We start from the raw sequence: 144,179 nt of genomic DNA, 5'->3' as shown, positions 1-144,179 counted from the left end.
TGTGTGGTATAATCTATATGATGTGATGTGTAATTATTTTGGGTAAAATTATGGTAGCAAGCCAGTATAACTAAATTGCACTGAAATGACTAGCAGTATAGTGATATATAATTTCAAACATTACAATACATTAAGCAAAAATGTATCATTTGGCCTTTTCTATCCATTTTCTAATGTATTTTAGTAATATATTTTACCTCTATTTCTGGTATTTCTTACCAGTGTCACTAGGCTTAAAAGGTTACGTGCTAGTTCTTTAGTTCTATCCCATCCAGTGAGTGATGTGCTCAATGCACTTACAGTGAGTCAAGGGGACCCTAGTAGTTTGGGGAGAGGGTCAAGTCCAGGTAGTGTATCATCTGCATACCTGTGGTAAGATATTGCATAGTGTTGTAGTATTTGGCCAAGAGGCAGCATGTTAAAGTTAATTAAGAATGGTGAAAGAATTGAACATTGGGGACACCACAGGTCACTGGCACTCTCTGAGAAATATTATTTTAAATTTCCACAAAGTAGTCCCCTCCTTGCAGGTATCACCTAAACCATTTTAGGATAGTTCTGAGAGCCCAACCCAGTTCTCAAGTCTATCTATGAGAATTTTATGGTCAATGGTATCAAAGCCAGCAGAGATATTGAGCGATAGTCGAACGGATGTTTCTCCAGAGTCTGTATTTCAGTGAATATCTAATTAATAACTTTAATTATAGACATTTCAGTACTATTATTAGGCCAAAAATCTTTCTGAAATTTGTCTAGATTTGAAATCAGTCTGTAATTACTCAACAGAGTTGCTTGTACATTTTTTTAAAGAGGCTTCACAACTACAGTTTGTAATTTATTAGGAAAAATGCCCAACAAGAGTGAGCTGTTTACTCTCTGAAGTATGTCCGCTGCTATTGAGTCAAACATGTTCTTTAAAAAGTTGGTTGGTAACATGTCAAGACTACAAGTGAAGCATTTGAAATGGCCCACTGTATTGATTAAAATTTCATTATTGATAGCAATAAACTGGGACATTTTAACCATGATAACTGCATGAGGTGATGGAGAGGACATGGCCCCTTCGGTGGATAAAGATGTATTAATGGCTTGCCTGATATTATGGATTGTAGTGTTAAAAAAGTATGGAAACCCATAATTCAGGGTCCATATATGTAGGTGATTATCGACCATGGCGAAGAGTATTCTGCTATTGTTAATATTATTGTTGATAATGCTAAAGAAAAAGGATTGTCTAGCTTTGCACATTATTGTGTTGTAATCACGCAACCTATCTTTGAAGATTTCTTTGTGGATCTGAAGCTTGGGTTTATGCCATCCGCATTCAGCCTTTCTACATTCTCACTTTTGGAGTTGAACTGCAGTAGCATTCCTCCAAGGTACTTTCTGTTGGCATGACATAGTGTTAGCTTGAACCAGTGCAATCTCATCCATAACACTAAAAGTTTTTGAGTTGAAGCTGTCCAGCAAAGCATCAACAAGTCAAATAGTTTACACGGTGCAGAGCACACTTTGTTCATGAAACATGTAGCTGTGCTGTCATTTATAACCCTTTTCTTAAAGCAGATGTGCCTGGTCTTGATGTTTAGTGCGGTCCACATTTCAAAGAAAACACAGTAATGACTTGACACCCTTAACGATGGCTGATATGTTGAGACCCTTTGAGATAGCTACATTCAGAGTGGGGCCATGGTCACATGCTGAGAGAGTCCAAAAGAGTCCAATTATAGCACAGAGTTCCTTGGCACACCTGTTGTTGGAGTTGTTAATATGTATGGTAATATCATCAACAATAACAAAATGATGAAAATAAGTGAAAATAAAAGCTAACATATCTGTAAATTCCTCAATAAAATTAACATTGTACTTCAGAGACCTCTAGACAATTACTAGTAGTATTTTTTGTGCCCCTTTCAGAACCACACAAAGATAATCAAAGGATGTGAAATCATCCAATGATGATTGCTTTCATTGGAAAGAATCCTTAAAAGAGCAGGTTTCTTTACAGGACATGAGACATTTATAAAATTAGAGTTTGGTAAGGCTAACTCAGTTAATATGGTTTCAGAACTAAATTCAGTTAATCATGTTTCTGTTAAAACATTCTTAGTTTTTTTCCAGTGCCTTTAATGCCATTCAGGTCTCCTGGATTACTGACTACCTCACTGGCAGACCTCAGTATGTCAGGCTGAAGGACTGTACATCAGAGACTGTAGTCAGCAGCACAGGAGCACCACAAGGGACTGCACTTTCCCCTTTTCTCTGTACACTGTACACCTTAGACTTTAAGTACAACTCTGAGACGTGCCACATGCAGAGGTTTTCAGATGACACTGCCATTGTGGCATTGTGAAGGATTCTGTGGCATGGTGCCATAGGAACAAACTGCTACTGAACACTTCCAAGACCAAGGAGATGGTGGTGGATTTTTGCAGGGCACGGCCGCTCACACAGCCAATCGCTATTGAGGGGGTTGAAGTGGAGAGGGTTAAGACCCACAGGTATCTCGGACTGCAACTGGATGATAGGTTGGACTGGTCAGCCAACACAGACATCCTGTACAGGAAGGGGCAAAGCCAGCTCTATTTCCTGAGGAGGCTGGGGTCCTCCAACATATGTAGGAAGTTCCTGTAGATGTTCTGTCAGACCGTGGTTGCCAGCTGTCTTTTTTATGCTGTGGTGTGCTGGGGTGGAAGCATGAAAAAGAGAGATGAGATGTGACTGGACAAACTGGTCAGGCGTGCGGGGATAGTGGTCGGTGTGGAACTGGACTCTGTGGTTAAGGTGGCCGAGAGAAGGACATTGCACAAACTGCTCTCCATTATGGAGGAAGATAGCCACCCACTGCACACCATCATCAGGGACAAAAGGAGCATGTTAAGTGGCAGGCTCCATTAGGCCATTAGGCTCTTCAACTCTTCCCAGTGGGGCCAGAAGAGAAGAGGGAAGAGGATAGATGAGGACTGAATCTCTCCTGCTAAATCATAGGTTTATTTTTGATCTATCTGCACATATGGACACCTTACTGTACATATTGCACTTTCTGCACACTTTATCACACACCTTGCACATCTGGACACTCCACACCTAGACACTTTAGACACTTTTATCTCAGTACCAATGTATGCATATATTTATTCAGTAATGTCATTATATGCTGTTTACCTGCACTTCCTTGTACGTTCATTATGCACTGCCTTTTTCATCTCAGGTTATAGATCTTATTGCATATTTTTGTATATTTCTATTTGTATATATGCCTGTAGATAGGTTTTTTTCTGTATATATTCTTTTTTTATTGTATCACTCTTATTATTATAACTGTCCTGTGTTGTGTGACTGCTACTCGCTGCAAAATTTCCTTTGGCATCAATAAAGTATCTATCTATCCATCTATCCATCTATCTATCTATCTATGTATCTATCTATCTGGATTCTCTCTTTCTACTTTCATTATGTGATCAGCCAGCAGTTTCTATATAAATGCAGTACCTTTGGGCAGAATGTAAACAACACCCAGATTGAGTATAGTAAACTCTCCGGGAGAGTACAACAGTTTGCAGTTGATGAAAAGTGACTCTAGCTGAGGAGTGTATGATTTGAACAGTACCATTTGACAGTTTGTTGACATAGAAGCAGAGTGCTTCTCCCCTGGGTTTACCGGTGATCTCTGCATTACGGTCTGCTCTGTGTAACTGGAAGCAGGGGAGGAGCAGTGCGCTGTCCAGGGTCAGCTCAGAAAGCCAAGTCTCCATAAAGCAAAGGGCAGATGGGTTCAAGAAGTCCTTGTTGGTTTTGTTTAGCAGAAGTAGTCCTTTTGTTTTGTTGCATAGAGATCACAGAGTGGAAAGAAAAAGACAGTGAAGGGGTACGAAACCCACGCCACCACAGCTGTACCAATGCTCCAGCCCGTTTGCCTCTCTTTTGCTTCCTCACTAGGTTGAACACAGCCAGTGCACCCGTTGTGAGCTTTTTGAAAAACTCTGAAGGTTTTTGAATGAACTCCTGAATAATATAGAAGTAGAAGATTATTATAGTATTAACTTGTTCATACAGAACACTGGCAACAGACTTTAGGAGTGACCCAGGCCAACACAACAAACAAAACCCAACACTAACTCCAGTATAAAAGCTAACTACCCTATGCACAAACAAATAATAAAATAAAGGCAGAGTGCTAACCTATCTCCCTTACTAGGCATACACAAAGACAAACCCCATTCCCAAGCAAAAAGGCAGCCACTTCCTACGACTGATGCACACTGACTGACTATATATATATATACACACACACACACACACACATACACCGATTAGGCATAACGTTATGACCACCTCCTTGTTTCTACACTCATTGTCCATTTTATCAGCTCCACTTACTATATAGGTGCACTTTGTAGTTCTACAGTTACTGACTGTAGTCCATCTCTTTCTCTGCATACTTTGTCAGCTCCCTTTTATCCTGTTCTTCAGTGGTCAGGACCCCCATGGACCCTCACAGATCAGGTACTATTTGGGTGGTGGATTCACAAATTTTACTTAAAATATAGAAAAGAATGTTCGATCTTTAACTTTATGTCTGTTTGTCTTGCATGCAAATATAAAAAAGGGAAGTAATAAGTTAATGTTAGCATAAGCTAATACTTATCTGTGACCTTTCAGATTACAGAGATAGTACCACATTTACATTTAACCACACTGACACATCAGTGTATTTTCTACTACACTAAGGGGCCTTTGAAGCTGGCCTGATATGAAGTCTTAATAGTAGACCAACAAGTAAACCAGTAACAGACAGGGAAGATAAAAAAATGATGACACACATGACACTGGAGCAACAGAATGTTGTATTATCAAAAAATGTTTTATTTTTTACCTTCAGTTGCAACAGAAATTGTTGTATGCACTAGATTATTTTAAGTAAATCACTGTCACTGTAAAATATAGTTGCTGAGTGTTTATGTGTCCTGCTTCTCATTTTATTTTTTTTTTTCAGTTATTCAATTATGATGTTTATGTGGTTTTATTTTCATAGACATAGGACATAGGTAAATGTATTGGCTTTTGTGATATCACAAAAACAGTTAATTTAAAACTGGCTGTTTTTGCAGTTTAGTTTCCATATATGGACTATATGGAATGGGGAGTGAAGTGTTTTCAAATAAACATTTTGAAACTAAATTGTTCTTCTCTTAAAGTTACTTAATGCTCATACATAATATAGTGATACAAATGAGTTGTACTGTGATGAGTCCTACCAGATAACAGACAAATAAAATGATTTAATGATTTTCCTGTTCAAGCTTGTTTAAGAGGAACTACATTTGCATTCATGAACTTTCCATTACACTTCAGCATATCATTCGATATTTAGAGCACAGGTATAGACCTTGTATTGTGAATCTGCCTGATGAAGGAAGCTCACACCAAAATGTGCTGAGTAACTATAAACTTTTGTATGACTGTATGTATAATAACATCTTAGAGTAGATAGATATGTTACTGTGCTAAAACCTAAGCCTATTATCATAATTTAGATCTAGCTGGAGAGCTAGCTAAATCTGTCTTCATAGATTCACTCATGACGTAGCAGTAGAAAGGTAACTTGATTTATTTGAACAGTTGCTGTTTTACTTAATAATAATAATAATAATAATAATAATAATAATAATAATAATAATAATAAAATACAGTAATCTGGTGCTGACATCAAGCTAGGTAACATCTTCTGATTGTGAGAATAAAAAAATTCAGTGTTTTTACCCATCTGTGTCTTTCAAAAGTATTCCACCACCTTTAAAGTCATCAGTTTTGTCTGGAAAACAAATGACACTTTGATATTTTGTGCTTAAATGACTGCCCTTCAAAAATAATTAACTTACAGTGATATTGCTTTTATATTCTGTGACAAAGATCACTAAAAAATGCTCTTTGCATAATTATCCAACTGCTGTGCTGTGGAAGCACCAATTTTACACAGATGAAAGAAACTGTCCTAACGAGGATACAATTGGCTTAAAGTTGACCTTTACCTGTGAATCATTATAAACTTCACCTATTCTGAACAAAAGACCTCTTCAATTCAATTAAAAACTGATCAAGCTGTGAATCTTATGAGAAAACTGAAAATGTAGAACACAGAGGATTTTCAGGAAATTAGAAATAAAGTCATAGACATGCACAAGACAGGAAAACGCTACAAAATATCTAAGTGTTTGCATATCCCAGTGAGTGCTGTTGGATCAAATATGAGGAAAGGAAACTGCATCATACCATCTAGCACTGCCTAGACAAGCCTATCCCTCAAAACTCATCATCAGAGTAAAAAGGTGATTTGTGAGGGAAGCCACAGACAGGCCACAATTGAAGGAGTAACAGTGGCTAGGATTGGAGTGTTGGTGCAACAGTCAGTGATTTAAAGAGCTCTGTATACAAGTGGGCTGTACAGGAGAGTAAGACTGAAAAAAAGCACATAGAAAACACACATCATGTCTGTAGTTTGTCTTTGACCTAGTTTATATGTCATAGGAGATAAAAATGGCCAAAACTCAGAATGCTATATGTGGTGCAAATCTAAAACCACTCCTCAACAAACACCATCCCAGCAGTGAAGTATGGAGGCAGCAGCATCATGTTGTCATGCTTTTCTTAAATGGGGTCTGGGCACCTTTTTAAAATTGAAGGATGGATGTATGGTGTAAAATACAGGGAGATACTGCAAGACATCCATCCTGTCTCCTAAAAAAAACTAAAGCCGAGAAACTTCACCTTTTGACAGGACAATGATTGCAAGTACAGGACCAAAACAATACAGCAGTGGTTGAATTCAAAAAGGTGAACATTCTACCAGGTACAAGTCAGATTCCATTTCTTAATCTAATCAAAAATCTGTGGCAATATTTGAAACTGGAACAACCTGGAGCAACCAGAACAACCTGGAGCAAATCTGCCAGGAAGAATCAATGAAAATACAGGGAGATACTGCAAGACATCCATCCTGTCTCCCAAAAAAACTAAAGCCGAGAAACTTCACCTTTCAACAGGACAATGATTGCAAGTACAGGACCAAAACAATACAGCAGTGGTTGAATTCAAAAAGGTTAATGTTCTACCAGGTACAAGTCAGATTCCATGTCTCAATCTAATCAAAAATCTGTGGTACTGTTTGAAACCAGAACAACCTGGAGCAACCAGAACAACCTGGAGCAAATCTGCCAGGAAGAATCAGGGAAAAAAATCACTCATAAACTGTATGCAAAGCTGGTAGAAACTCACCCCAAGAGTTTTAAAGCAGGTCATATGTGAAGACGTTGAGCCTGTGTTCATTTGCATGGACTGTCGTTGATACACATGTAAATTAGAGCCTCTTTTACTAAATCTGCCTTAAAGTGTGTAAGTTTGTGTGTAAGTGGATATATGCACTGGAAGTATATTACAAACCAAAACACAAATGTCTGAATATTTATTTCCCCTCACTGTATCTCAAGTGTCTTTTCATTTAGGGCTTTTTCACTTATAATCACTGAACTTTTACTATCAGGATAAAAAGATAAGTGGATGATTAAATCACTGGATATTTACAATGCAAAGAAATGCAAAATATATAGGCTGTGTATAGCATGAGGAGATTCTTTTGTGAATAACTAATGAAACACAACATCACTAAAACAGTGAGACCAGCCCTTTCAGTGTTGGAGGTGTGGTCTTAATTTGACTTTGGGAAAATAAAAGCCAAACTCCTGAATGGCTTCAGCTTTACTGGACAGAAGCGCCATTCAGATCCTATTACAGAGTTTATTCATCTCCTTTACATCCTAAAGTAAGTGCCTGAATGAACAACTTTCAACAGAATACTTTTTCAAGATGTACAATGTTCATGTTATAGGAAAGCTAAAAAAATAAATCAATTTTATTTATTTTGTATGCTGTAAATGTGCATTTTTACTGTACTCTCAACAGTGTTTGGCTAAATATTTCTATAGTAAGTAGCTGTAGATTTTAATTATGCATTCTGGGAAACATATCGCATATTACAACAATAATAATCTACTGTAGATTTAGTACCTTGCTGGATACGGTAATATTGACTGAGCATAAAAAGCTCTAACAAAAAGTGGATGTACACAGGTTAACCAGGTAGCTCCATTTAATTTCAACTTCAGCCATAGTTTTAGCAAAACTATGGTACTGCAACTTTAGTCTTTTTTAGTTTTCAATGAATGGTTGAGGGCTTTTCTTCTGTTGAGAACATCATCTTTTAACTGTCAAGTACATCACAACTCTAAAGCATTTCAGAGATTGAACAGCACCAGCATTTTATTTTGGGTGAGCGACATTTTTTTTTATTTTTTATTTTTTTTTATTTCAACTGGTGAAACAGAACACTTTAGTAATAAAGTCTTGTCAATCATTTGCAGCTGATTTGAATGAATCATTGAATAAATCACATCACATTGTTTACTGAGAAGTGATTAGATGGCCAAGTTGCTTAAATCAGATACAGTCATATCTAGACGAGCCAAGTGCAGTCCTGCTAAATTTGTCATGCATAGTTGTGTGTATGATAAAAACACTTTCACTCTTTCAGTTTCACTCTGAGTTGTTTTTGGTGAGAATAACTTTGTGCAGATTCCAACAAGACACTGGACTACATATCCCATTATGCACAAATGCTATGCATATTTGCATATCTCTCACTCTGGGTACAGTTTTCCCATTGAGTTTCATGTCCAATGAGCAGAACAAAAGGCAGCAGTGTCTGCTTTATGATTAGCCAATGATGTAAAAATTTGGTGCAGCGATACAACCTTGGCCTCTCAAAATGTACTTCTTTCTTTCTCAAGATATTCTACCTTATTGCTGATTTTATGATATCTGTTTATTCTGCAATGGTTCTAAATGACATTTTATTTAATCATATCCTCAAAATGACTTATTTCCCTGTTAGTTTATGCTTTTTATCATGAAACACTCAAAAGGCATACGAAGAGTTGTCAGATAATCATATTATTCTACTGTGTTTATACAAGGCATTGTGAACAACGAAGCCAAGCAAACTTGCTGAACAGGTAAAAGTATCTCCATTTAAATTTGTGAGTGAGACTGTAATATCCTTCAGGGCCCAGTTTTAATAGTAATGGTTCACCACTGAGTAACTTGCGTTGGATGATAGTATGATGTCCACTAAAGTTTAAGGCACTTAATACTTAAGACTGTGTTATTATAATTGTCTTTGGTTCCAAACTAATCTCATAATAAGCACCCCACCTTACCTGATAAAAGTACAGATGTCATGGTTGTAGTCATATTCTAAGATACCGTGTGTAACTAGTTCTTAAGGAGCTGCTAAGTGGTTGTTATGGTACCCAGGTTATTGCTAAGGTGTTGCTATGTGGTTCCTATGTTATCCCAGGTGGTTGCTAGGGAGTTGCTAGGTAGTTGCAATGGTATCTCACATGGCTAATGTGTGGCTAATGGACTTGTATCATCATGATATAAGTTAGGTGTATAAAATGTTGTACCCCATTTATTACTATAGGGAAAAATCTAAATAATCATTGAACAAAATTGTACAAAAAAAGTGTGTACCTCAAAAACTGTAGGACAAAATAGTGGACAAAAGGCCTGCAGAATAATAATAATGATAATAATAATAATAATAATAATAATAATAAAAACATATAATCAGATAACAATAGAAAAGTGATTGTACAGCTTAAGCTTGTTCCTAGGTGGTTGCTAACATGTTGCTAGGTGGTTGCGATGGCATAAGCATTGGTTGCTTAGGTGTTGCTAGGAGGTTGCCATAATGTACGTGATGTTTCCTAAATAGTTTTAAGGGGGCTGCCAAGTGGTTGCTAGGTCTTGTTTAAAGTGAACAGGAGTCTATGGGAGGAACGAGGGATGAAAAGATGACACAGAGTGGAGCGCAGGTCAGTATGCCTGTGCAGTAGAGTTTAAGGACCTGCCAGTACATGCAGTTTGGTGACTGTCATGAAAAGGAAATAATAGAGCTTGTCTGGGGCAAAAATCAATGGAAGGAATGAGGGATGAAAAAAAAAAATTGATAAACAGATGTGTGCGGGTCAGAACAACATTGAGTTCATGCTCAGGGGCCTCTCCTAAGATTGTATATGCAGAACAGTGTCTTTCGGTCAAGCAGAGGTACAGTAGATGGTCATGCAACTCTTGCTGATATAGAGATTGAACAGAAGAGAACTGAGTTTGAGAACTTATCTCTGAACGACTCCACGTGTCATAGTCACCCTATTACAACCGCCAATAGTGACAAAGTACCTCCAGCCTTCTAAATAAGACCTGAACCACTTAAGCACTGTTCTGAAAAGTCCTACCCAATTCTCCCGTCTGTCCAGCAGTATTCTATGATCTGCAGAGTCAAATGCATAACTGAGATCTAGTAATACCAGAACTGATATTTTTTTTTGGCAACTGAGTCAGTGTTCAGCCATATACCTTTCAGCACTTTGATAAGAGCAGTTTCAATACTGTGGTGAGGTCAGAAGCCTGACTGAAATTTGTCATTTTGAATTGAAACAACTTTCTCAGAGATCTTAGATCGCAGCTATGAAATATCCAAGCAATATATATCTGCAAAGATGGAGGGTAGTTGGGGAGGGGGGGCGGGGGCAACTTTGTATTAATGCCCATGTTTTTGGAACGGGATGTCCAACAAGCTCATATAGATGTGATGGTCAGGTGCCCAACTACTTTGGCCATATAGTGTATCAAACAAAAACTTAAGTATTTAGTAGAAAAACAGTGATACATTTCAGCATGGTTATTTCTTCTTTTTGGCCAATGATAAGAGGTAGGATGCCACCCCAGTGCCATCTAGGATGAAATGCCCCTGGGTATTAAATTATTGGGGAAATTATCACAATATTGGCTTCTACATATCTTTCTTGCTATACTACACTGCAGGGCTTTCACTTTTGCCCTCCCATGGATCAGCCAGGGAAGCCAGGAGCTCCGGGGAGAGGAGCGGGGCCCAATGAAAGACGTCCTTTGCAGGAAGACACAGACTTCCCTGCACCCCAATGGTTGGAGGATCCAGGAGGACTGGCGAACCAGGAGGCCTCACCAGAGCAGGCTTTGCCACAACAACCCAACCAGGTTTCTGCCAAAGCACAAATTTCACTATAAAGCATCCCTTGAACAACTATTGTGTTGCTTAACTGTACCTTGTAACTTGTCTCTCTTGCCTCTTATTAACGTTTTGTCTTTTCTGCAACTTTCTCCCCAGTCGTCTCCCCAGGAGCCACCCGGAGGCCCCGGAAAACAGGATAACCAGGAGAACTCACCAGAATAGCATTCCCCATAATGGTCCCTCCAGGTCTCTGTCAAACAACAATTTTCACTATAAAGCTTCCTGACCTACCTCATCTATATTTGGCATGCAAGTTTAAAATGTTTAACTCATTGAACATCTCTGATATCACAACTAACTATACATTCTGTAACTTTTGTTTCTTGTTTTGTTTGTCTCCTCTTTAACTTTTCTTGCAGGAGGACATGGACTTCCATCTTGTTTCATGGCTGGAGAGTCTAGGAGTCCATAGAAGGTGGAGAGCAGCTGGAGAGCATCACTATTCCACCATCATACAGAGCATTTTCTTTGGGAAATTAAATCATGAATTTCTGTTTAATAGATTAATAAAACTCTGCTGTCTGAAACAATAGCCGGTTGAACAGTCTTTTTCACAGAATGTCCAGTCATCCCTGCCCCAATAATAAATCCTCTAGTAAAGTCACTTAGATCATTTCATTTTGATCCAAAATCAATGTCAACTGGGCCTGCACAACATTTTTTACATGGCACAGAGCAAGGTAGAATGTTAACTGTGTAACTGTATCCTGCAGTCCATGTGTTTAAAACCATCTGCTCTTGCTTCACATTTTCCACTCATGTATTCAGGTTTTCCTTCGTCTTTCATTGATATTTTAGAAAGAAATGGGAGATTAATCTCACTTTTAACATAATCTATCAACTTTTAAATAAGTTATTTAAAACAAATAACATAATCAAGAACAGAAAAGTCTGAACTGGGCTTAAAGTGGCAACTCTTACCATTTAAACTCACCATTCCTCTTAAGCCCCTATATACACACTATATGGACACAATTATATTAAGCTAATCATTGAGTTTAAGTATTTCAGCCACATCTATTGCTAACAGGTGGGTCAAATTAAGCACATAGCCTTGCATAGACAAACACTGGCAGTACAATGGCTCAACTGATAAGCTCAGTGACTTTAATTGTGGTAGTGCAATGGGATGCCACCTCCAGCACAAGTCATTTCATGAAATTTCTGCCCTGCAAGAGCTGCCCTTTCAACTGTAAGTGCTATTATTATGAAATGGAAGAAGTGGTAGACCATGCAGACTCACAGAGTTGGGCTGCTGAGTGCTGAAATGCACAATGCCTGTCCTTCTAAATTACCTCTGGAAGCAACATCAGCAAAAGAACTGCACGGTGGGAGCTTCAAGAAATGGGTTTCCATGGCAGAGCAGCTACACACAAGCCTAAGATCAAAAAGCACAATGTCACGCTTCAGATGAAGTGGTGAAAAGGACACCACCACTGAACTCTGGAGCAGTGAAAACTGGTATTCTGTGATATTCTGTGGAGTAATGAATCAAGCTTCTCTATCTGGTAGTCGGATGGATGGGTCTGGGTGTGGCAAATGCTCCTGTAAGTGTAATGTGTAGGAACTTTCATGACATCCCATTTTAAATCCAAAGGCATTAATATGGAGTTGGTCCCCTCTTTGCAGCTATAACAGTGTACAGTCTTCTGGGAAGCTTTCTACAAGATTTTAGAGTATCTGTGGGATTTTTGCCCATTCATTCAGAAGAGCATTTGTGAGGTCAGACACTGATGTTGGACGAGAGGGCCTGGCTCACAATCTATGTTCTAGTTCATCCCAAAGGTGTTTGATGGGGTTGAGGTCAGGGCTCTGTGTGGGCCAGTAAAGTTCTTCCACACCAAACTCACCCAGCCATGCTCTTATACCTTGCTTTGCGCACTGGGGCTCAGTCATGCTGGAACAGAAAAGGTTCTTCCCCAAACTGTTCCTACAAAGTTGGAAGCATAGAATTGTCCAAAATGCTGAAGCATTAAGATTTCCCTTCACTGGAAATAAGGGGTCTAGGCCAACCCCTTAAAACAACCCCATATCATTACCCCTCCAACGTTTACATAATGCAGTCAAGCAGGTAACGTTCTCTTGCCATTCACCAAACCCAGACTCGTCCATCAGACTGCCAGATAGAGAAGGGTGATTTGTCGCTCCACAGAAGCACAGGAGATCAGTACCATCTCTGTAGTAAGGAGACTGGTTTTAGAGCTTGATAGCAGTGGGTAAGAAAGATCTTACGTGGCACTCTTTAACACAGCACAGCTGTAACAGTTGGCCACTGAATGTGCTTCTCTGTTTATCCAGTATAGCATACAGGGGGTGTGAGGTATTGTCCAGGATCAGTTACAGCTTGTTGAGAGTCTTTGTTCTGCCACAACCTCCAAAGAGTCCAGCTTGACAACAGAGCCAGCCTTCTTAATGGGTTTGTTTAATTCGTTCAAAGCACTTTTGTTAATGCTGCTGCCTCAGCACACAACAGCATAGAATAAAGCACTCACTACAACATAGGAGCTTCGTGCACACATCAAAAGACCTCACCTCCTCGGGGAGTTCTACGTCCCTACCACTTCCACATCTACTCCATCAGTCGTGACTGGTGACAAGGCAGGTTTGGACTTCCTAAAGTCCGTTACCATCTCCTTAGTCTTACTGATGTTTAGCTGCAGCCGGTTCAGCTTACACCAGTCAAGTCCTTTACCAGCTTCCTGTATTCTTCCTTTTGTCCATTTCTCATGCACCCCACAATGGCCGTGTTATCAGAAAATTTTTGCAGAAGAGCGGAAGACAGAATTAGACAGGAAAGTTTTGATACAATCCATAGTGAGGTGATAAGAGAAACACACGAGACAGAACAGAGGAAGAAAAGAGAAGAGAGAACAATAGTGGAAAGAGAAAACAAAGAGAAGGAAGAACACAAAGTGAAACTGAGTGGAAGTGTTCCACAGCAAGACATAAAAAAAGAAACAGCAAGGTGAGCATGCACTATCAAAACAAAAGAAAGACCGTTGAAGATCAAATGAACCAGATGGATGAAGAAAGAGAAATCACAGGAAAGACTGTATCCAACTGTGTTAAGTTTGGAAACTTTTTGCACTCTTACAACAGGCATGTTAAAAACAACACATTCTGTCCTTAACTAGAAACATAAGTTTATTTACTTAAGTTTTTACAGTTTCAGATGGTCATAAATGCCCATATAAAATTATGTCCAACATCTTTCATGAAAAGATGTCCAAACTTTATATGTACAATTTACATAAATGAATTAGGCATAATAAAAAAAGGTAATCATCAAGGAATTGCTTTGTTTGGTATTGATGGTCCTGATACATTTTTATACTGGTGGCAGCTCAAAGTGCTTTATAGATACATTATAATGTTTAAAAGTAATAGAAGAAACTATGAGTATTAATTTAAAATTACATAAGACAAGGACAGATCAAACTAAAAAGATAAATACCAAAGAGGCACAGAAAATACATGTACAACCTCAAGTCAAAAGGAGGGCCAGGTAAAAATACTTCAAAATTTAAAGCAGTTGTATATAGCTGTTGATTGTTTTTCATAACTTAATTTGGTTTATATAGCAATTCCATCTGGTTGTTATGGTGTTGCCATGTGGTTGTTGTGATATTCCAGGTATATAGAGATATGTAGATATATAGATTCAACTTTATTGTCATTGCTCAGCACAAGTACAAGGCAACAAAATGCAGGTAGCTGTTAATCTGTATATATCTATCAGCATTAATAGTGCTTTCACAGATGTGCAAGTTACCCTTAGGAACTAACATACTCCCTTATCATGACAGATCTGGGTTGTCTTTTACTTCTTTGGTCTAGAGAACACAATGTCCATTATTGCCATAAACAATCTGAAAAGTTCAATCGTCAGACCACAACACAATTTCTACTGCACATCAGTCCATTTTAAATCAGCTCAAGCCCAGAGAAGTCAGCAGCATTACTGCCACTGTGCTTAGTACAGTCTTAACTTGCATTTGTGAATGCAGCAACAAATGTTGTTTACTGACAATGGTTTGTCTAAGTATTCCCAAGCCCATGTGGTGATATTCATTACAGAAGCATGCTGGCTTTTAATGCAATGCTGTCTGAAGGATCGAAGGTCATGTTGGGCATTCTGTTGTGGTTTTCAGCCTTGCTTTTTACACACAGAGATTTTTCTGGATTCCATTCCAACGTTTTTCTGGATTCTGTTCTGACTTTTTTGGAATGTGTTGCAGGCAACAATTTCAGATTGAGTGTATATTTACAAAATATATACACTCATTCTGAATTGCTTTGCAGTGAGCTCTCCCGAAGGTTCTCTGGTGCTTAGTATTCCTTTAAGGGACAAATATCTTAAGACTCAAATATTTATTCCTGCAAATCAAGATTTATTTAAAGGGCACATTTTACAACTGCCACAAAGCAGCTTTATAGCAAATCCATGTACGAGCCTGAAGGGAGCATCACTGATGCTGACAGTGGCAAAGAAGCTCCCTAAGAGCAAAAGTACAAAACCTAGAGAGGAAGCAAGAATCTAAAGGGGAAGCCATCCTTCTCTGGTTAACAATAGATAGCAAACAATAATACAACATACACAATATATCCAAACATGTCCAGACCCCCAAGGTCACTATGCCAAATGCAAACTTCAAGCTAGATGGATATAAAGCCCCATAGCATTGGACTTTGTAGCTATTGAACTGTGTTCTCTCGAGTGATGGAGGTCTATCCAATACCTTTTGAATGAGCTGGAGTGACATTTGTGATCCAGAATTAATTATCCAACATCAATACCTGACCCCACTAATGCTCTTGGGGCTGAATGCAATCAAATCATAACAGCAATGTTCCAACCTCTAATGTAGAGTCTTCACAGAGGAGCAATGGCAGTAATTGCAGCAAAGATTATTACCCTTGATTTCAGAAGAAATGGTGGGTGAGCAGTTGTCTGCAGTTGATTTTTTTAACAGTGTACATGTACATGAAAAGATCAAGCAAAGCAATCATGTCTGATGTCTGCACCACCTGATCATCCACACAATGAGTACTACTACCTTTATTACTATTATATTTATTGCCAGTATAACATTTGTTATTATAGCAGCATGAGTGATCCTTAGTCATGTTTTTACAGAACATCAATTAAAACACCATCTGATGGACTGAAGACTATCTGTGCATTTTCTAATGCAAATCAACATCTGCCTGGAAAATGACAGAGATGTCTATTGAAACAGGGCCAAAATGATTAGTGAAAATAAGTAGACATTTTGGCATATAATTTTCTCAGGGGAGGAGAATCTCAAGGGATGTTGTTAGGCACAAAATGAGGAGAAGCAAAATTCACTTAATCATGGTAAAATTTCTTTCAGACATAGCATTGCGTATGATAATGCTTTTATAAAAGGGTAACAAAATATAATGACAAAATACAAAAATGTTAAAAAATATATATAATTATCATTGACAATAATTATAATAAATAATTCATCGATCAAGCAGTGTAGTTTGTTAACAGACTATGTATGTATTATTCCATGAGCAGCACAACGGCTTTAAGCCTTTCGCAACTAAGTGCAGACTCTCCAAGAGTCATGCAGAGAAAGTTCTTTTAGCATGTGTGTAGCTGCAGTTCTAGAATGTGATTATTACACAGTATTGGCTCCATGTCAAGATCAGGGGCCTCATTTTTAAAAGATTTGTATGCATGCATTAGATCTTAAAATGGCCATACATGAAAATGCATGTTTAATTAGTAATTTATAAAACCGGATTTTGGTGTGAAAATGTGCATAGATTGACATATGTTTGCAGCTTGATGTACAAACTTTGATAAGTAGTGTCTGTAGTCCTCCCACCCCCAGTTCCTCCATAGATGCCCCCACTCATGATTTTGTTCTTCATTGGGGAACTGGGAGTGGAAGGGCTCTGTGGCATCACATGCCATAGGCATGGACCCATATAAATTTTCAGGACAGAATCAACAGGAGAGCCACGTTTATGGTAAATCACCAAAGGTCTACTCTTTCAGTAAATCTGAAGATTTATCTTCCCACAACATGTAATGCAGCCAGTGCAAAATGATTCATCCAGACCCTACTCAATTAATTGATGTAATCTTTTATATTACTATATTTATATATACTTCTGTAGTGGCGGGCAGCAAAAGCAATCAAAGTGAAACGAAACGTTACATGTACTGCTTCTGCTTTAGTTTCACTTTGATTGCTTTTGTCACTCGTTGCTATCGAAGCAAGTACAAATAGGAGTGGGTTATGACCCTCTAATGCCAGGCCTGGATAACTGGATAACCAAGAGGTCTGGTCTACTTTATCAAAACCACATATGTATTCAGTTAAAAAATAATTTGACAATATGATAAATGATTACATCACTAATGTTAACACATTTTAACCTTAGCCTACTCCATGTGGCTCTGCTAAAGGAAGGCAGCGATTAACTTTTTTTCTCATGTGGTTAACTGAACCTTTCTTCCAGTGATGTGAGTCTGTATTCCTGTTGAATTGTTTAAGTTACACATTTAATATAATGTAATGGGGGGTGGGGGTGAAGTGGGATAGTTAGGAAAAATTTTAAGGGCCTGTGACTGACAGGGGCCCTAAAATTATTAGAACATTGATTTTTTTTTTTTTTCAATATTAAATTATTAACCTATCATCATTAATTAAATATTTTTTTTACCACGTACATATAAAATTAAAGGTGTCTTTTCATTTCTGTTGTTGTTTTTGGCAAAAAGTAAACATCCAAAGAGCCTCTGTATTGCCCAACCTCCCCCTCTATTTAAATGAAACCATTCAGGCCTGCCCCCAAACAAGGCACAAACAGTACTTGCCAGCAGTGAATTACGACTGAAGAGTACCAGTGGACAGAGCTGCCAGGTTTGCAGTTTCCCACCAATTTAGGCTGGTTTAAAAATGTAGTCACAGTTGAAAATTTGGTAACACTTTCTTTGACGGGTGTCTACATAACACATTTATATCACCTTACATAAACACTTCATAACATGTTCATAAATGCTTAAATCAACATTCATAAACTACATGTTTTACATGATATTAATGTGGACTACTATGTCATTTTACCGAAAGATGTTTTTCAAAATAAAAGCCCTCATTTTATTTATAAAATTTTTATTTATAAAATGACCTGGCTTTATCCCTTTGGACAGAAAGTGTTTTGACACTTTTTGCCTAGACTTTCAACTTTTTTTACATTTTTTTTCTCAAGCATTTTTATTTTGCAATATGCTATTCTTTCTGCTTTTTACGCTAATTATTCATATATAAAATGTACTGTTCATTCAACACTCTATACATAATTGTGGAAAATGTTACATAAACTAAGTTTAACAGAAACAGAAAAGAGAAGTTTCACTGAAAATAATAAATAAAATGAGGACTTTTATTTTGAAAAAACATCTTTCAGTAAAATGACATGGTAGTCCATATTAATATCATGTAAAACATGCATAGTTTATGAATGTTGATTCAAGCATTCATGAATATGTTATGAAGTGTTTATGTAAGGTGATATGAATGTGTTATGTAGACACCCTTCAAAGAAAGTGTTACCATAGTTATTTACAATTAAGTATCTACAGTTATTTTCCTTACCTTTGCAGCAAAACCCAATGACTGTGAAAAGGAGTCAATAATCACCACAAGTAGGAAGGTCCTTTTTTTATTGGCAAGACCACTGTCCAGAACAGGCACTTAAACATGCTGCTCAAAATCAAATCAGGAAACTACAAACTCTTCTGAACATGGAACTGCAAAATACAGATGTGTTTAATAAAATCTTCAACTCTTTTCTAAAACGAAAAATAAAAGACACCACCTCATGTGGCCATTACTTAAGGGGTATTGCCTTCACTTTGCTTCTTTTCTTCTTAGACTGAAATTATTTTAAATTCTCTGAAAAACAAAACAAAAATATGAAGAAAATAAACAAAACTGGCTATAAAAAGATCGTACAGGAGCAGTCAGATGTGTGGAATTCTACACGTACAGGATCAGCCTATTTATACTAAAAGCGCATGAATGTTATGTTAGTGGGCTAGATAGACTGTCATAGCAGAGGTATGATATATAACTAGCAGTATAGCAGTTACATTAGCTACTTTGCTTATGATCAGCAACTGTAGCCAAGAAAATTTGCTAACTAGCTAGCTTTTTTTCGAACTTAAAATAACTGATACTGATTTAACTGATTTAACTTAGTCAACAAAACTCATTTTACTATCCTCACTGTAATATGTCTCAGTATGTGCTAATGTGCTAGTATAAGCTAAAAGTATATAAACGAAAGACTTACTTTGCTCTGCTTTAACCTTTAGCTCAGCTATAGCCGCATGTCTTGCATCTCCACCACGAAACTTTGCCGAAAAATAAAATAATCTTGTAAAAAAGTAAAATAATTCTTGTAAAATTTCTCTCAAAGTTCGTTTTTTACGAGGCTGAAGTCACTTCTCGTTCGCCAGCTTCTTGTTCGAATTTACCCGTTCCACCTTAAATGGCACCTGAGGTGCCAGAATGTAACTGCTGCAGCATTTAAGGTGGAACGGGTAAATTTGAAAAACAAGCTGGCGAACGAGAAGCTGATTTCCGCCTCGCGACTTTTCAGTATTTCATAGTTTCTTGTTACAGATTAAATATATCGGGAAACCAACTGGAGTGATAATGAATTCATATAAGTCCATTCGTATCCAAATGTTTGTCTTAAATTTTTCCCTTCGCTTTTTTGTTGCTAACTTACTAGCTAGCTGGGCAAGACTGTTGACTGTCCTGCTGTGACCAGAAGTCTGCACGCCTGCAGGGTTAAAGGGTGAATTAGCAGATATAGGCTATATTAACTCCAGTGTTTTAGACTGTTTATAATTGAAACTGTGTTGAACGATCAGCAGAGCTTTATTTTACTGTAAAGGAGGATTATTTTATTTTTGACTATTTTGCAGTTCCATGTTCAGAAGAGTTTGTAGTTTCCTGATTTGATTTTGAGCAGCATGTTTAATTGCCTGTTCTGGACAGTGGTCTTGCCAATAAAAAAAAAGGACCTTCCTACTTGTGGTGTTTATTGACTCCTTTTCACAGTCATTGGGTCTTGCTACAAAGATAAAGAGAATAATTGTAGATATTTAATTGTAAATCACTATCACTGTTTATACACATGGTTTGTAAACATCTCTTAAAAATGCTGTGAAAAAGTACTTATGAATGTTGCTTTGCATGTCACTTTACTATATGGACAGTGAATTACTCATAAATATGCTATGAACAGTCAATCAACTTAAAGTCTCAAACTTTGTGTGGTGGTGGGACAGGCCCATAATACTTATCCATTCCATTCAAGATCCATCCATTCCTGCAACATGCACTTTAGTGAGGATAACGTGACTTCCATCACTTTTATGGTGAAGGCAAAGCAAGGCAAATTTATAAAGGACATTTCTAACAAAATTATCAGCACCCTGAGTGAGGAAAGTCAAAGAGCCACCACTCGATTGTACTTTGAAGTAATGCCAAAAAAGGAATCATTCCTTGTGATAACAGTGCTTGTCACATTTAACCTAAGTTACTGTCACGCCTCTGGAGGACTCAGACTACATTTCCCACAATACCTTAGTAGATCATGTGACTGAGCAACTTCCCTCTGACGCAGAGTCCAGAAGGGACTCCATTGCCCACAACCCCTCGGGAGATCATATGACTGTGGAGGGTTGTCCACGCATCTATCAGCGCTCTCATTCACCGGAGTACTAAATACATTCACCTGTGTTTATTGTCATGTGACCCACTTAGTATAGTTTATAAGCCTGGGCTTTAGTCTTAGTCGTTGCGAGGTATTGTTTCTTCTTGAACTTGCTGAGCGTTTCTATTATCTGTTTGCCACTACCTGTTATGACCTACGTTTTGTTTCACTGACCTTGATTTTTGCCTGTCCCTTCTTGTACTTTTGCTGACTGTTTTTGGATACGTGTTTTGAGTTTTTGGCCTGGTTTTTTGACTACGATATCGGATCTCTCCCTTGGTGTTGTTTGCTTTGGTTATGATCACTTCGGTGATATTGTACTGCTTTCTGGTTATGACCCACGCATGTTTTCTGACCTCTTCTTTGTCACACTCAAATAAAGCCTGGTGTACATTTTTTTATCCGCACGCGTCTGGATTCTGGTGCATCGTCACAGTTACACAGGATAACCAATGCACAGTTATACTTGTGCCTTCTCCAAAACCGTAAGTGAGGAAGAACATCACTTAAAATAAAACCTCCAAAGTAATTGGGATAACAGTGTTAGCATTTACCCCAAGAAAGTTAAACTTAGTTTAAGTAACACAGTACATTTTATATATGAATAATTAGCGTAAAAAGCAGAAAGAATAGCATATTGCAAAATACAAATGCTTGAGAAAAAAAATAAAATTAAAAAAAAGTTGAAAGTCTAGGCAAAAAGTGTCAAAACACTTTCTGTCCAAAGGGATAAAGCCAGGTCATTTTTTGCTGACAGTCCAGAAAAGAGGAGTTTCACTGAAAATAATAAATAAAATTAGGACTTTTATTTTGAAAAACATCTTTCAGTAAAATGACATAGTAGTCCATATTAATATCATGTAAAACATGTATAGTTTATGAATGTTGATTTAAGTATTCATGAACATGTTATGAAGTGTTTATGTAAGGTGATATGAATGTGTTATGTAGACACCCTTCAAAGAAAGTGTTACCGATTTTCTTATGTTGTTTCTATGGCTAACTAACGAGTTCAGTTGTTAGTTCAGGATAATGGAAGCTAACAAAACCAATCGGAGCTGTATTCCTCATGCAAGATTATTCTTTGATTACCAATTGCCTTTTGTTTGTTTATTGTTAGTCGTTGAACCCATTACTTTTATGTCCATAGTGCTATCTTGGCAAATGTGCAAGTTAAGCCTATTGAGTGGTTAAAAAATACAATATTTTAATTGTATTCTTGGTAGACTGTCTATTACAGCTACAGTTTAATTCATGTAAATACGTTTAAGTGAACAATTGTGGAAACTTTGCTTTTGTAAGTAGAGAATGTAAAATTTTAATTGAGCTAAAATGCATGTGCCGTTGTGCACATAGGCTACTTGGAACTGTGCCAGTAGTTGGTTTTGCTGAATTCTCTTAGCGAGATTTGAGTTTCACCTCTCTTTTGTGTTGAAATTAGTAATTGTTTTCATTATCAAATGCAGATTGATCTTTTTGTACTGACGATTTTGGATGGCGAGTCTAGCCCTGGACTTGATTGAAGAGACCTGGAACCTTGCGATATAAGCGGACTGAACTTCATCTTCATTGCATCCAAGACTTTTGAAAACAGATAAGATATGCATTCATAACTCACTACCCGGGTAGATGGACTTTGACACACACACACAAGGGAAAAAAAAATTGTTTGATTCTTTTATTTTATATAGAGAGCTCTCAACCTTTAGTTTACTCTTTGGTTTTAATTTTATTTTTCAAGCCAAAGCCAAAGACTTAAATACTCATTGTGGTGTACAATAAATGTCACTGTTCATTTTCTTTAAGTCCTGTATTATTGTGAGTGATTCAAACCCCTCCCATGAACCTAGGTCAAGCATTATCCTTCTTTACTGAGTCCCAAACATAGTAACTCGTTCACACGGGCTACACAGGCACAGGGAGACTGCTAAGAATTAAGGGACAGATGAACGCAGCCAAGTACAGGAACACCCCTGAAGAAAACCTCCTCCGGAGCAGAAGTGAACTTTTCAACATGAAAAAAGGCATAAACAACACTTAAGTGGCTTCGGGTGAAATCTCTGAATGTCCTTCAGTGGCCGAGCAAAAGTTCAAACTTAAACCCATTCAAACATCTGTGAAGAGACCTGAAGACGACAGTTCACAGGTGCTTGCCATCCCAACAGTTGACAGTTTTGGAATTTAGTTTAAGGAGCTGGAGAACGAACTACGAGCTGTGCAGTAAGTGGAGGGAGTTCATTACTCTTACGTAGCAACAGGCTGCTTGTTAAAGAACTATAATTTGGTGGAAGGTGAACTGTGGACATTAAAACACATTAAATGCTGCGTTCATGGCCCAGTTTATTCATTTCTTACTTTAATTATTTAACGGTTGTATAAAAGCAATAGAACACTCAAGGTTGTGTGTTATCATGAGTAACATCACGGCTGTGATGTTCTTTATTTCGCGATAACACACCCCCTCTCGTGTTCTATTGCTTAACTATATAATGTGAATTCAAAACTAAATCCAATAAAATGATTGTAGAGAATGTCAATACCATATCAAACTAATACCAATCTGTTCTTATGACAATTTATGTTACTTTCAAATCATGAAGCAACACAGAAAAAAGTTTTAGAGTCACTTTCTGTTTCCTAGTAGCCATGTAGATCAGACAGATACCGTGCTTCCACTCACACTGATATGCTGGTAGTACACTATAACACATTCTTCCATCTGGAAAATGAATTACACAGATTTAAAGCATAATGTCCAAATATCTTTGAGTAAACATGTTTTCTGTTATTTTATGAGTAGTGCAAACAAACGAACATTATTATCTGTAGTAATTGACTGTACACTATAGATGCAGTGCACTGAGCTTAGGCTGAAGAACTCATTTGAGCATTATGCTCATTTGATCATGCCATAGTGAAACCTTGCAATGTCTGCAGTGGTGTATACACTCCTGACTATTAGCAACCACACAGTAAACATATTAATAAGCCCATTGGATAAAACATGTTTATTATAGTGAACATACTGTATAGGTGACACATTTGTACAGAAATACATCAGTTCATTTTTCATTCCATTTAAATTAGCACTGTGGATTAAACAAGGCATGTTTAGAAATATAGTTTATATGTTATTGGATATTTGTACACTGCAGAACAAAGAAACGTGTATGTATACACTACTGTAAACACATGAAACCTGCTAAACCAGCCAGTCTGGTTTAAGAGCTCTGGGCATTTTAAACTTAACAGTGACCATAATCATGTGAACGAACAGAGGATACCAGTATAAGTGATAGTAACTGAGAGGATTAATCTTACTGTGACACAGAGACAGAACACAGCACCAGGTGAGACTCGTCATTAACCTAATGCAGTGTTTCTCAATGCTACTCTTGGAGGACTCCTCTCCTGCTTGCTTTAGTGTTTTCCTGCTCTAACATGTGGATTATGACCTCATACAGGGTTTGATAACAAGCTGATGAGATGAGTTCGGCATGTTGAAGTGGGAAAAAGCTAAAATGTACAGTAAAGAGAAACGCCATGACCAGAAAAACTCTACTCTTCTGTCTAACATTACCTACTAGTAGTATTAAGAATTTTAATATTTTTTGAAAAGATTTAATATATTTTTTTAAACTGCTTCTTATTTAAATGATAAAATGGTGAGCATATTTTGATATCTTTGCTTTCCTCTGTCCAGAACATATTTTAATGTTTTATTTGACATAAAAATATTACAGTTATGATTGCAAATTAATTGAGTTCATGAAATGAAATTTGAATTAAACAACTACAATAGAATAATGTTAATTTATGAGATCTTGAAGCCTGGACATCAAGAATGAATATGTAAAATAATGCTTACACATTTGTACACAAAAATTCATACAGCCCTGCATTAAAGAAGAGCATGGCACAGAGTTGATGGACACTATGGAGGCTTTATGGATGGAGATCGGAACAGAGAACATTAGCCAGTTGCTTGGCTGCTCCACAACACAAACATCACAGAGAAAGTCAGGAGGCCCATTAACAATGGCTACAGTGATTGCACTGCTGGTCTGGATCCTGCGCTGCGCTAGAGGTTATGCTGCATTCGTGGCAGTGGACATGTTTGGTGTGGAGGGAGTAGCTGCTGGTGGGGTGGCAGCAGCTGCTGAAGTTACAGTAGCAGCACTAGTAGAAGCAATTGTAACAGGATGAACAGCCAGGGATGACATTCTAGCCAAGCTAACTGGAGCAGTGAATGCAGCTGCAGCTAATGGATCTTTTAATTTTTGTACATTCTTTAAAATATTATCCAAAGTAATCAAATGGCAATAACTATAGGGATTTTAAAAAGGGTAAAATGTATTTTCTTTATTTACTGGATGAAAAATGATTATTATTATTATTATTATTATTATTATTATTATTATTGTTGTTATGCATTATTACATACGCATTAAATGATAACAATAGAACATTGATAAAAACACAAATAAGTAGAAGTAAAAAGTATAAATACTACTAATTATGAGCACAATACATGTTTTATGTGTAGAAATTACTACCCTGAGGTAAACCTACAGTATGTTTAGGGTGATAGAAGAACCAGCAACAAGCTTTAAAATGAAAGTGAGTGAATGAGCAGATTACTGGTTTTAAAAGCTTTGAGTAATGAACCCATCAAAGCCTCACTGCTGCAAAAAGCTTATCAGCATCACTAGCTGAGAGACTCAAAGCTAGCAAACTTTACAGTTAGTTGGGCTAGCAGACTAAAACACAGCCTAGCACAGAGCAGGCGAATGAACAAAAACCTGAGAGATGCACAATAGGCTCCAAACTTCCAGCTCCAGATGATGAACTCGGCTGCACTGCTTTTAAAAGAAAAGCCCCTCCTCCTTTGGCCAAATCCTGCACACTGATTGGTCATATGACATTCTGCTGGAAATGGTGATTGACATACCAGCCAACCTATTAAAAGAAGACAGCTAAGAGACAGGAGAGAAGTGAATGTGGAAGAAAAACAGACAAACGTGTGTGTGTATATATGGACAGGTAACATGCTCACCCCAGAAGAGCCAACCTGTTTGCAACACACCGGTCAAGCATGTCTAAATGTGGACATGAAATACAAGAACACAGTGTCAAACAAAAACAATTTAGCATAAATGTGTATAATAGTTTTGCTCTCTGAACACATTTTCTTAAAATCTATGTGTCTTTTTAAACAACTCTCAGAAGACATGTTTGCAATGTGTAAATTCACTGTACATAACAACTACCAGGAACTGTCCACTTATGTTACAGTGTAATTTTTAGCTCTTGGTGAATATTTCTGTTGTAACATGGTCTGTCATTTCATTTTCTTCCTACTGAAACACCTGCATGAATTAGTGCAAAATATATTTAAATACGGTGCTGGTTGACTTAAGCACTAAAGCTGATTTATCATTTGTGCTCAAATCTCTGCTTGTTTCTATGTTGTAAAGTTTCATAAATCAGATGCTGAGTAGTTTGTATGTCATTAAAGGCAATCAAATCTGTGTGGTCGGTGAGGTGCCATCAAACCAGCCATTCTTTCCTGCTGGACATACCAAATCTGCCCTTAGGTTTCCATCCATTCAACATCTGGATCAATATTCATTCATAGTCATGGGCTGGAGGTTAGGGATCCAGCCTTGTGACTGGAAGGTCGCCGGTTCCATCCCCTTGGCCAACAGTACGTGACTAAAGTGCCCTTGAGCAAGACACCTAACCCCCAACTGCTCCCCGGGCGCGGTGGATAGGGCTGCCCACCGCTCTGGGCAGGTGTGCTCACTAGTGTGGATGTATGTGGGAGTTTCACTGCACGGATGGGGCAAATGCCCCATTCCTCTGTGTGCAAACACAGTTGGCTAATGGTTCTGAATTCAATTCAGATGATTTATTTTCTACTGCCTGCAATCAAACTACCAAAACCTTTGTACATTTAAAAGAGAACCCTACAACAGTAAACACACTCTGAAAGAGGGGGAAATGTGCAACCTGGCAACCTTGAACATACTCCAAATGTTTAATAAAAAAAAAATGAAATTAAAGCAGGCTGATTAACAAAGGAGGAAAAGGTTGGATTTGCAGAAAAATGACATCAATTCTTGCAGGCGAGAAAGTTTAAAAGACTAAACACCTCATGATACATCATCCACAATCTACAAGCATATAACAATAAATCAATCTGTCAAATCTTAGGTTATGTACAGCATTGTGAAGTACAGCATAGACGTAACTGTACTGGTAAGATAAATCATGACAATACAGTGCTCAATCTAAGCTCTACAGATATATAAGCATGATCAGGCCTTTGCTAAATGAAGAAGCAAAGCGGGAGCCTGTGTAAAACTAAAGGTAGAGCTGACATGAATCATCTACCAACAGCAGTCCTTACATGGCAAACAGCCATAAGAATGGGTGAAACAAGGACATTAAGAGTGAGTGAAACAATCAATGAATCAATCTTTATTTAAACTCAGAGTACATTGTGAGAGACTTTCATTTACAATGTAGCCGAACTAATGTAAAACGGACTGAAAAGTTGAATTGTTAAAAATTGAATGCTAAGAGAAGCAATAAAGATCACAGTAGTAAATTTAATACTAAAAAATCAATAACCATTAAAATTTCAACAATAACTTAAAAATATCAAACAATGATACAGTAAATGAAAAGATAATTAATGAGATAAATAAAAGAATAGAAGATTCTAAAAAAGAGTAATAAATGTGAAGCAAAAACTAAAACATACCAAAATCATGTTAAAATTCAATTGTAATCAAGCAAAACAGTGTCAAGCTGAGTGGAGGTAGTTAGAGACTAAGAGTTTAAAAAAAAAATATTCCCATTATCCCAAATATCCCCATGATATTGCAACAAATCAATACTGGGCACAGAGGGACAGAGTTTACAAACAATCAAAGGTTAGTCTGAGAAACCAAACTCAAATAGTGTCATTACGAGAAATTCAGCTGAAGAGTAAACATTTACAGTAAGTTCCCTTAATGATTAATGATCCAGATTTGGCTGTGAGCCAAAATATTGTTAGCAGATCACTGATGATATTTTTTCATTATTATTTTTATTTATTTTTGAGTTTTCTGACATTGGTAGAAAACTACATACTCTATTAGGCATGGAATATATTTCCAGGGACATCTTTTTACTGAACTGGAGCTTCAAAATCAAATGCTGGTGCCAGAACAAGGATCAAAATTTCAATGAGGTCTGTTTTGCAGAGAATAAACTTCAATCACTAATTGAGCTTGAATTCACTTGAACTTAGTGTTGAATATGTATATTGCACCAACTGTCAATGTCTGAAAATACAGCTGAAAATGCATGTTGCAATCTGTACTAAATTAGTAGTATTTTTACATTGAACTTATTTCTTTTTTCTCTCTGAGTCTCTTATCTGCTTGTCTCTTTTTCTCACTTGCTTCTCAGTCCTCTCTGATTACTGAAAAAGCATACACTAAACATACCTTATAAAAGACTGTCTTTATCAAACCCCAGTTAACAGTAAGGTAGGCTACTCATACTGTTAACAATATTATGTTACATGATACTATGCTGTCAGTATTGCAGCAGCAACATATAATATGGCACAGGGAAGGCTGACCACAAGATGTAAGCCATATCTGGAACAGACCAGCACTAGACTTTTTTTTCAGATGGCAAATCCCCTGCCATTTTTCTCTGGCCCACTTGCCGCATGGATTAACAGCACTTGGGTGGTCCACTCATGGTTGCCAGATGTAGGCCACATACACACTAGAGCAATTCCATTGCAATTTCAGCCTAAAATTAAATGCACAACTAGGCCTAATCTGGACTGCACATGTGGTCTGGATTTGTAAACGGTCCACACTGCAAGTGTCCCAGAGTTGGCTGTTATGTGGTTAATGATGCTGGAGCTGAAAAATAGTCCAAGACAATTTACCACCAGTCCAAAACCTCCCATCATGACTGTCAAACACATGTAAAAGTGGAATCATACATTTCTTCAAAATGTATTCAGCAATAGTGATCACTTTAAATTCAAGTATTTTTCCTTAATTTTCAACATATTCTAACAACAATCAAAAAAATATAGGACATTTTTTTTTTTTATCATTTTTTTTATCATTTTACTATCACTTATACTTTTTATTAAAAGCAAGTGGAAGATCTCAACAAACAAACAAACCATCAGCATGACTGTGTCTGATATACTTGCTTCAACATTACACACACCACCATGTCAGTGTCACTGCTGAGAACAGACCACCATCCAAATAATAAAAAAAGTGTTGCACTAGAACAGACATGAAAACATTTCCGCTATAATGCCAACATAATCTCTGAGCAGTGCCAAATAAAACAATAATAAAACATTAATGAAGTCCTCTGAAAAGGTCAAGTGTACCAACCAAATTCTTTTTGATGAGTTTGTTACGGTTTTCATTCAGGTATGTGCAAAGGGCTCTCTTGTGGATTCATTGTGGTCATCCTGGAGGAAACAGAAATACAGCATTAAAATAAGATAATCCCAACACAAATGTTACATGTTACTGTTCACATAAGGTTTGCTTGCTTTACTGATCAGAGCTCTTATGGCGCTTTACTTAGGTTCGCATCCACATTTGCCTTTGGACCTTCATACCAACCAATTATGTAAATTTGTGTTTAGTTGTTATGTGACATGATGTGACCATTTAACAGAATATTCAAGGTTGTGTGTTGTCAAGAATAACACCACGGCTGTGATTTGGTCACAATAGATTATCACAGCCATGGTAACGCATGACCTTGACTGTTCTATTGCTTTCACAATACAAAATAAAGAAACAAAAATCAGAGAAGCCAAAAAAAACAAATACTGGCAACACCTTCTGCCACAAAGCAGCTCCACAACAAATGAGTTGAAACAGTAATAGTTCCCGAGCCTGCTGAGCCCTGTGCGCAGCACAGGATAACTGCTGACACTGTAAGGCTCACATTTTGTGGTACAAATAGAGCAGCAACATGCAGCTCTAATTCTGCACAGCAAAATTAGATTTTTTAGTAAAAATAAAACGATCCTCCTTTGCAGTAAAAAAGCTCGGCTGGTCATTCTATTTTAACAATAACTCCAACTTTTAAGACCATTTAATGTATAACTGCTAATTCACCATTTAACCATGAGACTTGTCACACAGCAACACAGACAACAATCTTGCCTGGCTAGTAGCTAAGGAAAAGGCAAAAAGAAAGATTTAAGACAAATGTTGATAATTTGGAGACAAATGGACTTCTCATTTATAATCACTCCAGCTGGTTTCCTGATATGTTTAATCTGCAGTGAGAAACTGTCAAACACTAAAAAGTCATGAAGCTGAAGTCAGGTTCTCATTCCAGTTCTCCTGCTCCACCTTAAATGGTGCTGCAGTTACATTCTGGCGCTTCAGGCACCATTTAAGGTGGAACGGGAGAATTGGAATGAGGATCTGATTTCAGCCTTGTAAAAAGTCGAATACTGGGAGACATTTTACAAAATACTACTCCACTTTTGTGAAAGAGTTTTCTGCTGGAGATGCAAGAAAAACAGTTATATCTGAGCTAAAGCTTAAAGTAGAGCAATGGAAGTCTGCATTTTCATCCATTTAATATTATTTTACCCTATTCTAGGACATTAGCAGATACTGAGACATATTTACAGCCAAGATGGTAAAACCTTACTTCAATAAAAGGGGCAGGTCATATGTTGTCTAAAAGTCAATCATTTTGTTAATTTTTCATTTTGTGTGAGCACAAGTACAAAACAATGAAAGTTTGTGTGCATAAAAGCTTGCGCTTGTCGTTACTTGACAACGCACCAGTGGAGTGATACAATTTTGGTGTAAAAAAGCCATACTGTCATCACAAATATAACCACAGTTAGAATGCTTCTCAACCAATCAGATTGTAAGGCTGGGACTAACTGTTGTAAGACACAATAAAGAATATGCATCAAAACGGCAATAAAACTTACTACTTCCTTCTGATAGGTGTGTTCACTGTGTTGTCATCAAATTCTTGGCCAGTGCTGGACAGCTGCTGTTTTATTTGAATCCTGTAGTGTTGATCATGTACATAGAGGTTTGTTAATGCAATAATATCTCCATTTTTGTTTTTTAAGCATTTTGCATTGTAGTACAGCAATATTCAAGACTTACAGTAAAGTGAGCTAGTGAGATCCACTAAGACTGCAAATGTTGTGGGAGAAAACACCTCAGATTAATAACCACACCACTAAAACGAAGACACTTTCTTGGAGTCAAAGTAGCTTATGTCCTAAACCTGATCTAATGCGTTAACCATGAGCGAATGTGTTAACCCCAGGGTACCGCGCTAAGTACGAGCTGAAGTACTAGCATGCTAACCATGAACTTACATGCTAGCTAAAGTACACAAAAATCATTAAAATAACAAGTTCACTAAGATAATTAACGTAACATTAAGGTTATATATTTACAGCAAGGAAATTACTTCAGAGCGTAGTGATGTCATCACTTTCTGTTCACACATGCGCACAAGACAAAAAAAGCAGAGCTGTTGACGCCTGTATTAAATTACTTTAATCTGACTAATTTTCACTTAGGGACTAATGTAAGTCTGTCTTAAATAATACCTTTTAAATCAAAAAGCTCTTATATTTTTAGTTAGTTGAACACAAAGTAGGTAATTAAACTTAACAATGTCCCAGTTTTATTTTTTGAAGATAGGTGCTCCCAACTGGCTCTGTCAGTAAAGAAGAACTTTGACATTTGAACGCATCTTAACTTTGATGATAATGATAAAGAATGAACACGATAGTGTTAAACAGAACTATATGTTTACTTTTTAAAAATGCCTACTGGCAAACAGCATTTGAGCCAAAGGTGGTCCACATATAAAAATGCCAATATGCCCTGCACATTACAAAACAGTTCTGGGCCTCATAATGTAAGTGATTACATCCAGTATGCACCTGCAATGTCTTTGCAGTTTTGGCTCACATGCTGTTTGCCAGTAGTCAGTAGTGCCATATCTGTGCCAGAAGTGCACCAGATCTGTTTTGAGACATGTGGGCCAAATTCTCGTTTTCAATATGTGGGCCACCTTTGGCTCACATGCAGGTTGCCAGTGCCGACACACACACGCACACAGTCCTGTGAACCATGGTGCATTGAACTCTATTGGGCTGTAGGTGAATGGGGAGCATGTTTGTTCATAAAAGCTGTGATGGTGATCCAGTTTCATGTGTTCAGACACAGGCAGGATCAGACAGGCAGGATGGTGCAGGTGGACCTGCTGTGGATCACTGCTGCTCTTCTGTCTTCACCACTGCTCACACTATGCGACCCACTGTAAGTATATCACATTTATTTTTATTGTTATAAATCACAACAGTGGCTTATTATTCTGGGTTGTACCTTCTGTGTGTGTGTGTGTGTGTGTGTGTGTGTGTGTGTGTGTGTGTGTGTGTGTGTGTATGATAGTAAACACAAAAACTGAACAATACATAGACAAACTATGTCAGTATTGCTTTTTAACAGTAGCCCAATGGGCCCACCTGAAATGGTGCTAAATATTGTTTCGCGTCTGAATTTCAACAAGGCTGAAGTTAGCTTTTTATATGCCAGCTTCTTGTTTGTATTTTCCACTCCACCTTAAATGGTGCCTGTACCTGCACAGGTGCCTAAAAGTAACTGCTGCACCATTTAAGGTGGAACAGGAAATTCAAATAAGAAACCAGCATTCAGCTTAATCAAAGTCATTTGTCTTAAATGTGCATTTTGTGCAAAATATGGTGAGGATACTGAACCGTGGACCCAGTATCGTGAACCAAATCGAATTGAAATTTTAAGTTGAAAGTCCAGTGGAGTTAACTGAAGGGCAATAATAACACCAACAGTGGAGTGGTGAAAGGTATAAACTCCTAATAATAAAAAAAGTCATTCCAATGATTAGATCTAACCAGCAATGACAGTGGAGGACTTAAACAAACAAGGCATGGTGTTAGCATAGCATGCTAACAGCTACATAAAACACACTGAGAAGTTATACAAATGGTTTAAAGGCAGTAAAAAAAAGACAGTACTTACACCAGCATAAGAAACAAAGGTTTCCTGGTAAAGGAGACAGTTGTAGCGGAACAATAAATTTTAATCATGTTGTCATTATTGTTTGAATTTACAGACAACAGGTATGAGAGGTAACATGCCACCATGGATGCTTCAAACAAAAGGGAATTTAATGACTAAATGCCAAACAACATTGAAATTACTTTGGATTTAGGAGATAAAAGAAAACATAAAGCTCAGAGAACTTTATGACTAAAATGGTATAAGGCAATATGCTTAAGGCACTTTCTGGGAAGGTACCATGAAACTTAGGAGTGAAAGGGACCTCCAGCCTATATGCTATATGGACATATACATCTATCCTATTAAATAAAATAGCATCTGAAACCTGAGCGCATAAAAGATGAACACAATCCTACATTTGAGTTGAGAAGTCAGACTTCAAACCCTCATTGAGGGGTCGTCTCGGAGCTGGGCTGGATCTGAAGAAGTTTGCGCAAGAAGAATGAAGAACTTTGAAGAACTTTGACCGTCTTAGGTGTTTACTGATTTATTTTATATATGCCAATTTACTCTGACTGAATTGAATTGTGCCTTATTAAGGAGCTATTGTTGGCCAAAGCTATGCTGTACATATGCTCAGCTTGTACAGGTCACTCCAGCCATCAGCACTGGACCGATCACCGTTCTTCCACAATTATGCATAAACACAGCTAGCTGACTAGCTCTCCTCTCTGCAGTCGTCCCCTTTATCCAATTTCATCTACATCATCAATGCTAGTTGAGGTCTGCCCATGAAAAGCAGTGATGCCCTCAACCTGACAGTGCACTCTGCTCTGGAGAGAGAAGTCTGTTATGAATGCTGTACTGCAGCCAATGTTAACTATATTTTTTGACTAGGGCAGCATTCTTACTTGCTGACTTAACCCCCAGTGGATACGCCTGGATTCGGTAACTCACTTGATTCCTCCACAGCTCTGACTGCGGGGCTGGTGACATCTGTGCACCATGCAGGATGCAGAAATTGTAGCAATTGGAGACACTGCCATGATGAGCTGGTCTCACGCTAACTCCCTCTGCACAGAAGGTGCCATGAGCATAAGCTCATCAACCTAACATTTCAATATCATTAGCTAAGACTCTCAATGTTTCCCCTCAATGTCTTCTGCAATTACACTCCTCAGATTGGGGGAGCCCAGGCTGTTCATACCACTCGAAATGCCTGTAGAGTGCCCCAACTAGTGCACTGTAATGAGACCTCTCATGAGGGCCAAGCAACAGCAGACAAGCTACTGCATCATAGGTTAAACAAAGCATCAGCTGCAGGGCTTTCTGTTTATCAGACCTCTCAAACAATTTGGCTATCAGTTCAAATTCTGCACGGAAAGCTTCCCAATCTGTCTACCTGGAGTATTTGTGGGTCTTAATGCTTATCACTAAAAGCCGTTCATGTGCATTTGTTTTTACTATTGCACTCAACTTTTCTACTGACGTCATGTGCCCTGGCAGTTCGCCTCCAAGCTAGCCTGCGCTTCCTGGCTTGGCTCTTCCTTCAACACCACAGCTTTCTCACAGTTCTCCCTTGCAATACAGCTCACCAACCCGGCGAGTGTGGTACTTGTAAAGATGCCAACTTGTCATCATCCTCCTTTATTTTTATACAAACAGAGTGCTCTATCCTCACTCTGAACTCTGTAGCTTAGCTTAGCTGCTGGTGACTGAATATTCTGAAGCTTTACTATTCAGGCAAAATGTTTACTATTTAACACCAATCATACTTTTCACTGCTACTGTATATGTTGATTATTTAAATTGACTTAAAAAAAAAAAATAGGCTGTTGAGAGACCATGAAGTCCTACCGTGTACATCAACACCTGCTTTTAGTTTCAATGCACAGTGTGGTTAGCAAAGCTGTTGTAACTCAGTTTCACAGTGTCATTTTGAATGTAACAGTTTTATTGATAATTGTCCATAGACAGAGCTGTCCATAGGTACTGCATTTCCTGTAGCATGTCATTTGGATCTAGTGTTTTTGTACAGTGTGAGCTTATAAATTGAAGGCTTTGTCCACATACAATGGTCTTTTCAAAAGTATTTTCAATAAAACCTTCCTAAAGAACAATAATTCTATTTCTCACAGTTTATGTCTGACTTTAGAAGACATTCAACTACAGCTCAAATCAGCCAAACAAAAGCCTCCAGTGAGACGTAAAACTCAAAATGTGAGCTCCTTGGATGTAATTCCTACTGTCACTGTGCTACAGAGACTGTTGTTAATATAATCAGATGAGGATCAAAACTATGAAGCAGACTTTACTTACATCTGTACAGAAGTGCTTTTCTGATATGGAACAAAACCTGCTCCTTTCCCCAGAAATGCTACTTGATCCAATGTAATTAATGAAGCATAGCTAGATAATGCATGTGATTTAAAATGAGTCAGATTTGAATAATTTAACAGTTAAGTTACATTTATACAAACAACCAACTAAACATGCTGCTATTGTGTTTAATTAATGTTATACAGTGGGGCAAAAAAGTATTTAGTCAGCCACTGATTGTGCAAGTTCTCCTACTTAGAAAGATGAGAGAGGTCTGTAATTTTCATCATAGGTACACTTCAACTATGAGAGACAAAATGAGGAAAAAAATCCAGGAAATCACTTTGTAGGATTTTTAAAGAATTTATTTGTAAATTATGGTGGAAAATAAGTATTTGGTCAATGACAAAAGTTCAACTCAGTAGTTTTTTAATATAACCTTTGTTGGCAATGACAGAGGTCAAACGTTTCCTGTAAGTCTTCACCAGGTTTGCACACACTGTAGCTGGTATTTTGGCCCATTCCTCCATGCAGATCTCCTCTAGAGCAGTGATGTTTTGGGGCTGTCGCTGGGCAACACGGACTTTCAACTCCCTCCGCAAATTTTCTATGGGGTTGAGGTCTGGAGACTGGCTAGGCCACTCCAGGACCTTGAAATGCTTTTTACGGAGCCACTCCTTCGTTGCCCGAGCAGTGTGTTTGGGATCATTGTCATGCTGGAAGACCCAGCCACGTTCCATCTTCAATGCTCTCACTGATGGAAAGAGGTTTTGGCTTAAAATCTCATGATACATGGCCCGTTCATTCTTCCCTTAACACGGATCAGTCGTCCTGTCCCCTTTGCAGAAAAAACAGCCCCAAAGCATGATGTTTCCACCCCCATGCTTCACAGTAGGTATGGTGTTTTTGGGATGCAACTCAGCATTTTTCTTCCTCCAAACACGACGAGTTGAGTTTTTACCAAAATGTTCTATTTTGGTTTCATCTGACCACATGATATTCTCCCAATCCTCTTCTGGATCATCCATATGCTCTCTGGAAAACTTCAGACAGGCCTGGACATGTACTGGTTTAAGCAGTGGGACACGCCTGGCACTGCAGGATTTGAGTCCCTCTCGGCGTAGTGTGTTAGTGATGGTAGCCTTTGTTACTTTGGTCCCAGCTCTCTGCAGGTCATTCATCAGGTCCCTCCGTGTAGATCTGGGATTTTTGCTCACCGTTCTCATGATCATTTTGAACCCACAGGATGAGATTTTGCGTGGGGCCCCAGATCGAGGGAGATTATCAATGGTCTTGTATGTCTTCCATTTTCTTACAATTGCTCCCACAGTTGATTTATTCACACCAACCTGCTTGCCTATTGTAGATTCACTCTTCCCAGCCTGGTGCAGGTCTACAATTTTCTTCCTGGTGTCCTTCGACAGCTCTTTGGTCTTGGCCATGGTTGAGTTTGGAGTCTGACTGTTTGAGGCTGTGGACAGGTGTCTTTTATACAGATAACGAGATCAAACAGGTGCCATTAATACAGGTAATGAGTGGAGGACAGAAGAGCTTCTTAAAGAAGAAGTTACAGGTCTGTGAGAACCAGAAATCTTGCTTGTTTGTGGGTGACCAAATACTTATTTTCCACCATAATTTACAAATAAATTCTTTAAAAATCCTACAAAGTGATTTCCTGGATTGTTTTTTTTCCTCATTTTGTCTCTCATAGTTGAAGTGTACCTATGATGAAAATTACAGACCTCTCTCATCTTTCTAAGTAGGAGAACTTGCACAATCAGTGCTGACTAAATACTTTTTTGCCCCACTGTAGTTCTTATTGTTACCATTATAGATTAACTTTTTTATGTTGATATTTACCACTGAATAATAGAAAATGCCATAATATAAATATGAGCTTATATCACCCACTCCTAGTCTTTAGGCTTCTTAATGGCTTGTTCATGATTCCTCTGACTATATCCATCCATCATGTTGCTGGTTGTCCTCTTCCTCTTTTACTTTCAACTGCAGAGTTAAAGAATGTTGTCTTTTCCAATTAACTCATCCTTCTCGTAATAAGAGTGTAATTTGGGTTATCTGGCCTTCGAGTGAGAGGTGAGCCTTGATTTGTTTGAGGATCCATTTTCATATTTCTTGACTGCTGGATCCTTTGCTGATCCAAGCAGACTGTCCAAAATCTGTCCACCACTTCTATATCTTCACCATCAATGGTATAGTTCACAGTCTTTCCCATGAACATACCTCAGGGTTAAAGGAAAAAGTATGTTATATTTAAGTTTTTTGAAGTCAAGTTCAAGTTCAGCTTTTAATTGCTAATGGAAAGGTTACATCCTGATACTTTCCATTACTGTTTACTAGGATAAATAATTCTGACATCCAGTGAACTGGTTTAAATGAAACAACACATACCGCTGCAAGCAATCAAACCAAAGTGGCTTAATGTGTCTTAAAAATAATAAAGGGCCCATATCAAGGAACTTGATGCAGTATGTAGACTTCATTAGTTTCCAAATGTACTGTTCATGCCCAACTCCATACAATCCATATATGAAAACTAAACTAGATCAAAAACAGATCATTTTGAATTGAAAGTTTTATGTGATGTCACAGCAATCAACAACTACACCAGATTAAACATAGCCATTCATGCTGAAGTTCTGAGAAGTCTCTCAACCCAGGCTGGTTTCTGAATTAGGCATCATACAGGGCAGCCAGCTGAAACACAGGTCATTAACATACTGCAGTCTTAAAGGCACAGAAACAAACACAGCTGAATTTTAAGAGCTAGAGGTTGGAAAATGATGATGTAAAAATAAATTGTGACTGCTTCTGGTGCATAAACCCATACAAATAGCATAAAATGAGCTCAGGAAAATGAAACAAAATATGATTAAGGCCTTTTAAACATAAAAATATAAAACATTTTTATTTTAAATATAAATGCCAGATCTCATTTCCTTCTACTTCTGTTTTAGGTTTGTTGTGTCAGCTCCCCAGATACTGAGGGTGGGCACAACAGAGAAGGTGTTTGTGGAGGCATTGAATTACAAAGAGGAAAAGCCCATAAATGTTATTATCAGAGTGATGAACTTTCCCAGCAATGACAAAGATCTCTTCTCAACAACTGTGACGCTAAAGCCTGAGGAAAAATTTCAAGCTTTTGCTAATGTAACGGTGAGTGTTTTATTTCAGTAACATTGATGGATGAGATGCAACAGCTTCAGAGAAGTAGTTTATTAACTCATAAACTAGGGCATTTAGTACTGTAAGTTATCATCATCTTACCATTTGGTCCTGTCATATTATAGACTGCTCATTAAAATCTTGATGCATTTCTTTATGAGTATCAATTACAAGATGGTGACACAGCACTTTTTCTTTGCAGATCAACAATATCAACAATATTTTTCACACAGACTTACAAAAAAAACAGTATGTTTATCTGACAGCAAACTTCGAAGGACACTATTCCATGGAGAAAATTGTCATGGTCACCTTCCAGTCGGGTTATATATTCATACAGACAGACAAGACAATATATACCCCTGATAGTACAGGTGAGACAATGTTACTTTCAATTATCCTACAGGTACTAAAATCATGATAAACATTAGGTGGTCCTATTCTCAATCTCTCTACTAAGATATCCTTGAGGTTTGAAAATTGTTAAAGCAGCACAGAATTGTCCATAATGCCGTGGATTTTCTCCGCAGTACGATACAGAGTTTTCCCCTTGAACTTAGAAGCAAAGTCTAGAGTGAGTCCTTTTGTGGTGGAAATTGTGGTAAGTGTTTATAAAAGTTGAAAATGCATTTTTTCATAAGGCTAAAGATATATCGATCTGCTGACATGTTTCACAGTGCTGTTGGTCATGAAGAATTTCTTTATACTGTAATCCCATATTTTGTTTTAACTCAAATACATTAGGTCTGTTGTACATAAAACTGAATATGACTCAATACTAGTCAACTATTTTTAAGTAAGTGAACTTTTTTGATGCTTTCTACACTCAAATGGCATTTTTGAATGAGTAGTTTAGCCTGTTGCCATTGGCAACTTTAAAACGACCACATTCAGAAAATGAAAGTGCACTGATGTTGGTTTCAAGCATTTCACTCTCATTAATTTTATCAACAAATGTGTATAACTTAGTAAGACTAAGTAAGCTGCCTTCCCTTAGGCATATATTTTTCATTTATATGTTGCTTAGCCTCTTGGCCTCATGTTGTTGGTTAAAATGCTGAGTTAACATTCCCCCTGTTGGCAGAATACTACAGTGACCACATGTGCACTAAGTGGTTAAACATTCAGTGTTTGGCAAAATGTTTGACACTGAAAAAGTTAAATCAACTTAGTAAAAATTTATGAGTTGCAGTAACATGCATTTATGTTAATGTAACAGAAAAAAAAATAAGTTATTCTAACATGCAGTGCTATTATGTTAAGTACATTGAACTTAAACTTGCTTGGTTTGTCACCAATGCTTATTTTTTTTTAGGACAGCAGGTTATCTCAAGTTATTTAAGTTTGATATCTTTGCAACATGTAGAAAAATGAATAAGGGTAAAAAAAAAAAAATGTTTTATGAGTAGATGTGTGTACGAGTGGTAGCGTGTATGAAGTAGAATTAAAACAATGATTCAATAAGCTAATATTTACTGTCTTTGGTATGATTTCTAGACACCAGAAGGGATCATCATTCAAAGACACCCACTTTATACAATTAGTACTTTTTTCAAGAGCATGGAGTTTAAACTGGGGAGTCCCATCAGGTTGGTTTTGTTGCACAGCTAATTCAGAGCCTTGAAAATGAGTGTTTGCTTATTAATTTACTCCACCCTGTGTGTCAGTCTATATGATTGTGTAGGTGCATATAGCAGTAAATATTGAAGACAGTGCTTTACAGTGATGATTCTCTGAACAATTCAGTTGATAATAATTTGGTCTTCTTCCACATTATATGAACACAAGAGAGTTAAAAAAAAACACAAGATACTTTGTGTTCCTGGAAACAGTGATGTAATGTTTACGAACCTAATTCAAAATCAGTGGTTCAGCAGCTTATGTTTGAGGTGCATCTCATGAACTGCAACTTTTTTGTCTCAATGAGAGAATGTGCTGCCCCATGCCTGATCACAGAGTATTGCTACATAGGTTGTTTCATGGGGTTAGCTATGTGCCTGTTTCAAACTGTAGATTCTGATTGCAAAATTAAATTGTTAAATTGAACTCAAGCTATGACATTAAAGTCCAAGAAGCCCAGATTTCAGTATTCATGTGCAATGGGGTTTGCCCAGAAGTGGAATTAAACCCTCCAGCTATCGGATACCAAAGCGTTACTGGTTAAATTACCGGCTGTGAACAGAGAGGAATCTCAATTGCTGAGCACAAGGGCAGTTTGTTGTTTAGAACAAGATGAATGGTGTAACTAAACAAAGTCTAGAAGTGCTGGCCCAGGTGCCACAGAGATCCCTTAACTAAAACTACTCAAAGCTTTTTACTCTTATTTTTATGGGTGCTGGGACTCTAGAAAGGGGCTAGACACTCCTATAGCCTATAGTCAGTGACCAGTATGCAGCCAACTGAGCTACAACACCACTGATACTACACTAAAAGTGGGGCTAGCCAAACATTTACACTGCATGTGTCGTTGTCACAGCAAGGCTTAGAGAAACCAGAAGAAAACTCTGAGACTTGTGGGCAATAACCCAAATTCCTGCTTGATCAGAATGTATGTGCACATGTCATGCAAAATCATGACTGAGCACATTAGAAATGACCAGCCACTTTTAAGTAGAGCCAAACACAGGTGTGACCAGTTGTCTCTGATTACCTAGAGGTGGCTCTCTGCCCCCATCTAGTGGTGGCATTGGATCTGACCACTGGGTGACAGGACAGAGGAGGACTTCTTGAAGACCCCAGTTTGTTGCAAGTATAAAGAGTAAATAGTTCTCCAGACATGACTAATAAGCTTCTGGTCCTTCACAAGCTGCCGAAACAACACAGACTCTACAAGACCTCTTAAGGTGCTCTGTGATATCTGGCATCAAAATGTTTAAGTGCTATAAGTTGCGAGGTGGAGCTGGCATGGATCAGACTTATTGTTCCAGCATATCCTACAGATCCTCAATTGGGTTGAGACCGTGGGCATTTGGAGGCTAAGATGTTCCACAAACCATTTCTGAACAATGTGTGCAGTGTGGCAGGTTGCAATATCCTGCTGAAAGAGGCTGATGCCATCTGCAAATATCAGTGCCACGTATCTGTCAGTGCCAGTTACTCACGTCCCTGAAAACAACCATGGTAAAAACAGAAGCAACAATAGGTAATCCTTGGGTGTCGCTTCGTTAAGAGCAAACAAGAAGAGTAAAGTAAAAGGAGCTAAATAAAACGAGTGAAAAGAAAATCTCCTAGGTACGTATTTATCAGTGTTCTCAAGTCACTACTTTAAATGGTTACATCAGTACCTTATCAAAATGTTATACCACACATTCCTAGCATCTAACAAAAAAGAACACATATTTTAAGTCATAGCGTACAAAAAACACAAGCATTATCACTTGGAGATTATATGAAGTTGATTGTCATGCATGGCTGTGAATGAGTTTTCCTGGGGTGCTTTGTGAGAAAGTCCTTATGGTAGCAGTGTGGTAATTCTCATTTTTACCACTTAGGGTGCTATGGGTCCATGCCTGAAACCCTCATAGAATTTAGAAAGCTTGAATTTCGGTCCAGATTGACTTATCAGTCTCGTTTTTTGGTATGTCTCATTCCATTGAAACGAGCCTCGGAGAATCGTTGCAGTCTGGATTGGGTATGTACCTTAAAAATTTGCTTTCTGTTACTTACAAAAAAAAGTTATCCATAGAATTTTGGAGGGCAATGTGGCTGAATTCCAGGCGAGGTATTATATTGCCCCCTGGGTCAGGAGAAGTGTTCTGGTCCTTTATTCAGCCGTAAATTTGGCTTAGTTCAGGGTTTATGAGTGTTCCTATAGCAGATTTATGCTCCTAACTCCAGACTCTCAGATGCCAAAAACTCTTAACTCTTGGGATGGTGATAAGCTAAGTAAACACTCAGCTTAAAGCAGAGTTCCAGGTACTGTTCACTACACGTGTCAATTTAACATTCACATGTACAACTTCTAATCCAGTGTTCCCCAGGAAAACATTGCCCAGAGCATCATACTCCCTTCACCTGCCTCTTCTTACAGTGTATCCTGTTGCCATCACTTCCCCAGGTGCACATGCACAAGACTGCACATGTGACCCCCAGGAAGTGACATATTACAGTTTTCAAGTGCTGGATAACTTTTACATAGCGAATAAAAAGGACTTGTAACTGAAAAGCAACTGCTGTAAACATCAGTCAGTAGTACTCAGTCATAACTATTTGTAATGAAACTGCAGCAGATTTTTGCATTTGTGGTGTTTCAGATGTACAGCAGTAGTATGTAGACATGATGGTTTTAAATGCAGGATGTAATCAGAACATGAATTGGTTAAATCTGTCGTCTGACACTGAAGAGGATCTCCCTATAACAAAATATTTTTAATAAAGCATTATCATCAGTTCATTACCTTTAATACCTTTTAATAGCAGAATTGTCCAATGAATGTATTAGATGTAATACTACATGTGATTGATCTTGTGTTTGAAGCACTGGAATCTGGAAAATAGTTGGAAGCTTCACGGACAATCCTAACAAGAATTTCACAACAGAGTTTGAAGTCAAAGAATATGGTAAGATTACTGTTTTTTACATTAGATTCAAAATCTTAAATCAATAAATTAATAGATGAAGACAGATAGATCTGTTCATCTACTGATTTATTTAAATATTAAAGATAAAATAATATATTACCAATATATTACATTCAGTATTGCATTACTGAAAGTTAACTCCCCTTCCCAGTGCTGCCTAGTTTTGAAGTAAATCTGATGCCTGAGAGACCCTTCTTCTACACTGAGGATGAAACATTCCCAGTTACAATTAATGCCAAGTAAGAGTTCATACACATGTTTTATTATGTTTTACTATTGCATTATTAACTTTAACCCTTGGACTGTATTAGAGATAAGTTCAGTTTATTCACCTGCATCCAGAATCAGATGGCTCCATTATATATACATGGAAACCTTTCACCATTTGGTAATTTTTTACTCAGATTTGGTTTGTTTACTCAGATTTTTACCAGGTGTTGAACAGAGGGTGCAAATAGATTTTGTGTAAATTATTGTTATTAGTTACTAAGGCAAATACAACCCTGTTTTTCCATGAAATTAATGCTGTTATTCATACAACACATTAATTTCTTTGACCTTTCATCACCACTAAGATGCCATCAACAAATTACTATTCATTCATAAAGTCGCAAACAGCAATCACTGGCAAAGCAGGGCATGCTGATATGGAGCAATATGGTGACTCTTGAGCCAGAATATGCCTTTATGCAGGTGAACCACTGATCTGATAGCCAGTGTGGGGGCAATATCAGCTGAAAATGATGAAATGGAAGTCAGGGGGGAAAAGGAGCGAATGTGATCTGAGACTGCATTTACATTTTACATTTACAGCATTTAGCAGATGCTCTTATCCAGAGCGACTTACAAAAAGTGCTTACTCTATGTAGAGAAAGTATCTTTGCTAGTTACAAATAAGTTAAAGAGAAAGCTGGTCTTGAGCTCAGATACTGTTAGAAACAAAAGCTAATGTTGATACCTAGAGAAAAGAAACAGAGTTAAACACAGCACAGTGCAATACAATACATTTCAATCAGTTCATTACAATACATTACAATGAATGTTTCACTCAGTGCTCCTTTAAGTGCTGTATAAAGAGATGAGTCTTCAGTCTGCATTTGAAGACAGCGAGAGACTCTGCTGTTCGGACAGCCAGTGGAAGTTCATTCCACCACCTGAGTGACAGGACAGAGAAAAGTCTTGATGCTTGTCTTCCATGCATCTTGATGGCGGGTCAAGCTGAGCTGTATTTGGAGCTTTAAGGGCTCGAGGTACAGTTTGTGTTTTGACCATTTACATCAGGCAGGGAGGGGCTGGTCCATTTTGGCTTTGTAGACATCAGGTTTTGAATCTGATATGTGCAGCTTCAGGAAGCCAGTGGAGTGACGTGACTGAATTTAGGAAGATTGGAGATGAGCCGTGATGCTGTATTCTGGATGTGTTGGAGGTGCTTGATGACTTACATAGGAAGACCAGCCAAGAACGAGCACCTGGGTGGCCTCTCGAGTGAGAAAGGGTCAGATCCTCCGGATATTGTACAGCAGACCGAGTTAGGTTTGCGATATGAGCCGAGAACGATAACTGGCCATCCAGAATCACACCAAGACTTCTTGCCTCTTCAGATGGAACAATCAGAGAGTTCTCAAATGAGGACAAGATCATGATGAGGACCTGTAGTTGCAGGGATGAATAGCAGCTCAGTCTTACATGCGAAAGCAGTGTTGCATGCTTTTTGCCAGAGATTATGATTTTTACTGTTAATATAAAATACTTCAGTTGACTCCAGAAAATTCAGAGTTATTGAATTACTTCAATTATAATTCAAAAATCGTCCTCTAGAACAGTGTGAATGGGGAGAGAACATTCTAGAACTTTGTGAGTGGGGAGAGAATACTCTAGACCAGTGAGAAATGGGGAAAAAGAACTCTAGAACGGTATGAATGGGTAGAGAATAGTCTAGATCAGCATTAAATGGAGAGAAAGAACTCTAGAACAGAGTGAAAGGGGAGAGAATACTCTAGACCAGTCATAAATGAAGAGAAAACATTCTACAATAGTGTGAATTGGGAGAGAATATTCTAGACCAGATGTTAATGGGGAGAAAACACTGTAGAATGGTCAGAATTGGGAGAGAATACTCTAGACCAGTGTTGATGGAAAACATTCACGCAGGGCAGTCACCGGAAGATTGCTGGTTCGATCCCCAGAGACAGTATGTGACTGAGGTGTCCTTGAGCAAGACACCTAACCCCCAATTGCTCCCCGGGTAGGGTTGCCCACCGCTCCGGGCAAGTATGCTCACTGCCCCCTAGTGCGTGTGTGCTCACTAGTGTGTATGTGTTGTTTCACTTCTCAGATGGGTTAAATGTGGAGGTGAAATTCCCTGTTGTGGGAGTAATAAGGGTCACTTAATCTAATCTTAATCTAATCTAGAATAGGGTAAATGGGGAGAGAATACTCTAGAACAGTGGAAACGGGGAAAACATGTTCTAGAATAGTGTGAATAGGGAGAGAATACTCTAGAACAGTGTTAAATGGGAAGAAAACACTCTAGAACAGTGGTAAAGAGGAGAAAACATTTTAGAAGGTTGCGAATGTGGATATAATATTCTAGACCAGTCGTCAATGGGGAGAAAACATTGTAGAACAGAGACAATTTGGAGAGAACACTCTAGATCAGTGTTGATGGGGAGAAAACATTCTAGAACAGGGTAAATGGGGAAAGAATACTATAAAACAGTGGAAATGGGAAGAAAACATTCTAGACCAGTGTTAATGGGGAGAGAATACTCTAAACCACTTTTAAATGGGGAGATAACATTCTAGAACAGACTGAATGGGGAGAGAATACTCTAGACCAGCATTAAATGGGAAGAAAACATTCTAGACCAGTGTTAATGGGGAGAGAACTTTCTAGTCCAATGTGGATGGGGACAAAACATTTTAGATCAGCGTGAATTGGTGAAAACATTCTTGATTCTCCCAAACAAATAAAACATACCAACAAAAGGTTTGTTTCTGTTTAAATCACAGGTTTTGTTGATTTTCTTTTGTGAAAGTAATTAACTCATCCTCTGAAGAGAACACACTTCTACATAATTTAATGCACATTTACTGTTTATTTTCTGAATTTAACACCTTAGGAAAAAGCATAAATGTAACATGCTAAACTTATAGCTGTGCAAAAGTTTTATTTTTTATATTTTATATTTATTTTATTTTTACAATACGTTAAATTCAGCAACTTATTTTCACCTAGAAAATCAACAAAGCATGCAGTTTGACAAAGGGAATTCAAACTGTAATTACCTCAATCATTTACTGTTTTATGCTGCCGACATGTTTATCATTTTGACCATTTATTCATTATCTAACTATTTTTTAGGTATTTGTTTGGTGAAGCGGTTCAAGGCACTGCTTTTGTAGTATTTGGCATCTTCAGTGAAGGAAAAAAGACAAGCCTTCGGAGTTCCCTTGCCAGAGTTAACGTAAGGCTGTAGACACATACACAAACATATGCATTAGAGGTCCAGAGTGATTATTGTAGTTTTGCTATCATTTATGTGATATGTAATTATATAATTAGTTACATAATTAGGGGATGACTTTTCCATTTTATTTGCATCGTCTATTAATGGGTTTGAGTTGCAATTCTTCCATCTGTTTAAAAGAACATGCAAAGGTGGACTTTTTGCTAAATAATACATTTTCATCAAATTATATTGTAAAATAGCCATGTTCTACTTACATAGACAAACATGGTTTGGATTGAGCGTTTAGAATTCCAAGCATGTTTCTTAACTACAACTTCTAAAGGTCAAAATGTAACTGAGAAATAATCATCTCTACATTAAAGTACACACAAGCTTAAAATGTTGTTCTTCTGCTCTGAACTCTGTAGATTGTTAATGGACAAGGAAAAGCAGTGCTTAAAAAAGACCACATCCGTCAAACCTTCCCAAATATTGATGAACTTGTTAGGAAAACACTGTACATATCTGTCAGCGTGCTCACTGAAAGTGGTAAGTAGTGTGCGCCCTAATCTCTTAATTTGTGTATTGGTTTGCATGTTCTCAGGCTTAAAGTATATTAAGCTTATAAAATATTTAGGTTTAGAGCAGCAGTTCCCAAATTCAGGTATGTCAAATGATGCTGGGTGTATGAAAATTCTTTCATTTACACTCCATTAACTGGCCACGCAATTACACAGGTATTTCTCCCCAGTATGGATGGTACAAACAGCTGTGCCAGCACTGCACTCCACTCACCAACTCCTGAACAAGGGAGCATCACTGAAACTGTTACATTTAATCAACAATGCCAGATTTGTGGATAGCACTGCATGCTGGTATATATCGCTCTTGTCGGAAGAAAACCTTGTATCTCCATTTTTGACGTTTTTCAGTTTTTGACATAATTTGAAAATGCCTGTTACCCTTTACATTGTATGTAAATTTCATGATGAATGGACCAAAAGAAACGGCCTTAAATTACTCTGAAAAAAAGTCTGCTTCCATTGTCTTAACTTAAAAGTAAAGTAGTTTTTTTTTTTTTTCTTCCTCTGTAAAGTTATCATTTTTGGGATACTAGGTTTGCTTCCGGCAACAGTGACATGCATGAGTGAATGGGGTTTTTATAACATCCAGCACATTACAAATCTGTGCTTTAATAGGCAATTTGCTCTTTCTTTATTGTTATTTGTATAAAAGGCTGTGTGTTTCTCTCTGGTCCATTCTGCGCACTTTGGAGCAACTAATTGTAAAGTTAATTCATTAGTTTCCCTGCACTGTTGTTGACATGCATGAAGTGAGCATCGTTCTCTAACTGTTGTTAAGGCCTGTATGATCCATGTGAGTTGAGTATTGAAGTTGGTTTTACTTTCACAGATGTGGTTCAGTTGCTGGTTGTGGTAAGGTATTTGTTCTTAGCTGTGCCTTTAGCCTTTTGGTTGCATGTTTGTAAAGCTGGTTCCAACTGTAGGGCTGTTGAAACTAAACAGATGATGTTACTGTGCTGAAAGTGATTTGTGGCACATGTTATTTGCTGTTCGTACTACAGCCACAGACTCTCTCACACATTCCCTCATATAGACGACCATGCAGTTGGAAATCACATTATTTATTTAGTATATCTGGTGGGATAAACGTTTGAAGTCAGACTGATTTTACAAGACTCATGAACATATGTGCATATGTAATGTTCGAAGGAGTACAGGACTGTTCAAAGTTGTAAATTGGCTTCAAAAATTGGATCAAAATTTTAGGATGACGTTATGGGAAGCACTGGCTGGCTGCTGTCCATTACAGCAACAAAAATACTGCAAGTTCATTTAAAACATTAACAGAGCAATGAAGCATAACAAATTTATTTTAAAAACTGCCCTCTTGTGTGAAATTCCATTTGACAGATATACCAGTATTCATAATATCATGGCTTAAAGTACTCCGGCACTGTGCTGGCGTTCCGGTGTGGGACCTGGGCCATTTTAGATTTAAAAAAATCAAGAATCATATCGTGATAGGCATGGAGAGGTTGGTTTGTGATGGGGCGATCATGTGATGAGGATAAGCTGTGATGTCAAGAAGATCAGTGGTTTGAAAAAGGAGCTGATCCAATACGGCAGGATTGGCTGGAGCTGGGCACAGGACTGAGTTTACTGGGACTGGCTGATCATTTATGGATGTGCTTCGGTGTGAAACTGCTACAAATGCCACAAAATGAATTGTAATCCAGAAATCATAATCTTAATAACCTTAATGCTGTTATTTTTGACCAGTCAGACTTGGAACTTTACCATGATGAAGCCTTCACATCTAACACACATTAGCACCCGGTATTAATACTTAATTAATTACCACTCAGATTTTGGGCATACACCATTGACCCACAATGAAAACGTAGGCCTGAAATCCATGTAAATTGCAGGATAGACACTGCTATCTACCACTGTGGGTAGACTAGGGTGCTGTGCCTTATTCGTTGTTTTCTGTTTTTAGATTTTCCAAACGTTTTAAAGTTTCAGCCTGGTTGAAGAGCCTGTCACAATTTGGTAAACGTTCTGGTAAACATTGAGGTTAAACTACATTCCGAGTATAATATTGCATCAGTTCCTCTGCATTTTGACAGCACTGGTCATATAATACTTGTGAGTTGTCTCAGAAGTTTTATTCTTTCTACTTATTTTCTTATTATTAGTTTAAGTGCTGTCTTCCAACACACATGAAATTGTCTAATCTATAGGGAGTTCATTTGCTCAGTGTTACTAGGTTATTTTAACCAACTCAAAACTTCTTAAGACAGCATTGTTGTTTATGTAGGCTGTAAAAAAAATTGCAGCACTCGTGATTTTGATATAAAAACAATTCTTATTTCAGCCCTTGGTGTGCCACAAGGTTTCATATTTTGTCCCCTTCTTTTTATATTTATGCATTACTTTTAATCAAAATGCGATTTCTATAAATATGCAGGCAACTCACAGCTTCTCATTGGCATTGAGGCCTGAGGTTAGGAATTTAGGTGCTTTTATTAACTCAGAGGAATTTCACTAATGCATGAACATCTTACAACAAGTGATGTAACTCTTTGTTTGTGTTTCAGGAAGTGAAATGGTGGAGGTGGAGAGAAGGGGAATTCATATAGTGAAAGCACCATATACCATTCACTTCACAAGAACCCCAAAATACTTTAAACCTGGAATGCCTTTTGATTTCATGGTACAGAAACATCACACTTTCATCTGTTTCAACTGAAAACTAGTTAGAACTCAACTTTAAAAGCATTTTTGAGCCTGCCCTATATTGAGGTCTAACAAGAAAAAGAGAAATGCTGTTTATATAAAGAAATACACTGCAATTTTCAAAACTGTTGCTTTGTTAACAGGACATTCTCAAGGGCACTGTTGAGAATTGTAGATATATTGTGAGATAGTGTTTAATTTCAGAAAATCATGATCATAGCCTTTTACTTTCATTCATATTTGATTTATTTGAACAAGTACAAATGAGAAAAAAAGAATGCTATCCAGAAATTCTGGAATAGGCAATAAAATATTCTCGCTGTCCAGGAAAAACAAGTACCTCCCAAAATGGTAACCTTACAAGAGAGGTCAAAAATGCCTTTAACTTTTAATGTAAGTTAATGTAGAGAGATTTTATTCCAAGTGGTTTTGGGGCATTGCTTTTGGTCCAATCGTCATTAAATTCTTTACACAATGTAAAGAAGAATTGCCATTTTCAAATAATGTAGAGAAATAAAAATCAACAAAAATAGAGACTTTTTTTTCTTTGGACAGTGACAATGTGAATTGTGGTGAAGAGATTTTTTAACGCTAACTGAAAAATGCTACTTTTCATTTTTTAATGTCAATGTAATTATTTTTGGGTTAACTGTTACTTTAATGGAGCTCACTCTATGATCTTGTCTAAAAGGTCTATGTAACGAACCCTGATGAGACACCAGCAGAAGGCATTGACTTACTGGTGAACCCCCCAAAAAAGGAAAAAAAGACAAATAATAACGGGATTGCCAAGTTCACCATCAACACCTTGAAAGAAGCCTCCATTCTGAATTTTACTGTAAGCCCAACTTTTATAGTATATTGTTATGTCTTGATTTTCTGGAAAAGTCAAAGTGAGCTTTATTGTCATTCCATCTGTGCAATACACTATGCAAACACTATACCAGGGGTCTTGGAAAAGTCTGGAACATCATAATGTCTAAGTTGCATCAGGATTCAGCACCATAAACTGTTTACTGAAGTAGTCTAGTTGGTACAGTATCTCACAAAAGTGAGTACACCCCTCACATTTCTACGAATCTTTTATTGTATCTTTTCATGGGACAACACTATAGAAATGAAACATGGATCTAACTTAAAGTAGTCAGTGTACAGCCTGTATTGCAGTATAGATTTACTGTCCTCTGAAAATAACTCAACACACAGCCATTAATGTCCAAATATCTGGCAAATCAAGTGAGTACACCTCACAGTGAACATGTCCAAATTGTGCTCAAAGTGTGTGACCACCATTATTATTTAGCACTGCCTTAAAATAAAATTTCTCCAGATCCACATAGGGCAGCGTCTGGGTCTGGACCGCAGTCCGCCTATTAGTGACCTCTGCACTATACAATAAATTATTCTCAAAATATATAATAACTAAAACTATACAACCAGTGAGCACAAAACAATAGAGAAACAGACCATCTGTTAGTCCAAAGCAGCAATGACAGATCTGTCTGTATTGTTTATCAGTGCTCTTATAATTAACAATACTTTTGTAACCCAATCACAAAGATCAATAAAACAGATGCACATGATGTACAGATGAAAGTAACTGTGAAAGTAAGTGAGGTTAATGTTTCCCAGTAAAGTGGCTGAGTGAGGAAGTGCAGTAGATAGTTGTTTTAGCTTATAGCTAATGTTAGCTGGCTAATTCACTAATATTAGCTGATTACTTTGCTAACAGTCTCTTTTTGCTGCAGAGTTTGTCCTCTATTGTTTGATAAATGAGGCTAGCCATCATTCTCAGATAATTTCCAGAGCTTCTTTCTGTCTCCTTTCATAAACACCACCAGTATAAAAAATTCATGGCTAACATTGCCTACATAGTTATGTGACTGAGTGGACGCTTACATAAATAATGGACACTTGTGCTACCCAGCTGTCGTATGAATAGCAATGCTAGTTAGCTATCAGTTATCTGTGGTGAAGCAGGTAACATATCCATACTTTTTCTTCAGTTTCTTCAGAAAAAGAGTTTACATCCACCCTAGAAAGCCGCATGTGCAGTCATTAGATTGACCCACTCAGGAAAGGTGACCGCAACGTAACTCACGTTACAAAATGTTATTCTGCATATTTTATGCAGTTACATATTTCCACAAAGGAGGTCACCAATTCACCAAATTTGCCAAAGTTACAAACTGCAGCTTTAAACATTTCAGAAAAAAGTATTCTGCGCCTAAACAATTTGGTGATTTATAGACAAGTAGCAACACTTCAAAAACTATTCTGTAACTAACCATAAGCCAGTGTAAGGACTTCAGAGCTGGAGTAATGTGCTCTGTTCTGTTTGTCCTGGTTAACACTCTTGAAGCAGCATTCTGAATGAGTTGCTGACCAGCTGTTTAATGGTCTTTTTGAGAACCCCCCTTAAAACCTTTACATTAATCCACCCTACTGGAGATAAAAGCATGGATGAGTCCTTGTCTAAGTCTTGCCGGGTCACCAAATGGCATTCAGCCATATATAATTTAACATCTGTTTGAAAGTTGTCACTGTGACTATTTAATTTTTAAAAAGTGCTGAGCTGTCGCAAATCAGTTGTTGAAGAGTTAAGAATAGTTAAAAAAAAAAAAAGTCAGACAGCAGTGTCATGGTTGACAAGCTTACAGTACCAGACATGTTAATGTCAATTGCATTCAATTGTGACACAGGTATCAAGTTATTTCCTAGTGATCAAAGAGTCAGCATAGTTTCATTATTTGGCTGTGTTGTTGACGGTCATTCTAATAGTTCTGGTACTGTAAACTTGTCAACCATGACAAACTGATTGTGGGTGTTGCTGATGTAAACATTAACAACATCGGTGATGTTGTTTATCACTATTCAGGAATTTGATATTGCAGACCAGAATATGCCACTTTAATCAAAAAAAAAAAAATGGTTTTGCAAAATTTTCAGTATAGAAATAACATGATTCACAGATATGAGTGTAATCCAATTTAAAGCAAAAGAAACCATGATTTTATTATCGAACCAGGGAGATCTTTCAACCACTTGTTTACACTTACAGAAATAAAAGTAATAGTACCCCTCTTCTCACTGGGGTGAAACCCAGAAGGGTACATCTCATTACCTTTAGTCAGGAGACATAACTGTACCATAATCCACTGAAATTATATTCTCTAAGCTGTACTGACTCCACACACTCCGTCTCGTCTCCAGGCTTTTATTTTATCAATCTGTTTTAAAACATTCGGTTATGAAAAGGTACAAATGCAAACTTTTCACCTGGAAAAACTTATTTAGGGTTCACAATCAGACCTTAAAAGCACTGTTGAACCTTTGAGGGAACATTTACATTGTTTGTACCTTGATGAACACAAGTACAGAACCTTTATTACTAACAGTGTACCAATGAGGAGGTTTGAGCAACTAAAGCTGCCACATCACATGATTGAATGCTAAAGCTAACATTGGAGCTTAGAACTCATATTAACAATTTGCGTCACCATTATCAATCATCACTTACACAGTTTTTTGATGGTTCTGACATTCAACAGTGTTTTCTTGTTTAGAATTTGTTCATAGGTAACAGAATCTACACTTACTCAAGAGCACAAAAGGTTTGAACAATTCTGTCATGAATCTGACATAGACTTTATATGACCTTTCTCAAGAGCACATTTGAGAAAAAAAAAACCTAGGGAAAATATAGAAAGAGGCCCAGTGTTCTGTGAGATTATTTATTATGAGACATGATATAATGAGGTGTGCAGCTAGATAATGGATGGGCCTCATATCTTTAATCATTCATTCTAAATTTCCTTTCTTTGCCTCATTTCCTTGCAACTAAGCTCTACCCTCTGAGGAAAAATGAAGAAAAGAAGATAAAATAACATGTTCTTTGTTTAAATCTTGTAAAAGTGAAGGTCAGTGTGTTTGCCCTAAGGTGAGTACACATACAAAGGGTATTCCAGCAGAAAAAACGATGACAGCACATGCCTACAAGCCTAAAGATGGATCCCAGAACTACCTGCACATAGATGTAAATGCTGAATCATTGGAAGTCGGGAAACAAGTCACCTTCAAGCTGCATGTAGACAAGGCCGGGGACCATGAATTCACTTATATGGTGAGAACTTCAAGCATACAAAAAGAACACTTACGTTTAATCCAAAAGGTTCAGAATTAAATTGATTACCTGAATAAAATCAATTTCACACGAATAAAATGTTATATCAGCACAAGTTTCCCTTACTTATGTCATGTTCTAGATTTCTGGATGTAATATCACAAATCTTGATGATAAGGAATTTTGACAATTTACTAAACTCTGACAAAATGATCCATTTTTAAAATTTAAACCTTGTATTATTTAAATATATTACAATTACACTCAGTACATCTAGAACAGTTAATATTTGTGCCAGAATTGGTGACAAAGCCACAAAGCCTGGTCACACTGAGTTAGAAACAAAAAACATTCATGGTTTCTTCTTACAGTTTGAACAGAAGCAGTCTGAACTTCTTTTGCTTAGTGTTAGTATATATTAGTTGCAGTGGCCAAAAGAAAAAAATTAACATTGTCAGCATTACTGCTCAATGGATCCATGTCTTCTTCCTCTTCAGCGGATTCCTTGGTCTCAGTGTTCTGACTTGATGTGAAGGTTTCAGTGCAATGAATCTGTAAAAATCTACTTAATGTCAAAAAACCTGATGATTAAAACCAGAGCTGGAGTTTTGGTTGAGGCGCAAAGTGCTCATGCATACAAAATGGAAAGGGAAAAAATATATATACTGTACTTATGATTTCATGACTCATCAATACATTGTTGTGGTCCAAGTTGTGGTCCAAAAAAAAAAAAACAAACACCCTTAAAAAGTTAGGAACCAGGCTTCAAATAAGACGTTAATGGAATGTAAGAGAGACTATTGTTGTGTTTCATTTTTATTCAAAGTGTAATTAACTGAAAATCAATTGAATATTATATAAACAAGTGTTTTTTAAAGTGTAGGAATACATTATATTCATGTGGAAATAATGTACACATTTAAGTCAAGCTTATTTCATTCATTGTTTTTAACTTTGCATCATTTTTACTCTTTTCAAACTAGGTTTTAAGTAAAGGACGTATTGTAGATGCCTCAAGAATCCAACACACAAGTAGTAAAGTGATAGCTGAGTCACTCGAAGTCACTAAGGAAATGCTTCCCTCTTTCCGTTTGGTGGTATATTACTATGCTGGAGACTCTGAGGTCGTGTCTGACTCGATCTGGATGGACGTAGAGGACACATGCATGGGATCGGTAGGTCAATTACCAACCCAGGTTTGTCAGTGAATCAGCAAATAAGAAATTAACCATTGTAGAGTTGCTGCTGTTGTTTTGCTTTAATTACATTTTTCAGTAAGTGATGATTAACTAATTTAAAGTATAATTTTTTGTACAGTAAATTTTCACCGAATTTAGATCATAAAATTGATCCCCCTCTGTTGATTTTTTATTGTTTTCCCCTTCTGTTTATAAACACAATTGTGATATGGATTGAAAGTTTAGAATCTGCACTTTCCACACAATTACTCCACTTTTTCAATGAGCTGCTATTGAGAAATCATTAAACAAAGCATCACTCCCAGTTCATTGAAAGTACATTTAAGTAAAATCATCAGAAATGCACCAGAATTCTCAGGATAAAGCATACTCAAAAATGATTTGACACAGTATGTGCAAAAATATTAGGCAGTCATAAAAAATGTTTGTCTTCATTTTGAAAGTAAGTATGTTTTTGGCTGGAACAAAGAATTGAATGCATAATAATTAGCAAATACTTTTTTTTTTATTAATATGTTGTTCAGAAGAATACAGCATAACACTTGACAGCCTGTGTTTTAGAGTGTAACTTCCTATCATTTACAGTGTAATTTCCTGGAACTTACAGTGTAACTACTGCATATGAATCAGCACATATAAAATACTTACTGGTCCTACTGCAATGTAGGTGTCTATACCATGTAATTTGTAAACGATGTAAACAGTGTAACTTTCTTGTATATATATGGATCAAGTGCAACTAAAACAAATGCTTTTCCCTTTTCTCTGGCCATTGTGACAATCATTTTTTATGCATGTGAGTTCAGCATAAAAAATGACTGTCACAACAGCCATGAGCAAAGGGGATAAACTTTTGGTTTCATTGTATTTTCATATACATATATACATATATACATACACACAAGTTACACCATTAGTTCCAGGAAATTACATGGTAAATGACACAAAGTGGGCTGTATTATTAAGTGTTTCCAAGTACAGTTAGAAGATCTCTTGATGTCTTGGAATTGTTTAATTAAATCAGCAGCACCTTATTTTATTTAATGATAGCATAATTTTGAAGGAATACATATTTACTGCCAGGATAAATGCTTTTAAATGTAATTTTCTTAATTTGCACAGTACGATAATGTGGTTTAGAAGGGCAGTTGTGGGCAGGAGGTTAGGTACCAGGCCTTATGACAGGAAGGTTGGTGGTTCGATCCCCTGAGCTGACATGACTGAAGTGCCCTTGAATAAGGCACCTAACCCCCAACTGCTCCCTAGGCACTGTGGATAGGGCTGCCCACTGCTCTGGGCAAGTGGGCTTGCTGCCCCCTTGTACAGCACAGATGGGTTGAATGCAGAGATGAATTTCCCTGTTGTGGTATTAATAAAGGGTAACTTACTTATAGTACTGTATGACTTTGTCCAAATCAATGTTGCCAGCTCTGGATACTTACGTTTTCCCACTAATTATTACTTTTTAATACAACCCAGAATGCACAATGAAATACTCAGTAGCTCTATAAACAGTAGCAATACCTCACAAAGTCCCTATGCTAAAGACTGGGCTTACAAGGCTAACTAAACAGGTCATATGACTGACAAAACAGGTGAACACAATCAGTGTTCAGGCAAGGCTGGTCTGTGACAAGTTGGGTGTGATGGTTACAGAGTAACATGATCACCCAAGGGGTTGTGGGATTTGGAGTTGATGCTGGAGGACTGCGTGACACATATATACATGTTATGGTTTCTTTTATCACAGTGATGACAGGTGAAAATGAACAGGTGATACAGTTTGACACTTTTGTTCTAACTCATCAATTAGGTAAGCAATTTGCTAACTCTCATCTCTCTTTCCAATGCACAAAGCTTGAAGTTAATGTAGAGGAAAGCCTATATAAGCCTAGTGATATGACTGAGCTGAAAATCACTGGCGATCCTGGAGCAAAGGTCAGACTGGTTGCTGTGGATAAGGGAATCTATGTCCTCAACAACAAGAACAGACTCAGCCAGACCAAGGTCAGTAAAACCATGGCAAACTATATATAATCAATACTGGAATGCCTAGTTACATGCTGGTGTTGCTAAACATCTCAGGGTGGCCCAATAATTTACACATTTTATATCATTTTTTCCCTTTAATGTTTCACCTGTCAAGAAAAAAAAAATAAAATAAAATTCTAGGCTGCTGATCCTTCTGGGTCATGGGGGGAGCTGGAGCCTATCCCAGTGGTCATTGGGCGGAAGGCAGGAAACACCCTGGACAGGTCGTTGTGCTAATATAGCATTGTAATATTCATCAGAAGAAAACAACACTTACCTTTAATCTATACTCTTTGTCCATTTTATCAGCTCCACTTGCCATATAGGAGCAGTTTACAGTTCCCCAATTAGAGACTGTTATTTATGTTTCTCTGCATACTTTGTTAGCCCCCTTTTACCCTGTTCTTCAGGGTCAGGACCCTCACAAGACCACCACAGATCAGATATTATTTGTGGTGATCTTAGTAGCGGTGGATCATTCTCAGTACTGTAGTGGATGTTTCTTAGATCTTAAATTTTCCAACAAAATTGTTGAAAATGCAAATTGATCAGTGTTGTTGTCAAGTAGCATTATACACAAATTCTTGAAGATCACAAGACACACTTGGATACACTGAAAGAGCCACGGGGTGCACTACATTTGCCTGTACTGGTGAGAAATCCGCTTAAATTGGCATTTAAACCAGGTTTAGGTAAAACTACTAGAAACTGCTTTATCTTCCCAAGCCTAAGATCAAAATGCACAATACTAAGTGTCTGGGGGCAGCAGTGTTAATCACACCACCACCAGACTCTGGAGCAGTGGAAACGTGTTCTCTGGAGTGATAAGTCACATTTTACTGTCTGTTGTGGTGACAGTTTGGGAAAGGCCATTTCCTGTTCGCATTACTGAGCCCCTGAGCACAAAGTGAGCTACATGAAGACACATTTTGATGAGTTTGGTGTGGAGGAGCTCCAGTGGCCTGCGCAGAGCCCTGACCTCAAGCCCACTGAACACTGTTGGGATAAATTGCCTTTTTGTCCAACATCAGTGCCTGACCTCACAAATGGTCTTTCAACTGAATGGGCATGAATTACCAGAGACACACTTTTTTGGGCCACATTTCAAAATACAGGAAAAATATTTTAACATTTTCTAGACCATGGAACCTTCTCTGCTGGGCTTAATAAGTGTAATGAACGTGTAAATGAAAAATGACTAATTTAACATTTATACATGTGGTGCTTCCTTATTTACCACCAATAGATCTGGGACACCTTTGAGAAGCATGACCTTGCCTGCACAGCTGGCAGTGGTAAAGACAGTATGGGAGTTTTCTATGATGCAGGACTCCTGTTCATGTCTAATTCTGCAGGAAGCACCCCTGACAGAAGAGGTATGGCAAAGGGCCTGAAGGTGATATTTTTGTCTATTCTGGGCCTGGGACTACAGGTTGTTTTTAAGGAACAATTCAACTAGTAGAACTTAAATAGTAAGTTTTGGTTAACATTTACAATACTGGTTAATTTTCTATTTGGTGTAATTTTAAAAGAAGAAAATTTAGCTAAACAGTCCAATCAAAATACGCTCTGCCAGACATTCTTTTAGAGTAGCAGCACTCAAGGCTATATGTTTATTTATAAACCCCATTTCCAGAAAAGTTGAGACATTTTGTAAAATGCAATAAAACAAGAATCTGTGATTTGTTGATTCTCTTGATTCTTTAACTGACAAGAGTACAAAGATAAGATTTCCAACTTCACGTATTTTTGTAAATCTAAACAAATTTAGAATTATCTGCCACACACTCAAATGAAATTGGCGCAGAAGCATGCTTACCACTGTGCTACATCAGCTTTCCTTTCAATTACACCTTTTAATCATTTGGGAACAGAAGATAATAATTGTAGTGGTTTTGCAAGCCCATCATTGCTTTACACTTCCTTGACATTAGCTGCTCAACAGTCTGTGGTTTGGGCTGTTTCACAATTTGACACATCTTTGCTTGCAAAGACTGAGCCTTTTGTAGATGCTCCTTTTATACTTATTCATGATACCTTCACCTGTTACAAATCCCCCTGATAATTGTGGAATGTTTCAAAATAATGTAATTTGAATATTTTATAAACTTTTCACTCTTATTTTGTCCCTATCCCAACTTTGAGTGTGTTGCAGTCTTCAAATTCAAAATTTGTTTAAATTGAAATAAGTTGGTTAGTGAAAACATTGGAAATCTCTTCTTCGTACTCTTTCAGTTAAATAAAGTGTGAAGGGAAGTAACAAAACACAGATTCTTGTTCTTTATTGCATTTTACAGAATGTCTCAACCTTTCCAGAAATGTAGATTGTACTTTATTATTGCTAATTCTAACTGGACTAGCTTAATGTTATTCCAATGCATTGTGCACAATAATCATTTTTTTTTAAAATGAATGAAACATGCTTCATTTTCCTGTTCTGTTTCTTTCCCTTGGTGAAGATTTCTCTTGCCCAACTGAGGCCAAAAGAAAACGACGCGACCTCACCAAAGCGCAACTCAAAAAGACTCTGGGTCAGTAAAACCTATAGTTGTGAGAGACGGTTTTATGCACTGTTCTTAGGTTCAGGAGGGCCACAGTACTGTACATTTTTCTTCTGTTGTAATTTACTGAAAACGTTTTAGTATTTAAATGAACACAAATCTCATTTTGTTTAAGTAGTGATGCACAAAACTATTGGCTAAAATTCGACAGTGCTTCATACTGTATTTGTGTATGTGACACACTTTGTGCTTAAAAATGCACTTTTGGGTGTGAAGTAAAAACATTTCCCATAATCACGAAAAGCTCTGTGATCCCTTATGAGTGAGCAATACTCTACATACATAGCCTAACCAATTTAATGAAATGTTCCTAAAAGATGTTTCATGTTTCAGTCTGAACTGATATTTTAGGTTGGCTACCAAAGAAAAAAGGTACAAAAATGACAATTTTGGAAATCAGTTTTCGGAGCTTGTTTTTTGAATTTAAGAAATGGCATTCCTGCGCTGCACAAGGAGTATCAGAGTGTGGGAGTGGTATCAGCAAACAGTGGACGGGTGGCCTAATGGAGCAGCGGGCAGTGCAGACACACAGACAGTGGGTGGGCGGCCTAACAGAATAGTGGGCAGTGAAGACAGAGCCAGGCCAGTGGAACACATGGATGGAGCCACTAATGTCAGCAAAGCTGAAATATATGAGCAATGGGTCTGCATTGGAGCTAAACCCAAATGCCTTGCTACATGTAGCTCTGTAGTCTCTATATTCCACCCTTGCCAGCCCAGCCCATCCTACTGTTTGAACCACTGCAAGGCCTCAGTGAATTTCTGAAAGGCAGTGAACATAATGCAGAAAGAACTGGAGGTGTCAGCCTGTCAGAGCACCCCAGTAGAGCCACAGGGCCCCAGTCTGCCACAGCAGACACCCTTGTTTTTTGTGGAAGACTCTCTAACTACTACAGAAACTCAAAAAAAAAAACAGAAACTCATAGTTCGATGTGAGCTGAACATCAGTTTATGAACTGAATGAAAGGTTTCCTACATTACTGGCTGAATACACAGCAGTGATGTAGTTTGTTGTTCATGTTGGCAAGAATGACACAAGGAAGCAATAGTCTGAGACATTAAAAAACAACAACTTTAAAATCTCTTTAACAAAGTCAGCAAGCTCAACATCTGATCATTTATCAGTGGTCCTCGTCCTGCATGGAGAATGAATATGTTCTCAAGGCTACTTGGATTAAACACATGGCTACATAAAAGCTGCAAATCAAATGGACTGTACATTATTGACAACCTTAATTTTTGGGAAGAGAGACTTTTTTAAGGCGAGATGGACTACATACTAACAAGAGGGGTGTCGAATGTGTGACAGAGAATCTAATTTTCTCTATGCGTAACTTATCTACTACATTGGAGGAGACAAATCAGCACAAACACCCAAGGACTCTTTCATTACTCAGAGCTGCATTTATTGGATAAAAGCCATGACAATGATCACATTGTCCTCCATCATCACCCCCACCCCACCTGATCCTCCCTGCAACTGTGAAGAAGCTGGTGTGAGCTGGAATGAGGCTGTTGCTTTTCCTTTCAGCCAGTGAAAAATAAGCCCAGTTTCTCCTCCACCCTCATCTACTGCTTCATTTACACTTCCATCTCCCACACCTTCCTCTAAGGAGATTCAAGCTTCCTCACCACCTGTAACACCTCAAAGAAAGAGACAAGTTCTTCAACTTTCAGAAAGGCAGCTCTGCCTCATCATCAGCAGAAGCTCCACCCACCCTCTTCAGCTGAAAGGGTCACCCTATTTTCAAGTGATTCAACAAATTGATATGTTTTAGATCTATGCTACTACAATGGTTTCCAATCAAGCACATACTCTGCGTGCCAATAATCTTTACAATTCCAGTAGAGATCAGTTGACAGATCCAGTAGTGAACCAGTTGACAGAGAGCATGAAAAGAGCTCTTAGACTGGACACTTTCCAATGCAGGCTGTAAACATTCCTGTTTGAACATGCTTTTGGCTTGGTTTAAAACACTGTTAGCTCGACTGAACTTCTAGCCTGTAACGGCACCTTATTAATGTAACTTAATTTTTGTTTTTAACTAATATTTTCCTACGTCTTTTAAAAAATCTATTTATCTTCTGTTTTTTGTAAAGCACTTTGAATGACCACAGTGTATGAAAGGTGAATATAAATTATATAAATAAATATATAAATAAACTTGCCTTAAAGAAACAGTGGCTTGCTTTCATCTGAAAAATAAAGATAAAAAAGTACCAAAAAGGGTTTTTGGGTTCTCTTTCAATGCTTTTGAAAAACTAGTTTTGGGTCAGCCATTCAGTGGATGGATCATTTGAGATGTTTTGTGTGACTGTAAAGAACACTTACCTACTTACTTATTTATTTATTTATTTATTTATGCAGTGGAGGATTACAGTGACAACCTAAGGCACTGCTGCTTGGATGGAATGGTAGAAAACCTTCTCGGTTACACCTGTGAACGCAGAGCTGAGTATGTTGAGGACGGAGAGGAATGCCGTAAAGCCTTCCTGAACTGCTGCAAGAAACTGGCTGAGGTAAAGCAGGAGGCAGTTCACGAGGAGCTGCACCTGGCCCGAAGTAAGAAACATCTACTATTATAATTCCACTATTGTGTAAACAGAAGATAACACAGAAGATACATCAGCTAAATTTAGTATCAAATCCACCCTCATTATAATTTTCTTCTTTTCAGGAGGCTTGCTTTCAGTTTTTTAAAGAAATCTGCAAGGATGTTTTCCACACCTCCAAAGTTCAGTCTTAGAAGATGAAAAAGACATCAGTCAACAGGGTTAGAAATTGTGGTTGAAAGCACACATTCAGTGAGCTCATGCATTAGTGTGATATGTAAGAGCGGCTGTTCCTCAGGTGACTGAGAATGTCAATACTGGATGTGATCAAACTCAACAACAATGGTCCATCCACATCTATGTAGAAAGGACTGTTATAGTAGGGCTACAGTGCATAAACCTCACCTTACAAAAACAAATGACCATTTGAGAATTCAGTGGAGAAAAATCATCGCACCAGTCTACAGAGATGCGAAAAAAAAGTGATGCAGTCTGATGAGTCATCTTTTACCACATTCTCCACAAGTGGACAAGAGCATGTGCAGCATACACCAAGAGAATGGTATCAGGCCTAAATGTGTGACCCTTGCAGTGGGGGCTCTATTATGTTGTGGGGGACATTTTGCTGGCATGGTTTGGGTCTACTTGTCTCCCTGTGGTGCACTTTGACTGGTCCAGTGCAGTGAAGAACGTAAGTGGTTGTGTGTGTATACTATGAGGGCGTTCCCTGAGGGTTGACCGTTGCAGCAGCCATTTTTACTTTATTTTTTAATGGAACAAACAAAACACAACCAAAACCAAAGGCACTCTTTTCAGGCTTGTTCTCTAAAACCAAACTATTCAGCTCATAAGTCTGTCGCTGCTGCTGCTCATCCCTCTCTTCCTCTGTTCCCTCTCTGCTCTTTTAAAGGTGCTCACTATCAGCTGATTCTCATTAAGGCAGTGTGAGCACTTGTGTCAAGAGTGGCAGATAGCTCTTTGCTCCACCTCCTTGTCACTGCTCTCAAATTATAGCCTAGCGGCCTCACTGTGGACCAGGAGGCAGGGCCTTGTGTTCTGCCTTTGTGCCTCTGGTGGCTATCATCGTCACCCGCTCCCTCTCTGGTGGCTAACTTCCCCCTACTCCTGTCACTGCTGCCTCTCGTGGCTATCATCTGCCTGGGGGATGGGTACAGGGCACAGTACCATTCCAATAATATTTTTCAAAACATTGGCTGTGTTTACATGCAAAGATTTTTGCCAATCCGATTGAATACAATCCGATTACAGATTCACTCTATTCAACAATTTGATGGAAAATCTTTGTTTACATGCTCACTACAAGTAATCCGATGCAAAATGATGCGCATGCATGGAGTAGCGCTTAGAGTAAACATTAACATGACAGCGAACATCACGTGAGGTCCAGTCCGCGTGATATGAGTTTTCAGTTGTGCTGGAGTTTTTAATTGCTTTAAAATGAGGTCAGACTCAGGAAAACGTCCTTCACATGTGCTTATAAAGGAAGCGGCAAGAGGAAGACGTCTTGTTCTGAGACACATAACCTTGAAGTCCGTTAAAGATCAGAGCATAAACTTCGTCTCCTCTGCAGACCAGTTTCTGCTCCCGCCATGCTGAACGGTATAAACTTTCGCCATGACGTGACGCACATGCGCAGAACATACTTACAAGTTCCGATAGGGAATGTAATCGGATTCAGGCGTTTACATGGCTATTATTCTTATATTTAACGGATTATTTAGAGGTTTGCCCACCTCGTTCAATCGGATAGAAATTGTATTCCGAATGGCCTCAATCGGACTAGTCTATTCTGATTGAGATGTTTACATGGACGTGTTCTATTCCGATTGAGCTATTAGTCGGTTTATTAACGGATTATCAGGCTGCATGTAAATGTGGCTATTGATTAGGACTAACTTGGACAGATTCAGATTTGGGGAGCAGAGGTTGTTGATCACATCACTTGCAGTCACCATCAGTCATTTCAGTTTATTAACATTCAACCCTTCATTTTCCCTCTCAAATTTCATGTTTGTGAGTTAAAGTAGTTGTGTTTAAATATGTGAGCATATACTGCTGGTCTTCCATCACACACAAGAACATTTGAAAAGTGGAACTTGTGTTTCATATGTTGAGCTTCAGACACAAATCATGCAAACAGCTCAGCTCTGCTCAACTTTGACACACTGTATACCTCAGATCTGATACACATGACCCACATAATGCATTATGTCTGATGAAAATAGCAGTTCCCATTATTAATGAATAGAATATGCTGTGGTGTGTTGCCATGCAAATGCAGTGTTAGATAAGTTATTATGACTGCTGCCTTCCAGGATGACATCCTATCCATGGGCCACAAGGGGTCACTGAACGGCCTGATGTAGGGATGTACTGATACCAATTACCGGTATTGCGTATTGGCCCAATACCATTAAAATTTCTCATACTCATGCTCATAATACCAACGATACCATCAACTGATACCTCCTGATGTAATGTAAGCCAAGTGTACATTGCCACTAATGAGCAAACGACTCAAGCTGGAATTGAACAAGGGCTTGCTGACACAGAAAAGTGCTGCTGATGCAGTGGCATTAGATGCAAATTTGCTGGTCACTTGAAACATTCTGCTTGGCAGATTCCCACCAGGCGTACACTTATACACAAATAAACACAATCAAAATTACTTCCCCAATATGTTGGCACACTATATTGTCTTACCATGTACATCAGCAAGTGCTTTGCAGAGTGTGGCACAAGTTAGCAAAGCTGCTGCAGTGCGAGTATATAAATTGCAGGCTTTGTCTGTACATGATGGTCTACTCAAATGTACAGTGCGAGTCATCAAAGAACAAGATTTCTAAAATCGCACAGTGCATCACTGGCTTTAGAAAACATTCAACCACGGCTCAACCAGCCAAAAAGACTCTGATAAGATGTAAAACTTGAGCTCTTCAAACGCATTAGCCTCGGATGTGAGGCTGATGTCATTGTGCACTTGGTTTGAAAGCATACTAAAGGACATTTTGCTACAGTATAAGCAAAGTATGTGAGAATATGTAACTGCAAAGAGGAGAGGCACTGTTTCCATTCTACATTTGAATTGTGTCATCTTTCTAGCTCGGTGTTTTATTTGATGCAAATTCAAATGCATTATTAGAGAGTGCAAATGCATGTATGGTCAATTTAATTCTTATTGTCCTTTTGACACCATTATTGCGTAATCATATGAAGCATAAACATGCAATTCTGGAAATAAACTTTAATTTAAATAAAGCTACCTAAAAAGCACATAAATGTCTGCATGAATGAAATATCAATGGTAATCTCAATTGGCAAAATAACCCAATAAAACTAAATTTGAATTTTCTGATATGTTTCCATATTTTTGTGCACACAAGGCCACAATTGAGCTGTAGACTTTAGTACACCTGACCTCATGAATATGCATTTTCATGCAAGGTCAACTGACAGGAAAAATGTTGTGTTTAACATCATTCATTTCTTAAAAGAAAATTTCTTGCCTCTTCAGAAGAAAAAATAGGTTTTCTATTTCTACAGATTCATGATCTCCTTATATTTAGCAGTTTTCTATTAATATTGCTTTCATTAACTTATTACATATTAAATAAATTATGCAAATTTAACAAAATGTAAATTTGTGCACTTTTAGAATGTAAAAAATACAACCGTGAAGCATTCAAATTACACTCTGGCTTTTGAAGAGTCTCTTTAAAATGATGTTTTGTATAACAATGTGTATTTTGAATTTGCAGTAGAGTTGGTTTGGAATTCTCCAAACTTAAGTTTTAGCATTATGGTTCCGGCAGGTACCTAAATAAAATCTTTTAAAGTCTTCAAATAGGTTTAAAATTTTTCAGGTAATAAAGTGTCTGTTTCTTGCTCTGAAAGGTATTAAATTTTATTTTGCTTTTGCTTAAACAAACCTAAACATTGAAGATATTAAAGTATTTAGCAAATGTTTCTCTCTTTTCAAGGCGAGGAGGAAGAGTATGATGAAAACAAGTCTGATAATATTGTAACACGCTCAGTCTTTCCTGAGAGCTGGATGTGGATGGATTTAGATCTTCCTGACTGCAAAGAGAAACAGAAATGGTCAGTATGACAGTTTATCAATTTAGTCTTAGCAGAATAAATAAACAACATTAGACATACAGAATATTTCATTAGATTAAAAAAAGTGTGTAGCAGAAAAAAGCATTTATGGGTAAATCTACATTCTGCTTTGTTAAAAGGCCCACATCACGGAAAAGTGTACAGTCAGTTTTTTGGAATAAGAGTTTGTAGTATGTAAGTTTTAAATATACCGCTCACTCCTAAGTACATACAGTCCCAATATGGAAACTAAACTGTAAAACAAAGCTGTGTCTAGCATAGTGGGTAGGCTTGACTTTGATTCCCCTTCCAAACATTCAGTAACATTCAGCATACTTAAATAACATGATTCAATTACAAGTCTCCCAGAATACAAATACTGTAATTGTAAAATTATATACCACTGTATATATCTTCTTATACTACTGCATATATTTTATAGTAAAATTATATCAGGTAGTGTTTCAGCCTGGACTGCTTTTTGAACCAGGTACATGACAGCCAATCAGAACAGAGGTAGTTTACGTCATGGCATAATTCCTAAAGGTACAGTAACAAAAACAGATTGTTTAACTCTAAGAGATAAACAGAAGCTGGACAATGGCCATTAAAATTGCTATTGCTATTTGTATTGTTATTGCTGCACAAGCATCATAAGTGAATATCAAGGGAAAAACATTAAATAGGTGACAAACACCAGACATGGGCACTTTGACTGAAATTGCAGTCTGGCTTTGTAGTTTAACTTAAATGAATTGACAGAAAGATTGTTGCTTTCACACAGTGACAATAGCACCGAACTGAGATTTCCAGAATCCATCACCACCTGGGTGATCACTGCTATCAGCACGTCTGCCGACTATGGTGAGTGAGCGTGTGTGTGTGTGTGTGTGTGTGTTGGTCGGTAAAAGTGAATTGTATGCGTAACTGTCTTTTTTCTTTGGTTTAAAGGTGAATTATGGCTTGTATTTGGTTTTCTTTATACTCAAACAGAGGCTCACACTGTGTAGGTTAAATGAACTTATTAAGTGCACTAACACATTTCCAGCACTTTCGGTAACACTTTCCAGGAATGTCACATTTGTAAGCATTTATAAACACATTCATAACATGTTATAATCCCTTCATATGGCATTATAAACATGATTATAAACATTTATAAAAATGAATTACACTTTATAGCCATGTTTATTATACATTATGAATTGTTATTATAATGCATTATAAGAAGTGTTGATAACATGCTATACTGTCAGTGCCAAAGAAGTCAGTCCCAGCTTGGAGAATGCAAAGTAAAGACAAATACCAAGCTAACGGTGGTGAACATTACCTTTCCCACATTGGGTAAAACACTGATGGCAGCACTAGTTTAAACTCTGACATTTGAAGCCTGTAATGTACTTTACTGTGTATGTTTTAGTGTTTCAGTAAATTCTTCAGTAAATACTTCAACTTGAAGCCTCACTCTTAACACTGGAGGAGGCTTTAGTACAGTACGCTTCACTTTACTTAGAGCGGACAAATACAACTTTTGAGCTCTTATAATTTGTTATGATCGGTACTTATAATGTATTATGTTAACAATTCATAATAAGCATGGCTATAACATGTAGTGCATTTTTATAAATATTTATAGCCATGTTTATAATGCCTTAAGAATGCATTATAACATGTTATGAATGTGTTTATAGATGCTTACAAAGGTGACATTCATAGAAAGTGTTACCGCACTTTCTGTTAGCCAAACTCATGGACCAAGCTGCCATTTTGAATTCTTAAATGAAAAATCATTCATTTAAAAATTAAATGAAAACATTTTCGGTAACACTTTCTATGAATGTCACCTTTGTAAGCATCTATAAATGCATTCATAACATATTATAATGCATGCATAAGACATTATAAACAATGCTATAAATATTTGTAAAAATGCATTATACATTATAGCCATGTTTATTATGCATTATGAATTGTTAACATAATACATTATAAGTACTGATCATAACAAACTATAAGAGCTCATAAGTCGTATTTGTCCGCTCTAAGTAAAGAGAAGTGTACTGTACTAAAGCCTCCTCCAGTGTTAAGAGTGAGGCTTCAAGTTGAAGTATTTACTGAAGAATTTACTGAAACACTAAAACATACACAGTAAAGCACATTACCTGCTTCAAATGTCAGAGTTTAAACTAGTGCTGCCATCAGTGTTTTACCCAATGTGGGAAAGGTAATGTACAACACCGTTAGCTTGGTATTTGTCTTTACTTTACGCTCTCCAAGCTGGGACTGACTTCTTTGGCACTGACATTATAACATGTTATTAACACTATTTATAATGCATTATATTAACAATTCATAATGTATAATAAACATGACTATAAAGTGTAATACAGTGTAATTCATTTTTATAAATATTTATAACCATGTTTATAATGCCTTATGAATACATTATACCATGTTATAAATGTGTTTATAGATGCTTACAAATGTGACATTCATAGAAAGTGTTACCACATTTTCATTTAAGAATTTGTGTTTAAATAACACAAATCAAACAGTCAAGTGATACATTAAAAGTCATATTTAATTATGCTATTATAGTTTGGTTTAGGTGTAGTAGCAGCATTCAAACGCAGTACAGGTGCAACCTTTTGGTCAAAAAAAGGGCAGATTGTATGTTTTGTGCAAAAATCTGTAGATTCTAATTCTACATCTCTACAACACAATGAAGAGTTCAAACTACAATCAATAACTTAGAGAAATATGAAATGAAGTATTTTGATTTAATTTGAATAATACAACAAAACAGCTGTAACTTAATTCTGGGCAAAACTTAGACATTAAATAATAAATAACATTTTCCATTTTATTAATATATTTTAAATGATTTTATAGTCATTGTTTGTGAAATTTCAAATACTACAGTAAAATCATAATGTCTTTTTGTCTTATGTCGATTTGCATTTTTTTCCTACCTTTTCTCAGGTATTTGTGTGGCAGAACCAAAGGAGATTGTGGTTAAGAAGTCTTTCTTTGTTGACCTGAAGTTGCCTTATTCGGCTGTAGTCAATGAGCAGATAGAAATCAAGGCAGTCGTTCACAATCTCAATCGTCCTGCAATCAACAAGGTTGTTTATCCTGTAGTCTGTAAAAAATAGTTACACTCTCAAGAATAATGGCATTTCTTAGAAACAGTACTATAAAAAAGAAGCAGCAACTTCAACGGCTGTAAACCTTTTACACACCATTTCATGTATGTGTCCAAGGCAACTGAATGAAAAATGAAAAGTTTCTAACATAATAGCAAAGTCCTTTGGGATCTCTAGTGGTCAATTTAATGCAAAATATAGATGGAAACATGGAACCACCAATTGCAGGCAAGAGGCAGATGACAGACACACAAATCCACCAGTTACACACACTGAGAGGCAGACGGCGTGTGTCTCAATTATTCATAGCCTTATATTTCCGGATGAGAGTCACATACGATCTCATGATAAGAACGAATTGAAAGGGCGACTTTACAGATTCAGGAAAAGTCAGAACTGCCTTTCTGTGCTGTATTACGGCAAAGATATTAATAGAAACACAGAGAAACATCTACATTGGGAGTAGGAATACATTTGAAATTAGCCTATATTTTGCCCAGTTTTGTTCATGCTATTGTTATTGTAGTGCATATACAGGCTTAGAATGCTACCATATACAAAGCAAAATCAATTTAGAAGATAATCACAATTTAAAGCTCTGTGTTTTCACTCAAACATGTAAGAAATCTCACCAACCAAGGAGGGAAGAGTTCAAAATATACATGTAATTACCACTAAAAACATGGCTGTTTTGTTACCGCTCAACTACAATTTAAGTGTCAGCAAATGCTGGCAAAAGTAATGCTTTCTAGCCATGCAAGACAGTGGTGTGCATGACTGATGAAAATTGATTAGCAACAGCAACCAAATAATAGAAAATAATAGCAACCAGTAGCCATGTTGGTTACACAAGAACCTGGCACAGCAAATCACACCAACAAATCTGGAAAAAATTAGGCAATTTAATGTTTTCACCTTTTTTCACCTCTTTATACTAGAAACTAATGCTAATTTCTACCAGCTTGTAAATGGGTTTTCAGTGTTACATTAGTGTCATGCTAACGGTGATGAAGATTCACTTTCTCCCAGTGGATTTAATGATACCCTATTTAGTTTGGTTATTTGCATGCTCACATAATCACACCCATTATGAACATCCCTCTCAGTTCGTATGCTGAGACTGTAAGAAATATGAATGCATTCGAGCAATTTATTGAAATTATTGTTATTAGGCTACATGTGGGTCACAGTGAAGTAAAGGCGACAGAGCCTGAACCGTATTGCTTAATCTCTGTTTACTTTTTGCATCACGCCTGCTTTCTTTCTCTCCAAAACAGTCCAAAGTGTACTTTCCAATTTTTAGTATTTTTCAAAGTTGAACTGGGGTAGAGAGATTTGAAACTAGAAGGTATCAATGCCCTTTATTGAACCACTTCTATAATGTCTGTGTAGAGAACCTTGAGGTGAGAGAATCCCCACATAATCCAAACCATAAACCATGTATTTACCTTTATTTCTGAGAGTGTATATCACACACTGAATGTCAGAATATTGCACTGAGCTGGTAAAGCTGGTGATTCAGCCCCATGTTAAACTAATCAGGACTGATTCTGTATGAAATCCTTTATTTAATGCAGGCTATAGTGGAGCTAAAGGAGACTGAGACTATATGCAGTTTTGCCAGCTACAAGAAGAAGTATCGCACCACTGTGAGCATAGCTGGCAAATCATCACGTGCTGTTTCCTTCGTTATCATCCCGCTGGTTCCAGGCCAATATGACATTGAGGTGACAGTCAGGGACCCCGATGGAGGGTCAGACGGTGTGAAGAAAAAACTGAATGTAGTGGTGAGTGACTTACTGTTTGCATATTTGCTGATACAATAAGAACAACTGAATAAAGCGACAACTCAAAACCAAAATGAACAGGAGAAAGAAGTGAAAGCACACAGTTCAAAGATTCTAGAACATATAAAGAGCATACAGCAGACAGGTGGGTTTTATAGAAGGTGAGTAGCACCGGAACCTTTACTGATGTGGGGGCAAGCTGTCCATAAAAACTAATCCTGTCCAAATACGGCTTAAGTAAGCAATGGCTTCTGATAATTTCATCCTTAATTAAAAAAACTCTCTTCCTACCAAATTCTCTCTGACACACTTTTTACCTGTCATCCTTTACATTGAGGCTTAGGTTTCCCCACTTGTACAAAATTTTACATAAGGTACACTGTAAAATTGATGAGAGAGGGGACCCAAAAATGTTGGTGATGAAACTTCATATCTCCAAAATGGTAATATCAGGAGAAAGAAATAAACTTTGGTATACATTAATCAAAAGGGTTTTATTCAAAGTTCTTTCTATTTACCTGTTCATCATTAAATCTTTACGCAACGTAAAGGACAACTCGCCTTTACCAATGACAAACAAGTAAAAAAAGAACAATAAAAGATGTGTGGTTTTGATCTGACAGTGAAGATATTTGTCGAGTAATTGTAGAGTAACAACATGTTTTTATGTCCAACTGTTTTTCCTCTTTTTTCTGTGGTGACTGGGACAGACCCAGGGTGTTCTCAAGTCTGTTGGAGAGCAGACTGTAATTCTAGAACCTTCCAAACATGGTGAGTGACTGAAAGCCCTTTCTTACTCCAGGGGTGTCCAATCTTGTCCACAAAGGGCCAGTATGACTGCAGTTTTCATTCCAAACAAGCAGGAGCACCTGAGTCTACTTGTTTAATCAGTTGGTCTCCGTCTCCAACAGCTGTTTAGGTGCGTTGCTGCTTTGCCAGAATAAAACCTCCAGCCACAACGACCCTTTGTGGATGAGAATGGACACCGCTGGTTTATTCAAACTGCAGTGACACATGCAACAGGGGTGGAAATGACTAAAACCCAACATTAAGTAATTGATGACATGTTGAAGTAGTATTTCATACACAAAACTCAACAGGCAGTGATATAAAAAGCAACAAAAAAGCCTTTAAAAGTGGTATGCAAAAGGCCCCCTTGGTCATATTACACATTTGTTGATTTTTAAAAATTAAATACCACCTCTGCATGGAACAAACTTACTGGCAAATTTGTCTGCAGATTTTCATGGATCATTACTATTGAGCGGCTGAATTTCGCATTTTGAAAACAGGGATGGCGAAGGCAATTTTAATACCTTAATCTTTGAGTTCAAGGTTGATTTTGATGTATGTTTTGCATTATTGTCTTATAATATCTCACTGGCTATAGATTATAGGCTTTCCTATAAGAATAAGAAGAAAGGAGAGTAAGAAAGAATCCCTTCTTCCCTCTGTTTCCACATTTCCTGTGCAACTGGCTGCCACAGAACCCCACAGCAAAAAAGATTTACTCTCATGCTTAACAGTCAGCAATGTGTTCATCAAATGCTGCTAATTGTCCTCCACATATAGCTTATACACATATACATATGTTGATTGTAGACAAAGAGTTCCATTTTTGTCAGACCACAGCACTTGATTTCAAAATACTTCTGATTTACCAAAGTGCTGTTTTGCATACTTCAGACGTTAACTTCTGTGATGTGATCACAGTGAAGTTTACCTATTGATGACTGTTTCATGTAGAAGAGTTTGCTCAATGATGCTCTGCAGTGGCTCAGCGCATAACCATTGTTTTGCCATCCAAATCTTCCTGTATGTGCTTGGCAGTGATGTGGGGAGTTTGTTTTGTATACCTGGCAACTCTAGGAGCAGTTATTTTTCAAAGATTTCTATATCTTATCTTGACCACAGTAGTTATCCTTAAATTCCATTTCTTAGTGCCATGTTGGTCAGTGAAAATTACAAACAGGATGCAAAAAATCTAAGCCCAAAAGTTGAAATTTAAGTATTTTAATTACGTCAATTTTCCATTCAATTTAAATACATAAATCCAATGTAAAAATGGTCTTCTATTAACTTCTAAAGAGTTAATAGTACCTTCTGTATTCACAGCACAATTACTTAGACTGTGTAAATGTATTAAATGACAACAAATGTTAAATTCACAAACATTTATTCAATACAGTCTAAACTGAATTAAACAGTATTTGCTGAGGCACATTACAAGACGCATGTACACTTTAAAGTCTAATGTGAAAGAAATAAACAACTTTATATACTTCAGCTGTGATCAAATTCCCTGCTTTAGAATTTCTATTCACTAGCAACTGAACTACTAATTAAAGCAAATGTTTATGTGTACATAACTCTCATGCTAACCATCATGCCAGTTAGCCAGCTAACGCTATCGGTCACCTAATGCCATGCTAATATGACACCTACTGTTACAAATACCATGAACTGTTGATTTGAATATTAATGGAACACATCTTTATATACTCTGCTTCACAATAAATCACTGCCATTGTTTATATAATCTAAGTTAGCTAGAGTATCTCTCAAAATAAGCAAAATGAAACATTAATATTTGGTCAAAAACATTAAAAAACACAAATTAAGTTAATGTGCATCACTATTTCATTGCAGTTACACTGAATAATAAAGGATGGCAGGAGACTGTAAAAATAAAAAGAGTCATTTCATGTCCACCATGCCAGCTGAAGCAATTTCCTGGTTGATGATGCGTTTCCTGTTACTATTGCACATGCGCACTGCCTCCTAATAAGATTTAGTGGAAAAATCTAATAGGTCTTATACAATTCAATTACATCAGTTTCAGATTTATCCAAATTGGGTTGCTTCTAATGAATATAAATAAGGAAAGTATATTTTTAAGTATGGTTTTATGTAAAATATTTGCTCAATGTTTATGACAGCCATAAATCATTTTTTGAGTGTGTTTAGATATATTTTATATTTGATCTTTATTTCTCTCTTTAGTTATCTTTAGTTTCACGTCCTCACTGAGCTGCTTAGATGTGCCCAAGGCTGTGGAGAGTAAGCACAGCACCCTGAGAAGTTTTAAGATGATGTTCTGACTCACTGTCACATAAAAAATCAACAAAACATGTAATTTGACCAGAGGTGCCCAAACTTTGGCATACACTTGTACATGCTGTGTGTAAATGTTCTTTTGTCTTTATCAGGTGGAACGCAAAGATCAGAATTTAAGAGACACTTCCTGGTTAATCAAATGCCAGACACGGACGCGTACACCTACATAGCTATTAGAGGTAATACAGCTAAATGCTGCTAAATCTTTTTATTATTATTATATTTTATTTATTTATTTATTTAGCCTTTCTCGAATCCAAAGATGCTTTACAACATTAGTGAAATACACAATTAGCATTAAACAAAACAACCCACAACAACTCAACAACAAAGAAATAAGCTGTGATGTACTCCAGGCCTCAATGCCCCATCCCTGGGAAAATTCAATAAGCAATAAACAATAATCAACTGGGGGATATGGGGGAAAAATGTAAAAGCTTGAAATGACTAAACAGGAATTTGAAGCCTTTAGATTTAAGACAATCTGATTGCCATAAAATCTGTTTGTCATAAAACAGATCAGTAGTCATTGTGTTACATTTTAAGTTTGAGGCTGCCAGGTTGTGCACTCTTTCAAAATAAACCTTAAATAACTTTTACAGTAACACTACAACTGCATGGTCATATTATTTGTGTCACTGGTCAGGGCACTGGCCAAGTCACCCTGACTGGGAAGCTAAACATGATCTCAAGAACACTCACAGACACACAGGTGCAAAGTAGAGGTTTAACCAAAATCTCAATACTTTAACTGCAGTGAAGCCTGTTTTGGCCCAGGCACAACAGTCTCTCTCATAAGGCTTTCCAGCCCCAGTTCCTCTCTGGCTGGGAGGGTCACCTTTTTAGAGTGTTCTTTCTCCTTCCCCTGTCAGTCCCAGCTGTCCTTCTTCAGGAGAAGGAACAGTAAATGAGGCCAGGTGCCAGGTCATTAGTACCCCTCAGAAACACTAAGTGGCACTGTGGAGCTGAGCACTAGCTTGTTAGTACCTTCTGGGACACTGGGGAGGGCTGGATGCTGTCCAGTGGTGGATGATGTCTTGGCTGTCTCACTTCACTGAGGAGACTGGGTAGGTTGAAGTAGGATCCAAACCACTTGCTACAGTGAGCTGAGTGGTGACTCGTGATGTTGGAACATCACTCAAACTAGCTGGTGCAACAAGATGTAATTCAACTTTGTATGGACATCTTTCAAACACCAGTCCAATGTCTATAAACAAAACCATGCTTCTTTGGGTGAGACCCTATCTGGGAGTTTGCAGTTGTCCTTCGCAACTCTTCAGGTAGTAAAAGCAGCCTATCAAAGTCCAGAGCAGATTGTGATTAATCTCTAATCTGCAATAATTCTGCCCGATCATATATACATAGTGATCCTCTAACAAATATTACTGACAACAGTAACGAACATAACAACAGAGCCCACACCGTGGCAAGCCATGCGGCCGCCATCTTGCATTAGGCTCTCTATCCTTAGTTCCTGTCTTGACTTGGTGGGAGAGATACCGATGTAAAATTGCTCCTTCCTAGCTGTCCTTCACAGGAAGAAGGACTTAATTGTGGCCAGTGAAACATCAGCTTGGTCTCTCAGCCTCAGATATTTATAATAATGCAGTATGAAATGGCACATAATGATATCATGGTGTGTGTGTGTGTGTGTGTGTGTGTGTGTGTGTGTGCAGGCAAACCAATATCACAGCTGGTAAATGAGGCCATCAGTGGAAAGAGTCTAGACAGTCTGATTAAGGAGCCTCATGGATGTGCAGAACAAAACCTGATCAGAATGGCCCTGCCACTGCTTTCAACACATTACCTGGACAAAACCAACCAGTGGGAAGAAATAGGAGTGGACAAACGCACTGAAGCGCTCGGACACATTTCTACAGGTTGGAGGAATGTAAATCCTTACAGTGTCATGCAACCTAGACTGATGCTGTGGTCTAGACTAAATAAATAAATAAGTACATATAAATTTCTAAGTGGACCTATCCATGCTCCACAGTCTTTCATAGCAACTGTTGCTAGGTTTGAAAAGATTTACAGAACACTGGCAAAAATCTCATTCAACCTAACGAGAAGCTGAAGCACACAACTTTGTTCTTCTTGAAATACCTACATTTAGCTGTACAACAGTAGCGATAAAAAACATGGAACGTGGTTAGGTTATAGAGAGGCATCATAGAAGTGTAATTTAATTGCTCTGAAATGGTTTCTGCTTTGTCTCAGGCTACACAACAGAGCTCAAGTACCGCAAAGCAGATGGATCTTTTGCCAGTTTTAATGCCAACCCAGGCAGCACTTGGTCAGTTCTTTTCTGGCTTTTCTGATTTTGGAAATGTCTATCATTCATCCCATTCCTCTGTCCATATTCATAATCTGCTTTCTCATCTCTCATCATATAAATCTCTAACCTAACAAAGATTCAGTTTTCAGATTGCTTTTCAAGAAATTATTTAATTAAACACAAAATATTATGTTGGTACTATTCATAATTATTTGTTTGAAAAAATCCACAAATGATTTATGTAGCAGTGGTAGAATAAATAAACAATGCACCTTTTTACATTTGAAAACAGCCTGGGAATTTCATTTTGTCCAAAATATGAGCACAAACTTCACTGAATTTGGCAGCGTTCACCCCTTTTAAAAGAAACTTTTTCCAGCTGTTGTCGGCCACAGTTGTGCTTCTCTATCAGGTTGTTCTCTGACTCCTCACACACTTTCACACCGGGGTTGTTCCTCACCCCACCCTCTCCACTAAGAGTCCTTAGCAAAATGAACCCAATGAATAAATGCTTAAGAACACACAACCTAAAACTATCATGCCAAAAGATTTCTTGAACGAGCTGCAATATTATTCTAACCAGTTAAAATGGATTGTAACATTCCAATTAATGTGGATGAATCACCACCTTCAGATCAATGACTATCTTTCTTTTTCTCATCCATTCTTAGTTCTGCAGTTCTTTCAGTTCTTTTCACTCAGTGAAGGTATCTGCGTATTTTTCTCTGTTTATGTTTCCTTCCAGGCTAACTGCATATGCTGTCAAAATGTTCAGTAAGGCATCCAATCTGGTCAAAATAGATCCGGATGTTATCTGTAATGCCATCAGATGGTTGATCCTGAAGACACAGATGCCTGATGGGGTTTTCATTGAGATGGGGAGATCTCCCTCCAGTGCTGTGAGGGTAAGCTACGACAGCAGATGAGTTTTTGTATAATATTTTGAAAAATATGAAGTTATCCATTCAAGCACAAAAAGCGAACATGCCATTTTTTTTTAAGTCAAATATGAAATGCATTTTTCTTCCATACCAAGACAGACTTCTGAGTAAAACACTGTCATTGAGAGAAAACTCTAGCTGAGTATTTTCATTCAGTGATAGGTGGGGGTGGTAAACATGATGTGATTATTCAATATTATTTTCCCCCACCTGCTGGTTCACTGTGATGTCATCAAAAATCAGAAGATGTTGTTTTAGAGGTGGGGCATCAGATTATGAGGAAACAAGATTTTTGTCTTTTAAGTGATATTACAAATTATGCTTAAGACCGGAGGCTAACAACAAGGTTAAAAACTAACAAGGTTAAAAAAGGTCAATTTGGTGTCAGGTTGACTTAAAAATTAAAAAGCCTTTGTTTTAGCATGGCTTTGAAGAAAATGACTAAAATGTATAAATAATTATAAATGTATATAGTAGCACTCTCAATCTTTTCATTTTTGGATTGTCTTTACAACTCTTTGCAGTCTTTAAACACAAGGTTCTACACCAGTGGTCACCAATACTCCTGAATATATACCAGAATTCAACTCCATCCCAAATCTAACACACCTGCCTAAGGAGGATCCACCTGGCAAAAATATGTCATCATACATTTTATAGTTAGCACATTTTATATGGAAGACCAGCAGGCCTTAAAGCAACAAAACAGCAGGAGGTTGTTGATAGACATTGTGTTGATAGTGAGAAAACAAGATGCAGGTAGCATATATATATATATATATATATATATATATATATATATATATGTATGTATGTATGTATGTATGTATGTGTGTGTGTGTGTGTGTGTGTGTAAGACTTCTCAGATTTTCTTTTTTTCCTGGAGCATTATTTTTCATCTAGTGATGTGTCATTGGAGAAACAATTTGCTCTTTGAGACAACTCTTCTAGGTGAACATTTAGGATACATTTATTTATTTATTTACTTATTTATTTACTTTCTTACTTATTTATTTTTATTAAGACAAACCAAATGGATGGATCTTAGGATGCTTTAGCTGCACCCTCCTCAAAGTCCTTGGAACATTCCAGCTCCTACCTCATTATCCCCAAGTAAGGTTTTGCTTAGAGCCCTGAGAAGGCTAGGACTGCCATTACACACTGCATCCAAATACTTACCATACCTCTCAAGGCCCAGTTTCCCAAAAGCATCTTTGGTCATGTTTAGATTTTTTGGCAAATCAAATTTGAACAGAACAGATTTTCTGCACTCTGAATGGCAAAAAACACATGAAATCAGACCTTTTCTAGTCAGATTAAGTTTGACCGGTCACAGATTTCATGTTTAATGAGCCACACCTGCTCAGGGGGCTTTATAAGGGCTGGGAAGAAGACACACTTTGCTGTGTCTTTGTTCCCAATTGCTGGAGCTTTGAGATAGTCGGTAAACGGTAGAGGGCTAAGCCTCGCTTCCTTGCTCTCGAGTCACTAAAGTTCTTCCCTTGCTTTACCTGTCCTTGAAAGAGAGAAAGAAATAAACATAAAACAGGAGAAGGAACAAGTTAGTCCCTCTCTCTTCTTCATTCTCCTTTGGGCATCCTCTTCTGTTGGGAAAGTAGTTTATTTCAGTTCAGCCTTTCCTCAGTATTTGAGAGAGCCAGTCTTTTCCCTGGTGTCCTTTGGTCTTTTCCCGCCCAAGCCTTAGTAGGTGGGTTTTCATACTGCCATTTGTTTTCTACCCATTTTCAGGGAGTTCCCTTTTAAGGCAAACCCTTCCTGCACTATGTGACGCGGCCTCTGTAGTGCAGTGGTAGAGCATCGGTTTATCAACGCAGCGGCTGGGTTCGAGCCCTGGTCTTCACGGTTTAATATATTATTTCAATCACACCTTCCAATCACATATAAGCTTAGCGTTTGGGTCCTGCCTTCCAAAAGTCTGTGGTGGCTCACCCAATTGACCTCTGAAACACCACCCAGATGATCTGAATTCAAATCCCACCTCTGGCAAGCCACCTGATTACAGATCTATCTATCTATATCTATCTACCTATCTATTATATATATATTATGTCAGTGCCTGGAAAATGACAAAACTAGGAATACAGATTTTGTTCTGACAGCAGTGAGACATCAGAAAAGGTTATTTAACATCAACATGTACAGTATATCTAATTTGATTTTTCATGGAGCCCTCAGCTCATGAGGGCCCTGGGCATCTGCCTACCTTTGCCTAGTACACAGACCAACCACCCACACTCAATTTTTTCTTTGTATGTGGTAGTTTACAGTAAATGCTTCATAAAAAGATCTGAACTAAGCATGTGTCTGAATGTCACTGCTACAGCTTATAGATTTTAGCTCTCTGTCGAGCAGATCAACCTGCAACCTAATGTCATGTTCTGCTTATTGAAAATAAGTGATTCCAAATACTTAAACGGCAGGAATGATCTGGATCAGATGTGTTCAGTCAGGGCTGGAAATTCTCCAGGAGCAGGGTTGGTGACCACTGCACTGTATACACTTTGGTATTGTTACTTAGTATTTATATAGTGTTTGTATGGGAACTTGTAGTCTGGGAGTCAGTGCAGACTGAGCATTTCATTGTGCACTGTTATGTTTCTGTATGACAGTATAGAATATGTCACAATAAACTCTTGAATCTTTAATGAATCTTTAATCTTGAACTAGCAGCAAGGTAACACAGCAGTGTTTGACCAGGGGGTTTCTTTTTATTCTGACTTCATACAGAGCAAATCTACACAGATACCAATGACAGCTTTTGTACTCATCGCGTTACAGGAGGGGAGTCTGATTTGTACTGAAAAAGTCAGTGTAAGTATAAATATACGAACGTGGACAGGTAATGAAATATTTCCAGGTGCCAGTATTTGAATACTGAAATCATTATTTAGGTATTCATGACATTGCATCACAGAAAATTAGGAAGATATTGGGTTGAAAAATAAACATCTCTACACTAGTGTTTTAAAAATAAAGCCACCGAAAAGTGTTTCTTGGGAGCAATAACACAGAATAACCACTTTTTTTTCCCCTAAAGAGTCTTTCAATGGATGCTACTTTGTAGACCTATTTTTGAGATGTGAGTACACAACAAAATCTTATTGAAAGAGCCACCACACAATGAAAAAGTTCTGTACCAATTAAAGTGCTCTCATTTTGGAAAATTTTCTTGGCATTTTGAAATAATATGCAGTAGGTAATCATCGTTGTGATTTTAAAACATACTCTTCATTTCCCATTCCATGCATTCCATATATTGAAACACAGCTGCAGAAACAGCCTGTTTGGAATTCATTATTTTTGTGATGTCACTAAAACCAACACAGTTATAAACTTAGCCTACTACCCAGCCAACAACAGTTTAGCCCCGCCCATTAATGCTGAAGTTATAAGGAGTGTTTCAGCTCAGACTGCTTTTTGAACAAGGCATGATATAAGACAGCTAATCTAGAGGTCATTTAAATATATCAGTCTTAAAGGCTCACTGGCAAAAAAAACAGCCTGTATAATTGTAAAAGGTGTTAAGAAAGGCTGGAAAATTGTCATGTCAAAGAGAACTGCGAATTGTACATAAAACAACACAAATATTATATGTGAGCCACACGAAAAAGTAAAGAGTATATTTCATCAGTATCTTATTTATTTTATACATTTATGCATAATTTAATTGTGAAGATTTTACTTTGTAAACAAAGTAATTTGAAGGTTTGATGTGAAATTCATTTGAGAGAAACACAGTCAGAGCTGTTCACAGTGGTGACAGAAACCAGATGTCTCTAAAAACTATGTCACAAAAAAAGTTATTACATGAAAGTGTTATGAATGTGAATACAGCCAAAGCTAATTTTTTTTTTCTTCCTTGCAGTAAAATAAATATCAATTCATTAACTCTGATCAATTTCAGAGCCTTCAGCAGAGCATGGACAAGGCAGCAAGTTATATTTTGAACAACATTGCTTCTGAAAGCAATCCTTATGCTGTGGCCATTGCATCTTATGCTCTAGCAAATGCTGGCAAACAGAATCATGATGTACTGTTCAAATTTGTCTCAGCAGGTAAGCTGAAAAACTCACCATACTTCAAAACAAGCTGTTATAGTTAATCCATCTTTCCAAGGTCCAGGAGATTTTAATTAAATTGAGACCATTAAGTTTGCAAAAAAGCATTTAAAGTAGTTGTAACAACTTTAATGATGGGTGGAGGAAAGATGCCAGGGGCAGGTATGAAGAAGGAGAGCTTTCTTTTATTATTATTTATACACAACGCAAAACACTCGGCGTTTCAGCCCACAAAGTAAGACAAGACGCTTGCTGGGACTTTTCGGTCCTTTCTTTTCTTTTCTTTTCTTTCTTTCTGGTTCAGCTCAGCTCAGTTCAGCTCAGCTCAGCTCTCCTTCTCAGGTCTCCTTCTCTCTCTGGGCTCTGCCACCTACTGAAGGAAGAGATGGCTTTAAGTAGGCTGGCACAAACAAGGCACAGGTGAACACAATCAGCTACTTAGCCCACTGGTTCAGCCAGACCGGCTTCTCCATCCCGCATTTGACGCTCGGCCACGCCCCCTTCTCCACAGTAGTCTTTATGACAGATGACACCTATTGAAATAAGCATTTATAAACATTTATGTAGGGTTATGTCAGTTGTCAAGACAAGCTTATGTAAGTGTCATGTACCCTTATAAACAGCACCCTACAGTAAAGTGTTACCAAATTCTTAACTCATGTAGAACTTGATGGCAGCAACACATCTCAAAAGTTGGAACAGGGCCACATCTACCATTGTGTAGCATCCCCTCTTCTTTTAACAACAGTCTGTAAACATCTGGAAAGTGAGGACACCAATTGCTGGAGTTGTAGGAGAGGAATGTTGTCCCATTCTTGTCTTATATAGAATTCTAGCTGCTGGGTTTTCTTTGCCAGATTTTTCATTTCATGATTTGCCAAATGTTTTCTATTGGTGAAAAGACAAGACTGCAGGCCGGCCAGTTCAGCACCCGGACTCTTCTTCTGTGAAGCCATGCTGTTGTGATGGATGCAGTATGTGGTTTATCATTGTCTCGCTGAAATATGCAAGGCCTTCCCTGAAAGAGAAACTGTCTGGATGGGAGCATATGTTGTTCTACAACCTCTGTATACTGTTCAGCATCAATAATACCTTTCCATATGTGTAAGCTGCCCATGCCATAGGCACTAATACAACCCCAAACCATCAGAGATGCAGGCTTTTGAACTGTGCGCTGATAAGAAGGTGGATGTTTTTTTTTAGCTTACGCAAGATTACCAGTATTTTGCCCCTGTCCCAACTTTTTTGAAACATGTTGCTAGCATTAAATTCAAAATAGGCATATATTTTTCAAAAAACAATAACATAATATGTTGTCTTTGTACTCCTCTTGATTAGATATGCGTTTAAGTGATTTGCACATCATTTTTGGAACAGGGTTGTATGAGTGGAATCAGGATGGAAGAGTTGACAAATCTATTTCTGAAGAATTTCTACCTCCTCAATCCACTGTCAGGCAGATAATGTACACACAGAGAAAACTGAACAACCCTGTCACCCTTCCCATACATGGTCACCCAACAAAAATCACTCTAAGAACAAAGCCAATATATTCTGCTTTGCGTTCTTCATGGCTCAAATTTAGCAAAAACCAAACGCTGCATTCCTCAATATGAACCTCATCCCAATTATGAAATATAGCGGTGGTAGTTTTTTTGCTGCTATTGGCCCAGGGCAGCTTGCTAACATGCAATGGTATTATGGATTCTGGTTTGTATCAGGAAAATCTACAGGAAAATGTACCAAACAATGTTTGGATCAGAGAAAATTCTGTATTCTGAGTCAAGTCCAGACCTTAATCCAATAGAAGTGTTGCAGCAGTATCTGAAGCGTTGATTTCAGATACTGAAAGAAAGACCACCATCACAAAACACCACTGAGCTGGAGCACTGCTTTAATTTGTGTGTTTATCACAGAGCGCACTCACTGGACAGTTACGGGAAGTCATTCTTATACCCTGGAGGCCACTGGTTATGCTTTGCTGGCACTTCTGAAGACTAAGAACTTTGAGGAAGCTGCACCAGTTGTGAAATGGCTAAAGAGTAACCAAGAATACAGCAATAACTACCACTCCACTCAGGTGAGACACATATGTAGTGTAATATACAAACATGTATACGTAACACATACAACCCCATTGTAAAATGAAGAAGAAATATTCCAGATTCTGCACTATTTCTATGTTACTACTCAAATTTGTGACACTGACCATGTTAATGTAACGGGTTTTGCAATTTTAATGTTATTATTGCTAGAACCTTATGTGAGGGTGTGAGGTAACCCGGATTTATTTGAAGTCTACAGACCAGGGCAAGAGAGAGAAACGCTCGCACCAAGGATGCTTCAGAAAAGGGAATTTATTGGCTAAATATCAAACTACTTTTGGACTACATTCAATGATAAACAATAGAAAATAAAACAAGAAAACAAAACAAAACAAAGTGATAGTAATGAAAGACAAAATAGCTCGAGTAAGTAAGAGTGATTCGTACTAAATGGTATGAGGCAGTGTGGTTTGGGGAGTTGCTTGGGAGAGCCTCTAGAGAATTAACCTAAGCCTGGACAGGAGTAACTATATGGCTGGATGTACCTATAAAAGTTCTCTTATTAAATAAATTGGCGTCAGGGCCCTGACTGCACATTGATGGTTCCAGCTTACGTGGGAGTCGGGGGCTGATTTCAGGAGGGGTCGTCTCAGGACAGACACGATCGAAGGCTGGAGCTCACGCGGTGGTTCCTCTCCTAGCTGGCCGTGGATGCTGCATCTCAGTGCGGGCACGCGCCTTCCCGTCAGTGATTGGGCGGAGGCGTCTCGTGGCCGTCTGACGGTGGAGCTTGGGCAGCCTTTCGAGGGTCGATCTGTTCACAGATCAGTGCGTGGCTCTGGGTGTGATGCTGGGTCTCCGTGGTGTCCAAACCACTCCCACTCCGCTGGCGAGGTTCAGGTTGCAATCAGGGTTCTGAGGCTGGTGGTACCAATTTAACTAACTACCTCTCTTTAGCAGAATTGAAAGTTATGGATATATTCTCCCTGGCCCGACAAGAAATATCCACCTTCCTTCTCTGAGGGTGGTTCAAACTTAAGGTGTGTAGACGACCAGGCAAGTTACAAAACAAACAAGGTTTCAGATCTGATAATTTAGCGTCCTAATACTTCTGACCTGTCTTTCTGACCTAGGCTGGCACAAACTTAGAAACTTGTTGCGAACGCAGGAACTCTCCCAAATTTGCGGTGCACTCTGGTTTTGCTCAGCTGGAGGCCCTACCCTTTGGAGGTGGTGCCAGAGTGCTGATAGGTTCTCTTCACATAAGGTTCTCTGATTGGTTGTGCATAGTTTGAGGAATGCCTTCCCCAAAATCACTGCCTCCTTTGTTTCACCTAGTTTAAACAAAGAAAAAGAACATTTCTATATCATCCAATTGGTTTAACTTTCAAAATCAAGGAATGAACAATTTAGATATTCAGGCATGTTTCTAAGAGAGAGTTTAACCCTTGTTACCTGATACACAATACATGTCAAAGAACACAGGTACTATTTGCCTATCATCTCTGAATATGACCCAATGCATGAAAAAAATAAAGTCAACAATAAAAGGAAAGGAACAAAGGAAGAAAGAAAAGAAAACCACATTCAGGATACATCTTGGTCAAAGGTCTAAACTCAAAGCAATTAAATGGTTGGGTCTGACTGTTATCAAAGTTATACTCTACGTATTTCTAGCACTTAATGATAAAAAAAAAAAAGATACAGGTAATATTTAGGTACTACCCAACAACAAGATTAATACCACAAGTAGTATTACTTACAGATCATGGAAACTTTGATAATCAAGGAGACAAAGCACGAATCATCAAGCAGAATCAAGCAGACAAAGCACGAAGTTTTCTTGCTTTTTTATAAGCACAAGTCCTTATGGTGGTGATGTGGTAATTTGTGGTTTCACCCCTTGGGGGTGCTGTGGGTCCATGCTTGAGATCCCTAGGGAATTTAGAAAGTTGGAATTTTGCCCTCCAAAGTCGTACAAATTCCGTTTTGGTATGTCTAGTTTAGTTAAAAAGAGTTCTAACGAATGGTTGTAGTTTGGAGGGGACAAACACCTTAGAAATGTACTTTCTGTTACTTAAGATAAAAAGTGGTCCACAGTACTTTGGAGAGCCATCTGCCACGTTCCAGAGGAAGGTGTCCTGTTTTTCTCCAGGTCAAAGGAGAGGGGTGCAGCCTCTTGATTCAGCCATAAATCTGACTGAGTCTGGGGTTGGGGTATTAAGCCGACAGCTTTACGCCTCACTCCCAGACTTGCTGGAGCCAAAAGGCCCTTAACTTTTGGGTAAACACTCTGCTTGAGGTAGAGTTTCAGCCAGTGTTCGCTACATTAAGGTCCGATGTTGTGCAAAAAGATCCATTTTTTTAATCTTATTTCTTCCATTAAAGCTCTTGTTCAGACGACTCATGTGAATCTCAACCGTTCATCAGAGACTTTTGTCAATATTAGTGATCAGAGTCTGTGCCAGCTCAAGTGCAACCTGTCATTAAAGCAAAAGGGGGACAAACAACACAAGAAATCATGAAATGAAAAATTAATGTTAATGTTAAAATTTTAAAGATTCTACTTTTCACTCAGATTGTTACACTGATAATTCCATTTGTTATGAAAAACTTTGTATTAAATTAGGAAAGAATGCAAAATAGATTTTCACTAGTGTTCTTTTGGACCCCATATATGCGTATATTTCGAAATATTCTTTATGATATATGTGCATATATGGCATATATCAGATTTCTGTATGGGAAAATATAGAAGGAGAATAAAATAAGAAATACATAAACAAAAAACAATGTGCTGTAAATACAGTATCTCATCAGTGAGAGAAAATGTGGCACATAGAGAAGTCTAGCAGGGGAGGAGTGTAGTGTTCTAGGTGGAGAGGAACACTACAGGATATACAGGGTTTAAGTATTTAAATCTATTCCTTGTATTAAAGAAACTCAGTGAAGGTCACTAAGTATAGGGGTTATGCTGGCTTCTCAACAAGATTTGAGTACAGAAGTATGGAGAGAGTCAAGTTAAGAAGTGGGTGCATTGAATTTAGTTACACGTTTAACTGACCTGAGTGAAAGGTTTTTGCCCACCAGTGTTGGCCTGTTAGAATGTTCTCCAGTGCTCACTATGATTATTATAAAAATCCCGTATCTCTTTGTTCTCCTCTACACCCTCAGGCTACTGCTTTGATCGTTGAGGCAATAACGAAGTACATGACGGAGATGCCACCACCACCCACTACTGGAGGTATGATTGTCACTGTCAGCTCCACTGCAAGAAAAAGCAGTTTCAAAGGCACGTTCACCAAAGCCACCAGAGGTTTACAGCGTTCTGCCAGGGTAAGCAGAGAGCCATCAGTGCTTTATGGGTTTTTTTTGTTCGATTTTCTGGATGACTGTATATTCTGTAATTCATCCAATCATCCAAAAATTTTGGCTCGTACATGCGTCACCAGGGTGTTAATTACTCCCTCACTATTTAGCATTACTGCTACTAGATTTCGTGCTGACTCAGTCATAGCGGCACACTGCATCAGTATGGGATAATTTCACATATCGAAAAAACAAGAGATGTTGCAAGTTCCTTGATGTTGTCACATTTCATTCCATATTCTCAGGTTTCATTGCAAATATTCACATTTTTTTAGTCTATATATATTGTGATGAAGGTATCTTGACAGGAAACTATCTAGAAATGTCTAGAAATATCTTATAATAATAATAATAATAATAATATACATACATACATCATGTAAACCGCTTACCCTTCTGGGTCGCGGTGGGGTACTGGAGCCTATCCCAGCTGTCATTGGGCGGAAGGCATAATAATAATAATATGATATAGAAAAATAATTGAATCCACTGGTTATTGACTTAATTTAAGATGATTTCACTTTTTGAGATGTACCTTTTTGCAGTGTCATTCAATGCTATATTGCGTTCAACAGTTCCAAGCTAATGGAGATTTAACAGTGGTGGCTACCGGGGAAGGTGAAGGCTCCATATCAGTAAGTTAACTGCTTATACACTTACCAGCTACTTCATTAAGTACACCTCCTTGTATCTTCACTCTTTGTCCATTTTATCAGCTCCACTTACTATAAAGGTGCACTTTGTAGTTCTACAGTTACAGACTGTAGTCCATCTGTTTCTCTGCATACTTTGTTAGCCCCCTTTTACCCTGTTCTTCAGTGGTCAGGACCCCCATGGACCCTCACAGAGCAGGTACTATTTGGGTGGTGGATCATTCTCAGCACTGCAGTAACACTGATGTGGTGGTGGTGTGTTAGTGTGTGTTGTGCTGGTCTTAGTGGATCAGACACAGCAGTGCTGCTGGAGTTTTAAACACTGCGTCCACTCACTGTCCACTCTATTAGACTCTCCTACCTTGTCAGTCCACCTTGTAGATGTACAGTCAGAGACGATAGCTCATCTGCTGCTGCACAGTTTGTGTTGGTCATCCTCTAGGCCTTCATCAGTGGTCACAGGATGCTGCCCACAGGACGCTGTTGGCTGGATATTTTTGGTTGGTGAACTATTCTCAGTCCAGCAGTGACACTGAGGTGTTTAAAAACTCCAGCCGCACTGCTGTGTCTGATCCAATCAGACCAGCGCAACACACACTAACACGCCACCACCACGTCAGTGTTACTGCAGTGTTGAGAATGACCCACCACCCAAATAGTACCTGCTCTGTGGTGGTCCTGTGGGGTCTTTACCATTAAATAACAAGGTAACAAAGTGTGCAGAGAAGCAGACGGACTACAGTCTGTACAGTCTACAATTGTAGAACTACAAAGTGAAACTGTATGGTAAGTGGAGCTGATAAAATGTACATGTTAGGTGATGCATGAAGTGGCCAGTTGGGGTATCCTCAATCTTTATAGCAAATTAAGAAAAAGGGTTGCATAATAATTATTTTGTTCAATTTTGAAATTATTATTATTTATCACAATGATTAATTAAAAAAAAAAATACTTTCACCAGTTTTATTGCAACATATCATTATAAACCAACAGTCAAATTAAGACCAATACCTTAATCACATTAATTAAATGTATGCTAAAGATGAACAAACTTAGATTTAAAACATAGTGTGCTACCACAGTATGCAGCCAAATAGAATTTAGATGTATGAATGCATAGAAAAGGTAATAACATTATGTAATAGCCAATTAGCTTCCTTTAACTAAGCTCAATGATATCACCGTAAATTATGGTTATTAAAGAAGGCAAAAATCTTAATCAGCTATGCAGCCCTTATAAGAAATCAAACGGGGAAGAGTAATAGGCATGTAGCCAACAATTCACCACTTCCTTTATGTCTTCCAGGTCATCACACTGTACTACGCCAAACCTGACGAAAACTCCACATCGTGCAAAAACTTCGATCTGGATGTGAAATTTATCAGAAACAGAACAAGTATGTTTACTTTTTCATATATTTCTTTTTTCATTCTTATCTGTGTTCAGTTTTTAATGAGTACACTGTAAATGTTAAAGCAGTTTTGCTCACATCAAATCAACGCTATACAAACAGATTTAATAGTTTACCTTTACCATTCACACGCCAGCTGTAGCAGGAATGGATCCATATCTGCGTTTTAGGGCAGCGTTACGTACGTCAGCCATTTTTCTCTGAATCGTAATGTGGAATTACAGAGTGATTTTGTGGGCACCACAATTTCCCACTAGTGAAATCCATAGATTGGATTGTCCAAATGGCCATTGTAGCTGCAGGGTTTCATTCCCAAAAAGCAGGAATGCACCTAAACAGCTGCTGAAGACTAAGACTGAACAATTAAACAAGTGGAATCAGGTGTGCAGCCACACCAGCCCTTTGTGGATAAGACTGTACACCATAGATCACTAAATCGGATGACTGTATAGCAAAGTGCATTGCGAGTTTCCTGTTACTAACCAGCAGACATAGGAATGTTAGCTAAAGTTAACAGACATAGAAAATGAAACTTATCAGACTCTCAACCTGATTTTGAATTACAGTGGAGCTTTGCGGAAAGAAACAGGAGCTCAGTTGAAACACTATAATCTGAAGTTTTAGGGAGCTGCTTTATGTGGCTTTGGCTAATGTGAAAAATAAAAATTAGATCAAAACAGACTCCTATGAGCCCTGTCTCTCCTGAGTGCTTCTGTCCTGGCTTTTCTCCTGGCAAGCCATAAGCGTTGTTATACCAAGCTGAATATAAAATAAAGGCATGTGATTTGAAGCTCTTCTGTGGGAACTGGTTCATTCCTGTGCTGTGGTTTTATCTGTGTAATGGTTGCTTTTTCCATACTGCTGTTTCTATGGTTAGTTTGTAGATGTTGTATTGTTTGTTATTGTTCAGTGGTCAGTCATGTTGGTAAGATTTGGTTCCATTTTGGAACAAATGTAGGACGGTGTTCACTAGTTTGCCCTGTAAACACACAAGGCAGCAATGTAGCAGTGCATATACGCAGTTTTACGGCATGTTTAATTCTCTGCGGAGACTGTCTAGCTGCATACATACCTAAACATGACCAGAAACATGTTTATGTGTATTTTCTACTCAGCTTTTACTTGATGTTCAGTTGTGGGTCATAAAACCACCCGGTGCCTTTATGTGTTCTGATGTTTTTTTACTGTCATTCGTTCTCCTGCTGTCATGCCCTGCAGTCACTGATAAAACTATTAGAGTGCAAGCTGACTAGTTAATATATGTCAATAGTGTAGGAATGAAGTGAACACATCAGAGCAAGTTATTTGAATTTGTGAAATAATGATGACAGTAATACCAACAGCTAAATGCATTATAATGCTAATACACACCATCTACTTTTTGCAGTTTCCTTTGACGGTGCACTTGCAACTTACACACTTTCTATAGAGACCAAGTAAGTAAAACATAGGTTTGCTTCACATGCAAAAGCATCCAGGAGTTTTATCGTACTGGGAAATACAAGTACTAGCTAGTAGAAAGCTATCAGAGCTTCCAGTTGCTGTAAAGGTTCTTGTTGAAGCAGCAGCCCCCACTTTAAATTAAGTGTCTCTAATAACTGTGTAGTGACATGTGAACAACATATGCTACAACATTGTAACTACTAATGATTGTTACGGTTACAGATGGATTACAGAAGTACAGCCTTGTGTAATTACACATGTATATCAACTTCAATTTTGCCTCATGTAATTACACAAGTGTGATCGTAATAGTTGTAACAGCCCATGCTCTCATGTATTTACACAAATGTAATAACAAACATAATTACATTTGTAATCAGACTGGAACAGCTGATATGGTCTAGTTGCTTTGTGGTTAAAGGAATGGTTTACCTTAGGTTTGCACTGCAGCTGTGAAGCCAATATAAAGTTTGTATCACTCAAAAAATTTTAGAGATTTTAGACCTTCATTACTTGTCAGCCTGATAACTCCAGTGCAAACTTCATTGAATGTGTTTGGTTTTAAAAAAGATTCTTTAGTCAAGAAAATGATTCTAAATAGAACCATGAAAACTTAAAGAACCCTTTGCATGATTAAAGGGCTCTTTGCATGGTGAAAATGTTCTTCAGATTAGTAGAGCTGTAGATGGTTCTATATAGAACATTTTTGAAAATAGTTTATTCTATGGGTTCTTCTGTTGTTACAGTGTCAAGCATGTAACCCATAGAAGAACCCTATTTGGTGCTATATAGAACCCTTTTTAAAAAGGTTCTACATAGAATTATCTACAGCACATTCATGCATGGTCTTCATCAAAGTAAAGAACCCGTTCATGTTGCAAAGAACCCTTTAATCATGCAAAGTGTTCTTTGAGTGTTCATGGTTCTATTAAGAACTATTTTCTTCACTAAAGAACCCTTGAGGAACCATTTTTAAGAGTGTGTAATATGTAGACTTTTAGAATTAATGTAAATATCCCTCATTTTATCAGCCATTACTGACAGACAGGAGAACCAGTCTTAATTTTTCTGTTTTAGTGTTAAGATACAGATCAAATAAGAACAAAAGACTGAACATGCATGCAGACAAAGCAATGAAATCAGCCAGACAAATAGCTAAAATATTGTGCATCGACTTTCTCACATTTAGAATAAGAATGATCAGTGACTTTCTTTTGGGAAAGCTTACTAATGAGCTCATCATGACCAAATGATCATTTTTTTCCAAAAAAAAAGAACCCTTAGTGAGGATGATGAATGATTGGCTGCCACTAAGGGTGGGCAATACAGCAAAAGTAGAGCATCACAATATTTGAAGATATTTGAAGCATTTTCAGAATCCACAATACTGTATCATTCTGCTGGGCACCTCCTGCTAAATAACAATTTCTTTGCAGCTAACCGTTAGTATGTTTCTACTATGATGGCAGAACTCAGTGCCTGCAACGGAATCAAAGCCTTATGTTATTTACACTCCCTGTTGTGTTTCATTGCCCATTTATTATTTATCATGATAATGATATCATCATATTGCCCACTTCTTCCTCCTAGTGTGAAGAAAATTTTGTACAAATTACCTACAGATCAGAGCAGAGTAACTGCAATGTAGAATAATGTGCTTTGTAGAGCTTGGTGATATGGCCAAAAATGTTATCACGATAAACAAAATTCATATCGTTCGAAATTGATACATATCGCAATAAATGTCAAATCATTATTTCTTTTAATTTTGAAGGCTGATTTTTGCTCTCGAGTGGTTAATTGTGGATGCTTTATGGTCAGAACATGACAAATACTCACCAAACAATGGAACATTGGACAAATCTGTCATGGGACAGTGGGAGAACGTGTCTGGTGAGCTGTTTTTATCAGCTGGAAAAGCACAGCCGCAGTTTTTGTAATAGTCATAATTTAAGAAAGCAAAGATTATTTTTATCAGTCTGGTGACGAGCGCTCGGCTATCCCATTACAAATGCTAAACAAGTGGCATCAACAGTGCAAAACTGTTTAGTTTCTCAACAACGTCAACTTCGTATGAACAGCAAACATTAGCTGGCTCAGTAGGCCAGTGATCGATCACACAGCCTTACTGCCATCAGTCCTACCACGTCCATATCAGAGCACATCACAGTATTCAGACACCGGCTAGCAGACGACTGGATTTCTCTAATTTATCATAGTAGTTTGAGGGGTGAACTGCAGTATATCTGATGCTCGCTGTGTAAAAGCATTAATTGCAGTGTGAATCTCTCACACCAGACAAACAGAGTCCTCCTTTTATCTACGTTTAAACTAAAAGCAGTGCTTTTTTGTCTTGTTTGATCTACAGTAACATGAATTCGCTGTGTTGTGCGAGTGACCGATCGCTGCTTCAAGGTAGCCAGCTGCTAGAAACTGCTAGTCTGGGAAGCTAGCATTCTCTCACTCTCCAATGCCTCACAGTTTCCTCAGTTTACTTTCATTTAAATCAGGGCTATAAGTTGCATGAACCCACTTCATTCTTTCACTTGTTGCTTGGGAATGCACTAATACTTAAATATGACTGTTTAGCTCAGTAACACCGTGCTGGAGTTGTGAGGTGCAGACATGATTAAGCATTGCTAAAGCTTGTTAGGATGTACAGAAAGAGGTAACTGTAGGACAGTACAGTTACGCCACTGATCTCGTCACTCACACTTGGTCACAGGAGAACAGATCGCTGGTCACTCCACTCAAACAGGAAATATATAACTCCACCTTTCAGACATTGCTAAAGTATATTTGTATATGTATCCCTCTCTATTCATGCTGAAAAACTCGGAAGTGCGCCCTCTCCTGGTTAGAGCAGAGTAGTGTTGCTTTCCTTGCAGTAGAAAACGCCACTACGGCTTTCACTAGAATATGAAATTGTGAGAATAGTGTATTATATTGAGTATTTATTGAACCTTTCTTATAGTTCTATCGAAGAAAGTTGTATCGCGATAATTATTGTTATTATTTTATCGCCCAGCCCTAGTGCTTTAGAAATTAAAGTCTTCACTTTAAGCCCCATCTGTTTTAATCTTAAGTCTCAGACCCTCAGACAATAAGAAAAGCATGCTGGAATTTTATATTGATTAATCCTCCATGCCTCGATTACATTTGTAAGTAGAAGAAGAGATGTTTTGTTATGATAATATATGATGGTTCATCCAGTGAGTGTGCAGTGTAGTTTTTGTGGAAAGGAAAGTAGTGAAAGGTATATGCCAATTTTTTTTTTGGCATATAGAGCAAATTTGATGATAGGTGCATGCTCCCAGGTCACCTCTGTAAAGTTCACGCTGACTAATTTCACTTTAGGTTTCTGAATGACACCAATGAAGCCGCAATGACAATTCTGGACATCGGCCTGCTGACAGGGTTTGTACCAGATACAAGCGATCTGAAAAAGGTACGAGATCTGCACTGCAAATCTGAGAAAAGAACAAATGCATAACTTTCAGTAAAAAACTGAACTTTTCCCCTAAACTTTTACTTTGGGCTACTTTATGAAATATGAACTGTAGGATGAGTTGGAAAACGTTTGGTCTTTATTTTTGCAGCTGATGGGAACAGACAGGTACATCCAGGATTTTGAGGTGAACACACAACTTTCAGAACGCGGATCTCTCATCATTTACTTGAATAAGGTAATACTAATTGTCATCATCATTATGTTTTTATATATTTTATGCTTATCTGATCTGATTTTGTTACATTACTATAATCTGTTATGTTACTGGTAATTTTAACAGTTTATTGATTTAATGGTTTAGTGGTACTTTTTTATTATTAAATGTTACTATTATGATTTTTATTACTTTATTATAATATTTGATTTCTTTTTACTACTCAACTTTTTTTAATCCCTAATTTCTGTATTGCTCGGCTACATTGTAAATGAGGGTCTCCCTCTATGTATTCCGAGTTTAAAGGTTGATTGATTGATTGATTGATTGATTGATTGATTGAGACTTACTGAAAAGTATAAATTTAAGGATGTCCAGGCATATTTCAGTCAGGTTTCAGCTAAAATGAGCTCTGTACAAATCTGATCATCTGTTTCATTGGTCCCACTTTATATTAAGTGTCTGTAGTTACATGTGAACAACATATGCAACAAAAATGTAACTACTAAATGATTTGAGTTACAGATGGGTTACAGAAGTACACTTTATGTAATTACACGTCTACCAACTTCAATTTTGCCTCATTTAATTACACAAATGTATCATAATAGTTGTAACAGCCTATTCTCTCTAAAGTAATTACAAAAGGGTAATTTTTTTCTTAGAACATAAAGTGACTTTACTGCAGAATATCAAAGCTGGTAGCCAAATCATCAGATCAGACAATCAAAATTCATCATAAGTCAACATTAAACACTATAAATATAAAATAGTAATTTTGAAAAAAAAAAATAAAAAAAAAAGAAAGACTATAAAACAAAACACACCAGTCCAGTTTGTTTTAGCACATGCATATTATTCATGTGCTAAAACAAACTTGTTTTATTGTAATATTAATTGATGTCTAGAGCCTGTACTGGCTATCATGCTTGCTTATCAACAGATTTCGCTGAGTTATGTTTTTTATCTAAATTATACTTTATACTTTATAATAAGTATAATATAAAAGTAAGTCTCTCTCTCTCTCTCTCTCTCTCTCTCTCTCTCTCTCTCTCTCTCTCTCTTTCTATCTATCTGCCTAGGTTTCAAATGTAGTTAAAGAGAGAATTGTTTTCAGGATGCACAAGATGTTAGAGGTTGCTCTCCCTCAACCAGCAGGAATCGCAGTATATGAGTATTATGCTAAAGGTAAGAAGTTAAATGTATACAAAACAATCAGACCATCATAGACAAACAGTCCTTACAGTCCATATATGGAAACCAAGCTGCAAAAACTGCCTGTTTTGGGTGAAATGTTTTTTTACAATGTCACAAAAAACAGCACATTTACATACATTCATCACTTCAGCTACAGCAGTTTAGCCCTACCAACTCACACATGAGGATATACAGAGTGTTTCAGTCAGGACTGCTTTTTGAATGAGGCACTGTACACAGCAGCCAATCAGATTTAAATATATCAGCCTTATCAGCCTTAAAGTCACAGTAACAAAAACAGCCTGTTTAATTATAAGGCACAAAGACAGAATGGTCATGTAAACATTAATAGTAAATCTGTTTGGTACATAAACCTACACAAATATCATGAATAGACTACAAGGAATGCAGGGTAAATTTCATATATGAACCCTTTAATCTGTCTCTCTCTCACACACACACACAGTGCACACGCTTATCAGGTATTTGTATTTCAGAGAACCGCTGTGTGAAGTTTTATGACGTAGCTGAGCGAACGAGTGGAAAGCTTCACACCCTCTGCCCTACAGAAGTGTGCAGCTGTGCTGAAGGTAGGTTACAGCATGATGTTTACAATGTGTTAAAGTGAGGGCATATTACTGCTATTGGAATAAAACCTCATATCTCCAAAAAAGGAGAAGGAAAAACACCCAGCCCCATGTTATATTGTTTCCATTAACTGTGTAATTACACATTAATAACATATGCAAAACATTGTAACTACTGATGATTTAGTCAATGTTACAGAAGTGCAGCCTATGTAATTACACATGTGTATCAACTTCAGTTTTGTCTCATGTAATCACCCAAGTGTATCTACAGATCAGAAGTCTTTTCCAGCAGTTTAAGGAAGTATGTTTTACATTTATGTTTTACAGAATTACTGTGATATAACTGTGTTGTAACAAGGTAACCTAATCACATCACAATCACATGTACACGGTACCTTTATAACATCTACATAGGAAAATAGTAGTTGTTATAAAGGCACAATAGGTGGACAGTTCCTGTGTAGTTGTTATGTAAATACTGTGTAATAATGGGTAATATAGAGTGGTAATATAGAAATTGCTTTGGGTTTAATGCAACACATTTAATTAATGTCATAAAAGTTACATGTTAATATAAGGGGGCGTCTGCTGTTCTGTCACATTACAGAATGATTTAAAGCTCAAACTGGTTACAGTCACAGCACTAGCAATGTAAATGCTAGCTAAATGTTAGGAAAGCTGGCAGATACAGTGTAAGTAATGTCTTAATGTAAGTTATTAGATACTTCCTTTTACTGCTGTAAAAAAAATACTGAAAAATTATGCTCGTGTAATTACATGAGAGAGAATAAGCTGTTAGACAACTATTAAGATACACTTGTGTAATTACACAAGGCTGTACTTCTGAAATCCATCTGTAGCAGTGACTAAATCATTAGTAGTTACATTCATGTTGCATATGTTGTTTACATGTACCTACACAGTTATTAGTGACACAAACTAAAGTGGGACCAAACACCCTTAACTTGTAATGGAATTTTTATTCCATTATTTTAACACAATTCTAAGGGTAAATGGAATTTTCAAATTGCATTCAAAAGTAGAAATGACAAAAATGGAGGTACTAGATCTGTTAAATAAATGACCAGTAATGATGCTGGATTCCAGTATTAAATAAAAAGGTACTGTCCATAAATGTGCCCTCAAAATACACAACATAATCCAATCATGAACCTTCAGCGAGTGCGTATACATGCACTTAATAAACTGATAACTGCAGAAAACCAGACTTTTTCAGTAATCTATTAAACACATTTGCATGCTTAACCAGATATAGGGAGAAACTGGGTCTACACAGAGCCAATAAACTCACAGAAGAAGATGTGACGTAAAGGTGATATAACTTCATGCACCTTTTTTTAAAAAAAAAAATCATGCCACTTTACCTGAAAATATTAACATACATCATCTAGAACATGAAAAATACTTTCTATGACAATGTAGTCTGTTAAAGTGTCACTCCAAAAGTGATTTGCTGTGTCTTGCAGCAACACTGCTTGCTTATTTCTGGTACCGCCATTTATTTTCGCACTTGCTCAGACTGAGAAATCTGAAAGAAATCAGAGTAAGAGTTCACATGCACTGAGAAATCTGATTACTGAGCTAATATCCAGCCTCTTTATCAGATTTCTTAGTCAAATTTCTAGACCTTACTCTGAACTAAGAAATCAGAGTGTGCTGTTTACATGACTATTATAATAATCAGATAACTGATGAAATCCAGTTGTGATCAGACTATTACATGCATGTGAATGAATGTGCTTTTGAAAGGTATATTTCATTGACTTTCCCAGTGGAAATGGGCATATATGAGCATTTTAAAAACCTATCTTTTTGAAATAGCCAAATAAAAATAAAAGCTCGGAGTCAAGACAGGGTGTTTGGAGTCAGTGTAACTTAATATATAACTGTGAAGGGATGTGGTACAATTAAGCTCCCTGGACAAAATATTTGTGTGCATAATTTCATCCCCACTACTTGATTAAGCATTTAATCAACCAATCTTGTCAGGTAAGGATACATCAATCTCTGGATTTCCTGTCTATTTTAGTCCACTATTCCCTTAATTTTGTGCTTCATGTCCAAGCAGAACACATCATTGACATTCCCACATTCCAGGATAACCACTGTAGGATGACTGTATGTGACTGATGTTTTTCTGCATATGAGTTGTATTACAAAAAAGTATAAAAACCTCATTATTAGTAAAATCAATACTTTATATCATATATTTTAATATATGATATACTTTTAATAATAATAATTATAATAATAATAATAATAATAATAATAATAATAATAATAAGCTGTTACAAGTGTCTAAAACATTATTTCTTCCTTTAAGAGGTTATGGTTAGGTTTGTGCTTAGTATGAGAATATGTGTGTGTGTGTGTGTGTGTGTGAGAGAGAGAGAGAGAGAGAGAGAGAGAGAGATAGAGAGAGGCATCTGGAGCATTAATACTAAAAAATACATTTTAAAAAGGGCAATAAAGAATAAACCAACCTTAAAACAACCTTTTTTTCACACTGGAACTGTTACTCCACTTATAGCGAACTGCCCTCAGCTGAAAGGTCCTTCTGTCCCGGAAGAAAATGAGCGCACCAATGAAGCCTGTCGCAAAAAGGATTTTGGTAGGGACCCTTTCTCTGTGTGTTTGGGGCTGATGTACATTATCATGGAGAAATCAACTTTCAATGGCTAGATAAAGACAGGTCCTTTATGAAAATAAGCAATATTCTCTTTATTGCATTTATAACTTCCATTTTAAGAAAAAAAGTACATTATCTTTTTTTTCTTTTACTTTCTAGACTGTCATCACTTTACTGTTTCTTTTTTGTTTTGTGTTCAGCTTACAAGGCAACTCTGAAAGAAGTTAAGCTATCTAGGTCCACAATCATCTACGTCTTCACCATAGTAGAAGTTCTTTTAGCAGGTGAGTTACTTTGTCAGGGAAATCCAAGATCAGCACTTTTAGTTGTTTATGAGTACTAAAGTTAGCACTATTGGAACTGAATTAGGTTTACCAGAGAAGGTTGTGTTATGTAATGTGTCAGGATTTGACTGGCTGAGTGGTTCAATAACAGTCATTACCAATAACAGGGCGCACAGCCATGACTAAGAGCAAGTTGTGATATTCCATTATTGTGAGGTAGATTGGAACAGGACTAGTATTACTGAGTGTGTTCTGAGTTTAGTCAGTTACAGAAGATCTTTCACTCCACAGTTACTACTGTTCATCTATAAAAACTACACACACTGTAGATTCATACTGGATTAAATCCACAGATCTGTAATCACTTGAATTACACGACTGATTCAGCTCTTGTAGGACAGGGCTTCCCAACCCTGGTTCTGGCCCAACACTGCACATTTTTGTGCTGTGTCTCATAGAGCACACCTGATTCAATTCAGTATCTTACAGGGGTGTAAAGAGTACTGAAAATCCCTGTTTAATTAAAAGTACTGTTACTGTAGTGATAATTTACTCAAGTACAAGTAAAAGTATTAGTAAATAAAATTATTCAAGTAAGAGTAAATAAGTAGCTTCACATTTCTGAGAGCTGAGACTGATCACAGTCCGTGGTGCTAGAGCACATTACAAACCTTACTGTGAACAAGGCTTATATTAAACTGCATGTGTTTCATGGTTATACAGGACGTCCTAGTTTATCTGTTTCCAATAAAGTATTTTAGAGTCTCTGAAAGGCTGAGCAGAGGCTGTTACAGTTTAATTAAGTTAATTTAAGAGAAAAACCTGAGTCAAAATTATGAGTAAACTGCTTAATTAATAATTCAATTTTAGGTGTCAGTCCTGCTGCCCATCAGCTGGACTCTAGCTTACATTAATAGGTGTGAACTTCTACATACAATAAACATATTCACAGCCTTCACACTGTTTATTTTCACTGTTATCTGTTCAGAACATTTACACCATTAACAATCAGCAGCAACATCAGCAATTAACCCAGATTTTTACTGTAATATATTTCACTATTAATCATGCTGATCACTTCATACACAATCAGACATTATTACTGCATTTAACAGCTAAACAGCAAAACAGCATCTCAGAGATAAAGACAAACACCCAGGCAAAGAGAGAGAGAGAGAGTGAGAGAGAGAGAGAGAGAGAGAGAGAGAGAGAGAGAGAGACAGAGAGGCAGAGAGAGGGCAGGGAGAGATCAGGTCAGGCCAGTCAACAATAGCACGACAGAATTACTGCTCAGAATTTATGAAGAACCTGTATGAGACTAGATTTCTTGTCTCACAGCCATTCATGACAATTTATCTCCAAAACTGCAGCTAAATTAGGCTCTATAAATGGTAGACTGTGGGCTGTGGACGACACCTGTTAATTAAAGTATCTGACACGGTACCTGTTTAGCTCAGATCAGCTAACTAAAGACTAATGCTGCCTCAGGCTGGAGTCGAGTTGTGAGAGCGGATCTCAGCAGGTTTCGCTTTTGGCTGCTGATAATAATGCCGTTTTCTTTAGTTCATGTTAATCGAATACAGATGACCGTTTGGACATGGTCTGTTCCTCATGTGTGCTGGTTAAGTTCTCCTCTGTCCTTCACTAAACTTGACATCTCTGTGGTGTTTTTCCTGCTGGAGCTGCTGTTTCTTGATTGGTGAATCTTGTAAATTTAACCACATTCCGCACTTATTGGTTTCTGAGCTGATATGCTCATAATTTATTTTTACTCTGTAACATTATGAAAATTAAAATAGCAAAGTAAAAGTATTTAGTTAAAAATGAACTCAAGTATGAGTAAAAGTACTATGATTTAATTTTACTTAAGTACCGTTACAAGGAAAACTGTACTTAATTACAGTAACAAGAGTATATCTAATTTGTTACTTAAATTCTGGTATCTAATTATTAAGCCCCTCATTGGCTGGGTAAGTTGTGTAGAGAAGACAGACCACAAAAATGTGCAGAGCAAAGGGTCTCCAGGACTGCGATTGGACACCTGCTTTAAGGCATAAGATGCCATGAGCTGTGACTATGTTGGCCAATAGTCATTAAATTGAAGACATTTCATAATGCTATTTATCATTATTGTGATATTTAATAAAAAAACACTTTCAGCAACTTTAGCATTTATGAAGATTCTTTAGTCCCTTACATGGTATCCAGATGTTTTTAATATCATTAAAGTACATAGATATACAGTACAGTCTCTTTAAACCAGATGCCATTGGTTGTGACCTACAATGACCTACAATCATTAATACTGTGTTAATGATTAATTGTCCTTAAAATAAAAGTCATTAAGATTTATTAAAGTGTTCTTAATAATCACTAAATGCATTTTTAAATGGAACAATCAACCAAGAAAAGCATCATAGTTCCAAACTCTACCACCCCTTCCAAAATAAAGTGGGCATTATTGTTCTAACAGTGCTAATAGAATCAGTCTCATCATGCATCTGCAATTTATTTTATTTATTAATAAAACATGTGTTTGATTTTCTCAGGATCTGATCCAGTTCATCCCAAACGTCAGATTAATTTTTTGGCTCATTCTCAGTGCAAAGGTAAACTGGACCTGAAGGTGGGCAAAGACTACCTGATCATGGGGCCTGAGCCAAAGAAGGTTGCAGGAAGGTAAGAAACAATTCCAAGAAAGAAAGAGAAGTGTTTATCCATCTACTTTTATAATGCACTTAGGTTTGACCACATAAACTGACTGGTTGAGGAGTGTTCTACGCTTGCCGTTATACCTGATAAGACCACAGTTTTTTAATCATATTTGTTTCTTTCCACTAACCACTGGTAAATAACAGCAATATTTATAAGTAAAACTATGGACAACACTAAAAATTTCCCGTTTTAAAAACATATTCATTTAAAGCCATTATAAAATACTCCATATAATGTAGTGTTGAAGATGCTCTCAAGAAACTTGAAGGAGTCAACGTTCTGGTCCATGACTTAGATTTAATGTAGTTTTAATGGGAAAAGCGCACAGAATAGGAAAAACGCAGTGCTAATTGCTAGCTCTAGGCTCTTACTGCTCAGACTCACTAAGAAGCTTACTACAGCAATGAACAACACACTGCTCTTCAAAGTCCCTGCAAGAATGAGCCTAATACATGAACAAAATAACATAAAATAAACATGAACACAATTGTTTTTGTAAACAAACATAATAGAACAGGTGTGACTGATGGACATTGTTCCCCCGGGAGTAGTGACCTCACTGCTTTCCAGCTCCATCAGACAAAGTCTTGGAAAAGAGCCCGTTGCCTCCTCTAGCGTCCCCCTGGGCTCGGCATCTGAGCTGGCCGCTGCAGCTATCAGGGTGTCATGGTCCTCCAGGGTTCACTGAGGAGTGTCGTGGGGACTCCACAGCTGCTGGGCAGGGAGCCAGTTGTGCACCAGCAGTGCCGGGGAGCCTGGGGATCATCATTGTGGAGGGTCCCAATGTAAAAACAATAAGGCACTGAATTTTGGTGCGCTCCCAATACACCACATCTGGGTTCCATCCATTCATGGTCCCACTTGGGAGAGCAGCCAGTTTCTCTCCACTGGTTAAAAATGCCGGCCCTTGACCCGCAGATCACAGTTCTCTCCATCGTCCATTGCATTGTTGATGCTTGTGAGGATGACAGTAGTGAGCTGTTTCCTGTCTATGCTGCACTTGATCCAGCAGCTGATGATCTTTCTAACTGGTTTCTTTTTCCTCAGTGGCTTAGGTTTGCAGCACTGACTGATGCAATGTCCTCTCTTCCTGCACCACCAGCACACCAGTCGCTCTGCTGCCACTTGCTTGGGGGCCATGTGGCACCTTCTCAAGCTCTGCATTCTGGCCTCTCCAGAGCTGGAGTCTCAGCCTATCCACCATCCCTGCCAGCACAAGAGCCACCGTGTGCACTCTCCTTGGCAGTAGGCACCACCAGTCCAAGCTGGTCCCTATGGACCACAACAGTCTGTCTCTATGGACCACAAGCAGCTGCCACACATGCTTCCCAGGCATTCCCAGGCAATATCTCACATGTGTTACAGCATCTTGTTAGCCAGCCAGCATGAAGTTCCTTGGTGGTGGGCCCATGTGGCATCATGCCTGCCCAACCCATTTCCATCTTACCTGGAGCCATCCACATGCCCAAGAGAGATGTGTTTCTTTCTGAGATGTATCTTCCTCCTTGGTGTGATGGAGCTCCTCACAGATCACAGCATCAAGAGGTGGCATTTTTCAAATGCAGCCAGCGGTTTGAGACCTTAGTTAGGTTTTAGGAAATATCCAGGAGTACCCACATGTGAGCAAGCCATCAAAGTGTGTGTGGACCAGTACATTGTGTAAGTAGATCCGTGGGAAAATCGGCAAGCATTTGTTCCATGAAACACTTCAACATGGCCAGTGCATAATGAAGGTCTATGGCCATCACCGTGAGCTAACCCCAAGCTGGTGCCGAGCATGAATGCTGTTTTTTTTTTTGGCATCTGTTGCGAGTGCCACTTGCAAGTATTTGCTCCACATGTCCAGTGAGCTGAACCATGTGTAGCTAGCAAATTTTAGCAAAAAATGCAGAATTCCATAATTTACATATAGACAGGAGGTAGCCATTTTGAGAATCAGCTACGTTTATATAATAAATCCATCATTAATTTAATAAGTGGGCTGTAATTCAACAAATCCATAGAATGCCGCAAATGCAGTGAGAAATCAGGAATCAGAACTGTGTTCTTCTGTGTTTTTCTAACCAGCATGTTAATAACTGGCAAAAACAGTTTTACTGTTTTAAATTAGATAAACTGTTTTAAGCAATTTTCTAGGCTGCCTCTGATTTTTGTACAGTATTGTACAGATTCATTTACAATTAAACTAAACTTATGAGAAAGGGAATCTATTGTTACTTAGATGCCCAAATTATTTATTTATTTAAGGTACTTTTATGTTCCTGCAGTCATTATTTCACTGAAGTAACAATACTTGTTCTTGGGTGTAGGCTATATTACATCTCGTCCAAATACTGTTGATAGACATCAATAACCTCCTCTAAAACTGTCTTTTAAGTTTCTTTTGTTGCTGTTTGCATTTAATAGCTAGCTAACATTTATGTGCATCTGTAGCCAATCTTTTTTTTCTACAACCCCAATGCCAAAAAAGTTGGGACGCTGTATAAAATGTAAATAAAAACAGAATGCAATGATTTGCGAATCTCATAGATCCATATTTTTATTCACAATAGAACACAGAACATATATCAGATGTTGAAAGTGAGACATTTTACCATTTAATAAAAAAGACTATCTCATTTAGAACTTGATGGTAGCAACGCATCTCTAAAAAGTTGGGACAGCGCCGTGTCTACCATTGTGTAGCATCCCCTCTTCTTTTAACAACAGTCTGTAAACGTCTGGGAAGTGAGGAGATCAGTTGCTGGAGTTTTGGGAGAAGAATGTTGTCCCATTCTTGTCTGATGTAGGATTCTAGCTGCTCAACAGTCCTGGGTCTTCTTTGCTGGATTTTTGGTTTCATTATGTACCAAATGTTTTCTGTTGGTTAGAGGTCTCACTGCATGCAGGCCAGGTCAGCACCCGGACTCTTCTTCTGCAAAGCCATGCTGTTGTGATGGATGCAGTATGTGGTTTAGCATTGTCTCACTGAAATATGCAAGACCCTCTCTGAAAGAGAGGTATGTTGTTCTAAAAAACCGATGCAATTCCAGACCATCAGAGATGCAGACTTTTGAACTGTGCGCTGATAACAAGCTGGATGGTCTTGAGTCTTTATGACACGGTGTCCGTGGTTTCCGAAAACAATTTCAAATTTTGATTCATCTGACCACAGAACAGTTTTCCATTTTGCCTCAGTCCATTTTAAATGAGCTTTGAAAAGCCCAGAAAAGATGGCAGGATATCTGGGTCATGTTGACATATGGCTTCTTCTTTGCATGATACAGCTTTAACTTGCATTTGTGGATTGCACGGTGAACTGTTTTCACAGACAATGATTTCTGGAAGTGTTTTCTGAGCCCATTTTCTGATTTCCAGTACAGAATCATGCCTGTTTTTAATGCAGTGCTGTCTGCGGTCCTGAAGATCACAAGCATCTAATATTGGCTGTCAGCTTTGTCCCTTGCTTACAAGGATTTCTCCAGATTCTCTGAATCTTTTGATGATATTACGCACTGTAGATGGTGGGATATTCAAAGTCTTTGCAATTTTATTTTGAGGAACATTTCCACATTTTTTTGAAACAGCTTATCTTTGCTACTGAAAGTCTCTGCCTCTCTAAAATCCCCTTTTTATACCCAGTCATGTGAGTTAGTTGCAAATTGCTCCTTCAGCTGTTTTTTATTAGTACCACTTACTTTTCCAGCATTTTGTTGTCCCTGTCCCAACTTGTTTGAGATGTGTTGCTGCCACCATGTTCTAAGTGAATTAATGTTTTTCATGAAATGGTAGAATGTCTCACTTTCACCATCTGATATGTGTTTTATGTATCTATTGTGAATAAAATATGTTTTTTGAGATTTGCAAATCATTGCATTCTGATTTTATTTACATTTATTTATATTTTACACAGCGTCACAACATTTTTGGAATTGGGGTTGTACATTCTGAAAGTAGCCCAAAGGACTGAACCAAACAACATTCAAATTTTTAACCATGACTACATTTTCAAACCAGCCTAAATTGGTGGGAAACCGGAAACCTGACAACTCTGTCCACTGGTACTCTTCAGTCGTAATTCACTGGCATGTACAGTTCGTGCCTTGTTTGTGGGCAGGACTGAACAGTTTCATGTAAATAGGAGGGGGGGGTAGGACATACAGAGGCTCTTTGGATGCTTACTCTTTGCCAAAAACAACAACAGAAATAGAAACCTTTAGTTTTATAAGTATGTGGTAAAAAATATTTTATTAATGATGATAGGGTAATAATTTAATATTGAAAAAAATCAATGTTATAATGATTTTAGGGCCCCTGTCAGTCACAGGCCCTTATAATTTCCCACCTCACCCCCACCCCCATTACATTAATTTAAATGTGTAACTTTCAACAATTCAACAGGAATACAGACTCACATCACTGGAAGAAAAGTTCAGTTAACCACATGAGAAAAAAAGTTCATTGCCGCCTTCCTTTAGAAGAGCCACATGAAGTAGGCTAAGGTTAAGATGCGTTAACATTAGTGATGTAATCATTTATCATATTGTCAAATTATTTTTCAACTGAATACATGTGTGGTTTTGATAAACTGGGCCAGACTCCTTATGGGATATGTCTAATAAAATAAGTTATCCAGGCCTGGTGTTAGAGGTTCATAACCCACATCTATTTGTACTTGCTTCAATAGCAACGAGTGGCAAAAGCAATCAAAGTGAAACTAAAGCAGAAGCAGCACATGTAACGTTTAGTTTCACTTTGATTGCTTTTGCTGCCCGCCACTACAGAAGTATATATAAATATAGTAATATAAAAGATTACATCAATTACTTGAGTAGGGTCTGGATGCATCATTTTGCACTGGCTGCATTACATGTCATGGGAAGATAAATCTGCAGATTTACTGAAAGCGTTTGGTGACTTACTGTAAACATGGCTCTCCTGTTGATTCTCTCCTGAAAATTTATATGGGTCCTTAGCTTTTCTGTCTATGGCATGTGAATGCCACAGAGCCCTCCCACTCCCAGTTCCCCATTGCAGAACAAAATCATGAGTGGGGGGCATCCATGGAGGAACTGGGGGTGGGAGGGCTACAGAGACTACTTTTGTGTACATCAAGCTGCAAACATATGTCAATCTATGCACATTTTCACATCAAAATCCTGTTTTATAAATTATTATTTAAACATACATTTTCACGTATGGCCATTGCATGCATATGAATATTTTAAAAATGAGGCCCCTGATCTTGACATGGAGCCGATACTGTGTAATAATCACATTCTAGAACTGCAGCTACACACATGCTAAAAGAACTTTCTCTGCATGACTCTTGGAGAGTCTGCACTTAGTTGCGAAAGGCTTAAAGCTGCTGTGCTGCTCATGGAATAATGCAAAAAAACATAGCCTGTTAACAAACTATATTGCTTGATGGATATATTATTTATTATAATTACTGTCAATGATTAATTTTTTTAATATATATTTTTTAACATTTTTGTATTTTGTCATTATATTTTGTTACCCTTTTATAATAGCATTATCATACGCAATGCTATGTTTGAAAGAAATTTTACTATGATTAAGTGAATTTTGCTTCTCTTCATTTTGTGCCTAACAACATCCCTTATTGGTGTAGCACTGTAATGCACAGCCTCTTGTGGTTTATTGCTTTAGTAAAGCGCATCGATGTTTGTTGCTATACAGCCTAATTTAGACAGTGTTAAATGTACATGGGGTCCTGCAATAATTTCCTTTTTACAGGAGCTACTATGTGATTGTATTTCCATCCGGATCTGCATTTTTCTCCCTCCTCCCCTGAGAAAATTACAGGCCAAAATGCCTACTTATTTTCACTAATCATTTTGGCTCTGATTCAATAGACATCTCTGTCATTTTCCAGGCAGATTTCATTGCTGTTCAGATGTGAGTTTTATCAGAGGAGATGTGTGAAACTCACCTTCAGATCAGTGTATCACAATACATCAATGCATCATTTTTTACACCACTAACCAGTTTACTAGTGAACCAGTAAAGATTTCTCAGTGATTACTGTGCTGTTGGACAAGCTTTACGGGATGCTGGTAAAAATCCCATTCAACCTAAGGCATTTAGGCTGGAGATTAGACTCTCTACTGCTACACTACTGAGATGGACAATGTTGTCATAGATAATTGAAATTAAGCTGATTTTTATTACTTACATTCAAAACATTAATTACCAAATGACGAATATAATATCATAGTTTTTGCAGTGTTTAGTGTGTCATTTTTTGACCCCCAGCTTTGGAAGCTCCTGTTTTTTTCACTAATGTACCTTTGACATTCCTCTTATACAAATGGATTATCTTTTCTTCTCAGAAATGCCTCCCAAAAATGAATAACTTAATGGCTGTTGACTAGAAATAAATATTAAATAAATCATTGAAATGAGGTGTGGAGAATATGAGTGTCTGTTATTAGGAATAGGATTTAAACATATTAAGAGAAGAGAATGTAAGTTTCTTCAGACATGCAGACATTCTTTAACTCTATATATCATATTGTTTCTTTTCAGTTATCGCTATGTGCTTGTATCACAGACCTGGATAGAATACTGGCCCACCTCCAGAGAAGGCCAGGAGAACAAGAACGACAACAGAGAGAGATATAAGGGTCTGGCAGGACTCAGCCATCTTTTAGACACGTTTGGATGCTCAACCTAAACTTGTTTATAAAAGTATACATGGACATGTGGATTCAGATTGTAGCAAATTCCTATATGCTTCTCTGGTCACATGTATGCTTTCCCTTGATCACTAACTTTCATTAATTACAACAATCATGTAACTATTGCCTGCACTCTTTTTTGTCTTTCTGTGTTTGGCACTGACATTTTTATTATACTGGTTTAAATGATTACTTTGTGCATTTCTGACTTTGCTGGATATGCACTGCTTCACATGTCCATGAGATAGTATATTATACTCATAAATAAATAAATAAATAAATAAATAAATAAATCATTGGGGGCATCAAATGTCTGTGTGGAGATGCTGTGTGTGCCATGGTTATTCTAATGCCATTGTCCATTATGTATCTTAATGAATATTTGAGCAATTTTACCAATAAAAGTAAGTAGCTTGATTTATATATGCACAAGACTTGTAGGAGAAAGAGGTCCACCAGGGGATTTTATTCTCCTGGAAATGTTTTGGGGTCAGCTGATCTGGATTCTACTGGGGGGATAGCAGTACATTTGGTTTTGACAGGGGGAAATATTATTGGCTATAGCTTGGTTTAAATTATTGTGCTTGTTTTAATAGTAATAATAAATGATAAAATAATAAATGATTTTATGCAATGTTGTTAATATGACATTAATTTATATTTTAAATGTCTATTATGCTGTCATTTGCCTTTTGTCATAGCTTATTGCCAATGTGATACTTAACACATGAATTTCCACGTTCCTATTTAATTCAACTCAGTTGAAACTTAGCTGCAAAGATGTAAGCATCTCAACTTTATGAAACAAGTTTCCTGAAACAGCCAATCAAAACAAGAATAATGCATCATGAGACCACATAAATCAACATATTTTCAAACCATTACACCAGGTTAGTGGACATGAAAATAAAATCAAAGATGGCTTATTCAGCAGCTGATTAGATTATATTAGATTAACTTTATGGAACCTTTATGTGGAAATGTGTCTGTGTTGAAATGCAGATACACAAATGGGCAAATAAAATGCAAATTTTACATTAAATACATGAATGATTGTTAAAACATACAAACCCCATTTCTGGAAAGGTTGGAACATTTAGTAAAATGCAATAAAAACAAGAATCTGTGATTTGTCAAATCTCTTCATTCTTTACTTAAATGACAAAAGAACAAAGAAATTACTTTTAATGTTTAAGCTGACCAACATGATTGTAAACATAAACAAATCTTGAATTTGATATATGCAGCATACTCAAAAAAGGTGGGACATGTGCAAAATAATAGTGCAAAGTTTATAGAATATTCAGTTTACACCATTTTGAAACCTTTCACAAAAAGCAGGCGAATAAGCAACCTTACCAAGTAAATATAGGTCATGGCTCACCACTTTGTGCCAAATTGTCAAACAGTTCAAAAGAAGCATTTCTCAACATAATTTCACTTACGATTTTGTTAGTTATATTAAGGTTTAAGAGAATTAACAAATCATAGATTCTTATTTTATTGCATTTTACAAAATGTCCCAACTTTACCAGAAACTGAGGTTTGTATTATTATTAACAACAATAATAATAATAATCATCATCATCATCATCATCATCATCGTTGACCACTTAATCCAGATAGGGTCGCAGTAGCAGTTGGGAGAGCAGAGAATCCCAGACGACCGTGTCCCCCGCAACTTCCTCCAGCTCATTCCCGGGGACCCCAAGCTGCTCCCAGGCCAACTTGGAGATATAATCCCTCCAGCAGGTCCTTGGACGACCCTGGGGTCTTGTCCCAGTAGGCCGTGCCTAGTACACCCCCACCGGGAGGTGTCCAGGGGGCATCCGGATCAGATGCCCAAACCACCTGTAACGGGTTTTGCAATTTTTAATATTATTATTGCTAGAACCTTATGTGAGGGTGTGAGGTAACCCGGATTTAGTTGAAGTCTACAGACCAGGGCAAGAGAGAGAAACGCTCGCACCAAGGATGCTTCAGAAAAGAGAATTTATTGGCTAAATATTAAACTACTTTTGGACTACATTCAATGATAAACAATAGAAAATAAAACCAGAAAACAAAACAAAACAAAGTGATAGTAATGAAAGACAAAATAGCTTGAGTAAGCTAAGAGTGATTCACGGCTAAATGGTATGAGGCAGTGTGGTTTGGGGAGACGCTTGGGAGAGCCTCTAGAGAATTAATCTAAGCCTGGATGGGAAGAACTATATGGCTGGATGTACCTATAAAAATTCTCGGTACCACTTTAAAATAAGACTACCTTTATAAAGGGTTTATAAATGGTTTAAAAATGGGTTTATTAATGGTTATTAATTAGGTTGTAAACACCTTAAAACCCATTAGTAAGCAGATATAAGACATAAGTAGAAAGGGCAACAGTGGCCTGTTGTTTGCCAAATAGTGAGCCCACATCCATTTTTACGGTTAAACTTCAGATCTTGTCGGATTCTAATCTTACTTTGTCTTCTCCGTCAGTCAGCATTTGACCTGTCAGCTTCATCACACATTTTTTAATCATCATGTTGGGAAAGAGAACTGGGAAAACTAGAGGACTAATTTAATTTCAAGCAGCTCGCTATATAGGCTTGTACATTGTGTGCTGCTGTGTCTGATCCACTCGTAACAGGGCAACACACACTAACACACCACCACAACGTCAGTTTCACTGCACTGCTGAGAATGGTCCAACACCCAAATAATACCTGCTCTGTGAGGGTCCATGGGGGGTCCTGACCACTGAAGAACAGGGTAAGAAAGTATGCAGAGAGACAGAGGGACTACCGTCTGTAACTGTAGAACTACAAAGTTGTGCGCATGTTTACATACAGTATGAGTGCCTCAAATGGCCAAAAAAAAAAGCTTGGAATGGGGTATCTATTTTGAGGTTGTAGAAAGATATGGGGACAAATGTATTGGCATGCATTAATAATGTCAGTTTACTTTTCTAAAGCTCAAAATGTACAGTACAGATCTGAGTCAAACCTAGTGTTGACACTTTGACATTGTACAATAGATTCAAGTTAGAATAAAGAACAAATCATGTGACTTGAAGATATAGTCTGTTATATATGCATATATTTATAAATACAATATACATTGAGGTGAGTTAAATGGCCAAAACTAATAATTTCTAAAAACTAAAAACTGATTCAGCCTTGGTGTTGACACCTGTCAGACACTGTAGAATCAGGTTGGAAAGAAGGATATGTCATGAGCTTTAGTAAAGATATAGAGCCAATTGGTAATTATCCTGTACATTTGGGTGGTTACCTTACAACAACTCAACATTTCCACCACCTGTTTCATAATTTGTGTAGACACCTGTAATATTTTGCAAAGAATCAGCTTATTTTGAAATTAAATTCTGCAACACATTGAAACACAAAATCCAAACTCTACCATAAGAAGGACGTGCCCACCATAATTTACAGGCAATAAATTACATTGTTATGGCCTTGAGTTAGACCAATTTTACAAGTCTCACTATCCAACAAGTTATAAATATGTGTTTTTCCAGACTGTAACTGCTAACTGACTAGCACAGTCTGGTCCCAGTATTTATACTTGTTAACCTTTTTGTGGATGTGAGCCTTTATGGCTGACTGGCAGAAATGTCACCAACATAGATCAGCTACATGAAAGACGTGAATGTGGCTAGTGAATATGACATGAAATCTGTAAATTGGAGCTGTCAGTGTTGTATTTACAATGGCTAGTGATTATATTTTTTACATTTATCCTAAAAATTAATTGAGTCTGAGCATGGCTTTGAGATTTTTTACCAGTCAGCCAGTCTATTGTGGTCAGATGGCAAGAGCAAAAATTACAATGTAGAGTTTGAATTAAGCAAATGTTCTGCCATTCTAATTTTTATAATGTCTGTTTGTTATAATGTCTAGCCCCTACTGCAACAGTACTTCTTAACAAGGAGAAACAAGAACTGACCTTTCTAAAGGAGAAGTTGGAATGGCAGAAGAAGAAGATTGAAGAACTGGAAGAAGAGAGAGCTTTTCTCCGTGGACAGTTGTCTGCCCTCACAGGTACATGGCTAGAATTAGCTAGTTTCAGACATCAACAAAAGAGTTACAAGCATTATATGATAAGTACTGGGCAATAGAAAATAACCTAGCCTCACTTTTAAGTATATGGACCACTTCTGTGAATGAAAGTATTTACAGTATGTGTATATAATAATAATAATAATAATAATAATAATAATAATAATAGTAATAATAATAATCTGTAGAGTAGAATCTTTTCATGCCAGTGGTAACTTAAAGTACTTTGCAGACAGGTGATAATGTTTAACAATAATACAAGAAATTCTAAGTATTAATTTAAAATTATATAGCATTACACAAGACAATGACACAAATCAAATTAAAAGAATTCAAATAGACTTAGAATTTTAATTAAACACTGAAGAGATGCATTTTCAAATGTTTATTAAAAGTGAGCACTGAGCTTGACTGTCTAATAAAATGTGAACTGAGCTCCACAGTTTAGAAGCAGAATAACAGAAAGAGTCTCTCCACGTTTTCTGTATTTTATGGAAGGAATTCTGTTGATTCATTTTATTATGAAAATGAATTGCAAACTTCACAACTTTTAGAAGATAAATCACCATGAGACACACTAGCAGACAAGTTAGGGTTAATTAGTTGGTCTGTGGTAGAAAAACGCTTGTTGGTATTATCTATATGTTTATTAATTACACTAGGGAAATATGACTATCTGGATATTTTCATGGCAGTATTGTAGGTGGAGATCTGCTCTTTGAGAATAATGTACCTGCAGTTTAGTTTTCCTCCATAAGTGCTCTGATTAACAACAGTTTCTCTTGAGCTGGTGTATTTTCTCATTCATCCATGTATTTTTATGAGTATGCAAGTTTTCTTCCATTCGACTGGAGCGAGAGCTAGCACTTAGAGACCGAATCACTACAGGAAGTAATCAGAGCTGTATTCGATGAATTGTTATAAATGTTTTTAAACTTCTCAACTGTCACTTTCAGGCACATTCTTCCTATAATAATAGGTAATGAGTTAATGTGTTTGTTTTTTTTTGTACTTTTCAGTTAAAACAAAGGAAGAAACCATGGACATTCCAGTCACTGTGAATGATTCTGAAAGCTCTGATACATCATCCATGTCCGCATCCTCATCCTCTTTATCCTCATCCTCATCTTCAACCCCCAAGAAGCGCAAGCACAAATCCAAAAAGAAGCACAGCAAGGGTGCTAAGAAACACAAGAAAGAGCACAAGACGTTTCAACAGCGTGGTAAGCTGCAAATAATTGTTACAGAGGTGTTTATGCACTGGCAGCATGTATAGGTCATGCAAAAACATTCTTCTTTAGGTTTAGAGTTAAGTCTTGATTTCAGAATTCAGCCTGTTGCTATTAGCCTTCTAAGGTATAGAGTCATAGATGGTAGTTAGCTATGCTAGCTGCCCCAGAAATAGTAACCATGAAATTTTGGATCTTGCTTAATTTGGCAAATTCTTATAACTCATAACCGACTGTAATTGGTTGGCGATTTACTGTTAACTTGCAGGCTTAAAATTAAGGATTCAATTCATCAAAATATCATTTATAAAATGGGCTGTTATGGCTCTGAAATCTGATAGCTTGGACTATGTAAAATAGTTGTATACTTGCACTTAAGAGTGTGTACTTCAATTGAATTTAGTATTAATGCACTGAGATTTTAGAAAGTGTTCCTTTCATTGGCCATGGACATACTGCTGATAGGTCGGACCAGGCATAGGCATGTGTATGAAGTAAACGGCCCATAAGCATACCATACGTAGGAGTTTTGATTTAACTGTGGGGCTGGCAACTTTAATGTGATCCTAATTACATGACCAAAAACTAAAAAGTTGAAAGAATGACTGGAATATAGAATAGGATACTGAAAGTTTTAAATTCTCATTGTATGTCACAGTATGTCACAATAAGCTTTTCTGGGCATATAAAGGACATTGTTAATACTTAAAAACATTTCTCAGCTGCAAAGAGGGCAAAATTAGTTGTGTTTTGCTGGATGTAACTTGACACCTGTTTGTCTGTTTTTAACTAATCATATTGCCCAACTTTAGTTGAAGCACGATTGACTACTACGATTTTCTCTGCAGTGAAACCTTTTTACAACATGTCTCTGTTTTTTCCTGTCTAGTACAAACACCAAGTGAAATTGTATGCTGCTACAAATCCATCCTTAAAACATTACCAAAAGCAAAGACCATGACCAGGGCCTTCCAGAAGCATGCCATTGACAGGAACACTGTGGTGTCCACTTCAGCGATTGGAGAGCTCGCTATTGCTGCTCCTGAGGTATATGAAAAGGTACTGGCCAAGAAGCCTGGTGGAGAGACAGTGCTGGCCTTTGCTAAGCGGTGTGAGGCTGCTATTCAAGGAGATGAAGATGTGAAAGAGAAAATAGAAAGCATGAAGGCTGGGTGTACACTTCTCCCCATTAGGAGAAGCAAACCTGTTTAATGGCTGTTTGCACTTGGTTGTGTTAAAAGTTTAGGTGGCATGTTGTTTTAAGTTAAAGTGAAAACCAAAATTTAAAATGCAGCAGTACGTGAGGTTTGTTTTTGGTTTGTTTAGGTTTTTACTGAAAACGGTTTGTTTTTTTAGGTAGAGACTTGGTAAACATTTAGACGGATTTAATTTAAAATCTGATATAAGGAATGTGGTGAGTAACATTTTGTTTATTTCAAAGACATTTTTATTTAAAGAGTAAATTACCATAATATAGGTCTATGCACTTTTAGTTGACAGTTTAAATGTCAGTTTCCTTTGAACTTTGTATTTTGTTGTGCAAATAAAACTATTTTTCTCATTTCTGTTGTCATGACATTGTGAAGATTTTTATTGCATAAATGTAAACACATACTAAATGAGTGTTAATAAGTGATTAACTAATGGTGAAGTGTTTTACGCTTTAAAATAAGGCTCCCTTTTGGCAGTTATAAGTGTTAGTAACTGATTAACAAACGGTGAAGTGTTTTACGCTTTAAAATAAGGCTCCCTTTTGGCGGTTATAAGTGTTAGTAACTGATTAACAAACGGTGAAGTGTTTTACGCTTTAAAATAAGGCTCCCTTTTGGCGGTTATAAGTGTTAGTAACTGATTAACAAACGGTGAAGTGTTTTACGCTTTAAAATAAGGCTCCCTTTTGGCGGTTATAAGTGTTAATAACTGATTAACAAATGGTGAAGTGTTTCACGCTTTAAAATAAGGCTCCCTTTTGGCGGTTATAAGTGTTCATAACTCATTAACAAATGGTCATAGACCATTTGAGATGCAAAGAAACATCAAACCAAACACGAAAGCCTGAAATCTGTGAATCAACAACTGCAACATTGGAAACTACAGGATGGTCTTGGAGCAGAGTAAGTAATAACTTGGGATCTTTTAAACAGGTCACAGAATGTTACACCTGGAATGCTGTCCTAAAGAAGATGCCACTCAACCCCAGTGATTACAATAGGGCATTCACGCCTGGTGTACATTAGCATCTGGCAGCATTATATCAATACTTATGACAATCATGAGGAAGATGTCAGATAGTATGCTGAAAATGTCAAGTTACAGAATAGTGCCTTATGAATATGAATTTAGTCATTTCAGATGTTAATGTATGTCTCATCATTATTAATATTGATTGGTGTTTAAATTTGACAGGTCAAATGCTGACTGATGGAGAAGACAAAGTAAGATTAGAATCCGACAAGATCTGAAGTTTAACAGTAAAAATGGATGTGGGCTCACTATTTGGCAAACAACAGGCCACTGTTGCCCTTTCTACTTATGTCTTATAACTGCTTATTAATGAGTTTTAAGGTGTTTACAACCTAATTAATAACCATCAATAAACCCATTTTTAAACCATTTATAAACACTTTATAAAGGTAGTCTTATTTTAAAGTGGTACCTTTTACTTATCTCTTACAAACTGACATAGTGTTTAAGAAGGCAAAGTTACCCTTGAATGTGTTGTCATTTAATGTAAATTGGCTTAATTCAGCAGTGAAACAAACAAGAGTTCTGGAATATTTACATCAAAAATCTGTCTCGATAGCTCTAATAGGAGAGAAACACACTTAAAACCATGTGATGTATTTTGTGTTCAAAATAAATACCATAAGGTTGCTGTTTCTTCATCTGCTCCCAATAGAACTAAAGGTGTAGCAATACTGGTTGAAAGGAGGCTGCCCTTATCCATTGACCATATAAGGAATAATGAAGAAGGTAGATTCGCTCTTATAAAAGTCAGATTGGGCACAGCCTGGTTAGTTTTGGCCTCAGTCTATTGCCCCAATGAGTCAGATAGGGGATTTTTAAATGACTTTGCAATACTCTATTAGAGTTATCTGATTCTCACCTTTTGGTTGGTGGTGACTTTCATGCTGTGATAAATCCTAAGCTGGATAAATCTTGCCCTGATACTCATCCCACTATCTTCCAAACTTTTGAATCAATTTGTCTCTAGAGGTCTCTATTACAATTTTGCCAATTTTACTGTCTGACCATTCAGCTGTGTTACACAGTTTACTCCTCCCTGAAATGATCAAGGCTCCCAGATGGCGGTTCAATAGCTCATTTCTGACCAACTCAAAGTTTCTTAGCTCACTCAAAGCTGAGTTGCAGGTTTTCATATGCAGAGAGGCCTAGCCATTACTAGTTCTTAGATTAAAGGAATGTGAAACTAAGGCTTACATCAATGGAGTTATGAACTCAGATGATCAACTAGTCACTGATCCTTCAGGTATTAACAGGGTGTTTTTAGACAACGTAGATACCTTCATTCAACTTGTAATGAAGGAATTTGATGCTTTCAATAGCATTTCAGGGTTCAAGATTAACTGGTCTAAATCAGTTTTAATGCCACTAAATAAACTGTCCACAACTGCTACTATCCCTTCAGTAATTCCAGTTAAGGATTCATTCACCTACCTTGGCATATCTATATGTCAGCCAGAGAAAACTTTATTGGTACACTATGTAAGATCAAGCGTGATATGGACAGGTGGAACAGCCTTAAAGTGTCCCTCCAAGGTTGAATTGCAACAGTCAAGATGAATGTGTTGCCCCGGCTGAACTTCCTGCTTTTTATGTTACCACTCCCCCCTCCTCCAAAATTTTTTTGCTGATATTGATTCAATAGTTTCAAAATTTATATGGAATAATAGGTGCCAGAGAATTGAGCTAGCGACATTGCAGCTACCAAAATCCTTGGGTGGCTTGGCTGTACCAAATTTTACATTTTATTTGTCTTTTCAAATAAAAGCATTGAGGTCCTGGCTTGACATAGAATCCAAAATCCCATGGAGGACTATTGAATCTTCTCTAGTAAGGCCACACCAATTACAAGATTTGTTATTTACAAGTACTGGTTCTAAAAATGTTGATTTGAAATTCAGCTGTATTGTTGCACATTCCCTCAAGGTCTGGACCCATATAGAAAGACTCATGGGAGGCCCTTTCAAACTCTGTCATTCTACTCCATTATGGCGTAATTACAACCTTTTAAGAGGTGCACAACCCTTTACTCAACCTTCTTGGTCTTCTAGGGGTGTTAATGTTTGTGGTGATCTTTATGACGATGGAGGTTTTCGCTCTTTTGAGACCTTAAAGATTACTCTCTGTTTCTACTTTGTGTATTTGCAATTAAGATCAGTGCTTAAAGCCTATGGGGTTCCATGAGGCTTTCCTATAGCTGCTCATCCTATGGTGGATTGGATCCAACCATATATACCCTCCAAAGGATGTGTAGCTAGGATTTATTGTAAATTGATTGAAGCTACTATGAAACCTCTTTCTGTTACTAAATTATGGAACAGGGAGCTTGCTGCCTTAAATTTGACTCCGGAATGGGGAACTATTTGGTCTGATCTTAGCAGGACATCCATCAATCTAATTCATAGAGCATACCTTACACCGTATATAAGATTTAAAATGAAGCTCCATACTACCCATTATTGTCAGATATATACTAACACCGCTCCTGGTACATTTTTACATAAGTTCTGGGAATGTCCCTTGGTTGAAAAATTCTGGAAATATGTAAATTCATTGTTGTCTGATTTACTGGAAATTGAATATAATTATGACCCATGTTTGTGTCTCCTGAATGACAACTCCAATATAGGATCAAAGGCTATACAGAGTAAGCTATTGTTTTCTGGATTTACTGCTGCTAAAAAGACTATCCTACAAAACTGGATCACACCTGGACTTCACGTGGAATCATTCTGGGCTGTTAATTTACTTAACATAGCAAAACTCGAATGTACTGCTGTGCAACTTAATCAAGCCCATGACTGTTGAAACATGGCAAACGTTTGTGTTACATATTTTGGATTTCCTGCAAGGTATGCATTAAATATGGACATTTCCTCCCTTATTTAATTTTGTCTGTGATGTTGTACCTATGATCATTCTTGCTGTCCATGTCTCTTATGTCTCTTTGTTTTTGTTTTGGCTCTCTGCTGCTCCCCATCCCCTTGTTGTTTGTTGTTTTGTGAAACAATAAAAACTCTTGATCACTCAAAAACTCTATGATCAGATTTGACCATATGTACCTGATGAATGAGAGCCATTGGGTTAGGATGCAAATTTATTTGAAACTAACCACAAGACAAAACAACAAAAACCTCATTGTAGAACTATGTTGATGGCTATAATTGATGCACTGATAGTTCACCCATATATTTAGCCTGGACTGCAAAGCTTCTAGACCACATAGCTCCAACAGTCAATGTATCTTCCCATTAGTATGTTTATAATTACCATCTTGGCTCTCCTGGCTGCTCTTTGTCACACAACTGCTACTGCTGCTGTGACTCCAGCAGCCGCTGCTACATCACTGGCCACAATGCCCTCCACCCCTACCAGACCCTGCAGTAGTGCAGGATCCAGGGCAGCTTTCATGAGGCTAGAGAATCTGCATGGAGTAGCTTAGAGCCCCCAGCAACACTGACTCAGCCACCATCAGCACCATGACTTCATGGCCATAATTGAAACTGAAACTGAATTGAATAGTAAAAATGTGTGTAATATTTTTTCATGGCATTCAACAAAGTTTCCATAGCACATGATTTCAGCAAACAAATCTATTTTATTCATTCATTTATTTATTTTTGTGATTTTGGTGGTTGGCCACTAGGGAGTGACCCCAAAGTGACAGCAATATTCAGCTGCTAATGAGCTTAAATGAAGTGCCATGAATTAGAGTCATGTTATTGGTCAAGAGATTGTTATCTGTGTTGCTGTGTGAACAGCAGTCTGTGCACAAACCTTCAGGGTTTAATGTTGGTGAATTAACAGTTATACATTATATAGGAGCCAAACTAGGCTTGTGTAAATTTGTCTTTGTAAATACTTGAGTACCTTCTTGGGAACACAAGGGGGCAAGCTGCACAGGGTGACAGGTCAGATGAAAGTCAGGTGCTTATAGTCACAAGACACTGGGAGGAGCTCGGGTGGCGAGAACATGTGGTTCTTACTGCAGTTACTGTAAGAAAGAAAGCCTTGACTGGATCATAGTACTGCAATTCAAGTTTTGTTATCTTCAAGACAATATTTTATCATCTGCAGTTAAATAGTTTGATTCTATTGAAATGGCTCAACAAAAACGGAAATGCCACCCAACATCAAGTTTTAGTTTGGATATTTGTTTATTGGATGCGCATAAAGGAACATTCTACCCACCCGAGCAAGTGACTAAGAAAATTGGTTCCCCGATCCAATCTCCGATAGTCACTACACATTAACTCCATATATATGTATCCTAATATTTGAATGGACACTAATCCAATTAATTAATTCCTTCAGGAGCATCTGAATATTAGAGCCAGGTGTGTGGGAACTAATCTCACCATGGCAGAAGAGCTTTAGGACCAGAGGTGTGCACCCCTGCTTCAGATGACTAAGACTTAACTTAAAACAAACAAAACTGCTTTTTCACTTTTAGTTGTGTACTTGATTTTATCTGTGAAAGAAGATTCATCCAACATTGTCGTCGAACACATTCACAGAGCAGGCCTACATGGCTAGCGGCTTAAGTGAATAAAATGAATAAGGATTGATGTTTATTTCTCTAAAAGAGCAGGTCTCTGCTTAGACTCGATGCTATTGCTGGTAAAATAACTCTTCTAAGTACCTGCAGCAGGACACATAGGCTACAACTAATATTCAGATGTTCATGTGCACCCGATATTAGCTTTTCAGTAAGCAGCCTTTTTATATCATACTAAAAGGATAATAGAGCACAGCTCTTAAGCACACTCTCTGCAGGTGTCACAACCTATGCTACATAAATTGTGATATAGTTGCACTTTTGCTTGGTAGTTATATAATTTATTACATTACATTATTTACATTTTACATTATTACTGTCCTTATTTATATGTACTTAAAGTATTTTCACTGCAGGCAGAGTCTAATAAAGTGTTCTATTTACAATTCTGTTGAGTGAATATGCCAGCACAGTGTAACGGGCCAGAAAGATTTAGACACTCGTGGTTAAAAGGAGAAAAATAGGCTTTACTGATTGAATCAAAATCCAGGTTTGTGGTCAAAAAAGAGGCATGGATCAAATCCAGAAAAGACAGCCAGTACAAAAATATAAATATAACAGAAGGCAAAGGGCCAGGCAAAAAGATAGAGTCAAATAAACAGGCAAAACAGTCATAAACAGAAATAACATACACAATAGAATGCCCAGTAGATCTGGATAGATGCAATACTTCACAACTAGACTATGCTAAAGCCCGGGCTTATAAACTAAACAACTATGGTCATATGACACACAATACAGGTGAATCGAGTTAGTATTCTGGTGAATAAGAGCACTGATTGGAGCGCGAGGAAAGGTCAGGAGTCACATGGGTCATGTGATCTCCTAGAGGATTCTGGGAAATTGAGTCCAGGTACGTCTCAGAGTTCTTATATTTTCAGTGTCTGCCTTTGCATGGTCTAAGTGTACTTTCTCACACTGACCGAGAGGTGGCAAAGCACACTAACTACATAAGTATGAAGATTGAAATACATTCAATCTTCCTCCTGCTTGTACTCTTCTCCTTTCTATAAACCTCAATTCCAAATAATTCAGGACAGTAGGTGAAATTCCAATAAAATCAGAAAGCGGTGATTTGTACACTTGACCTTGCAATGAATACACCAGTTCCACATGGTGAGAGGTAGATGACATGTGTCTCAGTCCCTCTTCATAGGCTCATAACTCCGGATGTGAGTCATGTATGATGTTGTGATAAGATGGAATAGAAGGTGCGACTCTACAGATTCAGGAAATGTTTTAACTGTATTTCTGTGCTGTTACTGCAAAGAAAGAGAAACATGTATAGAAACTTAGAGAAACAGCAATTTTCACATTCAGGTGCATCTGTTGACCCCAGAGGCTTAAAAACTGATATCCATCTGTGATGGATATCACCCCATGGACCCTAGAATACTTTGACAAATCATTGACAATAAACATTGTTTTGTCACTGCAACAAAGATACAAGTAATGACTCTACTATGCACAGTGGAAGTCATATGTCAACAATATCAAGAAATACTGCTGACTTCTCTGGGCTTAAGCTTATCAGATGTGAACAGTGGAAACATCTATTGTGGTCTTTTAGATTGTTAGTAGAAATAATGGATGTTGTGTTCTTTGGGCCAAAGAAGAAAAGGACCAGATTTTTTTCAGCATTAGGTTCTAAAGCCAGTGTCTGTCATGGTATGGGGGTTATTATTGGTTACACATGTATGAAGGCACCATTAATGCTGACAAATATATAAAACATTTTAGAGCAACATATGATGTCTTCTTCGAGGACATCTCTGCTTATTTCAACATTAAAAACATTCTGCAAATGTTACAACAGCATGGCTGTGTAATCAGAGCTTGCAGGTGCTAGACTGGCCTGCCTGCAGTTCATAGCCATCTCACACTGACAACGTTTGGCGCATTATACAAAAATGAAGGCCCTCGTTGGTTATGAATACTTTTAAAACAGAAGAAGTCTTTCAAAATTAGTGCACATTTACCAAAAAAAATTCATATGATTCCACGTAAGTTATAAGACTGAAGAAGCGATTTAAAGTATATCATTTTCAAAAAACAAAATTCAGAAAATTTGCTTTGATTTTCTTATCCATAGTTTAACAAACAAACACATTTAAGTTTATTGTCAAAGGCCAGTTTTACATACTTTTACCCTAAAATGTTTATTTCTTTCATGGCACCCCTTATACATGGTACACCAGTCCTTTGTGTTTAGTGATGAGGCACACAGAAATCTACTCTTGGATAAAAGGTAAAGCTATTTATAACAAAGCCTCATTGTCTGTCTTCTGACGTAATGAAAATCAAAAGTATTTGGCATAACTTCCAAAAATGGCTTAAAGTTACTGGCTAGTAACAGGAGTTTTTACTACACTTTGCTACTAATTTCATACAAAATATAAAGTAATTGATGCGTGTGAGCAGGAATATCAACGGATTACATTAAAATATATTAGATTATTATACATTTTTTATAGGAAAAAAAACCCACAATAGAACAACATAAAAAGGAAAATGTGTACCTGAGCTAGTTCATAATAGCTAACCACCTAGATACCACTGTACAACAGCTACACATGGATTAAGAGGCTGAGTGCTAAACAAATGTTTACTTCCATTATTTGGTACAGAATCTGTGTATAGTACCAAACAGAAGTGAAACAAAAAACCAAAGTACAACAAAGAGAAGGAAAATTATCTAGCATGACATCAAAAAGGGAAATATACAATAATAATTTGTACATTGATAGAACACTATTGTTAACTAATCAATAATAATCTGTGTCATGCAAAAACGGATTATCATTTAATGATGACTGGAGAATTACTTTCGCAATGTTTTTTTATCCATCCATCATCTAAACCGCTTATCCTTCTGGGTCACGGTGGGGTGCTGGAGCCTATCCCAGCTGTCATTGGGCGGAAGGCAGGATTCACCCTGGACAGGTCACCAGTCCATCGCAGTCCATCCATGTCTTTGGACTGTGGGAGGAAACCGGAGTACCCGGAGGAAACCCACGCAGACACGGGGAGAACATGCGAACTCCACACAGAAACGACCCTGGTCGCCCGGCCGGGAATCGAACTCAGGCCATTCTTGCTGTGAGGCGACAGCGCTACCCACTGTGCCACTGTGCCGCCCAATGTTTTTTATGTATTTTGCTTCTAAAACACGTCACATTGCCCCGAAGCAGCAGCCTACATTCCTTACAACCAGAGAGTGGAACAGAAGTTTTCTGAACTACTGGGGAAGCAGGTCTGGCTAAATGCAAAGAACACACACGCATACGCACACACACAAACACACACACACACAAACACACACACACATACATACATACACAAAAACACACACACACATATATATATATATATATGCACACTCACTTTGCAATTTATTAGGAGCACTATATTAACACTGGGGAGAGCCTCAATTTGCTGAACTAATAGTAAGATTCACAAAACCAGCTTGAGACCACTTTTGCTTTTTGACATGATCCATTATCATGCTGGAAGTGAAGTCTACAGACTTGTCAAAATCACATGAGATCAACACAACAACAATCAAACCAGCTCTGTCTGGCGCCAACTGACATGCTTCGGTCAATATCACTTACATCACATTTTTCTCCCAGTCTGATGGTTGATATGAACATGAAGCTGCTGCCCTATCAGCATGATTCAGCATGACTTTATGCTATGATTAGATAATTGCATTAATAAGTGGGCGTTAGGCATGTTTACATATATATATATATATATATATATATATATATATATATATATATATATATATATATATATATATATATGATAGCTTCTCTAAACTGAAACTTTGTTTTGATTTTCTTTTCCATGGTTTAACAAACAAACACATTTAAGTTCATTGTCAAAGGCCTGTTTTACCTGCTTTTACCATGACATGCCTTTTTTATGTACAGCAGTGTTTTGTGTTTAGTGATAATGCATACAGATATCTAATCTTGGACAAGAGGTGAATGGTAGACAAAACATTTTATCTAAACATTTTACCCATTTTTTAACATTTTACCATTTTATCTAAACATTTTACCCAGTGGAGGTGGTGGGGGACAGGAGAATGAGGACTAAGCTAACAAACATGCTGAAGAACCTGTCCCACCCCATGCACCGCTCTCTGACAGCACTGAGCAGCTCCTTCAGTGCCCGGCTGCGGCACCCGCGGTGCGTGAAGGAGAGATACCGCAGGTCCTTCCTCCCAGCCGCTGTCAGACTCTATAACAGTCACGGCACTCAGTAGACAGTAGTTTACAATTACTTTCCATGTGCAAGAGCTCTCAACATCACTGCCACAGCACTTTACTGTGTGCAATATCTCAATCCACCATGCGCAGTATATTCACTGCGGATCACTGTCAACATGTCTACCACCATTATGTGCAATTATGTCAAGTGCAATATTTCTCCATTTATTACTGTTTATTTATTTGCTATTTTATTCACTGTGCAATACTCACTACAATACATACATTTCTACATTTCTAAATTTAAATTTAATACTTTGTATATTTTTCTTGTAATCTTTGTACATATACATATATATCTTTATACTTTTATTGTTTATTCTATTTTATATATTGTTTGTATATTTCCTGCTGCTCTGTCTTCTGTGCTGCTGTAACACCGCAAATTATCTAATCTAATCTAATCTAATCTAATCTAAAATTCTCATTGTCTGTCTTATGATGCAATGGAAACATAAAATACTTAACATTACTTCCAAAAAATGGATAATCAGCTTATTTGGCCCAACAAAGTGAAACATAGGCCTGTAGTTGATCTTTGCTTGCAAAGATCGAGCCTTTGGTGGATGTTCTTTTAATGCCCTATCATTACACTGTTTATGGTGTAATGTTTCAAAACAACTTGAATGTTCTATGATGTTTTCACTTTATTTTGCCCCTGTTCCAACTTTTTTTGCATGTGTTAAAGACATTAAATTCGAAACTTGTTTATATTTACAAAACACAATCAGGTTGATCAGTCAAAACAATAAAAGTCATATCTTTGTACCTTGGTCAGTTAAATATAGATTCAAGAGAATTTACAAATTACAGAGTGTTGTTTTATGCTACCCATACACTAGAAGACTTTGAAAAGACTTTTGAAAGACTAAAGTCTGACACCCTCTTACATCTAAAGATAGTGTCATGTTTTTTGGTCACAGACTATGATTTTGCAAAGACTAGGAATCTTGCAGTGTCACTATTTACAAGACTGCAACTAGATTTTTGAGATTATTCCCCATCATGCACCTGGTGGGAATTTACAAGCAGATAAACACTTTTCCTTCCACTCTATAGTGGTACAGATGGGAAGATACGCTGGCTGGGTGTGTAAAGATCTGGGGCTCAGATTAGTTCACTATAGGACTGTGTACTCTGGCAGATCATCACCCAGAATCTTTTAATTAACCTGTAAAGTGTGCAGCTGTTTTTTTTTTTATTTGATATAAAGATTTACACATCAACACAACATGAAGTGATTCAGCATGTCGATTGGGTATCATGAACTAAACCATAAGAAACAAACAAACAAAATAAGAAACCCCTGTAGCAGAAAACAGAAAAAAACATTGATGATTCTTCAATAATGGCATTCTTAAAGTCCTCTGCACATTTCCTTATGTGTTACAGGCTCAGTGAACCTGAAATAATAATAATAATAATAATAATAATAATAATAATAATAATAATAATAATAATAACAGTTTACATTTTAAGTTAATATGATAATTGTATTGAAGTGGAGCAGATTTGCTATTTTTACAGAGATTTCAGCACTCACGCCTGCATTCTCTCTCTCTCTCTCTCTCTCTCTCTCTCCCTTTCTATCGCGCCGTGCGCCTGCGCTTGCCCGCAGTCATGCGCGCCCCTGGCACTTCACTATTTACATGAGCCAAGACTTTAAACTTATGATAATATTAAACACGGCTGATTCTGTCGTAGCATCAAGACAAGAAAAAGACTGACTTAAGTCCGCCATCTTGACCACCTTACACCAAACGAGCGAGATGACACGAACGCGACACGACTCTAACAAGACTCTCATGATTTTATTCCGACATGGATATTTATCTGCAACAGTGAAATCACTTAAAAAAGTCGTTTGGTGTAAGGCTGGCATTAATTGCATTTTACAAAATATCCCGACTTTTCTGAAAATTGGTTTTGTATGTTACACTTTCCAATCTGCAGTCATTGCATTGTTTTTCACTGCTATGTTAATGACATCCATATGTATAGTGCACATACTGGCTACTTTATTAGCCTGAACACCTGGTACGCCTTAGGCTGCAGTCAATAATTGTAAATGAAAAATGTATCCACATGTTAGGTGTACATTATTAACTGGCGACATTTATTAGTTGTGCTTTTGCATGCAAACATTTGGGCAACCCTGGCCAAATTACACATGTTGTTGCATTTTAAGTGAAAAGAAGTAAGCAAAAATATGCAGCAAAGTATTTTTAAAAATAATTTTTTTTCTGCAAATATAAATACTGCACGGGCTCAGGAACACTTCCAGAAATCACTGTTTGTGAACACAGTTCACCGTGCAATCCACAAATGAAAGTTAAAGCTGTATTATGCAAAGAAGAAGCCATATGTCAACATGATCCCGAAACACTGTCATCTTCTCTGGGCCAAAGCTCATTTAAAATGGACTGAGGCAAAATGGAAAACTATTCTGTGGTCAGATTAATCCAAATTTAACATTTTTCTTGGAAATCATGAACACCGTGTCCTGTGGACTCAAGAGGAGAGGGACCACCCAGCTTGTTATCATTGCACAGTTCAAAAGCCTGCATCTATGCCTAAGCCTATGGCGTGGGCAGCTTACACATCTGGAAAGGCTCTATCAATGCTGAACAGTGTATAGAGGTTTTAGAACAACATATGCTCCCATCCAGACGGCGTCTCTTTCAGGGAAGGCCTTGCATATTTCAGCAAGACAATGATAAACCACATACTGCATCCATCACAACAGCATGGCTTCACAGAAGAAGAGTCTGGGTGCTGAACTGACCTGCTTGCAGTCCCGACCTTTCAACACTTAGCGCATCATGAAACAAAAAATCCGGCAAAGAAGACCCAGGACTGTTGAGCAGCTAGAATCCTACACTAGACAAGAATGGGACAACATTTCTCTCCTAAAACTCCAGCTATTGGTCTCCTGACTTCACAGACATTTACTGACTTGCAACATCTGATGTGTTCTACGTTCTATTGTGAATAAAATATGGGTCTATGAGATTTGCAAATCATTGCATTTTGTTTTTATTTACATTTATTTACATTTCACACAGTGTCCCAACAAATTTGGAATTTGGGTTGTAGGTAGATCTTACTTGACATATTAGGACTGGATAGGCAGATCATGAATTGTCTTTAGGAATTGTCATTTCAGATTGTAATAACTTTGCTGACTCTTCAAACCTTGTGTGAACAAGGGCTTCCTTCTAGCAACTGACTGATGATCTTATCACAGTGTTGTTGCTAATTACAGTTTTTCATAATTACTGTTTTTAAAGTTTCCAGAAAAAAGTGAAACACTGAAATACGATTCTGAATTCAGTCTGATTTAATTCGAAAAAAAAGTTTTAATATTTAATATTGTTTGTCTTATCATCAGAAATGTTCTTCCAAAACCTTTACTGAACTTTTTAAATTAAAAACATGACAATATCTCTCCAGCATTGTGTCAAATTTGTGACTTTGGAGGTTCCAATTGTGCTTTGTATAAACAGCCCTACTGACAAAAAGCTGAGATGGATTTTCATTCTGTTAAATCTAAGGGTAAGGACATATTTAAATGGAGTTTTTTCTACACTTTGCTACTAATTTCATTCAAAATCTAAAGTAATTGATGCGTGTGAGCAGAAATATCAACAGATTACATTAAAATATATTAGATTATTATACATTTTCTATAGAAAAAAACCCCACAATAGAACAACATAAAAAGGAAAATGTGTACCTGAGCTAGTTCATAATAGCTAACCACCTAGATACCACTGTACAACAGCTACACATGGATTAAGAGGCTGAGTGCTAAACAAATGTTTACTTCCATTATTTGGTACAGAATCTGTGTATAGTACCAAACAGAAGTGAAACAAAAAAAACAAAGTACAGCAAAGAGAAGGAAAATTATCTAGCATGACATCAAAAAGGGAAATATACAATAATAATTTGTACATTGATAGAACATGTTAACTAATCAATAATAATCTGTGTCAAGCAAAAACGGATTATCATTTAATGATGACTGGAGAATTACTTTCGCAATGTTTTTTATGTATTGCTTCTAAAACACGTCACATTCCCCCGAAGCAGCAGCCTACATTCCTTACAACCAGAGAGTGGAACAGAAGTTTTCTGAACTACTGGGGAAGCAGGTCTGGCTAAATGCAAAGAACACACACGCATACACACACACACAAAAACATACACACACATACACACACACAAACACACACACACAAACACACACACACACACACAAATACACACACACACACACAAACACGCACACACACGCACTCACATACAGATACACACACACGCACACACAAACACAAGCATTTGGCCATCCTTCCTCAGACCACAGCAGTGTCAGATCACTACTTAATCTTATATGAAATCGTAATATACGTTCATCCACACGCTATAGTGTTAAACGTACTATAACATTGTTTACACCCAATAGCTTTATTGAAAACCTTCCAGATCTTTCATCCTTAATTAGTTGTCCGTCTGAAACTAATGAATTAGATATGCTGACTAAATGTTTGGAGGACACTTTTCGCTCCACTCTAGATAATGTGGCTCCATTAAAAAGTAAAAGAATAAGGCAGAAAAGGCTCCATGGTACAATGACCATACTCGAGCTATGAAACTGACTGTTTGGCGATTAGAGTGTAAATGGCATCAGACTAAACTTGAGGTTTTCCAATCTGCCTGAAAGGAGAATCTTATAGACTATAGAAAAGCACTAAAGTCAGCACGTTCAGCCTCTCAGTCTCTCGTCATTGATTGAAAATAACAAGAATAATCCTAGACTACTATTCAGTACTATCTCTAAATTAACTAATAACCAAGCAGCTACTGAAGCCCAGATACCATCAGCCTACAGCAGCAATGACTTCGTGAACTTCTTTAATAATAAAATTGAATCAATTAGGCACAAAAATCAAAATGCGCAGCATTGCAGTGCAGCGTCCTATAAACCTAATCTAGACCTAGAGTGCAGTATAACCACTACAGAGACGCTGGAGTCTTTTACTTTACTCCAACAAACAGAGCTCGTCCAAATTATTTCATCTACAAAAACAACAACTTGTATACTAGATCCTATTCCTACAGATTTACTTAAAGATGTTTTGCCAGAAATAACTAAGCCCTTTCTAATTATAATAAACTCTTCTCTCAGCCTCGGGTATGTTCCAAAATCTCTTAAATTAGGTGTAATTAAACCCTTAATAAAGAAACCTAGTCTTGACCCCTCTGAGCTATCAAACTATAGACCTATTTCAAATCTTGCCTTTTTATCAAAAATTTTAGAGAAAGCTGTGGCAAAACAATTATGTTCCCATCTGCATAGAAGTAATACACATGAAAAATTTCAGTCTGGCTTCAGGCCTCACCATAGTACTGAAACATCATTAGTAAAAATTGTGAATGATCTTTTATTATCCGCTGACAAAGGAAACATATCCTTACTGGTTTTACTCGATCTTAGTGCAGCTTTTGACACAACAGACCATTCCATTCTATTAGACAGGCTTGAAAAGCTAGTAGGAGTGACAGGTAAAGCTCTTTCATGGTTCAAATCTTACCTTAGTGAACACTTTGAGTTTGTTAATGTAAATGGTGAACCATCAGCTGTCACAAGAGTAAAGTATGGTGTTCCACAGGGCTCTGTCTTAGGACCTATATTATTTACCTTATATATGCTCCACCAGGTACCATCATTAGAAAACATGGCATCAGTTTCCATTGCTGCGCCGATGATACACAATTGTATATTTCAGCTGAACCAGAGGACAAAATTGAACTCAATAAGATAGAGGACTGTGTCAAAGACATTAAAGAATGGATGTCAAGTAACTTCCTCTTAATAAACTCGGACAAAACAGAAGTTCTTCTTCTTGGTCCAAAAGCTGCTAGGAATAATCTGCCTATGTTTACTCTTAATCTCAATAGTTTCTCAATTGCACCAGGCACATCTGTAAAAAGCCTTGGTGTCACGATTGATCCTGATCTGGCCTTCGATGAGCATATTACCAATATTACAAGAATAGCTTTCCTTCACCTGCGTAACATCGCTAAATTAAGAAATGCACTGTCGCTACAGGATGCAGATTAGTTCGCCTTTATTACGTCCAGGTTTGATTACTGTAACGCTCTGCTTTCTGGTTGTTCCAGCCAAAACCTTAACAAGCTTCAGTTAGTCCAGAATGCTCCAGCCAGAGTTCTCACCAAAACCAGGAAATTTGACCACATTAGCCCAATTCTGTGTACCTTACATTGGTTGCCAGTTAAATTCCACATTGAGTACAAAATTCTTCTACTGACATATAAAGCTCTGAATGGCCTTGCTCCTCACTACCTCAGTGACCTTATTTCCTATTATCAACCGATACGCCCACTTAGATCACAAGGTGCTGCTCATTATTAGTACCTAGAATTAATAAAGTTACGTCGGGGGAAGAGCTTTTTCATACAAAGCCCCCCAGCTTTGGAATAGCCTACCAGTCTGTGTTCGGGACTCAGACACAGCCTCCATATTTAAGTCTAGGCTAAAAACTTACCTGTTTAGTCGAGCCTTTGGTAATTAGTTTTTCCTGTTAGAAAAAGGTGCAGATCACACATGCACACACACAAACGCACACACACACAATCACACCCACACACACACAAGAACACGCGCACACGCACACAAACACACACATACACACATGCGCACACACACAAACACACATACACACACACACACAAACGCACACACAAACACGCACACACAAACACACACACACACAAACACACATATACAAGCACACACACGAACACATTCTGTTCTGATGACATCATCAGTAGTAGGCTGTTTGATAATACAGAGGGACAAGCACGGTTGTATCTGTCGATTAATCCTTTAAGTTAAGATTAAGTAAAACGACAGCTTCACCAAAGGCTGATCAGCAGCAGAGTGGGATAAATGTTCTGGTACATGGTGTTAGCACAGCTGTAGTCTCGATGATCTCATATCAGTAAGGTAGTTATCATGGAAGGACAGAATACAACCCCAGAAAGTGCATGTGGAAGCTTCAATAGATGTCCAGATTTAAAGAAAACTGATGCAGCAGCAGCAAAAGCTGAAGCATGAGAAGCAGCTCTGGGGATGGACAATGAGCTCAGTCAAAAACTTGCCAGCCAGATGGAGTTAAAACCTCAAAATCCCATGTAACGCAATGATGAATAATAACAAAAACATTCTCAGTCAAACACTAGCTACGAAATGGAGCTAAATCTAGAAGTTTCTCCTGTAGACGACCCCCAGATGTCGCCTTTGGCACAATGGCGAACAGACAGAATGTCCATTCAACAGCCTTAGCCACTTCGCACTGCCAAGACAGAGGTTTCTGATATGGGCCAACATTAGGGCTTACTCCTTCTGTGGGACAGCAAAAGGCATATCCGTCAGCATGCCTTCCTCTTAACAGAGGAAATAGTGGAATAAAAGAAGAGCAACACAGTAGTTTGTGGGGTCGAAGAGAAGCATGTGATCATCAAAATCCACCTATCCCACCTCCAGGCATGCATCAACAAGCAGACTTTCAAGAGGGACAGCAATACCATGACCAAAGCATGATCAACTTCATAAGGTTCATGGCTAGACGAGAAATTGTTATTACTGGGCTTTTACAGTTGATTGACCCGGAAATTATACAGCCTGGCCAGCATCATTTGTGAATACCATTAGGGGGTTGAGTGTGACAAAGAAAGAAGAACTTCACCTCTTGGTCAAGTGGCTTGGTTGTCACTCTGCAGAGCATGTGAAACGGATAAGGGCTGTACATGTTAACGACCCAAGGTCTCTGGATGGCATGAATCACTGTGGAAGAGGGTTGATAGCTTTGGCAGAATCTCCATTGGCCATCAGAGGCTCAGAGAGCTTGGTGATCTGCTGATGGAGCTTCAAGGAGCAAGACAAGAAAATGATTTTCCAGGACTTGCCTACCTGGACACAGCGTGAGGAATAAGTGGCATAGTACAAAAGTTGCCATTTGCTCTCCAAGAAAAATGGATGACACAAGGCTCTAAATTCAAAGACGAGCACAATGTACCTTTCCCACCATTTTCATTCTTTGTGAACTTTGTCTGTCAGCAGGCAAAGATGAGAAATGATCCAAGTTTCAATTTAGCTCCTCTCATGGTTGATCCTGCAAAAGTGGAGAGACACTTTTCCAGGGATGGCAAGACCAGAACATCTATTTCAGTCCACAAGATGGATGTTGTTGCAGATACTGCCTCACCAACGAATGCAGTACTAAGATTGTAGATCCATCCAAAATACGGCCCATGCACAACAGACCCCACCCATTACACAAATGTCATGGATTCAGGGAAAAAAACTCTGGAGAAGAGGAATATCTTTCTCAAGCAGAACGGCATCTGTTATCGTTGCTGTGGTTCCATTTCACATCTTGCCAAAGCCTGTGAGAAAAATATTAGATGCACTGAATGTAACAGCCCTTCCTGGATCGGGGCCTTGTCGTGGCGGAAGGGCTTGTGTGGTCTAGGGATCTTCAGAGCTAAGTCGTCGGGAGCAACATGCTCCTGGTAGGGTCTCCCAGGGCGAACAAGTCTGGAGTGAAGACCCAGACTAACTCGATCCAAAAACCTCCATGAAAAACGGACACAGAACATCATGTACCCTGCCCGGGAGAGGGTCACCGGGACCTACCCCTGGAGCCAGGCCTGGGGGTAGCGTCCCTCGGCGAGCGCCTGGTGGCCGGGCAGCCCACGTAACCCGGCCGGGCTCAGCCCGAAGAGGCAACGTGGGGGGACCATGTGGGCCCACCCCCCGCAAGGTCCAGCATGGGGGAGTGGTGCAGTGCCGTACAGGCAGTGGGAGATTGCAGGGGGGCCCTTGGTGGCCTAGGCCCCTGCGGCAGAAACTGGCTCTTGGTACGTGGAACGTAACCTCACTGGGGGGGGAGGAGCCGGAGCTTGTGCGGGAGGTTGAGAGGTACCAACTAGATATAGTTGGGCTCACCTCCACCCACAGTATCGGCTCTGGAACCAAACTCCTGGATAGGGGTTGGTCCCTCTCCTACTCCGGGGTTGCACAAGGTGAGAGGCGCCGGGCGCGTGTGGGGATACTCACGAGTCCCCGGCTGGCGGCAGTACAGTTGGAGTTTGTCCCGGTGGACGAGAGGGTCGCCTCAATGCGTATTAAATTCGCAGAGAGGAAAACTCTGACTGTTGTGTGTGCTTATGCACCAAACAACAGGTCGGAGTATTCAGCCTTCTTGGAGCAAGTGGGCGGGGTTCTGGAAAGGGTCCCAACTACAGACTCCATAGTCTTACTGGGAGACTTCAATGCTCATGTTGGCAATGACTGGGAGACCTGGAGAGGCGTGATTGGGAAGAACGGCCTGCCCGATCTAAACCCGAATGGTGAATTGTTATTGGACTTCTGTGCCAGGCATGGATTGTCCATAACGAACACCAAGTTCGAACACAAGGATGTTCATAAGTGTACATGGTACCAGAGCTCCTTGGGTCAAAGGTCAATGATCGACTTTGTTGTCGTTTCATCTGACTTGGGACCATATGTTCTGGACACTCGGGTGAAGAGAGGTGCTGAGCTGTCAACTGATCACCATCTGGTGGTGAGTTGGATCAGATGGCAGGGAAGACTGAGGGTTAGACCCGGTAGGCCCAAGCGAATAGTGAGGGTGTGCTGGGAACGACTGTCGGAGGCCCCTGTTCGGAATGATTTTAACTCCCACCTCCGGGAGAGCTTTTCTCATGTCCCGGAGGAGGTAGGGGACATAGAGTCTGAATGGACCCTGTTCAAAACCTCCATTGTGGAAGCTGCCAGGCGCAGCTGTGGCCAAAAGCTTGTTGGTGCCTGTCATGGCGGTAACCCAAGAACCCCCTGGTGGACACCGGTGGTGAGGGAGGCCGTCAAGCTGAAGAAAGAGGCCTTTAGGGACTGGATGGCCCGAAGGACTCCCGATTCAGCAGATAGGTACCGACATGCAAAAAAGGTGGCAGCTGCAACGGTGGCAGAAGCAAAATCCAGGGCGTGGGAGGAGTTTGGTGAGGCCATGGAAAAAACTTTCAGTCGGCCTCGAGGAGGTTCTGGACAACTGTCCGGCGACTCAGGAGTGGTCGGGGTGACTGCGCCCAGGCTGTATTCAGCAGGGCACTTTGAGGAACTCCTTAATCCGGGTGACATGCCTCCCTCACGGGAGTCAGGGCCAGAGGCCTCTGGCGTGTCAAGCTCCATTTCCCTGGTGGAGGTCACTGAGGTAGTTGGCAAGCTCTTCAGTGGCAAGGCACCGGGGGTGGATGAGATTCGTCCGGAGATGCTTAAGGCTCTGGATATTGTGGGGCTGTCGTGGCTGACACGCCTCTGCAATAGTGCATGGACCTCGGGAACAGTACCCTTGGACTGGCAGACCGGGGTGGTGGTCCCTATTTTCAAGAAAGGGGACCGGAGGGTGTGTGCCAACTATCGGGGTATCACACTGCTCAGCCTCCCTGGGAAAGTCTATGCCAAGGTGCTGGAAAGGAGACTTCGACCGATAGTTGAACCTCAGATTGAGGAGGAACAATGCAGATTCCGTCCTGGCCGTGGAACAATGGACCAGCTTTTCACCCTCTCACGGATTGTTGAGGGGGCATGGGAGTTTGCCAACCCAGTCTACATGTGTTTTGTGGATTTGGAGAAGGCTTACGACCGTGTTCCCCGAGATATCTTGTGGGAGGTCCTCCGGGAGTATGGGGTGCCGGGGTTACTACTCCGGGCCATTCAATCTCTGTACGCCCGGAGTGAGAGCTGTGTTCGTATACTCGGCATTAAGTCGGACACTTTCAGTGTCAGCGTTGGACTCCGCCAGGGTTGTGCCCTGTCTCCACTCCTGTTTGTGATATTCATGGACAGGGTGTCAAGGCGTAGCCGGGGTCAGGAGGGCATTATGTGTGGAGGCCGGAGGGTGGCGTCTCTGCTATTTGCAGATGATGTTGTTCTTTTGGCTGGATCACATGGATGCCTCCAGCGCACACTGGAGCGGTTTGCAGCTGAGTGTGAAGCGGTTGGTATGCGGATCAGCACCTCCAAGTCTGAGTCCATGGTCTTAGCCCGGAAAAGGATGGTATGCCCACTCCAGGTAGGGGGAAGGGACTTGCCCCAGGTGGAGGAGTTTAAGTATCTCGGGGTCTTGTTCACGAGTGATGGGAAGAAGGATCGTGAGATCGACCGCAGGCTGGGACAAGCTGCAGCAGTAATGCGGTCGCTGTACCGGACTGTAGTGGTGAAGAGGGAGCTGAGCCGTAAGGCGAAGCTCTCTGTTTACCGATCGGTCTACATCCCGACCCTCACCTATGGTCATGAGCTGTGGGTAATGACCGAAAGAATGAGATCGCGAATACAAGCGGCAGAAATGAGCTTTCTTCGCAGGGTGGCGGGCTACACTCTATTTGATAGGGTGAGGAGCTCGGCCATCCGGGAGGAGCTCGGAGTAGAGCCGCTACTCCTCCGCATTGAGAGGAGCCAGCTGAGGTGGTTCGGGCATCTGATCCGGATGCCCCCGGGACGCCTCCCGGTGGGGGTGTACCAGGCACGGCCTACCAGAATAAGACCCTGGGGTCGTCCTAGGACCCGCTGGAGGGATTATATCTCCAAGTTGGCCTGGGAGCGGCTTGGGGTCCCCGGGAATGAGCTGGAGGAAGTTGCGGGGGACAGGGTCACCTGGGATTCTCTGCTCTCCCAACTGCTACCACGACCCTATCTGGACTAAGCGGTTAACGATGATGATGATGATGATGATGAATGTAACAGTGAAAAGCACATTACCGCTCTTTATCCTTGACCTACTCTGTGTCCCACAAAGGCCTCATCACCCATGATTGTGCATGGTGGGGAGGAAGAAATGGAGAGCTCTGAAGCAGCAACTGTAACATGCACAGAGGTTTGTGGTGAAGATGTCAGTGAAAAGTCTTGTTCCAAGATTTGTTTGGTAAGAGTCTTCCCTGTTGGCCAGAGAGAAAAGGCAATCAAGCTATATGCAATCATTGATGATCAAAGTAATTGTTCACTGGTAAAGTCGAACTTTTTTGATCTTTTTGGAGTAAGAAGTAGCAGTCAGCCCCCTTACTCGTTCAAGACGTGCAGGTACAGGGACATCATAAGAATTCATAAAGTACGTGAGCAAATCAACGGATCACATGACACTCCCTATGCTCAAAAACTGGACCTGGGATGGGTAATCATCAGTAACGTCTGTCTGGGAGGTGTCAGGAAATCAGATACAGTCTTTGTTCACCACCATTCTGGAGAATGGTTGTAGAACTGTCTTTAAACCCTTCCTAAACCATTATCTCATAAAGGAAAAATATTATGACATGGCATCTAGTAACATTCCCTCTCAACTGCACACAGAAATGGAACATTTTTTGGGTTATGCTACAATCAAAAGGACAAGAGAAGATGACAGGATACCTCCTCCTTTGGAAGATAGGATGTTTCTAGAAACTATGGAAAGGGTTTTTACAGAGATGCTGACAACAGCTGGGTGGCTCCTTTGCCTTTTAAACTGCAAAGATGACATCTTCCAAACAACAGCGTTCAGGGTTGGAATTGCTTCACATGACTACAGGGATCCTTTAAGTCAAAGCCTGAGATGAAGGACCAGTTCTTCACATCCATGGCCAAAGTGTTCCAGTGTGGACATGTGGAATTGGCCCCACCAGTCAGAAAAGATGTAGAGTGTTTGTACCTCCCAATATTTGTGGTGTATCACCCAAAAAAGGCAAATCAAATCTGGGTAGTGTTTGACTCAAGCAGCCGCTGGGATGGAGTGTCTCTGAATGATGTTCTGCTGAAGGGTCCAGACCTCAGTAATAGTCTTTTTACAGTTCTGATTAGGTTCCGGAAGGATGCAGTCGCGTTCATGGCCGACATTCAGCAGATTTTACACTGTTTCATAGTCAGAACCGAAGACAGGAACTTCCTGCATTTTTTTTGGTTCCAAGACAACAACCCCAATAACCAAATCGTTGAGTGTCAAATGAAGGTGCATGTATTTGTGAACAGCCCTTCCCCTGCTGTGGCCATTTACGGCCTTAGACATGCCTCTCAAGAGGAAGAAAACAATTTTGGTACAGATGCGAAGGAGTTTGTTGAAAGAGACTTCTATGTTGACGATAAGCTAAAGTCAGTGCCCACTGCTGGTGTTGCCATTGATCTTTTAAAGAGGATGCAAAAGATGCTGGCATGCTCGAATCTCCGGATACACAAGATAGTTTTTAGTGACAGAGAGGTCATGGGAGCCTTTCCAACTGAGGATCATGCCAGTGATCTAAAGGATCTTGATTTTAGTGTTGACTCACTGCCTGTTCAGTGAAGTCTTGGGGTCAGCTGGAATCTCAAAGACGATACATTCACCTTTCAGGTATCCGGTGAAAAGAAGCCTATTACGCATCATGGAATCCTGTGAACTATTAACAGCTTATATGATCCTTTAGGTTTTGTTGCCCCTGTTCTCATACAAGGAAAATCCTTACTTTGAGATCTGACAGCAAATACTGAGGACTGGGATGCACCCTTAAAACCTGAAAGAAAAGAAGTGTGGCATACTTGAAGGAATTCTCTTCAAGTGCTTCAACATTTTAATGTCCAGAGAACCTACGCACAAATCTCTTGTTCTGAAGCACAGCACAAAGAACTGTGTGTATTTGCGGTTACTTCTGTTCAGGCAGTAGCTGCTGTTGCCTACCTGAAGGTGTTGTCTTAGGAAAATCAAAGCTGACTCCACTCCCACAGCTCACTATCCCACGTCTAGAGCTTTGTGCAGCTGTGCTCGCTACAGACATTGCTCAATTCTTCACAACTGAGCTTGACTCAAAAATAGACACAATAAGTTTCTTCACAGACAGTTGAATTGTCCTAGGATACATCTTCAATGAAAAGAGAAGATTCCATGTTTTTTATTGCAATAGAGTCCAGTGGATAAGGAAATACTCTCTTTCTGAACAATGGCACTACATGCCTACTGAACACAACTCAGTTGACTGGGCCACAAGATCGGTCACTGCGGCACAACTCAAAAAAACAACATGGTTCATGGGACCATATGGGGCAGTACACATATGGTATTGAGAATTTTGAGTTGGTTGAGCCTGAACTAGATGTAGAGGTTCATCCTCAAGTAGGCTCTGAAGCATGCTGTTGCAAGCCTAATTCATATTGCCTATCAATTTAAGAAGAATGCAAATCTTCAGCCTTGCAAAGGCTGGCATCTCTGCCATACATTGAGCTCAGCAGACATCCACACAAGAGCAACAACTGTCATTCTCCGAAGTGTGCAAGGAGAAGCTTTTGCAACAGAACTTCAATGCATCAAAGACAAGAGAAGCCTTCCAAAGGCAGTCCTCTCCAAACATTGAATCCTTTCATTGACAAGGATGGCCTGATTAGGGTAGGAGGTCGTATTGATGAGTCGGATGTTGGATGGGATGAGACGAGACCAATTATCATTTCCAGTCAACACCATGTTGCAACACTTCTTGCCCGCCATTTCCATGAAAAGTCATACCACCAAGGGTATCACATTACTGAGTGTGCCATTTGTACAGGACACTCTCAGGATTTGGATCCTAGGTGTCAAAAGATGCGTAAGCAGCCTCATTTTCAACTGTGTCACCTGCCGTAGATGTGAAGTGCAAAAAATGAGTGACTTACATGTCACGATATGGACATTCCTTCCAATCTCAGAAACAATGAAGCAGAGAGATTTCTCTCTGAGCACGGCTGCTCATGGATGTTTAATCCTCCATATGCATCACATATGGGGTGTGTGTGGGTGAGGATGACTGGAGTTGCACGGCGAATCCTAGATTCAATGTTTCTACAACTAGAATCTTCCAGACTCACTCACAAGGTCCTAACCACTCTAATGGCAGAAGTAATGGCTATCGTAAATTCAAGACCTTTGATTCCCATCTCAAATGACCCCAAAGACCCACAGATACTTACACCGGCTACATTAATGACGCAAAAGATTGGATCCTGTCCCATTCCGCCTGGGGAGTTTGCTGATAGGCAGAGGTGATCTATATAGACGTCAAAATCTATATAGACGTCAGTGGAAGCAGGTTCAGAGTGGCAAGTACATTTTGGGACAGGTGGCGAAAGCAATATCTGTCTACTCTTCAGGTGCGCAAGAAATGGCCTTCTGACAAGCTAGACATTGTGCCAGGTACTGTTGTTCTCATAAAGGACTATCAGACAACACACAGTGAATAGCCGATGGGTCAAGTCACTCAAGTGTTTCCAAGCAAGGATGGAAGAATCCGCAATGTGGAAGTGAAAATCATCAAGGACGGCTATATCAAGTTACTCCTCAGACCAATAACTGAGATTGTACTACTTTCTGATGACTAGGTCTAGATACATAAAGGGCATCTAGAGATACCAGGCGAGTAGTGTGATACGAGTAGTAGTAGTTTAGTGCAGTTTTCCCCTCCTGGTGGACATTTGGTAATGCAAGTAAGGTTCTTGTGTGTATTGTTCTGATGACATCATCAGTATTAGCCTGTTTGATAATACAGAGGGACAAGCATGGTTGTATCTGTCGATTAATCCTCTTCTTTCTAGCATCTGTTTGAGCAGTTTTGAAGCATCGTTGGTATGTAGATCGCTTCTGACACGTTTATCATGTGGTATAATGCAATATTTTATGTGTGGAAGGTATTAATTGCATATGCCAATCTCTATCTGGTGCTGATATTAGTGGTATGCTAATAGAGAAATAAGAAGTGCTATAGAAATACAGATACCAGTCATTTGTGATTGAAGTACTCTCTGTTTGTATCACATTGTTTGTTTTGCTGTTTTGTTTCAGGTTTACTTTTTCTCAACTTGCTGAATTAAACAAGTAAACAGTGCTTCCTCGGTGTGGTAAATTGCGAAGTGAGTTTACTGCCTGTCAAATTATACATGGGGTATAAGAAGGTATAAGGAGGAGGTAAATAAAATAAGGGTCTATGAGATTTGCAAATCATTGCATTCCATTTTTATTTACATTTATTTACATTTCACACAGTGTCCCAACAAATTTGGAATTTGGGTTGTTTACTTACTTTACTTTACTTACTTGACTTATTAGGACTGGATAGGCAGATCATGAATTGTCTTTAAGAATTGTCATTTCAGATTGTAATAACTTTGCTGACTCTTCAAACCTTGTGCGAACAAGGGATTCCTTCTAGCAACAGACTGATGATCTTATCACAGCATTGCTGCTAATTACAGTTTTTCATAATTGCTGTTTTTAAAGTTTCCAGAAAAAAGTGAAACACTGAAATACAATTCTGAATTCAGTCTGATTTAATTCCGAAAAAAAGTTTTACAAAAACTATCAGCAGGGGTGTAAAGAGTACTGAAAGTTCCTACTCAAGTACAAGTACTGTTACTGTAGTGATAATTTACTGAAGTACAAGCAAAAGTATTAGTAAATAAATGTGCTTAAGTAAGAATAAATGAGTAGTTCATTAAAAAACTGCTTAAGTACTGAGTTACTTTTTCGTATCTCGGCTGTCACAACCTGAACATGTTTCTGAGCTGACTCAGCTACATCTTTGGAAATAATCTGTACAGAGAAACACCAAAGCTAAAGTTCTGAGAGCTGAGACTGATCACAGTTCGCTCTGCTACTGAATATTTACACACCTTTCTGTGAACTGAGTAAGGAACAAGGTTTACATTAAACTGCGTTTCATGGTTAGATGATTATATAAAATGTCCTAGTTTATCTGTTTTCAATGAAGTATTTTAGAGACTCTGAAAGACATGCAGAGGATATTACTGTTTAATTAACTTTATTTAAGAAAAAACAAAAAAAAAACAAAATAAAAAAAATAAATTTATGAGCAGATTGCTTAATTAAAATAATGTAATTTTAGTGAGTCCTGCTGCCCGTCAGCTCCCTGGACACTAGATTACATTAACAGGTGTGAACCTCTACAGACAGTCAATACATTCACAGCCAATAAACTGTATATTTTAACTGATATCTGTTCAGAATGTTTCATACAATTAAAATCAGCAGCAACATCAGCAATTAACCCAGATTTGATTTTTATTGTAATATATTTCACCAATAATAATGCTGATCACTTCATACAGAATCAGACATTATTACTGCATTTCACAATTAAACAGCTACACAGACTCTCACAGTTAAAGACAAACACCAAGGCAGAGAGAGAGAGTGAGAGAGAGAGAGAGAGAGAGAGAGAGAAAGAAAGAAGAAGAAGAGAGAGAAAGAGAGGGGGAGAAAGTGAGAGACAGTGAGAGAAGAAGAAGAAGAAGAGAGAGACACAGAGAGAGAGAGAGAGAGAGAGAGAGAGAGAGAGAGAGAGAGGGAGAGAGGGGAAGCGAAAGAGAGATAAGAAGAAGATGAAGAAGAAGAAGAAAGAGAGAGAGACAGAGAGAGAGAGTGGGGAGATGGGAAGGGATCACATCAGGCCAGTCGACAGCGCAACAGAATCACTGTCCAGAGTTGATGAAGAACCTGTATTAGTCTAGATTTCTATCTCAGCCATTCACGACTGTTTATCTCCAAACAGCAGCTAAACTAGACTCTGCAAACTGTAGGCTGTGGGCGACACCTGTTAACTAAAGTAGCTGATAGACACTGTAATAAAATATCTGCAACAGATTTAAGTGTAATAAACAGAATCATTATAAAAAAAGAAGATGAAAACCGTAAACACAGTATCTGTTTAGCTTGGATCAGCTAGCTCAGCTAATGCTGCCTCAGGCTGGAGTCAAATTGTGAGAGCGGATCTCAGCAGGTTTCGTGTTTGGTCGCTGATAATGACGCTTTTTCTTTAGTTTGTGTGAAAATGAACACAGATGACGGTTTGGATGTGGTCTGTTCCTCATGTGAGCTGGTTTAGATCTCCTCTGTCCTTTGCTAAACTGGACATCTCTGTAGTGTTTTTCCTGCAGGAGATGCTGTTTTTTAAATCTTTTAAATTTAACCGTGCATTGTTCATATTGGTTTCTGAGCTGATATGGTCATAATTTATGTTTATTCAGTAACGTTATGAAAATTAAAGCAGCAAAGTAAAAGTGTTTCATTAAAAATTTACTCAAGTAAGAGTAAAAGTACTATGATTTAATTCTACTCCAAAAAGTACAAAGAAAACTGTATTCAATTACAGTAACAAGAGCAAATGCAATTTGTTACCTACACCTCTGCCTATCAGCATGATTCAGCATGACTTTATGCACTGATTAGATAATTGCATGAACAAGTGGGTGTACACTGAAAAAAATCACATATAGAATTTGCCCAAAAAATAAGGCAGCAATTTCCCTAATGTATTATTGAGAAAAGTTTAACCAATTTTAGCAAGTGCTAACTCAATTTTAACTATTTTTTTTAAATATTAAACTATACATAATTATAAATAATGAAAATATGTTTTTTTTGCAATTTAATTTACTCCCACAATGTGATTTTAATCATTTCATATGTTTATTACTCTCAAACTGCTACACGGCAGAACACAAATGTTCGAGTATCTTAAATGATGAATCCAGTCAATAAAAAAATAAAACAAACCCCACTAAACCCCACAATCAGACCATCAAATGAAGAAAATATTTTATAGTGTCACGCAATACAAGATCGTTTACAGAATTTCAAAAGAACACATGGATAAACATCAACATAATGGACAAAAATAAATCTGAAAAAAAAAAATCTATCTATAAGATATATAGATAGATTATATAAAGAGCTAGGCTTACACAAAATGCTATGTAGGGGCAGTTCACATGAAATCTTGCATTAACCCTTTCAGAAATGTCTAGCTTTAGTGGATACATTCTGTAGTCTTGAACAGAGGACATAACCCTTCAGTAGCACTTTGTAGAAGCGAAATCATGCTTCTTGACATTCCAGCTAGCTTGGTTGATGGCAACATCGACTGGATCCTCTTTGACAAGAAGGATCTTTAGAATGTACTGGGTTTTGCCACCTTTGTCATCCTCCTTGGCAACAAAGACTGTTCAGTCCCAAACATACATAATATTCAATATTTTTTTACTTGAGTAAAAGTACAAAAGAATGTGTTGTGAATGTGCTTCGATTGTGCTTTATTAGAGATCTTGTATAATATTATTTTTATAAAAATTCAACAAAGCAAATTATAAGTCTAATCAAAGCTTACCTGATTTAAAGCGTCAAGTTTTGGCCTAGTCCCGTCAACTACTTCCATGGATGTCATGAGTCCAAGCAGACATGATGTGTAACCATCAAGTCTACCCATA

The 144,179-nt window shown here is 38.1% G+C and overlaps 2 protein-coding genes across 2 annotated transcripts; both read left to right on the top strand.

The window, feature by feature from the left end:
* Positions 1–32,143: 32,143 nt before the first annotated feature.
* LOC118803644 (complement C3-like) lies at positions 32,144–109,106 on the top strand. Its single transcript, XM_036564105.1, has 41 exons — positions 32,144–32,307; positions 38,325–38,523; positions 38,735–38,906; positions 39,063–39,133; positions 40,030–40,121; positions 43,010–43,092; positions 43,265–43,352; positions 46,478–46,580; positions 46,994–47,114; positions 49,690–49,805; positions 50,520–50,666; positions 53,769–53,951; positions 54,935–55,126; positions 57,008–57,157; positions 58,428–58,557; positions 59,641–59,712; positions 62,111–62,305; positions 66,297–66,414; positions 67,199–67,278; positions 69,397–69,539; positions 71,138–71,347; positions 72,058–72,118; positions 74,557–74,643; positions 76,141–76,344; positions 76,685–76,760; positions 77,488–77,647; positions 80,432–80,515; positions 81,609–81,759; positions 83,679–83,842; positions 86,982–87,143; positions 87,752–87,811; positions 89,136–89,226; positions 90,629–90,677; positions 94,042–94,132; positions 94,284–94,370; positions 95,432–95,537; positions 96,044–96,136; positions 98,688–98,768; positions 98,987–99,070; positions 101,620–101,749; positions 108,317–109,106. Exons 1-41 carry the CDS (start codon positions 32,183–32,185, stop codon positions 108,462–108,464), a joined length of 4,959 nt encoding a protein of 1,652 aa, XP_036419998.1. The 5' UTR covers positions 32,144–32,182; the 3' UTR covers positions 108,465–109,106.
* Positions 109,107–112,236: 3,130 nt separating this feature from the next.
* Positions 112,237–124,839, top strand: LOC118803641 (coiled-coil domain-containing protein 106-like). Its single transcript, XM_036564102.1, has 5 exons — positions 112,237–112,276; positions 112,374–112,514; positions 113,552–113,755; positions 114,651–114,935; positions 124,724–124,839. Exons 1-5 carry the CDS (start codon positions 112,237–112,239, stop codon positions 124,837–124,839), a joined length of 786 nt encoding a protein of 261 aa, XP_036419995.1.
* Positions 124,840–144,179: the final 19,340 nt, after the last annotated feature.

The sequence above is a fragment of the Colossoma macropomum genome, unplaced genomic scaffold (assembly GCF_904425465.1).
Source record: "Colossoma macropomum unplaced genomic scaffold, Colossoma_macropomum, whole genome shotgun sequence".
Lineage (NCBI taxonomy): Eukaryota > Metazoa > Chordata > Actinopteri > Characiformes > Serrasalmidae > Colossoma > Colossoma macropomum.
Note: the sequence above shows the minus strand (reverse complement) of the source record. Positions and strands in the feature narration are given on the sequence as shown.

Bases quoted from the DNA above. Each gene is read 5' to 3' on its own strand.
- LOC118803641 (XM_036564102.1), top strand. From the start codon at position 112,237: ATGGCTTTGAGATTTTTTACCAGTCAGCCAGTCTATTGTG. The intron at 112,277-112,373 runs GTCAGATGGCAA...TATAATGTCTAG, and splicing joins CAGTCAGCCAGTCTATTGTG to CCCCTACTGCAACAGTACTT. The intron at 114,936-124,723 runs GTACACTTCTCC...GCTCTCTGACAG, and splicing joins AGAAAGCATGAAGGCTGGGT to CACTGAGCAGCTCCTTCAGT.
- LOC118803644 (XM_036564105.1), top strand. From the start codon at position 32,183: ATGGTGATCCAGTTTCATGTGTTCAGACACAGGCAGGATCAGACAGGC. The intron at 38,907-39,062 runs GTGAGACAATGT...TTTTCTCCGCAG, and splicing joins ATATACCCCTGATAGTACAG to TACGATACAGAGTTTTCCCC. The intron at 46,581-46,993 runs GTAAGGCTGTAG...TGAACTCTGTAG, and splicing joins GTTCCCTTGCCAGAGTTAAC to ATTGTTAATGGACAAGGAAA.